The 142,272-nt window shown below is 46.8% G+C and overlaps 4 protein-coding genes and 1 pseudogene across 9 annotated transcripts; 4 read left to right on the top strand and 1 right to left on the bottom strand.

The window, feature by feature from the left end:
• The first annotated feature begins 20,552 nt into the window (after window positions 1–20,552).
• Mal (mal, T cell differentiation protein) lies at window positions 20,553–46,628 on the top strand. Its single transcript, XM_052724835.1, has 4 exons — window positions 20,553–20,741; window positions 38,904–39,071; window positions 40,540–40,665; window positions 44,856–46,628. Exons 1-4 carry the CDS (start codon window positions 20,649–20,651, stop codon window positions 44,928–44,930), a joined length of 462 nt encoding a protein of 153 aa, XP_052580795.1. The 5' UTR covers window positions 20,553–20,648; the 3' UTR covers window positions 44,931–46,628.
• A 28,872-nt stretch (window positions 46,629–75,500) lies between these two features.
• On the bottom strand, window positions 75,501–92,368 carry Mrps5 (mitochondrial ribosomal protein S5). 2 transcript variants are annotated; one of them, XM_052724832.1, is made up of 12 exons: window positions 92,240–92,368; window positions 88,918–89,001; window positions 87,799–87,936; window positions 85,011–85,136; window positions 83,648–83,881; window positions 82,602–82,636; window positions 81,268–81,358; window positions 79,411–79,457; window positions 78,531–78,588; window positions 78,210–78,272; window positions 77,016–77,152; window positions 75,501–75,883 (listed from the first exon to the last, which is right to left on the bottom strand). In XM_052724832.1, exons 1-12 carry the CDS (start codon window positions 92,295–92,297, stop codon window positions 75,659–75,661), a joined length of 1,296 nt encoding a protein of 431 aa, XP_052580792.1. In that variant the 5' UTR covers window positions 92,298–92,368; the 3' UTR covers window positions 75,501–75,658. The 2 variants fall into 2 exon arrangements, with proteins under 2 accessions (XP_052580792.1, XP_052580793.1); XM_052724833.1 differs by lacking the exon at window positions 92,240–92,368 and adding an exon at window positions 91,653–92,157.
• On the top strand, window positions 78,990–79,114 carry LOC128102796 (uncharacterized; annotated as a pseudogene).
• A 214-nt stretch (window positions 92,369–92,582) lies between the features above and the next one.
• Window positions 92,583–106,046, top strand: Znf2 (zinc finger protein 2). 5 transcript variants are annotated; one of them, XM_052723893.1, is made up of 7 exons: window positions 92,583–92,938; window positions 93,028–93,090; window positions 94,325–94,943; window positions 98,784–98,832; window positions 99,233–99,359; window positions 101,769–101,882; window positions 102,345–106,046. In XM_052723893.1, the coding sequence occupies exons 4-7, from the start codon at window positions 98,800–98,802 to the stop codon at window positions 103,334–103,336; spliced, it is 1,266 nt and encodes a 421-aa protein (XP_052579853.1). In that variant the 5' UTR covers window positions 92,583–92,938; window positions 93,028–93,090; window positions 94,325–94,943; window positions 98,784–98,799; the 3' UTR covers window positions 103,337–106,046. The 5 variants fall into 5 exon arrangements, with proteins under 5 accessions (XP_052579853.1, XP_052579851.1, XP_052579854.1 ...); XM_052723891.1 differs by having other exon boundaries at window positions 94,325–94,965; XM_052723894.1 differs by having other exon boundaries at window positions 94,325–95,895.
• Window positions 106,047–106,585: 539 nt separating this feature from the next.
• Window positions 106,586–118,746, top strand: Znf892 (zinc finger protein 892). The gene is made up of 5 exons (XM_052723889.1): window positions 106,586–109,183; window positions 109,866–109,954; window positions 114,330–114,432; window positions 115,512–115,598; window positions 117,382–118,746. Exons 3-5 carry the CDS (start codon window positions 114,348–114,350, stop codon window positions 118,626–118,628), a joined length of 1,419 nt encoding a protein of 472 aa, XP_052579849.1. The 5' UTR covers window positions 106,586–109,183; window positions 109,866–109,954; window positions 114,330–114,347; the 3' UTR covers window positions 118,629–118,746.
• Window positions 118,747–142,272: the final 23,526 nt, after the last annotated feature.

The raw sequence follows: 142,272 nt of genomic DNA, 5'->3' as shown, positions 1-142,272 counted from the left end.
CCCACAGGGTGCTGGGCCCTCCTGTATCAATCATTAATCAAGAAAATGTCCGCAGCCTCGCCTACAGCAGAATCTGCTGGAAGCATTTTTCTCAATTGAAGTTCCTCTTCCCATTTGACTCTAGCTTGTGTCAAGCTGACAAAACATTACCCAGCACAGCTTCCATACTTATTATGAAATATGAACTGTTCAGTGATTGTATATGGAAGATGTGACAGTGTAGAGATATGGCATAAAATATGTGAAAATTTTCAAGGGCTTGCTTTCCTTTTAGCTCAGCATCATACTTCAGATAACTTACTTCCATACTAGCCATTCATAACATGAGGCTTAAGACATACTCAAAAGAATCTGCAAGCCAGACCAATCTCTACCTTCTCGTAGAAATCACAATAACTCAGAGTCTCCACAGACTAAGACTGACCAGAGTGAGGTGGGCTGGTTACCTTTCCGTTACTATGATAAAGCACCCGAGATAATCCTCTTCCTGGCCCTTCCAACTTACACAAACCATGACACAGTTAAAAGGCCTGATTTTTTTGTCCCTAAACTGGATGCACAGTGATCATCATTGTCAAGATGCTAAATTGAGATGTATGGTGAAAAGATGTAAGCATGTCAAAGTGAATCTGCACGAAGAATAGGTATAGAAGGGGATGGCCATACAAAAATGCTTGTAGGGTAAAGTATAGTTTTCCCAAGATGTAGTTATGTTTAGGTGGGTGCTGAAGACTGAACTGTGTACCCTCCTCCTAAATTCATAGATGGAAGCCTCAACTCCCAATGTGACTATATTTGGAAACAGAGGTTAAGGAGGTAATTAATGCTTAATGAGGCCATAAGGGCGGGGCCTAATTCAATAGAGTGGTGCCCTTATAAGAGAAGGGAGGGGCACTCAGAACCACATGAAGATCCTTCAGGAAGACAAGTAGGAAGCCATATTTTGTCCTTGTGATGGTCAGCCTTTACTGTCAGCTCAAGTGGCTACAGAATCACCTAGGAAGCACACATCTGGCTACTTAAGAAAGGGTGCTTTCAAAGAGGGCTAAGTGAATGTGGGTGGTACTGTCTCATGGGCTGGAGACCCCTTGGAATAAAAATGAGGAAGTGAGCAGAGCAGAAGCATTCTCTCTCTCTCTCTCTCTCTCTCTCTCTCTCTCTCTCTCTCTCTGTCTCTCTGTGTCTCTCTCTCTCTCCTTCCCGAATGTGATGTGACCAGCAGCCTCATGCTCCCGGTACTGTACCTTCCCTGCCATGATGAATGGCATCCCTGAAACCTGTGAGACCCCTTCTTCTTTAACTGGCTCTTGTCGAGGATTTTGTCACAGCAGTGAGAAAGACAGCCACTGGTATGTTCGATGCTCAGCCTGCACGTGTCTCACCCCTGTGGTGTTTGGCTATTTGCAAACTAAGAAGTGGGGTGTCACCACACTGTCAGGTATGGGCAGAATCATGTCTGTGGGAGGTGTGAAAGCCTACGGAAGAATGTGGTGGTGCCTGCCTGTAACCTCAGCACGTGGGAGGTGGAGGAAGGAAGATCCAGAATTCAAGGTCATCCTTAACTATACAGTGAGTTCAAGGTCAACCTAGGCTACAGGAGGCCCTCCCCTCCAAAAAAAAAAAAAAAAAAAAAAAAAGGAAAGAAAAAAAAGAGAGCCTATAAATTATTAGCGTTACTGACTTGCATCATTGAAGCAGGCAGAAACCCACAAGGAGATGACCCTTCAGCCATGCTCAGGCTTTAGAATTAAGACTCTCCTGAAGGTTGACATAATTCAATAACCCCAGTGAAGCAAGAGAAACTGGTCTTTAGAGCTCAGGTCAGTTACTAGACATTTCCACTAGGTGGCGCACAGGCTCCACCATGGCATTTGAAAGCACTGTGCATCCTAGGCGCTACCTGGTGTGTCAAGGCTCAAAGGCTGGGTACTCCACCAGAGCCCTGGGGATCTTGCCAGCCCAACGCCACCTCTGACACAGGATGCTCATCCAGACGTGATCCTCTCCCTTGAAGCTTTGCCTACTGCCTTGCACATGGGGAAACTGAGGTCAGGGAAAGTTCACGGAAAGGTGAACTTGCTTTGGCAAAGGTTGCAGGTTGGATCAGGGCTGAAGGAAGGGAGCCAGGTGTCACATGGAGTGCCCCACCCCTTGTCACTGTGGGCTGGTGGTGGCTAAGGCCCTGCCATAGGGAAATAACCAGCTCCACATGGAAGCCTGTGACTTCAGACAGAGGTCCCTTCCAGGCCACTTATACCACCTGCTCCTTTGCACTCGGTCTCTTCCACAAGGGGCTTGAAATCTGGACTCCTGTCCTTAAACAGGACAGAAATGCATGCTGGGGGTTCCAGGGAAAGCTGAGCAATGAGGATGGGTGAAGACCTGGGGTCATGGAGTGAGAACCACCGGCAGGCACATATTGTTAAAAACCAACCTGTTCCCTCAAGTTTCCCAGAAACTTCCAGAGGCCTCCAGCCCTGACTCAGCTCCCCACCCTAGCTCTGTGGTGCCCCACACAGATGTGTTGTGCTTACAGCTGTGTTACACAGTCCTACCCATGGCTGAAATGATGCCTCTGAACCTGAAGAGGGGCCACCATAGGCCATGAACAGAGTGATGAGGCTTTTGCCTGCATTACCCATCATAGGAAGTCCAGTGGACAGTGAGGGGAGGTGGCTAGAGTCTCTTGGGGGCTTGAGTACTTCTCAAGATCCAACACACTTTGACTTCTTTAAGAGTTAAAAGTTGCCCTTGTAAATACCTTGTTGCTATTAAGATTGAACCCAGTACATACAGCAGGCTTTTGCTATGTAGGTGAGCTGTACTCCAACCCCACCTCTCCCAGTTAGGTATAGACTGTCAGGGCTGTAGCACCCTGGAAGGAGCTAATAAGCCCTCATCTGGACCTTTTCTCCCTTGTCACTGGGATCTCTACTTGGGAAATCTGGGTGGTACAAGGTGGTTCATCCAGTGTCTCCCAGGGAGAGAGTAAAAAGGGATGAAGGGCTTCCACCACCCCAAAGTCCTCTTGGTCCAACCATCTCAAGAGCCCCTAGGATCCTGCCCAATGACCTGGGACTCTGGCCAGGCCCAGCTCAGCAGCCTTGGGGAAAGGCTCACGATACCATCTTTCCCTCACCATACAGATCCACATCTTTGCATGGGGCTGGGAGGCCTTGGTGTGGGATGCCACTTGAAGTGTGACATAGTTCAACAGCTGGACCTGAGACCCATCTCAGACACTCTTGACAGACAGCTTCTGGGCACCAGCTCTGTGCCAGGCTGGGCCTCGGGCCCTGAATATCAGAACGAATAAGAAATGACCTCTGCCCTTGAGGAGATTGCACACACCAGAAAAGACCAACCAGGAGCGGGTACTGGGAGAGGGCCAGCAAGGTTGTGTGAGGGTGAAGCCCAGATGCCACCATGGGCTAGCCTGAACCTGAGCCCCATCTTCAGTTTTAGCTCACCCTCCATATACATTTGTTCTCTGGGCTGGTTGGCTTTGGGCTTGCAGTTTAACTGTTGACAATATGGAGTTTCTCAGAAGAGCCGAGTGACACGGAGTGGACAATTATGTCAGGGATGATCTGCTGGAGTCATAACGTGGAATTTTACTTTGAAGCTTCTGTACATTTCTTTCATGTCACAAATTTACAAAACCGGGAAGAGTGACATTTATTTTTGGGCAATGACAACCTGTAAAGCATGTGTATAAGCAAGCACAGACGGACAGGTGTGCACACAGCCGGGTGGGTACACACACGGAGTCTGCGATGCTGCTAGCTCTAGCCTAGAACAGTCCCCAGTGGCCTGTCCTTCTGAAGGAAAGTTCAGAGAAACAGGACTGCTGGGTCCACTGATGGTGGCCAGTAAGAAATGCGGCTAGTAACACCTGTGGTGATTTGAAAGGGAATGACTCCCATAGGCTCATACATTTGAATGCTTAGTCACCGAGGAGTGGAACTGTTTGAGAAGGATTAGGAGGTGTGGCCTTGATGGAATGAGGTGTGTCCCTGGAGGGTGGGCTTGGAGGTTTCAAGCCAGGCCCAGTTTCTCTCTCTCTGCCTGCTGCCTGTGGATCAGAGGACAAAGCTCTTGGCTATTGCTCTAGCGCCATGCCTGCCATGCCTGCCACCATGCTTCCTGCCGTGATGGTGATAAACTCTAACCCTCTGAAACTATAAGCAAGCTCCCAGTGAAATGTTTTCCTTTACGAGAGTTGCTGTGGTCATGGTGTCTCTTCACAGCAAGAGGACAGTAACTAAGACACACCCCACAAGGATGTCAGAAAAAAGCAGGTATGGTCGTTACTTTCTGATGCTGTGACAATGTCTAGTGAGACCAATTTGAGGATGGTTTTACATTGGCTCACAGGGTATGGTCCCCTGGCTGGGAAGGCACAGCAGTGGGAGCCAGCCTGAGGCAGCTCATTGTATTCACACAGTTAGGAAGTAGGGATAGGTGCCAGGCCTCAGCTCATTTTCACCTTTTTATTCAGTCCAGGACCCTGATCTACGGAATGGTTTGCAAAGCTCTGGGCTTCCCAGGGAGCCCCTCACCCCCCTGCTCATCCAATTCACGAAGCAGGTAGAGCCTTGGCTCAATGTCTCTGCAATTTCTAAGCCCGAATCTGGCCAAAGTATCCTGCAACCTCATGAACCATTTATTAGACTAAAACCTGCTGACATCACCTACAATTGTGACTTAACCTAAACACTTGCCTTTATCACAAAATAGAATTGAAATACTGTTCTTGAAGTAAGTTCACACTAGAGTGTGAATGATATACTTGGATATCTTTTCCTTTGTCCAGTGGCTCTGGAGAGCCAACTCCATGGAAGTCAAAGCCCCTATCTGTGGCCATTATTGCCCTTCTAATATGAAGACCAGATGAGTAAATGTGGCTCAAGAGGCCAGCACAAGCTGGGCATGGTGGCGCACACCTGCAATCCCAGCACTCAGGAGCCTGAAGCAGAAGAATATTGTATTGTAAGCCAACCTGGGCTGCATAGCAAGACTCTGCCTCAAGCAGAAACAAAACAAAAAAGAGGCACACAGGGAAGGTCCTTGTATTTTACTTTCCTACCTTTGACACATTGTGGGATGTGCGTTGTGGACCCACAACATACATTCTGCACATTGGGTTGAGTAGGGGGTAACTATATGGAGAACAGTGGGAAAATTCTATTTGTATTATCTATCCATTTAATAACAATAAAATAAAAAAAATCACAAGAGAGGCACCAAATGGAAAAATAGTATCAAACAGTCTTTTTCCAAAACTTGATGAAAAACTTGAATTTGTTTATTCAAGTAAGTTTATTTGCTTGAACTGACTATAATCACAGACTAAGGCTGCCAGAACATTTCTTTCGGGCATCACTCACAGGACTGGCAGGTAGCTGGGTGTAATGGTACACACACATAATCCCAGCATGTGGGAGGCTGAGGGAGGGAGATTACAGTTTGGGACCGATCTGAGGCTTTTGGTCCTGGTGTTTATCAAAACAACAGAAAAGCAAACCGGGGCCACCAACTAAGCTAACTCCCTAGTCTCTGTATTTGAAATTGTAGGCCGATGTGATGGCTGATAGTGACTGTCAACTGAACAAGGTTTAGAATCACCTGGGAGACAACCCGCTGAGAGTATCTATTCACTGTGAGGGCTTTGTCGGGGGACTTTTGAAGGAGAGCGAAAGATCCACCTCGCTATGACATTCCATGGATTGGGGTCCAGCACCGAATAAAAGAAAAGAGCGACCTGAGCCCCAGCATCTACCTCTCTACTTCCCGACCGAGGGCGTGATGTGAGCAGCCACCTCACACTCCTGCCGCCATGCCTTCACCGCCATGATGGAAGAAACTCTCACACTTCAAAGTAAACTCTTTCCCTAGCTCGTGTGAGTCTGGTGTTTCGCCACAGCAACAGGAAAAGCGACTGATGAGGTGATGGGTTGGAGACCTGGAGGTTTTGAGCTCGGGTATGTACCCACACGATTTAGATTTATGAATTTATATTGAAATCTAAGTTACTGTCAGTGTTGAAATGTTTGGAAAAAAGTAAAGGTCACCAACTGTCAAGTCAGCTTGTAGGCATAGGGACTCTGTCTTTAACGTCAGACCTTTGGTGTTTAAGACAGAAGCACGCTTGCTACAGGCAAGTTTCTAAGGCAGTTCAGGATGTTGGAAGATTTAACTAAGTTTGCAATGGAAACCGGTTATTAATCAAAAGCTTATTAAAAGTTACTGTTGGCTGCACATTAACAACAAACATCCCCACAAAGAAAACAAAGAAGATAATTCTTAGTACAAGCTCCAAAAACAATAAAGTTCTTAGCAATAAATTCCATAACAAGGCACAGAAAACAAACACCACTGAGAGAAATTTTAGAGAGTCTTGCTGGGCATGCCAGCAGATGCCTATATTCCTAGGACTTGGAAAATGGATACAGGAGGAGGAGGAGTTCAAGGCTATCCTTGGTGATGGCAAGTCTGAGTTTAGCCTGGCATACATGAGATGCTGTCTCAAAGGGGTGGGGGCAGGGAGCTGGAGAGGTGGCTCCGTGGTTAAGAACAGCAAACATTGAGGTTCAGTTCCTAGCAGCAATATCTGCTTTAACTCCAACTTCAGGGAATCTGACAGTTCTTCCAGTCTCCAAGAACCTTTGCACATATGTGAACATGTGTCCTCTACTTTCCCTAAGTATACACCCCACAAAGTCCATGTTTAAATTAATATTAAAGTTCTTCTTAATAACTCCAACTCTGATTTAAAAAAAAAATATAAGGATTATCTTAACTGTGTTGGGTCCTTTGCATTTCCATGTGAATTTTGGGTCAGCCTAAAATATATGATTATATTATGTAGAACCATTGAGAATTTGGTAGAGATTTTGTTATTCTATAGATGAATTATGAGAAAATTTTGCCTTTTTAATAGTAGAGCAATTCTCCTGTAAACAAGGATCTCTTTCTGTCTACATGAGTTTCTTTTGTTTTGTTAAGATTTTGTTTTATTTGTGTGTGTGTGTGTGTGTGTGTGTGTGTGTGTGTGTGTGTGTGTACATTATGTACGGGTGCATACACACCACAAAAGGCCCCTGGAGCCTAGGGCTGCCCACTGTGGCCAGTACATTTACCAAAATTAATTATTATTAATTAATCACTGCAAGCTGCCCTCCAAGAACTGGCCAAAACTGTAGCCAGAGTCCTGACTGGTCACACAGCTGCTTATAAAATAATCATTCAGAGGCTTATATTAATTATAAATGCTTGGCTGATGGCCCAGGCTTATTACTAACTAGCCCTTACAACTTAAATTAACCCATTTCTATTAATCTGTATTTTGCCACATGGCCATGGCATTACCAGTCTGTTGGCATCTTGCTCCTTGGGCAGCTGGATGGCCTCTGCCCTTGACTCCACCCTTCTTCCTGTCTCTCTGCTTGGATTTCTCACCTGGCTCTTATCCTGCCTTGCCATAGGACAAAGCAGCTTTATTTATTAACCAATGGGAGCAACACATATTCACAGCATACAGAAAGAACACTGCCTGCTGCCCTCCAAGAACTGGCCAGAACCTCCCACTAGCCAAACCTAACAAAATAGAGGCAGCCAACCATCCTGGCCCAAGAAAGGCCACCCTAAAGCGAAATAGGCGTGTCCCTTCTTTAGGCTATCAGACTATTGAGAAAATTGTCTCAATTAGGAATTTATTACCCAGGAATTTATTCAGAAGGAAAAGACTGAAGACCAAGCCAACCAGAGGTAGAGTTTGTGCCTCAGAAGAGATTGCACACAGTTCTGAGGTCTTGACACCTGGCAGAGAGCTTAGGACCCAGACAAGGATGGGTCAGTGATGCTCAGGACCACACCTTGACCAGACTTCTCAGGTTATTTAAAAAGATTTGCTCTCTCTCTCTCTCTCTCTCTCTCTCTCTCTCTCTCTCTCTCTGTGTGTGTGTGTGTGTGTGTGTGTGTGTGTGTGTGTTTGCACGTGCATGTGAGAGGACATTTGATCCCCTGGAGCTGGAGTCACAGACGATTGACATAGGCACTCGGAACCAAATCCCCACCACTACCCCTCTAAGAGCAGCAAGAGAAGAGATGTCAACTACTGAGCCACTCCTCCAGCTGCCCACTGCTTGCTTCTGCACACCTCTTGCCCTCTATTTAAAACTTTACTTCATGTCAGGACCCTGAAGAGAGAGAGACTTGGGGGACACCAGACCTCTTTGTTCCCTTTCCCAGTGAAGTACATTGAATAAATACCTTTTCTCTGCTTTTTACTACTTCTTGTCTCTGTGGTTGGCATACTGCGGACAGATGGGCAAGTCTAGTTTGTTAGAACTTCCAGAAGCCCAGGCTTTAACCCTAAACTTCATTAACAGTGGTGTCTTTCAGTGGACAATGGCCCATCCTATATTTTCCTTCTGACATAAAGTAACTAACTCCCAACAGTAAACCAAAGGTGATTAGCGTTCTCTAGGGGTGCTCAGGTGGGTCTGACCTGAGTTAGATGTTGACAGCACCTCCAGACAGTCGGGAAGGGGTAGGGCTTGTCTTATATCCGCAGGGAGAGGTCAGAAGTAGCCAAATTTAAGACTACATCTCTCTTAGCTGATGTGGTGCACACTCTTTTAATCTCAGCACTTGGGAGGCAGAAGCAGGTGGAACTCTGTGAGTTCAAGGCCAACCTGGTCTATATAGTGAGTTCCAGGCAAGCCAGGGCTATGTAGTGAGACACTGTCTCAAAAAAACAAAACAGAAAAGGGGCCCATCTCCAGGCAATAATCTCTTCATATTCTATTAGAAGACTTTGTTTTGGAGAAGCCTGCTTGTCAATGGCCAGGGGATCCTATAGTTTCTAGTAAGGAGAAGAGCTGGTACAGGACATTAGTAGTAACTGGGACCCGAGAGGGAACTTAAAGGTTTCCTTAGCTCATAGAGTTGCAGTTGACAGCTCTAGAAGCCGGGGCTAGGCTTGAGACTTTCAAGGAAGGCAGTAGAGTTTGATTGGTTTCCTGCTCACAAGTAGACAACATGATATAGTTAGGGAATCACCCCTGCTTTCTCCTATTCCTTCTCCTAAGCAGACAGACCATCATACAAGCCTGGGGCCATCTATCTACAGGGCCATCTGTCTACAGACCATCTATCTACAGGGCCATCTTGCTACAGGGCCATTTATCTACAGACCATCTATCTACAGTAGAACATCTATCTACAGACCATCTATCTACAGTAGAACATCTATCTACAGACCATCTATCTACAGGGCCATTTATCTACAGGCCATCTATCTGCAGGGCCATCTATCTGCATGGCCATCTATCTGCAGGGCCATCTATCTGCAGGGTCATCTATCTACAGGTCATCTATCCACAGGGCCATCTAGCTACAGGCCATCTGTCTACAGGGCCATCTAGCTACAGGGCCATCTAGCTACAGATCATCTATCTGGGATCATCTATCTCCAGGGCCATCTGTCTGGTGCCATCTATCTACAGGGTATCCTAGTCCCAAGCCAGGTCCACAGCAGAAACAGCTGCTGGCCCAACAGTTGGCTGAGTTAGAGCACATAACCAAACCCACAGAGATGGGAGGTTTCCATAAATCTTTGTCTCTCAGTCCAGGGAAGAGTTTGTCCCCAGAAAATGTGTATGTCAACCCACAAGAGGTCAGAGATCTTCATAATATGTTGAAACTCAGAGTCATCTGAGAATTTTTTCTCAAATCTGAATTCTTTCAGCCCCAGGTTCATCCCTTAGCTGCCCCTAAGAACATACAAGCCTGCTGGGCTCTAGAAAGTTTCATGCAGGATTTTGTGTAGAGAGGAGTTCAGGACTAGGCTCCCAAGTCCGACGACGTGAGTAAAAAGATGGAAGTCCAGGCACTCCATAGAGGGAGTCTCAGAATTCCCCTGCCGAGGTTGCAGGCTGTAGGGAGAAGACTTTAAGAGAAGTCCCCCAAGTTCCTGAGAGACTGCATCAGAGCCAAGAGGCTAAGATGAAGCTCACACCAGGTCTTTATCATCTCTAAGAAAGAAAAAAGTTGAGCATAAGGAATTCCAGGTAATTTTCCTTTCAAATTGAAGGGCAGTGCTATAATTCAGTTGCCATCTGGAGGCCACAACTCACCTTTGTTCAGGCGGTACTGGGGCCTCAGAGGGTTCTAAAAGAAAACCATAAGGGCCCAGTGGCTCCTGGGCATCTACATAAAGGGCTCTGTGCCACAGAGATTATCTGCACATCCGTGTTTACTACTGTACTATCCACAGTTGCAAGAAAATGGAACAAGCCTCGTATGTACAGAACTTTACTCAGCTGCCAAGAAATATGAAATTGGCAGGGAAGTGGCTGGAACTAGAAAGAATTATGTTGTCGAGTGACCCTCAAATGGACAAAATCCTGTGTTCTCCCCTATGTGAATCCCAACTTTTAACGTGTGTATGTGTGCCATAAAGAGACGCAAGAGCAGGTGTAGACTGTGCACGTGGTTAGGAGACTGGGCGAGGCCCAATAGGTGCTGAGAGGGGAAGGCAAAGGTCACGTGTGACAAGAGAGGGGAAGGGGGCTACTGAGGTACGGAAGGCATGGGGAAGAGGGGAGGGTGTGGAAGAAGTGGGGGAGAAACAGCAGAACAAAAAGCGACACATCTGCCCACAGGGAAGCCCCTCTAGAAAAGTCTTCTGAGGGTGGGTCTAACGTCTGCCTAACAGATATGGCTATGGAAGTAGAGCTAGGATTATAGTGACATAGTTTTGAGACCCTGAGAGTGGGCACTGAGCCCTCCTCCCCCTTTTTCTTGCAGTGGGGGAGATTGAACCCGTGGCCTCAGGAATGCTAGGTAAGCACTCTACCACTAACCTACATTCCTTTATGAGACGTGGTCTTGGTAAGTTTCCCAGGAAGACCTTGAACCCATGATCCTTCTGATTAGTCTGCTTAGCATCTAGGATTACAGGCAGGAGCCACCAGCTGCCTTGACAGCTCCAGCTTGCTGGCACCTTGACCCTGGCTGTACCCTCCCTATGTGGCCCTGCCTGGCAGCTGGCTCTCATTTGGAACTTAAAGTAACAAAAGGTTCTGCCTCGTGTCTGCTCAACGTCTTTGTTGTGTCTACCATCAAAAGATGCTTTAAGCCTTATAAGACAATTGGCACTGTGAGTAAGATGGTGTGACTGTGGCCACTGACTTGCACGGTGCCACCCGGGACTGCTCTTGGCTCCTAACTGGGTCCAGATCACTGTGAAGGGGCTGGGAAAAGACTCCAGCTTCCACTGCAGCCTGTCTGCCAGCTGCTGGTTTGGTCAATGATTTCTGAGTCTTTCCTTACCCACATTTCACCAGCATGGGAATATCTAGAGTGGGGGTTGGGCACCTTAGGGCCAATCGCGGGGCACTTTCTGAGCCAAGCATTTCGGTGTGCTTCTAAGTTAGTGCTTCTGTGACTATCTGGAGCAGAAGCCTGGTTGCTCGTTCCGGGGGATCCCACTAGAAGAAGACATGGTTGCCCTGGACGGGCAGTGAAGGGGTACCTGGCCTCCTGGTCATTGTTAGGCATGGGCGCCAGCAGCCTACTGTGACCTTCCTTTCTGTCCCCATCATGGTGTGACTGCCCTGCAGAGAACGGAACAAGAGCTCCCAATAGTCAGGAGAAAGAACAGAAAAGGCTTCAGGCCTGGAGGTGCCTCCTAAAATGAGCTGGGGAGCTGGTGTGTGGGAGAGGCCAGGGCGGCCTGTAACAGACACTTTGTCCCGTGCAGGGGGAATTTTTTTTTTTCTTTTTCTGAGACAGGGTTCACAAACACGTGATGACAACATGAGTCCCAGGGTGCTGTGAGCCCTGTTAACGCCAATGTCATCTTCCACATCTTCTTTGTTTTTTATATGTGCGTATATGTATATACATGGTATGTAGGTGTGGTATATATGTGTGTATACATGTGTACAAGTGTGTACCCAAGCACACACATACAGAGACCCAAAAATTCAACCTCCGGTGTCTTTTTTCTATTGTTCTCCACCTCATTTTTTTTGAGACAGGATCTCTCACTGAACATGGAACTCGCCATTTCAGGTAGACCGGGTGGCAAGGAAAACCCCAGGATTAACCTGTCTGTGTCCCCCCAACACTAGGGTCACAGTGCATGCTGCCACTTTTACACGGTTGCTCGGGACACATACTTCCTCAGCAAGCACTTTACCCCCTGAGCCATGTCCCCACACCTTGAAGTTCACTTGTGCCGGGCACGAAGGGTGCTCCACATGTTTAGTCTTGTTAACCTGCAAACGGCCTATGGCAGAGGGATTACTATCAGCATTGTGTAGTCAAAGAAACCGAAACACAGAGACATCAAACAATTTGTGTAAGTAGTAAAGTGAATTAATACCCACCTGAGTCTTGCGTTCGCTCTGTAACCTGAGGGTGCTTGAGGATCTCTAAATAAATGAGTATCTGTTTTGGACTCAACATGGTGCAGAGCAAGTGTGTCAGAGAACATGGGCACAGCCTGCTTGGTGCCTAAATGGTCAATTCCTTCTTGTGGAGAGAAAGCCTGAGGCAAGAGGGATCTAACCATGCATGGCCTAAAGGAGTCCAAGAAACCAAAGACCAAGGTGTGCTTGCCAGCTGGGGCCTCTGGGACCTAGGAGTGCCTGGCCCCACCCCCACCCCATCCCAGGTTTACAGTCATCCCTGTCATCCATGCCTCCTGTATCATAGAGGTCGGGGAGATGGGGAGATGGGAGAAAGAAATATCTCTGGCAGCACCTCTCACATCCATCCAGTCCTGCAGCAGGCAAGAACTCTCAGGCAGGATGAAGGGACCACCAAGGTCAGCAGACTGCAACTGGGAAGTGCCTTCCTCTGATTGTTATGAAAGAGAGAGAGAGAGAGAGAGAGAGAGAGAGAGAGAGAGAGAGAGAGAGAATGAATATGGGGGCTGGAGGGATGACAAGGGTAAAGAGCTTGTACTGTTCTTACAGAGGATCTGAGTTCCAAACCCAGCATCCATGGGCAAGCTGCTCACAATCACTTGTACTGGTAGCTCCAGGGGATGGAACACACTCTTCTGGTCTCCTTGGCCACCTGCACTCATGTGTTTTCATTTATTTTTATTTTATTTTTTGAAACAGAGTCTTACTCTGTAGACTAGGTTGGCCTTGAATTCTTGATTCTCCTGCCTCAGTCTCCCAAATGCTGGAATTACACCAGGTTCAGCTCAGATAAATGGATTAAGCTTTATGCTGAGGTATATAGCTAAATTCCTCTTTTCACTTCCCAAAGATGTTCTCCTGGGGCCAGTGAGGTAAAGCTGCTTACAGGCAAGTCTAACAACCTGAGTTCGATCCCCAGGACCCACCTGGTAGAAGGAGCAAACCAACTACAAACACACACACAACACACACACACACACACACACACACACACACACACACACACACACACACATACACAGAGAGACAGAGACAGAGAGGCACAGGCACACACATGCATGAACATGTAACAAAGCATTTCCTTTGGTGTGGAGTAGGAGGGACTCGTGAACTCCCAACCCTAACTGAAGAGCTGTGGATAGCTGATGACTTCTGGAGAAGGGAGAGACAGTTTTCTTTAAGGGTGTAGCTGGTAGGTCAGACACTCCCCAGTGGATGATCCCATGCTCAGAACATCTGAGCGGCACAAATTGGAGTTGATGGGTTATTTTAAAGAACACAATGTTGAACAGAATAGGGAGGTAGAGATTAATCTGAGGGGAATTAGGTAGAGGAGTTGTGGGTAAAAAATGATCAAAATATGTTGTATAAAATTCTCAAAAAACATTTTCAAAAATTTTAAAGATTTACTTCATTTGAAAAAAGGTTTTCCTGTATCCCACTGTACTGTCTCAGTGATGCCCACTGGCCTTCTTCCGATTTCAGCATGGTGTCCCCAGTCTGGGCACAGACATCCTGTGTCTGGTGACTGTCCTATTCCTCAGTAGATTGGACCAAGGTTCTATATAAGGAGCAAAGGATTGGGTAGAAATGGGGGCAGGAGGACAGGGCGCTGCTGATATGTCCCAGGGAAGCTGGTAAGGTCTGGATCCTGGACTCTGTTTTGCTTTGGTTTTTAAAGAGTTTGGGAGCGGTAGCTATTTGGGAAGGTGGTGGGTTCTGGGATGTTGATAAACAGGTAGGCAACGGGTCTCAGTCACTCCTGTGACTCAGTAACCAGGTCTTCACTCAGGCAAGCTCCCCAGACAGGTTGGGCTAGTCAGTTGAAGGGCTACGGTCACCCTCCTGGGCTGGTTTGTTTCTTATACGCCCCTGAGGAGCAGCACCTCTCTCTGGGAGCCTTCTCCATCATCCAGGTAGGGCGGTGGTGAGGTCTTGCCCTTCTTTTCAAGGATCAGCTACTCTGAATCATAGGCCAACACCCCAGGGCAGACAAAAACTGTTCCTTCCTCTGAGTCAGCCCTACAAACGACCAAGGCATACAGCACTTTGTGTCAAAGGTGGCAGGTTTAGGGATCCAACTGAGCCCAGCTGTGGAGCCTGAGCATCCCTGGGCTTCCCCAAAGCCCACCTGTATGCTGGGTTTTTCTCCCTACCTTCCTCCCCTCGCTTCTGTCAGGTTCCCTGGTTTTGAGTAAGTGCCCATTGCTGAAACCCTGGACCAGGCCCCCAGCTGGGCGTACACATTCCATGGTCTCTGCAGCCCTCAGCTTGACTTGCCCGGGGCTTCACTGTGCTGTCTGATCTCAGGATGCTCCTGATCTCTAGGGTTCTGCATCAATTCAGGGAGCTCTGTGCTGGTACCATCTCGGTTTCTCCATCTCTTCCTTGTTTTTTCCTTTTCCCTTTCCTTCCTTCCTTCTTTCCTCCATCATTCCTTCTTTCTGTTTCTTAAGATAGAGCCTCAGATATTCCAGGCTAACCTCGAGCTCAATATGCTTGAGAATGCTATAGGATGACCTTGAACTTCTGATCCTCCAGCCTCTGCCTCCTGAGTGCTGGGATTCAAGGCATATGTTATTATACCTACTTTATACAGTGCTAGAGATTGAACCCAAGCCTTCGTGCAAGCTACCTAAGTGCCCTATCAACTGAGCTACTAAACTACATCCAGTGCTGGGGTGCTGGGGTGCTGGGGTGTTGGGGTGCTGGGGATTGAACCCAGGGCTTCAGGCATGCTAGCCATATGCCCAATCAACTGAGCTACATCTCCAGCACCCCCACCACTGTCCCAGTGTCTTTAGTTCTAGTCCAGGTACCTCAGCGTTGGCCAGCCATTCCAGGGACTGAAGAAGCATTGACACTTGACACCTCTCTGCTCCCTCAGAGGAGCCCACATTGGCCTTGGTAAGGGCCTCAAGAGCGACCCACACACATACTCCAATGGAAGGCATGATGGATGGCTTCACCCCAGTTCCCACTGGCACCTCCATGCCCAGCCTGGCTCCCTGGTCCCCGACAGCTTGAATGTAGCACTTGAGAAATTTGTTTGAGGCTGTTTGAATGGTCATGTCATTCTGTGTGTGTAAAAGTTCAAAGAACTACTAAGTTCACCTCTACATGAGTTCTAGAAAACAATCTGTAGAAATGAAAAACAGTTGCTCTGATTTGGAAGAATCAGGGAATGCTCGTCAAATGCTCTTTTTCTATTTCTGTAAATACAGATAATTTTTTTTCCATTCAAAATAAAACAGGAATGCTAAGAAGAAGCCACAGCTGGAGCGTGTCCATTGCCAGTCAGTGGCAGGATATAAAGAGGTTTCTCCTTTCTTTCCACTCCTTAATGAAGGAGTCAGTCCCTGTGGGTGCCCCCCTTCCCAAACCCCGGGATGGAGTAGCAGTTGGAGGTAGCCTCAGGTAGAAGTGTGAATTTGAGAAAACTCTAAAGCCAAGGTCATTCCAGGTGCACCTGCTAAATTTTAGCATTTACCCAGCAAGTGTCTCCCCTGCCAAGAATGCTCTGTGCAACCAAGGTGATCCGAGAGCTGTTGCAAATGTTCCGTCAACGAAAGGGGCCCCAGCGCCAAGAAGGTCAAGCCCATCGGGCCCCAGACCTGCCTGGCCTGCATTCCTAGGACCCACAGGCCCAGTCTTAGTGTGAGACTCATGTTTCCTGAGGTTTTGACCAACTTTGGCTGCCCAGCAGAGGTGTGCCTAGGGTCCCTGCCCAAACAAGAAGGGATGGGCTCTGTCTAGGCAAGGAGGAAGCGAAGCCTTTTCTCTTGTGGTTGAATAGATGGTGGAGACAATTCATGCACATGCCCTACCTCTACTCCCAACCCTGGTTCTTTCCTGCTCTGCCCTAAAGCCTCCTGCTGCCAACAAGGATTAAAGACTTGCTGCCTGGAGTTCTCTGGTCACCATTCCCTGGTCCTGCATTTCTTTCTTCTTCAGGGCTCGTCTGATTCAACAAGTCCTCACAGGCTCTCACCCTCCCCTGCCAGCATCAGTTTTCCAGAACTCGTGGCTCTTCCCTGTCCCACGAGACTCCCTTGGGTGGGTATATTCTGCCTGCTCCCCGCCAATCTCACTCCAGCTCCTTTTATGAGCTCTGAGCCCTGTAATGTAAGGGGCAGCACTGTTCCATCCTCAAGAGATGGCCAGGGGCCTGTGGCGTTTGGCTCCCATGTGGAGAAGAAAGTCTTCCCCATACTTGATAAGCTGTTGCCCAGCAGCTGAAGGGCACTTCCTCCCATGAGTTGCCCAAATCTACGCCGCGGATGGGCCCTGCTAATGGATACTCTTGGGGCTCCCTGCTCTCTGAAGCCCACACTAAATACTACTACATTGTGTGTATCGGACTGATAGCTGTCTCTTGCACCCCATTACAAGCTTTAGAAGGCAAAGGTCTACCTTGCTCCATGGGCTCCCCATTAGGCAGCACCAAGAGATTTTGGACCGAAGAGGTATTGAGGGTGGGGCTGGTTATTCAGCTTGTCGTGACACCTTCAGGGCAGGGCCGGAGATTCCATCCCAGAGTACTCAGAAACGGGGCTCCCGCTGTGCAGGCTACCCCCAACTCAACCTTATTGTAGAATGACTGGTGGGTGTGCCACCTGTGCCATCTGCTACGATCTGAATGCTTGTCCCTTCTTCCATTTGCATGTTGAGGCTTGACCCCCAACGTGACGGTAACAGGAGGTGAGGCCTGAACAAACTCTGACACCACCCTTCATGCTTTGCTCTACAGTGACCAGGAAGGGCTCTGTGCTGACCCAGCCCAAAGAAGGACATAGTCAGGTATCTGTCAACTTGTGTGTCATGTACCTTTGGAATGCTATTCTCCAAGGGAGCAGGGACTCTTCTCTCCTCACACACCCTCTACCCTCCATGCTGATTCTGAGTCACCCAGACAACACCAGCCCCTGCCTTGGGAGCCTGGTCACGGCCTCCTCAGTGGTGGAGGACCATATCTCTCTGGTCCTAGAAGAACATGGGCAGAGAAGAGGATAGGCAAAAACAACAATAAAAACAGTGCTGGAGCCCTTTATCACTGGAGGCAGTGGAGCATGCGGCACCCCCTTCTAAGAACCAGCCGCCACTTCCAGTCTTCAAATTGTGGATTTAGTGCAGCAGCCGTAGTAACAGAGCCTTCCAGAAGCCTAGTTACCCACCATGTAGCCTGGGCATGTACGCACACACTCCAAGCCTTGGTGGTAGGGTGTCGCCAAACAAAATGGCTCTGGATATTATGAAACATCATCTCCGCTAAGTGTCTCCTGCTCCGAGGGCCTTGTCATTCCAGCTCCCCTAACCTCCAAAGCCCAGGCAGCTGTGACAGCCATTAAGCCATCAACCCAGCAGGGGCCCTCAGCCTTCATGCCATGCAGGGAAAGCTTAGCTGTGGGCAACTGTCGATTAATAAAATCCTTTGGGGGTGAAGGCCCCCCCAAGGTAGCTCTCTCCTCTTAGGCCTGCAAACATCTTCTCTATCCATAATGGGGGTGATGACCTCCCAACTTCTGTGAGTTCCTAGATGGAAAATGAAAGGTCCAGAGCCCCATTAGTGGGCTGGGATGTCTCGGGGAACAAGTGCCCAGGGCCATGTCTGAGATGACCATTAAGACTGAATTTGGGAGGCTGGGGGCAGTCTTTCGGGTGTATTGACCAGGTCTTAGTCAAGAGTCTAAAGCTTTCCAGGATGGTGTCAGGCTCAGAGCTGAATTCCACCAGTCGGTGTGGACTCAGACAGCTGCCTAGCCCTTCTGAGCCTATGACACCATCAGTAAACTGGAAGTTACCTTTCTCAAAACCCCGAAACCAAATTGTACCCGCTATTGTTTGTGGCCGGTTTCTGCTCCACAAACATTTCCCTGAACGTGCCCCTCTCCCCAAACCTGTTCCCTCCTCACCTCTGCACAAGCAGGAGGTGACCTCCTCCTGACTCCTGCTACATACCAATTCTAACTTCTCAGTTTCTGCTTTGGAGAACGCTGACCTAGGCCACCATACAGTTAGACAAAAGCCCCAAACAGCCCTGGATCCTAGACACTGTTGTGCCGCTAGGAAGGCTTGAGGGCACTACAGTCAGTTATTGACTAGAGCTGATTTCCCATGTCTTTCTAGAACCCTGACTACAGCCCTGGATTTTTATAACTATGAACCACCTGGATCATCAACAAGAGGCCCAGGGCAGCCTAGAAAATCTCTGCTGAAAGTGAAGACATTCCTAGCCACACGGCCAGGGAGCTTTCTATTCAAATGGGCCATTCCAGTGCTTCCTTTGTGGCTGGGCTCAGACAAAGCCTTCTGCTTCCTTATTTTCCATCATCGGACTAATGGTTTGGGCAGGCTGCACCGCCAGAGAAGAAGGTGACAGGTGGATACGGGCAGAGTCTGGTAAGGAAGTCGAGCATCAGCAAAAGGCTCTGGGTAAGGTGAGAGGGTCACCAAGCTGGAGGCAAATTTCCTTGACCTCGGCCAAGATGACCTTCTAATCCTCCCTCAGAACTCTACCGGAGACTTCCCCTTTATCCTATGGGGGTGGGTGGGGCTGGAACTGTTGAAGATTCCTGAGTGTACCAAGACCTTTCCCTAAGCCATGAGTCCAAGTGGGAAGGACTTAGCAACGAAGGTTTGAAATAAACTAAACCAAAGGCTCTCAGAGCCAGGGAGCAGTCCACAGCACCTTTGTGGGCTTTTATAGTTAGGATGCGTCCCTCAGAAACTGCTAACCAGCTTCAACTGGATTTGCTAGAGGGGCATCTTATAGGCAGCTGGTGGTGACCTTCTGTGCCCAGCTTGCTTGGCTTGCCTCCACTATAATCTCCTTAGGAGGAAGAGACACTCTCAGGATCCAGTGGGACTAACAAGTTGTAAGTTGTCCAGGTTGAAGGCGTGGGGGAAGGGGCCCTGACAACCTCACAGCCCATCATGTCTAGAGGTCTTGACCTGGAGACCTTGGGACTTGGTGGAGGCACTCACTCCCAAGTCACCAAAGCTGACAGTCTGGAGAGGCTCACAATAGAACAGAGGATCTTCCCACTTCAAACCTCTGGTCCCTTCCCATAAGCTGTTGCCCTGATCAGCTGATGGGCATGGAGTCTTGCTTTTGAAAACTAAGTCCAGAAGTGTACTTCTTGTAGGAAGTGGAAAGGAAAAAGAATTGTGTGGAGGGAAAGTGGGAGGGACTACACACACACACACACACACACACACACACACACACACACACACACACACACGAGACCATGCACAGTAGTGGCGGTTGGGGGTAAAGGTAGGGTGGGAGGGGATCGAGTTCAGAACCTGAGCTGGAGGTTGAGAAGCCATTGTATGTAAAGAGAAGGCAAGTATTGGTGTGCTATAAACGGCAGTTAACGAGGTATGATACTGGTTTAAAAATAAAGGCAAAAATAAAGCGCAAAATTGTGGTACAGAAGGAAGAAAGCCCCACAAACAACACAGCGGTCGAAACAGTCAAAGGACACAGAATGGGGGAGGTCTGCCCCATCCCTAGAATTGTGGGCATCTTCCCCGGCAATGTCTGTCCCATGGATGCAACTGCAACTTGTCCCATCATCACTGCCACTGTCAGCCAGCCCTCCAGGAGCTACCCCCTTCCCTCCTTCTGGCATATAGCTCCCCTGCCAAGTCTCACACTCGCCCCTGTAACCCCCAGCCTGCCACGGAGAATGTGTCCTCCGAACGCCTGGATGTGAAGGTTGCACACATTAACGCACCTAGGGAAGACTGGAGACCCAGTTAGAGTTAAAGAGATGAGGTGCCTAAGTGGGGAGGTTTTGGATAAGTTATTGATGGATAGTGGTCACTTGCCTGGAGTGCAGCACAGGGAAGTGCCGCCCCAGAGCCTCTCCACCCGCTCCCCGCTCCCCACGGGCAGGTGGCACCCAGGGGTGCGACAGGAGAGTTCAGACAACCGCCCCCAGTCCTGCAGACCGTCAGAGAGCACCCGTTGGGTTTCAGGGCGGCGCCCGCGGGGCAATTCAGCCTTGTCCCTGGGGCAGTGGACCCGGGCGGGGCGGGTGGCCGGAGCTCCGCCCTCCTCTGGCCCAGACTCTTCAGTTCTTAACCCACGCGCGAGGGCGCCGCGGCCACTGGGCTCTGCAGAGCGAAGCGAGTGGTCAGCGCGGAGCCGGAGGTGCGCGTGTCCCATCCCAAGGCCGACGACGCCAGCTCGCAGGCATGGCCCCCGCAGCGGCTTCGGGTGGCAGCACACTGCCCAGTGGCTTCTCGGTCTTCGTCACCTTCCCTGACTTGCTCTTCATCTTTGAGTTTGTGAGTGGTAGCGCACCCTGCGCTGGGAAAGGGACTGGGTGGGATATGCTGCTCGCTCCCTCGAGGGTTCTGCACCGCTGTCCCCGGCCCCACGAGCAGTATGGAGGGAACCGAATCCAGAAAGTCTCCCCATCTCTCGGTGGTTTGTTCCTTTCTAAAATAGCGGATTGATCTCCCAGGCAGGTGCAAAGAAACTTCTTCCCCTACCTCTGCTCCTATCGGAGCGCAGCTTCCTTACAAGGTGCCTGTTTTCCCCACCCAGAGTCCCTTTAAGTAAACAAAGCCAACCAAAGACCCCTCCATGCGACCGACAGAGATTTGGAACAGAAAGAAGCCAGGCTCTTCTGGCATTTTGAAGTTTTGGGGTAAGAGTTTGTCTCTGTGGCAAATTTAATCAGGGAGTAAGAAAAATAGAGGCTGGCGCTTGCTTGGCTGTGGTCCTTGAGCCCTGTGTGAAAGGAGGGAGGAGAGAGGTGAATTCTGTCGCCTCCCTTGGCTGACCTTGAGCTGACTCTGCACCTGGGCTGGGTTCTCCTAGCCTTATACTCTAGAACCGCCCCGGTAGCTTGGAGAAAGTTTTCTCTTGTAGGCTCCTGGTAAGGTGCTGAGGCTTCAGAACTCCTTTGGTTTCAAGTCCCCAGGGGCCTCTCAGGCTTGCCTGGGCAGGAGGGTGTTTGTTTATTCTGTGGTGTGGAGACAACATCTCCTGTGCACCCACTGCCCAGAATCCTTTGTGTGGAACATTGGCTTGGAAAAGAAAATGTAGGTGATTTTAACAACAGGATCCTGGCTTCTAACAGCGCATGGTTAGGAAGGGAGAATGTGGACCAAAGACAGTAGGCTCCCTCATCCGGGGATGTCACTGAAATTGAGATGAGTGTTGAGTTGAAACCAACCTGGGTGTTTCTGAAGTGACTTCACACCCCAGGCCTAACCAAGACCAAGGCTATGGAAGCAATATTTGTAGGAGACCCTGCACATCACCGAGCCAAGCTTCACACCTCACAAATGAGAGCACCTAGACCCAGAACTGGGTCAAACTTGCCCAGGGTCATCTAGGTCGTTAGCAAGCCTTCCAACCTTGAGTTCCTTCCATGATCAGGGTTGCCGAGCAAGCCCTGGAGCAGTGCCAACTGAATGGATTTGACACAGGCACCTGGCCATATGGGAAAGCACCCCTGAGTGCTCTGGGAGTACTTGTCCTTATCATCTCTTAGCCTGTGTTTGCCCAATATTGGGACCTGGGAATAAGTAATGGGTGACTCTTCAGAATTTTACAAAGAGGAACCTACAGGGGCCGGACCAAAAGAGAGCATGTCTCAGCCTGAGGGGTGATGGGGCAGGGAGGTTACACACACACACACACACACACACACACACACACACACACACACACACACACACACGGGGGGGGGGGGTGAGGGGGGGCTGGTGGTGGCAGGTCCACAACCTCCAAGAGCACATACCCACTTTTTAATTACTCAGTATGACAGAAAGACTGGTTCTGAGGAGAGGGACAGCCCAGCCAGGCAGGACAACCAAATCTACAGAGAGGACAGGAGGACCCCATCATCCCTGTAAAGAGAGTTGTGGGTGTGGAAAACCTCAGCACTAGGTGTTTAGGGAAAATGCACCCCCACTGAGTGCTCCCCATCCTCTACGTGGTGGCAGGGGGTTCTCGAGTTCCCTCTTGACCCGAATCCTCCCTTTCACTTGTTTTAAAAGTGTGTCTCTTCGACCTCAGCAGTTGCTCTCTGTCCCCACCCTCCCACACCCGCCACCTTCTCGAGAAGCCTTTGGTGTCTCACTTGCCATCTTTGAGTCTTTCTCCCTCTATGGATCAGGGCTGGGTTTACAGGATGCCTTGGGAGAGAAGGGAGAAAGCAGACACAGTCCTTCAAGTGCTCCTCAGCATAGACTGTACATACGAAGAAATAGTGTCTTGACAGAGAGCTGGAAAATTAAAAGGCTGGAAGAGGCACTGACCGTGCCAGGGGTGTTTTCTTAAACTGTGGAGTATTATAAGTCAACACCCAAAACACGATGATAAAGTGGGCAATGGCTTGGACAGACATTTCTCCAAGGCAGAAACACACATGGGTAATGAACCCATGAAACGATGCTCAGCTGAGTTAGTCACCAAGGAAAGGAAATCAAAGCCACATTGAGGTGTCCCCTCCTACCCACTAGATTGGCTGTTAGTTTTAAAAACAGGTCCAGCAGCAAAGACCACAACAAAACTCTACAATACCACTCCCTGGATGGACCCTAACAATCCAGGGTATGGCGGAACGGTGACTCTTGCTGTTAGGAATGTAAAGATGTTCGGCTAATGTGGAGAGCAGTTTGGTGGTTCCTTCAACAGTTACCTTATGGCCCAGCAATTTCACACCCAGGAATACGACCACAGAATTAAAGCAGAAACTCAAGTGAGAGTGTGTCCACACATTCCCACAGCGGTGCTCACCAAGGTAACCAACGGGTAAAAACAGCCGAAAGAGCCACCGGACAGGTGGACCTGGCAAGCACAATGTCACCTTTCCCTACAATGGAATACTGTCTGGACGTAGGAAGTACCCATCGACGCTGTCAAGGTGATGAGCCTTGAAGGCAGGCAGATGGAAAGGATCACACACTGTATGATTCCATATACACAAAGTACCCCAAACTGAAAAGCATGGAGACAGAACACAGACTGGTGATTTGCCAGAGACTAAAGGGAACAGGCATTGGAGAGCAATTGCTCAATGGGTGTAGGGTTTCCCTTTTGGGTGCTGAAATGTGTTTTAATTAGATAGAGGCAGTGGTTGTAGGATGCCATAAATGTGCAAAGTGCCATCGACCTTGTCAGCTTGAGATGTCTGGTTGCGATCGATACGTGAATTTCACCTCCATTTCTTTGGTGGTGGTGGTGGTGGTGGTGATGGTGGTGGTGGTGGTGGTGGGTTTTTTGTTTGGTTGGTTTTTGGTTTTTTGAAACAGGTTTCTGTGTAATCTTGGCTATTCTGGATCTCGCTCTGTAGACCAAGCTGGCCTCAAACTCACAGAGATCCACCGGCCTCTGCCTCCCAAGTTCTGGGATTAAAGATGTGCGCCAGCACCGCCCAGCTCATCTCAATTTTTAAAAAAGCAAAAATATTAGGAAAATTTCAAATAGAACAGAAAAGTATACATAACACTTTATCAAGCATCCATATAATTATTGCCCAACTTTCTCATTTTTTTGTCTCTTACTTGCTTCTTGGTTTTGAGGAGCCTCAGTGATCTGACATGTTGTCTCTCCAGCCCTTATCTTGCCCTCTCTCAATTCTCCGTCCTCAGGAAGATCCAAGGCTGAAAATGTTTATTACTGCAGCACTCTTCAGACTCCATTGTGTGCACAATTATGAGCACGGTGCTGCTTTCTGGTGTTACACTTGTGACAATCGTATCACACTGGGTGTGCCCTTCTGTAGCTCCCAGTAAGTTTTCAGACTTATACCTGTTGCCATTTTTTAATCTATTCTTCCGTTGTTGGATATTTTGGCTGTTTCCAGTTTGTTAGTTTTAGCTGCTGCAGACAACATTGCCAGGAACATCCTGGTAATCCTTGCTGGAAATTTCTCCCTAAATGCATGGAAATTTGGCAGCAGGGTCCCAGGGCATGAACATCTCTGTTTCTCATTTGTCACCACCCTGCTGTCCCAAACGGTCATTCTAATTGACACGTCCCAACAGTAGATTTCCCAGGAAGCTCATCCAGTCTCTCTAAGCTTGATACTAACACCCGTTCAGTTGTCTTCCAAGATCCTGCCTCCCTAAAAGGACCTCTGTATTGCATACACAAGATTCAGGCTAAACCTGGACCTTCTCTGCTCTCACCAGTAGCATATGAAAGTCCCCATTGTTCCCCCGTCCTTGTCACACTTGGTAGCATCAGCCTTTGTGAGTTTTCTGCTCATCCTGTGGGTGTTAAATGCCTGATTATTTTTCAGTTCTGTAGCTCGAGTGGATGGTGCCTCGGGGTTCAGTTTCCCATGTCTGAACTCTCAATAGCCTGGGAGATGCTGATGTCCAGGGCCAACAGGCTGGAGCTACCCTATTCCCCAGACAAGGGAGGACAGAAAAGGATCGTGACTCCCGGTGGGGCTGGCATCTTTACCCTCCATGCCCCCATCCCAGAGCCCCTGATCTCTGTAAGATCCTCCAGGGTAGTGAAAAGCAGGCCCAGCTCAGCAGGGGACCACATCTTTCTGAAAAGCCCGAGAGCCACAGGCAGTGGGGAGACAGATGCAGGCCCATATGGGCCCAGGGGTGACATGTTCAATGCTCTCCCCTTCAACACCTCAACCCAGGACATTGCTTCTGGTCTCATCTCCAGAAAAGTCCCTGCCCAGTAAGAGACTTTTCCTTTTGTACCCCATAATATCTGTTTCCTTCTCCCTCTCTTTCCTCTTCCTGGACCTCTCCCTCCTCCTCCTTCCCTCCCTTCTAAGCCAGATGCTTCATGACACTCAGGCCACCATTCCTTGGGAAGGAAATTAACACAAATGCTTTCAATTCTTAGATGCCCCAAGCCTCACAGAGGCAGTTTCTTCCACAAAGTGCCGGGAGAGAACCCCACCTTTACTGTCCTTTCAAAACTGTGACAGACATGCTGGAAATACCACCATCACCCCCTCCATCCCCTCCCCAAGAGGTGGGCTGACATCAAACTTCCTGGAGAAGAGTGCGCTGAGAGCCGGGTGTGATGGTTCATGCCTGTGATCTTATCGGTCAGGAGCCAGGAATTTGAGGCCAGCCTGGGCTACAGAGTAATAGTCTGTCTTTTTAAAAGAAGGATAGTAGGAATTCCAAAGGTGACTGTTTATACCCCCTGTGCTCCTCAGCAGTGTGGGGAAGGAAGCGGGGCCGGTCCCTGGTGACAACTGGTACCTGCAGGGTCATATTTAGGGGTGGAGGCAGGATGAGAGAACCACCTGGAACTGGTTTGCAGTACTGACTCCTTCACTGAACTGGACCTGTTAATTATTAAAATGATGGCTTTCTGAGTCACGGAATAAAAAGCAACTTTTTATTGTCTGAAAACGACTAGGCAGGTCGTAGGTTTTCAAAACCTGGTTGAGGAAGAGCCAGCCCAACACAGAGCCATGACTGGGTCATGAGACGATGAGCAGCAGTTTTCTGACTGTACCAAGAAGCCTGCCTGTCAGAGCACAGTGGATGGAGCATCACAGAGTGAGTCTGAAATTACAGGTTCAGGTGGAAACTGAGGCTCAGAGAGGGAGCCACTTGCCTAGGTCGCTGGGTCCACAGGGCTCTGGGGACGTTTCCTATAGTGAAGACAGATCCACATTCTCTACACAGTCATGGAGAACTGTTTCTTACACCAAAGGTGTTCAGGAGCGGGTAACTCTACCCGCGTGGCAGCCCTGGGAAGGCTCGGATCCCCCCTCTCCCATCAGGGAATGAAGGGACAGCTCGAAGCCACCGGGTAGCTGGTGGCCACACCACCACCACTACATAGAAATATACTTAGTTACTATGTCCAAGAAGGATAAACCCTACACAGACCACTGACTCAGTGGGTGTGGCCGTGTGCAATCCGGGCCAGCCACCCTTCAAGACTTTTCTAAGAGTGGATAGAATAATGGATATTTGTCAGTGAGAGGCAGGGGTGGGGTTCTTGGGTGTCCTGAGGTTCTCAGAGGTCCATGGCATGGACACCCTCTGTTCCAGAAAAAAAATTTCCTTGGCATCCCTAGGGAGTGGGGCTAGCCTTACTTGACCAGCACAGGACAAAGGTACTAGGCCTCCTCCAGGCTGTGTGGTGGTGTGTGTCCTGTGTTGTGGGGTCCTTTCTGAGCTGTTAGAGGGGAGCACTGCCAAATTCTGCCCCAGCATTCTACTCCCCTCCTCTCCTCTGAAGACGGAATTATAGAGGTCTGGGGAGAGGTGTTCTTGGCTTTGAGAAGTGGCTTTTCCAGTTTTTCAAGGGCCAGTGGCCTGCTTTGATCAGGAGTCAGTAACCCTGAGCCAGGCAGGGTCATCATGCTGCACCATCACAACGGAGTTACGTTTTATAAAACTTGCCTTGGAGCAAAGGCACCTTCCCTGCCTGAGAGCCCCCAGGAGGAAGGAGAAGGAGGACCCACGGAATGAAATGCTGGTTGGGGAGAGAAAAGTCCGCTCTCAGCTGGTTGTTTGTGCCTGTACCTGCTGGGCAAGTAGAGAGACCCCGGTGCTGCTCACCTGAGAATGCCTGCACTTTGCTTTGGCACCGGGACCCATCACTGAGAGAAAGGGCTGGAATGGGCGCTGGGCCAGAGGCGGTCAGACCTGAGCTAGACAGAGCCAGAGGTTGACTCTTGATGAATTAAACACTTTCTGGTCTGTGGTTAAGATCTCCCCAGCCCAGGCAGTCTCCATCTTCCTCCTGAGTACTCACATGATCGGTCCCTGGGTCTGTCACGATTCAAGACCTGCAATCCTAGAGGAAGGCGCTAGTAGAACACTCCAGTAGCCGTCTCTTATGGGGTCAGTGAAAATGAGGCCAGTGGTAAAGGCGCCCTCATCTCTAAAGCAAAGCACCATGGGGGAGTGTGGCTGACCCCTTCCCACAGATTTAGATTAATACCAAGAGTGAGGAACAGACAGCAGGTCGTGATGCGCTCTAAATCATGAAGCTTGGGTCCTTCTGCATGCTGGTAGGAAGGTTTAGTTCCCGTTGGCTTCTGGCTGGGCACCAGCACTGGCATTTCCCAGAGTCATTAATTCACTCCCTGCCTCACAGCCTCAGGCTCTGTGTGATTACTGCCTCACAAGTGGGTAGTTTTCTCCTCTTATCTGGGCAAAACAATCCCAGTGTGGATCACAGGGACACACCAAGGTCCTTGGGCCTGTGGAATGACAGGAAAGCCTTGTTATGAGTTGTGACAGATCAATATACTTGGGCAGAGGAGAAAAGCCATGGGACACAGCTAAGAGGAGGGCAGGAAGCAGGGCAGGTCCCTGGGAAACTCTTGGCTCAACTTCCAAGGAGGCCCCTGAAGGCCAAGGTACAAGTTTCAAAGAGTGGGCACTCGGGGAAGAGCCAAAGATGACATGCCCTCCACCCGATAGAGAGAATAGGGTGGACCAGGTTTGTGCCCACAAAAGAGGGCATGCTGCCCCTGGATGATGTTCCTTCCTTTGTTTTGGGGTCGTAAACACAGACCTTGCTATTCTTTCCTGGGAAGGAACAGAGGTTGCTGCCACCATTGTCTCAGTGACAGGAAGTGCAGACAGGAGTTGCCTCCCAAGCCATCTCCTCTGCCATTCCCTTCCTGTCAAGAGCCTGATCCAGTTGGGAGCCAATGAGGACCAATGGACTAGTCTCCTCTCCCTTGGTAGTAATAGTCCGTGGCCATGGCCAAAGCCCATCCCAGCTACAGGGTTGATTTCATGGTAAACGTAGTGAGAATCCGTGAGTAAATGTCGGATTCATTTTTGCTGCTGTGATTAAAAATATTGTAACAAAAAGAAACCTAGAAAGGAAAGCGATTTCTTTCAGCTCACCATCCCAGTTACATTTCGTCACTGTGGGAAACTCAAACAGGAACTTCAAATTTGCTTGTCCCATTATATCCACAGTCAAAAGCAGAGAGAAATGAATGCACACATTCACTTGCTTGCCTGCTGGTGCTCAGGCTCAAATACACCCTGCCTAGGGTATGGTGCTGCCCATAGTGGCCGAGGTCTTCTCACATAGGTTAACTTAATTAAGACAACCCCACAGATAAGCTTACAGGCCAACCCACTCACTCCCTTCTTGACACTTTCTTCCCAGGTGAGTCTGGGTTGTGTCAGGGTTGACAAAGCTAACCATCACAGCATCATTAGGCAATTTGAGTGTAGTGTGAAGGCCACAATGTATTCTTACACAAGCTAAGATAGTCATGACATGACCATGTGGTAAAATCTTACAGAACTCCTCATATGCGTGTCTGTCATTGGCTGCAATGTCCTTACGCGTACAGAATGCATACACATAATTCTTAAAATAACATGATATAGTTGTAACTCGATAGCTATTAGGTACAATTATTGTCAAATGGCTAATAATTTAACCTCTGCTCTGGGATCAACTGGTTTTCCTGTGCCCGTAAAGGACAGCATGGAGGGGTCTAGCCAACCTTCACCATCTTCTCTGTTTCAAGACCTGGCAGGGTAGGATGAAGCCTGAGGACAGGTAGGGCCGTGAAGGACACTGGTGTGTATCCCAATCACCATGTCCTGCACAGGTGCTTCCTGTGGGGCCTTCCCAGTGGCTCTTTTCCCATCAGGATTTAACAACTGAGCTAACAACTCCCTCCAGCCAGCTTGATGGGGCGGCTAAGGAAAAGTGGGTGTGGTGGCAGGCAACCCCATCCTGCCTTTTGTCCTGGAGACTGGGTGCTGCCCCAACTGCTCTTGGCGACGCTCAACCAGCCTTTGCCAGGATGGGTGGGGAAAGCTTCTTTGGGGATTCTAAGCATGACATGAATTGCTGTGTCACCCCCCAGGCATAGGGACAATTACCAGTGGGAATGGAATCAACCTTTCCCAAATGTGTGACAGTATACAGACTGTCTGGAAAGGGCGTAGGTACAGGGAAGGGCACACGGAAATATGCCCTCACATCCCTAAACTTCTGTCCTGTCCTGCAGGAGTGGGGTGACAAGGTGTGCATAATAAGATGAGGAAGCCAGTTCTCGGGTATCAGGCCTTTTGAAAGCAGCCACAGGGCTCAGTGGGTGGGGGTGTATGGCGATGCTCCCCTTTCAGGAGTGGCCCTTCAGTCTCCCCTGTCTCCCTCACCTGGAAGTCCGCTCTAATAGCACTCTTTATTGATGCTGAAGCCATGTTCTTCAGGCTTCTGTGCGTGGCTTGTCTGGAGACCATGCTCAAAGACTGGGCACTCGACAAGACTTGTTGGAAGTAGGATTTGTTCTCAGCAATGTTGGTAGGAAGGAGGTGGTGGCTTTTCCTACCTGGCTAGCATTTATAGATCACAAGATGATCTTGACTTCAAGAGCAGGTGAAAGGAGAAACTGACGGTGGCCACCGAGTCCCAAGGGTGCCCCCAGGCCCCCAGGAAGTGTGCTGGGACTCCAGTGGGTGTTTTTGGATACCCCCTTGTTTGTGTGCTCACTGAGTTACCAACCCACTGACGATGCCTGTCAATACCTTTTGTTTTCTAGAGTTAAAGCCACTCTGTTCTGGTCTAGTGCCTCCAAGGACTTTTGTCTTTTACAGGTGGCTTGCCTGGTATTTTTTTTTTTTTTAACAGAAACTCTTTGCTTCTGTTTATCTTGTTGGACACAGCCAGTGGGTGTAGGTCTGGTACAAAATTTTCCATCTAAATGAGACCATGCATGTGGAATTCACCTACACTGGCCAGTCAGAGGGGAGCTTTCATTCATTTAGGGACTGGCAGCTCACCCCTGACTGGGGAGGAAGCTGGGAGTTAAGTAAGCCACATTTCCCTATGCAGGTGGAAAGGGACAGAGGACTTCCCTGACACTGGAGGGTGGAGGGACTGCAGACCACAAAGGGGCTGTTCCCACTCTCCACCCACCCCCTGTTAATATCAGCTGAGGTCCTAAAGTCAGCCAAACAGACCTAAGGTCCCCTAAATCCTGCTCTTCCCTTCAGATGAGGTGGAAGGACTCTGTCACTCACTGTCTAACCTCCTCAGGAGGTTAAGGGCACAATGAATTTCCCTGGAGTAAAGGAACCTGCTGGTAAAGGGGTCAAAAGAAAAGAGCCACTAGTATAGGTAAACTGAGGCAGGTCTTCCTCCTAACACACCCAGTGCTCACCCTAACAGACCCAGAAGTCAGACTCCCAATAAGCCCGATCCCCTGCATAAGACTCTTCTGATTCCTTCCTCTGTCCCCTGTCCCCAGGGGAGGGGACAGTATAGGGCTGCTGTGCAAAGTACTGGCTTCTACCTGTCCTGGCCTTTGAAGTGTCTCTCTGATCACCTCAGACTTTCACCAGCTGCCTGAGTCTACACTGGAAGACTCGGAACTGTTCTCACAGGAGACAGGACTACAAGAGGGACAGTGAGATGGCTTCGGCACTCCTGAGCATGTGTGTGTGTGTGTGTGTGTGTGTGGTTTGGGATTCAGAACAGGGCCTTTTTCACGCTAGGCAAGCACCCTGCTGCATCCACATTCCCTGGTGTGTGCCTGTGAATAGGCCTGGCTCCCTGGGTGTGCCTGCCACAGTACTGACAAGGTCACCCTCGGTGCCTGTTCCGAGAATGAGAGAGCAATTGGAAGAGTGAAGAAAGGCCGCCCTTGGACTCCGGAGCTGAGTTAACTAGAGAACTTCCCGGATTGTTTGCTTCTACTCTCTGAGCCTCATCCCTCAGAACAAGCAAGGGGGGCTCAGGCTCCCTCCAAACTTACTTTTCAAAGGCAAAGCCAAGGAACCTTGGGAAGGCTGCAGTGTTTAGTAGCCAAAGGTGTTGCCCTGACCCCCCTCCCTGCCCTCCAAATCCTTCTCCCAAGACCTGATCCTCTGTGTCCTCCTGACCACCCAGGCACTTTGGTGCCATCTCTCTCCTTACCAGTAGCTCATCTTTAATCTGCTTCTCTACATAAGAGCACATGCTATGCAAGTGTGTGCCCAGGTTTGTGCATGCATGCACACAAACACACATTCACACATGCACACATACACATGAACTTATGTGGATATACATAAGGCACAGATACACTTCTATACATGTGCATATATATATACATACATACATATATACATACAAACATACATGCACACACAGAACAAGAATGTCCCCTGACTTGACTCACAAAATGATTCTTTTAGCCAGTTCATCCTTAGAAAGGTACCACCTGCTGGAGAACACAGTGATTATACTGTTCAAGTCACCATCATACATAAAAATCTGGTTTGTTAGTTAGGTTTACTATGGCTGTGATGAAACACCATGAAAGGACTTGTTTGGCTTATATATGCCACACCACAGTCCACTGAGGGAAGCCAAGGCAGGAACTCAAACCGGGAAGAAACCTGGAGGCAGGGGCTGACGCAGAGACCATGGAGGAGTGCTGCTTACTGGCTTGTTCCTCTTGGCTTATAGCGTCCAGGACAGCCAGCCCAGGGGTGTCCCCATGCACAATCAATCACTAATTTTAAAAATGCCCCGTAGGCTTGCCTGCCTGCAGCCAGACCTTATGGAGGCATTTTTTCAGTTGGGGTTCCCTGCTGTCCAATGACTCAGCTTGTGTCCAGTTGACACCAAACTTGCCAGTCCACCCACTGCTGACATAATTCTTGGCTACTGAGAGAGTGCGTGCACATGGCCAGTAGAGAGTTGGGGCTGCCGTTCCTGGTGGCCTCAGGACAGCATTCATGGGTATGGAGCCTGGCAGCCCTCCCAGAAGCCTGGGGCGTGCCAACTGGCACCTCTCGGCTGATGAGGCTATCTGCTTGGTCCCTCCCAGGGGATAAAGGGCAGCCTAGTATTTGGTGCACAGCCTAGGTTCTGTGGCCCATTTCCTTGACTTCCCAAGAAGTCAAAACACAAACTCCTGGCCCCATTTACCCATAAGGGAGCTAGCTGTTGGGAGCCCTGATGCCTGACTTGAGGGTGGGGGGATTGCATGTGGGTGGCATACTCTTTGGTTCCTATCTTGGCATGTTTCCCTGGTAGACATTCTGCTGTGGGGACCCTGACAGCATATAGTAGTGCTCCAGGAAAACAATTAGAGAATTTGAACAAATCCTTGACATTAGCTTTAGTCACCCAATCCCTACAGTGGACCAACTGGGATGAAACGCTCTTTCAGCTCCACAATGATAGAAACTCCAGCTGAATCTCAGGAATGTCCTGGAGAATTCCTTTCTTCCTTTACAAGTGAGCTCATTGTTAGAAAGACGGCCTTCACATCTTCATACCCACTACATTTCCTTAGGCAGACACATTTTATATAACTTTCAGTTTCGAGGACACCATGCTGTTTTTTAATGTTTATACAGTCACTTAGGTTTTTTGTTGTTTTATTTTATTTTATTTTTTTTTACAAGATCTCATGTATCACAGGCCAGCCTAAAACAATTATGTAACTGAGGATGACCTTGGGCTCCTGGTCCTCCTTACAGTGCTGGGATTACAGGTGTGTACCACCAGGCACAGTCCATGCGGGGCTAGGGTGGAACCCAAGGCTTCATGCCCTTTAGGCGAGCACTATCAACTGAACTACACTCCCAGTTCTTGAGGTGACTACCAGCTCCAGTAATCCCAGACTTCAATCGCAGCAGAAGCCAGCCTGGCCTACATATCCAGACCGTGTCTCAAAACAAGACAAAACAAATCGTAATGGATTAATTATTTAACTCCAGCTCCCATCAAGTTTTCAAGGGAGCAGTTACACACAGTGAAATCACAGCCTTTGGGATTCTGATGTGGGCGTAGGTGAGGCTGCTCTACTCCACAACAGGAGATTTCCACTGACGCTGACTCTTCATAGATGTGGTGATCACCAGTTCCCAGACAAAGGAACAGAAAGGCTAAGTAACTCACCCAGGGGCACCAGGTGGCCTAGCTGGTATGTGACAGAGCTACAATTCAAACTCGGGAGCTCTAGCCTAAAGTCTGGACCCTTGCCCACTCTGGTCTGCTTCCTACAGGTGACTCGTAAGACAGAGCAGAAGGCCAGCGGGATGGCTCAGTCTAAAGTTCTTACCACCTAAGCCTCACCACTGGGGTTCAATCTCCAGACCCCATGATGGAAGAGAAGAACCAATTCTCAAAAGTTGCCCTTTGACCACTGAATTCGCAGTCACACACACACACACACACACACACACACACACACACACTAGTAGTAAAGAAAAACCAAACAGTGGGGATCTTCTTGGGGTTCAGATGAAAGCTCCCCCAGAGGCTATCTCCTGAGGAGACCATTTTTCACGAAGACCATTTGGTTGAGTAAACCATGGATAGGAACCCTTTTTAAACCTTTGGAAACACGTTGTTGCCTTCTGAACATTATCCCTTCAGCTCTTCTCTTGGCACCCAACACCAGGCAGTTCCCAGGCCAGCATTCCCTTCACAGGCACAGCCCTTCACTCACACTCAGTGACGCTGTGTCCTGGTGCTTAGAGGACACCCAGCGATGAGCTGGTCTCGTGCATAAAGCAAGACAGGGATGGAAGCATGAAGACAGAAAAAGGATGTTCCCAGTGATATTTTGCATCAAGAGGCCAGACAGGACCAAGAACAGAGTTCTTGTTGGAAAGCCCACAGGACCCTGAGTCATGACTGGTTCCTCTTCTGCTATGTGAGGAACATGCAGAATACCACCTGAAGCCTCATGTTATGAAAACATGTTTCCAGCCTTTGGCAAAGGGCCCGGGTTCTCTGTTTCCTGTCCCACAGTTCTGCCTCTCTCCAGTTGATTCTGACCCTGGACCTAGGCCGGGATGTTGTTTGATTTTTAAAGGTATCCTAGCTCATTTGATGGCTAGAGCATCAACCCAGGTTCTATCCCCACTTTCCAGCTTGGAGCGCTGGGACCCAGAGGGATGGTCAATCCATGTAACTCCCAGGTCAGCAACCTGGAGAGCTTTACTTGAGACCACTGTTGGCAGCTCCTCTGCCTCTGCTATGATGGAATAGAGGTGGTAATGGGGGAGCCTGGCTTTCACGTGAGCAGACACCAGGACTACACCTCCGCCTGGTTATATAATGTTTTCTTTTTTTTTTTAATAATCACCTCTGTGTCTGAAGACAGAAAGCTGAAAGACATCTAGAGTTTTCATGACAAAGGGAAATGCTCTTGAACCCTCACCTACCCCGCTGCTCTTGACAAATATTTGGCTGGTGGGGTCCTGAAGCCAGGCCTGAGAGGATTGCTCACTGCCCAGGGTGCCTTATCTCCCGGGCGTGGGTGCTGTGCTTTCTCTCTGTTTGCCCTCTGTACAGCCTGAAGGTGGAGTGGGGTGCAAACAGGCTTGGGCCCCCATGATTCATGCTGAATATCAGGTCTCCACGGCTCACCCTTCCTCCAGCCAGGCTTCTGCCACCCCCTTCTCCCACATGGTGTCTGGCTTCCCCACCCTCCGGAGCCCTGAAAAGTGCTACAGCATCCCTTCTTGTGACATACTCTCTGTCTCCCTCCAGAGAACCAGTTGTAACCAGCTGAGTCCACCTTCCCCTCCAAGGCACCACTGAAGCCATACCCTAGGCCAGCTACCTCACCTCCTCAGAGCCTTCTTTTAGCCTTCATTTAGGCCAGAAAAAGTAGCCTGAGCTGCGTCCAGTTCAGATTCAGGTTGTTTTGTTTTGTTCTGTTTTTCCCCAGATATTTTCATTGTAATTTGTAAGACAGGGTCTCACTCAGTAGTTCAGTCTGGCCTCAAACTCATAAGCCTTCCTCAGCCTCCTGAGTGCTGGCGTTACAGGTATCCACCACCATGGCTGAATTTTCCAAACATTTTTTAATCTGTAATTGGTTAAATCCATGGATGTGGAAGCCTTTATGCCCCACAGAGGTTGCAGCTGTCAATGAGGAGCTTGGAACTGACGTGAACAAAGGGCCGCTCTCCAAAGTGGAGAAGCCCTTTCATAGGCACCTTCTGGAAATACACTCTCTCCTTGGCCCTGTTCCCCTCACGTTCTCTCCTCATCCTGCTTGCCTTCTCAGTGGGGCTGTGAGCCTTTAAGCCACCTCCTCATATTCCCTCTGACCCTACTCAGCCACCCTCACAGATTCCTCCCCACTCCCATCCGGGCTCCATCCCGGAACAATACAGCCTTGAGGGGTATAGGGAAGACCTACTGCCAGACAGGAGGGCAAATGCCAGGGCTTGTGATGACGTCTTCGAAGTTCTCTGCCCCCAGTCTGAGGTGTAGCACAGACAGGAGGCTGACGAGGAATGCCCCAGGTGTTTAATAAAGCCCGATGGTCTTTGATAAGTTCACAGAGGCACACCATCATCACCACAGCCAACTCATCCTAGGAGTCAGTGGTACCTCACAAGGAACTGATGGGGACTGTGGTAGTACAGCTGTTTTCCAGAGGTACCCATGGAAGAGAAGTACTCACCTTGAAATCTAATTATGCTAAATATGATCATAACTGGCTAATGATTATAGAGTTTTGAGTTTATGAAAGTGATCTAAAGCTGGCTTTGGTGATGGTAGTTTGTATGTGTAAGTCTATTAAACACCTTTGAAGCATGGTCTTCAGCGCCTGAATTATACTATGTGTGGGTTGCATCTCATTAACAATGATTTTGTTGTTTGGTTGGTTGGTTGGTTGATTTTTTCTTGCTGTGGATTTTATTTGTTTGTTTGTTTGTTGTTTTGTTCTTTTGTTTTTCGAGACAGGGTTTCTCTGTGTAGCCCTGGCTGTACTGGAACTTACTCTGTAGACCAGGCTGGCCTCTAACTGACAGAGAACCACCTGCCCTGCCTCCTGAGTGCTGGGATTAAAGGTGTATGTCACCACCACCTGGCTCATTAACAATGTTTTAAGGAGAGCTGGCCATGATGATTTGAATCTGTAATCCCAACACTCAGGAAGTGATGACAGGAGGATTGACATGAGTTGGGGGCCAATTGACGCTACTTAGTCCCAGGCTAGCCTGGGCTACAGTGAGAGACCCTGTCTCAAAAACTGAACAGAGAGAAAGAAAGGGAGGGAGGGAGGCAAACAGAGAACTTTCTCCCAGTTACTCACTGTGGAACCTACTGCTGTCTCTACCATTCAAAGGGTAGGGGGGACAACTAATTTTCAAAAGTGTCAGTTTGCTAGGTGACATACCCAGAGGCAGGTCCTGAGGTCTGTCAGGGGCTGGAGGCTGGACTTGGGTGCAGGATGGGTTTTGTTCACTAGACAGTTGTGGACAAGCGTTCTGTCTGGACCACCAGGAATTAATGTCTCTGTCTCTCTCTCTCTGTCTCTGTGTGTGTGTGTGTGCGTGTGCGTGTGCGTGTGCGTGTGTGTGTGTGTGTCCAGGGACAGGGAGGGGAATCCAGAGCACAGCCCGATTCAGTCAGGTAGGCGCCCGAAGCTCAGAGCCAGCTCAGTGCTAGCGTCTAGGAAGACCTTGGCAAACCCTGCGTCATTTCACTCTGATACGCCCATTGCCCCGCCCTTGACTCCTTACCACAATTCCTGTGTCCGGCTCCATGGGAGACAACAGATTTTAAAGAGGTAATAGAAGATGCATAAAACACAGCCCATACTTCTGCAGACCAGGAACTGAAAACCATTTCGAAGTCTGCCATTTGCAGGTGGCCATTGTTTGCCCTAAAAGTAATGATATAGCCACAGTAAACATAAAACATAATCGTTACCTGGTCTACCTTTGCTGGCTGTGCTCTGAGGGAATTCTGAAATGTCTCGATCTGCTCAGCTCTTTGGCAGGAATCAGGAGAATGGATTGGACTGGAAGAGGCATACTTTCTTCTATGGCGTCCAGTGTCCTTCAAGCCAAGCCAATGAGATACCCATACACACTTCTGGCCCACAGGAGCCCACACAGATTTTACAGAAGAGTGCTTCCACACATATGAGCAACCCAAGCTGCTCCCAGAGTGGTTTTGTTCATAAGTCACTCGAGTTTAGCACAGCCATTTAACTATCCTGGATGGAAGATGGCTGGGTAGAGGATGGCTGGGTGGAAGATGGGGTGGATGGGTTCTCATGGCAACCCCTCAGGAAGCCAGCTTCTGCGATCAAGGCAGACTTCACTCCTACAACCACCTGATCAGACAAAATGCCTTTTACCTCTAGCCAGATGCCCTTATGTTGGGGGCCGAGGACTGTAGAGATGTACAGGACTCCCTTGCAGCATGCAGACAAGTAGCCTGACTTAGATTGACCCCAGGTGGTTATAAGGTGACAAGACCCCAGACCAAGGGCACTTGGAGAGAACTATCCCACACTGATGCTTATCTCTACTGACTAGATGGACAGACCTGACTGACCTTCGCATTTCTCTGTGCTGTAATCTCATGCCCCCTAGAAGCAGGTGCTATTCAACCTGCAGCACAAGGGAGTGCTGCCTGCCCTCAGCCCCAGCCGCTCAGAAGGAAGTGTCCTGCTCAATTACACAGCTTTCCAGACTTATGATTGCAGAGCCATCTCCCCCAGGTCCCAGCCCCGTCCTCATCTGCCTAGGACAGGGTCATGAAGCTTGAGCCAAAGAGTCAGAGAGAAGTAGAGAAAATCCCAGTGAGGCTGGTGTGGCTGGACCATCCCGGAGACTTCTGGAACCTCTTTTGTTCCCCTCTGAGAAGGGGAACTCTCCAACCCTGGAGACATCTCTTGGCTATCCCTGGAGTGTGCTCCTCTCACATCGGTTTTCAGCCATCTGAGAAACAAGGCTAACCTGTGGCCTCTCCACTCCAATTTCAATACAGACAGTCAGAAAAGTTCCTACAGTTGGGATCTAAGACTTCGGGTCTGGAAAAAAAAATGTCAATAACATAATGTAGCTAGGATGTTCATTCATTAATAACCTATAAAAAATCTCTTGCTACAGTCTTTTTTTTCTGTTGCTGGGGATTGAACCCAGGGCCTTGCAGTGGCTAGACAAGTGACCTCTACCACTCAGCTACATCTCCAGCCCTTGATATTTTGATACAGGATCTCATAGTGAAGTTTAGGCTGGCCTAAAACTTACTGTGTAGCCTAGGCTGGCCTTGAACTTGCTATCTTCCTACCTCTGCCTCCCCAGCACTGACTTTGGAGACCAATTGAGAACAGACACTCAAAAGAAGGGGTAACCCTTCTAATGCTAATACTAACTAATAGAAGTTCTTCCAATGATGAGTTCCTTTACCTTTACATGCCTCAGTTACCCCATTTGGCAAATGAATCCATTCCTCACCTCTACTACTGGAGTTAACTGAGTTAACAATATTTGTGAGGTGCTTAAGACAATACCCAGGGGTAATACAATGTTTATTAAATAAAAATGAAAATTGTACTTAAGAAATGAATCAAAGTAAGCCAGCAGGCAACGGCAAAAGTGAGATGGGAGCTCTAGCCTGCGGCCTTGGAAGATAAAAGGAATATTTTTGCTGAGGCGCATGCCCACCCTCTTTGTACCCTTTCTGTGCATCTGCTGGAGCCCTACTGTCCCTGTTCCAACGCTCTCTCTGCCTCCTCCCTGCAGATCTTCGGAGGCCTGGTCTGGATCCTGATCGCCTCCTCCCTGGTGCCCATTCCCTTGATCCAGGGTTGGGTCATGTTCGTGTCTGTGTTCTGCTTCGTGGCCACCACTTCCCTGATGGTCATGTACATAATTGGTACTCATGGCGGTGAGACGTCCTGGATCACACTGGTGAGTGCTGGCCCAGGGAATCTGTGTGTGGGGAGAGGAGTGGTGTTGGACCCCCATCACTGGAAGACTACTTTTCCAACCCTGAATGGGAGCTTCCTGGCAACATTTTCCAGCACAACCCAAAGCTGAATTGGCCTGGCCTTGGTTCAGATGCTTCCTAGCAATAATGGCTTCCCGCACTGAGGAAGTCAGAAAGAAGAGGCAGGATCCATGTTTTTGCTGCAGATTCTCATGGGGCGCTCTGATTTCTTATCTGCGATTGACTTTTTCAAACACAACCAGCAGCCCATCCCCATCCTCCCACCTGACAGCCATCAGGTACTCCTACCATCCAGGAGGGCTGTTGGCATCCTGGGAAGCAGAGTCCTAGAGGCTGGGCCTAAGCTGATGGCTCCTTAGGGGCCAGACCACGCTTTCTGCCTGACTCCTTGGTGACTCCCATCTAAGCTTGCTTCCCAGAAGACTCGGATGCCAAAAATGGCCTGTGTTCTTTCTTTTGTCCTAAGTTCTGCTTTGAGGCCCAGGAGACAGGCCTCAAATAAATACAAGGGGAACTTGCTTATTATTAATTAAAAGTGGGTTCAGGCCACTTGGCTAGATCTCTAATTCTACTTGAACTTTTGAAATCACTTCAACCACACATAACTTTGTTTTCAGTTCCTTTTTGCTTTGAAATATACCAAGAGCCAAAAGAAATAAATAAGACCAACACAACGAAATGGAAACAATGGAAATGGCCCAGGCTTCTCTCCCCCTAGACTGGACAAAGAGCCTACATGCTATCCAGGGCTGTAACCATGTGTAATTGATCTTGGGGTCCAGAACCAGTTTCTACCCGTTATCCTGTATTTGTTATGTTTCTTGTTGCTATTGAAAAATACCTCACAGTTTGTGGGTACAGTTGTTTTGGTGGGGAAGGGTTAGCTGCGGAAGAGGTGAGGCGCTAATCACATGGGCCAGTAATCAGAAAGCAGAAGGGCAGACGCCTGTGCTCGGCCAGCTTCCTCTTCCTTATTCAGTCTGGGACCCCAGCCCATGGGATAGTGCCACTCATATTCAGGGTGAGTCAGCCAGCCTCAGTTAAGCCTCTATAGAAACACCCTCCTCCAGGACACACCTGGAGGTGTCTCTCTGAGAAGATTCTAATCTTGTGTCAAGTTAATAATGAAGAGGAGCCAGCACACACCCCAAACTTTCCCTTCATAGTACCTCAGGGAAAACAGTCCCTCAGGGAAAACTGCATCTTCTTCCACTAAAAGACTCAACGTGGAACCTGCCCAGGGAAAGGAAAGTTAACTGGCAGCCATCAAATCCTCTGAGAGAAGCTGGTGGACTTGGGGGCTATGGTGTGGTTCAAAGGGAGTGGTCAGGGGCGAAGGCGGAAGCAGGGAATTCAAGGACTGTGTCTCCATGTCTGGGTTGGGGTGTCTCTTTCTTCTCCTCTCTGACACGTCCTTCTCACCCACAGGATGCAGCCTACCACTGTGTGGCTGCCCTGTTTTACCTCAGTGCCTCAGTTCTAGAAGCCCTGGCCACCATCACAATGTACGATGGCTTCACCTACAAGCAATACCATGAAAACATCTCTGCAGTGGTAAGTTCCCTGCAGCCCTGCACCCGCAGTACACAGAGCAAGCGTGGAGGGTCACCCAGCCCACACCTCTCTTTTCACAGTGCAACGTGTTTGAAATGAAGTCACACCTCCCCCAAGTTTGCGAAGCAGTGAAGCCCCCACGTGATGGGCCACGACTCCCTTAGTTATTTTCTCAGGGCTGCATGGTCCAGGGTCCAGTGGGCACAGGGGCTCATGCTAGACGAGCTGTGCATGGGCAGATATGATTGTATTTGACCCTCAGAATGATCCTGTGGGACCAGTGACATTGTGACACCCATCTCACAGATGGAGAGGCAGCCCGGACCCTTTCCCAAGACTGGCAAGCATCAAAGTCAGGGTCTTGGCCACCTGGGCGTGCTTTTAGTACCAGTTCCAAGCAATGAATTTGGCCATTTGGGTCTCGTGACCCTCCTTGAGTGTTGTCCACAGAGGCATACAGTCAACACAATGGATGAGTTTTCTTTTTAACGGACTAGATCTGAACAATAAGGAGTAAGAGATCATGTTTCAGAAAGAGGTGTTTTGTTTTGTTTTGGGTTTTTGTTTTGTTTTGTTCTTTTCAAGAAAGAAGAGTGGTACCCTTGCAGTAACGCATTGATGCACTTACTCAGAGTCCTCAATATAAAACTTATTTCTAACTATGGGTGGCATAAAAAAATGAGTTAGAAATAGTACTTCTCAGGTTTCTAGAAACTGACCTGTGAATCATGCAAACCCCAAAGTGGAATGAACTAACACAAAGCCTGCACCTATGGAAAAGAGGTTGAATGCAGTCTACCGGGATGTGTCGGACAGCATGCTTCTAGAGGGAGAGTGTGTGGGGGTGGGGTGGGGGCGAAGGTTCCTCAAAGCATTAACGTTATAGGGTGCTATCCAACCCAAGAGAAGCAAGAGAAGCTGTGTGCTCCCCTTAAGCAGCTTTCATGAACCTGAGCACCTTGAGGTCCCTGTCACTACCCTCTCTAATTGTCCTATGTCATGGAACACTTTCCAATATGGAGTTTCCAAACAGCAGCATAGCCAGGCAGCATGGTGACTTCTTCCCTGAGGTTGGTGACCATCCTCTCTGCCTCCATCTATAATCATTGTTTCACCTGCCTGTTGGAGGAGCACCTCAGACCTCTCCCCTTCCTAACCCACAAGCCTTCTGAGTTCACAGCCGTCCAAGCATTTGACAACTCCCCTCAAATTCTTCAGGACAACACTAGTTTGCTATAGACTAGATGTGGTTGGAGTCAGTCCATGACGGAGAAACCTAGGTGGATTGAATTAAAATTCTTGCCCACTGAACAGGTTGAAAGTTACCTGGCTCTATTACATCCCAACTTCCCAACTTTTCATCAAAAGGCAGTGTTCATCCAGACAAGTGCACAGTTCAGGTAGATGTATTGATGAATTTTCAGAAGATGAATCTTCCTATAATTAAGAAATAGGATACACGGGGCTGGAGGGAAGGCTCAGCAGTCGAGAAAGAGTGCTGCTTTCACAGCCGTTCCCAGCACGTACATCTAGTGTGTCACAAGTGCCTGTAACCCAAAGTCTGGAAGATCCAGACCCTCTTCTGGCTTCCACGGGCACTGCACTCACATGCGCATACCCACCTACAGGAACACAGATGCTGTATTTTCAGTACAGTATGTTTGAAAGAACCAGGATACAGGCCTTGAGGTGCATGCCAGTGGTAGAGCATTTGTCTGGAATGTGCAAGGCCTCAGATTCCATCCCCAGCACTACTAATGTATGTGTATGGGGGAGACAGAGAGAGAGAAAGAGAGAGACAGACAGAGAGAGAGAGAGAGAGAGAGAGAGAGAGAGAGAGAGAGAGAGAGAGAGAAATCTCACTGGCCTTATCACCATCACCTCTGTTACTAGCCAGTTTCTAACACCCAGTTCAGTTTTGCCTGCCTCTTGAAATGTAATTATGCAAGGCTCATTCTTTTATGCCTGGCTTCTCTCTCCCAACCTTATGTGTAGGAATCATCCATGGGGTTGGGTATAGATGCAGACTGCTTATTACATTGCTGTGTAGTATTCCATTGTAGGCCTTTCACCACATCTACTCTTCCACTCCAAAGCTGATCCTGTCCCCATGTTTTCTTGTTAGACTTGTATAGACATGCACATGCCTAGCCATTTTTGCGCTAGAATCAAAATTCAGAATGTCCTCCTTTGGCAAGTGCACTGGGCTGGAACTGATAAGGTGACATGTGAACCAGGTTCAAAGTAGAGCTATTTCCATTCACAGTATCCTCTGCATTGGTACCCTGGGAGGTGGCACCATCCTTACTCAGGAATTAACACCTGATCTTGGAGTCTCCCCCACGGCACCCAGGCTGCCTTGTGTTCCCCTCTCTGGTCCTCATCAGGGCCAGTTTCAGCTCAGCTTCTTCACTGTGACCTTCAGTGACAGTAAATGGAGCTTTTTCATCAGAAAACTATCCAGGGTCAACAAAAGTCGACAGAGGGGAACTCAAGATTTCTGGAGACATCTAGATCTCACTGTGGTGGACAATCATGGCAGAAGTTCACAGAGAAGGGTTTCTGAAGGTCAAAATGTGTCTCAGCATGTCCTGGGCTTTAATATCCACTGAGTACCATTTCTTAATCACATTTTCAAACTAAATCTTTACTCTCTGTCCCTTTCAGAACTTCTGAGGGGCTTCTGCCAAGGGTTCTCCTTGGGCCTGAAGTCCCACCTGAGGGGGACAGGTGACTTAGGTAGTTAGGAGTCCCCAGATAAGTTCTCAGAAATTTGTCACTAGCTAACTTGGGTTACACATCGCCTCTGGCCAGCGAGGGTGGAGCGTCCACCCATGCTTGAGTGCCATGGCTGCTGTTTACGAGCATTTCCAAGACTCACAGAAGCGTGGCCACCCTAAATGGTGTGCCTGAGCTGGAAACTTTTGACCCCTTGCTCAAGGTCACAAAACCAGGTGCAAATATTGGATTGGGTAGGCAAGCCTTTAGGGAGGTCAGCCTCTGTGGGGACACACAGAGCCCAAGTGAGCACAAGTCACAGGTAACAGTCCAGGGTCTATGTTCTCATTGCCAAAGCGACAGGCTGTATCGCCTCATCAACTCCTCGGTGCACCACTTCCTGCTGAGAGAAGCAAGTGCCTCTCCTCTGTCTTGCTCTCTACTTCCCAGGAAGCCTGGTTGCCTCACTTGTGCCTGGAAAATGAAGAATCCAGGATTAAGAGGAAGGGTCCAAGAGATGGAAAGATGTCCCAGTGGTTAAGAGAGCTTGTTGTACAAGTGTGAGGTCCAGAGTTCAGATACCAGAACCCACATACCAAGCTGGATATCCTTCAAATGCTGTAAAACCCTGGCACTCAGTGGACCACTAGTGCTCAGTAGCCATCAGCCAGGCTGAAAACTGCAAGCTTTAGGTTTACAGAGAGACCCTGCCTCAAAGGTAAAAGGCAGAGAATCTTAAAGAGGAGAATGTCTGATGTCCTTCTATGGCCTACATATGTACCATGCACACACGTGCACACACACAAGATTCATGCACAAACATACACAGTAACACACACACACACACACACACACACACACACACACACACACACACACACAAAATTTTGTTTTTCAAATAAAAAGGTCTGCAATCCCAGCACTTGGGAGGCAGAGGCAGGCAGATGTCTGAGTTCAAGGCCAGCCTGAATTCCAGGACAGCCAGGGCTACCCAGAAAAACCCTGTCCCAAAAAACACAAACAAAAACAAAACAAATCAATAAAGGGTCTGATCAAGCACAGGCGGCATGGGGAACTTAACCGGAGCAGCAAACTCGGGCATCCCGTCCATGAGGTCATAGCCCAGTTTCTAATGTCACAGCTTGGAAATACCGGTCTTGGTCTTACTGGTGTAGGGAGAGAAGTTTTTCAGAGTCACTGATACCCAGCTGTGATGTCTATGGGAGGTAACTTTGATGTCTCCAGTCAGGTCAGATGACCCTAGTGTGACATGGAAGACATGTGTAGTTTGCACACCAAGACCAAGGCAGCAAGGTTAGAGTACCTGGGGATCTGGGAACACTCACGTGTGCCAGGAAGCAGTGGCAGTCCACACACCGTGAATCTGTCCTCCAGAGCCACATGACAGCCCTCATAGCCCCATGTGCCCCACCCCACTGACCTCACACTAACAATCTTCCCTCTGGTTCCAGGTGTTTGCCTACGTGGCCACTCTGCTCTACGTGGTCCATGCCGTGTTTTCCTTGATCAGATGGAAGTCTTCATAGGACGGAAGATCCAGAGTTGGAAACCCAGATGGCATTAACTGACCAGCCCTTCTCCCCCATTAACTTCCTAGAGCACAGATACGACAGTGGAGGAAAGAAAACCAGCCAAAAAGCAAACAAAACAAAAACAAAAGGAAGCCATGTTCTGTTTCTCTTGGGTGTCATGTTTACCTTCTGTCAAGGGTTAAGGGCTTGCTGTGTTTAACCTCCGGCTGAGGGAAGAAGGAGCTGTCTTGCCAGGGGTCTCTGCCCTTGACAGGGACAGTGGATGGGAACTGGGAACTTTGATCTGAAGAAATGACGATTTTCCCCTTGACCCTAAGAACATGTCTTAAGAATTGCCTCTTGGAATTCCCCACAGGCTCTTTAGAGCATTCATCCATCTCCTGGCATGTCTTAGTCTTTGTGGATAGTCTGAATGTCACAGGGACTGAAATTCACCCAACAGAGGTCTCCAGATGTTCATGGTGGATGATGAGCCCCTCTGAAATACTTTATTAAATGCCTTTATATCTTGCTTCAAAGGTATGGGGGTAGAGAGGTTGTTTTTCATTCTCTGGGATCAGGGACACCTTCCAGTCAACTTCTTCCTGCAGAATCCTTTGACTTAACCTGACTCTCAAGGGACATTTCAGATGTGCATGCTGGGCCACTCTTCCCCAGCTTGACTCACTGAGGACCCCACCATCACAACAATGTCCACCAGGATAGCAGCTCCCTTGTAGGGAGATCCTAGGGTGCTCCACCTTTTTCTTTCAAGACACAGTAGTCTGCTCAATTAGAATTTTCTCAAGTCTTGAGAAAACTAGCTATGGGCATTTCTTCCCTCTCTTCATAAGGCTGATCTAAAATGCTCTGTCTGGGTGTCTGTGGTCTCTCAAGGTGTGTGGACACATCTTCTGACCACTCCTTGGGGGAGAAAAGGGACCAGACTGCAGCGTGAAGAGACAGGCAATGACTACTTGTGGCTGCCATATTCCAGGTTAGGGACATCTGACCTGAAAGGAGAAAATATGATAAGGAAGGATGTGGAGAATCTGGAAAGTCAGATTCCCCCTAGGAGATCTCACCTTGACCCCACGGCTTATAGAAATGAGTGATAGTGTAGAGTCGAGCCCCAGACACAGTAGGAGATGAGCGCCACAATTAAATTGGATTTGGGAATTTTTCTACCTTGGTTCTGAGTATGGAACCCAGGGCCTGTGCATGCTGGGCAAACACTCTACTGCTGAATCTCACCCTCAGCTTCACATTGGGTCTTAATGGCACGTCCAGGAGAACATTTGCTATCCCAGCATCACTGGTACCCAAATTTGCCAGTTTTTCCACTTTACACAGCCAAAATTTCATAGTAAAACATAAGGAAAAGATTAGGTTGGGATTTATTTTTAAAATTTAAAATATAAACTAGGAGATGATATGAAGTTCATTATAATGTTTAACAAAATTTGAAACAGTGTTGACTGGAAAGTTTTACATTTTCAACAAAACTGCACTATAACATTATACTAACCAGCAGCCCAACATGAATGAGGATCACTTTTTGACAGGAGGGAGGGAAGGAGAAAGGAAGGAAGGAAGGAAGGAAGGAAGGAAGGAAGGAAGGAAGGAAGGAAGGAAGTCAGGCAACTAAGATGAATTTCCCAAGGATTTCTCAATGTTTCAGATTTTTAATCATTAAAAGAAACTTTCATACAATCTTCCTCTCTCTTTTTATTGCAAATTGCTGTAACCATAGAAACCTGGATTAAAGACCATGAGGATGGTTCTGACGTAACTCTCACGCTTTCTATCCTGGGTCTGTGAAACTTTGCAGTTTCTTTTCTTAATCTTTTAATTATTCTTTGACAATTTCACACATGTATACGATGTATCATGATCACCTCCATCCCCAACTCCTCCCTTCCACTCCTAACACATGCCCTGCCCACCCTCACGCCCCGGTCCTCCTTAGCACACTGAGTTCAGTTCATGCTGCCTGACGGAATGTTGACTGATCTTGTTGGCTGGCTCTTGTTTAGGTCTTAACCACAGCTGCAGTGAGTTCTTGAGCACAAAAGCCATGTCACACCCAGAAGACAGCATGTCACAGCACTCCTCCCCTTCCTCTGCCTCTTAGAACTTTTCTGTCCTCTCTGCTGTTCCCTGAGCCTTGAGGTGGGGGCGCTGATGGAGATGTCCGATTTAGGGCTAAGCGTTCAGCAGTCACTGATCCTCAGCACTTTGACCAGTAGAGAGTTCCTGCATTAGCATGATGTCCTCTTCTGAAGTTTACAATTCTGTTTCCCTGAATCATAACACCAGGTTGGAACTAGAAGTAATGGCGTGAGCATGTTTTCATCTCCCTCAGATCCACTCCCCACCCACACTTGCTCTAACCTACTCTCTCTCTGCCCATTCCTCACTCCTCCCAGAACTCAAGGTTTGCAGGGACAAGGGTCTGCTAAGAGCAACTGTACCTACTGGGGTCTGCCCTTCTGGAAATCCACCATACCCAAAAGGAACAGCATGGAGAAGCTACTGGGAAGAGCCAGACAGAAATTAGCTGCACCGAACAGGCAGCAGCCAAGCACCTGTGTGGGGCTCCATTGGCTTCTCAGTGATGGAGGCTGTTTAGCCCACAAAAATTCTCTATTACTTGACACACATCACATTTGTATTGGGGTCTTGGATAAGAGAAAAATCTCTTCTGGGGGAATACCTTGGTGTTATCCTAATCAAGGGCAAGAAAGCATTCTTGGGGTTGGCCTTAAGTCTGGTACTACTGACACCCCAGTTCTCGCCTGTGCAGACATCTTGCTGGTCATCTTTGGAACCCTTGCCTGGGGCCAGGCACCCCTGAAAGCACCTTTCATATGTAAATATGGTCTCTGGCCACTCTCCTGGTAGCCACAGGTGATGGCCTCTGTATTATTCCATAGGTGAGACCCAAAGACTCACACAGTGGTGGCATAAGGATCTGCACCAGGCCCTCTGGTCCTGGGTCCTGAGCTTGACTCCTCTCCTAGGCTACAAAGACCTGTCCTTATGCAGGGAAGTGACAGCGAAACCTTGTCGTGGTCATGAGGGTGGGGAGCAGAGTCCTGTAGTGGGGGATGAATCTGGGCATTAAGGACAGTGCCAGACCACTAAGGGGCCCGAAGCAAGGGACATGGATGGACCCAGGTCAAGGACTCAACCATCTCAAGAACCGCTGGTTATTGTGAGCTGCTACACCACCCCAGTGACCCCTAGGTCTGCTTTGCCGCCCTCAGAGTCAAAAGCTGGCCCAGTCCAGTGGACTCTGTGTGAAGGAGATGAAGAACTGGGAATTCTTAAAGAGCCAAAAGCTGGAACCACTGAGCTGTGGATGTAACTCAGCTGGTAGAGTGTTTGCTTAGCATGCTTGAAGCCCTGAGTTCGTCCCCCTCCTCAGCACCACACAAACAATGTGGCACACTCCCGTAAGCCTAGCACTCAGAGACAGAGGCAGGGGCATCAGAAGTTCATAGTCGTTCTTGGCTCTATAGTGAGTTTAAGGCCAGCCTAGGATACATGAGATCCTATCTAAAAACAAAACCAAAATAAACCCTAGCAGGGTGAGGGAGATGGATTTGGGGGTAAAAGCTCTGGCTAAAACAGTCTGGCAACCTGAGTTCCTTTCCTGAAACACATGTAAAAGAGGCAGAAGCAGTGGCCCACATCTGCAGTCTCAGCACACCTGTGGAAAGATGGGAGGAAGAGGGGAGGGAGAGACGGGAGCAGAGGGCCAGCAAGACCGGAGTTCACAGAGCAGCAGCAGAAACAGCAAGAAACCCTGCCTCAGCAAGGTGGAAGGTGAGAAGCATCTCCCCCATGTGTGTGCCTGTACACACGCACACGCACACACACACACACACACACACACACACACACACACGCATGCAAGTAAAATTTAAAATCCTTTCATCATCACAAAGAACAAACAAAATCTCCTCCATGGTCCTAAGGAAAGATTAAGAAGCAGTCAGCTGTCAGACCAGACCAAGCCAAGAGTCCCCACTGGGATAGCCACCAAGTGTGGGCCCAGCGGAAAGAAGGGTCACTCCTCTCCACCTCACACGAGGGGCCATGGAACAGCTGGGCCTAGAGCTCACTGCTCAGGCCTCCTCCTCCCCTGATCAGCTTCCATGAGCTCACAAGAACATTCAGTGTTTGGCAGATGCCAAAATGGCCCATAAATATGACAGCATGAGTGAGCAGGGTCCAGCTCTGGGCAGCTCCAGCCAACTTATCTTCATGCAGCCTGTTGCCAGCATCTCAGGAAGTGACAGAGGGGAGTCCCTGTGGTGGCCACATGCAAAGTGGCAGGGGCTTCTGGGATACAGTTGGGCATTTGGGGCAGCTGTATGGAACCCTCTGGCATGACTTGGACCTGACAGTGAGGTTTTGAGGAAATACAATCTCTCCTTTCTTGCCTTCTGCAGCCCCAGAGACAACTCCATGGGGCTGGTGACTAGAAATGGCCAATATGGGAGAGGGTGGACACAGGGGCCGGGCCCACAGCAAAAGACGACACATGCCAGGTCCAACCAGGACATTGATGCTCTCGCCTGTGACTTCTCTGTCTTGGTTTCTCTTTCTGATGATCTTGCCCCATGAAGGGCAGGGTGTATGGGTGGGGCTTCATCACATGCAGCCCTTTCCCCCTTGAGGCCAACCTCTGACATCTCATTCTGCACACAGTAGGTCCAATCAGACCAGCCTGTCAGAGACCACTTCATAGGAGCTGAGCCTGGCGAAGGCACCTGTGAGGGCACCCCTCAGGAATCAGCCTGTCTTTCACAGCAGCCCCAATGGAGGACTGAAGTTTTCTCTGCACGGGCCCTTAAGGAGACAGCAAAGGGTTCGCACTGCCAGCCGTGGGCTGGAGCAAGCATGCCTTTGGGGCTACACAAGGGCTTTTTGTTCCCAGAATCAATTGGGGCCACTATGGGGTCACAATGGAGGCTTTTCAAAGAGACAAAGCGCCTCTGGCCTGACTAAGTGTCCCTGCACACATGGGCATCTGCCCAGAACATTTAAAATAACACAATTTGAGAAAACAGATTTAAAGTGTTCAATCTAGTGGCCTTTGTTCTGTGTCTACCATGTGCAATGGCCTTTGTTCCATGTCTACCACATGCAGTGATGGTGGATAAGAACTGGGGTGCTGGAGGTGACACCAGGGCTCCCAGCTGGGACCTCTCTCCTTTGTCTTAGTTAACTGGGCATATGCACAGTGCCAGGTTCATTGGAGGACCCCAGAAAGGTCTGATTTGTGCATAGATGCCAAATGGGAAGAACTGCCCATGCTTGGGAGACACCAAGGATGCTGGGAGCCTTTCACTTCTCACTCAATCTCAGTCACACAGGCTGGCCTGTGCCCTTTCCATTACTGTAACAAAATACCCAAGACGGTCAACTGCATAAGGGAAAAGGGTTGTCTTGGCTCACCATGTCCAAGGCTTCAGTGCAGGATGGTCTTTTGGCCCGCTTCTTTGGGTCTATGGTGGCACAGTACATGATGGGCAGAGAGCATGGCTGAACAGCTTTTCCATGGGCACAGCCTCAACGCCTCTTTCCACTTGGCTCCACCTCCAGAAGCTTCCACTACCTCCCCAAACACAAGAGGCTGGTAACCAAACCTTCAACATGTGGTTTTTGGGATACAGTCAAGATCCACATCATTAAGATAAGAAACCTGAGGTATGGAAAGAGAGAATGATTTGTCTGTGGTCACACGGCAAGAAGGCCTTTCTGAGCGAGTGCTGTGCCATGTCTACTGTCTTATTACAAGAGGGTCCTCATCTTTCTGGAAGCTGGGGCCCTAGATATGTCACATTTATGACAAATTTTGCCATACCAAAGGCTCTAAGTGACACATGAGGAATGTTAATTAAACAGGAAGTCAGTCCGCCTAGTGGGCAAGTCTCAGATGAGGGAGACTGGATTTTTCTCTTCAGGGTAGGGATGCCACACAAGAAGTTGAGTAGATTTTATAACTGGGAGCCAGTGGGAGGGTGTGGCCAAGGGCATGCATCCTGAGCTGGCCTAAGAGTGTGGTCTCCTTCTCAGCTTAGCTCCCTGTCTATAGAGTTAGAATGTTAGTTCTGCCCCATAGGGTGTCAGGAGGAGTTGAGAGCTTGGCTCAGTTAAGACCCGAGACCAAGGAAGGCTCCGTACATACTTGATGGAAAATATGAAGGAAAAGGTCTGGAACATTCCTGAAGTTTCTAGCTAGACCTATGACAGTTATTTGCCTCATTAGCCATGTTCTTGATATACTGTCATAAATTTGGATTGTAACTATTGCCTCCTGCCTCAGAAAATAACATCATTCACTATAGCTGCATCTCAAAAAACCAACCCAGTCCTCTGGAAAAGAGGCTGCTCCTACCAAAACCCTCTGGCCACCTAGAGAACTGTGCCAGAAGAGCCTCAGGGGGTCGGGGTCACTGGGACAGACCTAGGCCTCCCTCAAGTCCCCAACAAGAGAGACCAGGCTTGAAGAGCCAGACTCACCAGGGAACAGTATTGCTGAGACCATGAGGCTCTGTGAGAGAACCAGAGACTTGCTCAGCTCTCCTCAGGCCACCCTGCTCTCCTCTCTGAAGGTGCCTCACAGCTTCCACACTGAAGTGGAGAGCAACACACACTGCAAGACCCACAGAGCAAGGTGGGGAAAGCCCTGGAGGCTCACTGCAGGTGACTTTAGTGTCCACAAGCCACAGAGAATCCAGCCTCTGTGGCCTTAGATTCCTGGGAGTCATCACTGGTGAAAGTCTTTTTCTTTTCCTTCTTTTAGTGTTGGTTTTTGACAATCTCACTTTGCAGCCTAGGCTGGCCTCCAGCTCTTAGCCATCCTCCCACTTCAGCCCAGCAGTATGAGTCACCATACCCTGCTCTGTTGACAGTCTTGGGGATCACACACAGGACATCCATCCACAGTGGCTGGGGTGAGAGACACTCTCCATGTACACTGAGACATGAGTGATGATGGTGTTGATGATGGGCCCAGCTTATGCCCTGCCAAGCTCATGTGCCTCTTCCTCCAAGGCACTGTCCTAACACCTGTCCTGCTCCTGGGTTTCTGGGATCCCCACATTCTCATGCTCCATTTAATACTGCAAGTCACCATGCTCTAGATTATGTCCCCTGACCCTACCACCTCTAGGCAAGTGACTTGTGGGGTGCTTGTTACTCTCAATAGGGCAGAATAGGGCTGGAAAGACTGAGGGACTCCCCATCTGAGGACTGGTTGTGGTGGATATAGGAGGAAATGAATTGATTCGAGGGCCATTCCTGTGACTCACTGCTAGGCAGAACTAGCCTGTGGGGAGGGGACAGGTGGACAGGCAGCATATTTTCACAGACTTTTCACATCTAAAATTAGGGTTGGGGCCTCCAGTCTCGCCGGTGCCCCACCTGGGACAAATAATGACAGGAATGCACCCTGAGACAGCATGCTCAACCATGCTAGCCGTGGCCTGATGCTGTGATATGCCCTGCCCTGCCCTGCCCTTTCCCAACTTCTCTGAGCTGAGCAGAATGTTCTGGGCCCTGGTGCCTACAGGCTAAGTATACCAGCTCTCAGTGAGGGGGTTGTCTCCCATGGGGTACTCTCCCACACTCTGACCCAACATTTTCTGTAACAAAAAAGGGAAGGGTCCTGGCCTTGTAGTCACAAGACTACAAGGTGTGGGGAGAGGGAATCTGGATAGACAGAGAAAGCTGGCCATTGGTCAGTTCAGACTCTTCCTGCCCTTAGCTGTATGTGGCCTCCTCGTGTGTTAATGGGGAGGTTCCCACAGCGTTAGCCATAAGGTAGGGGTTAAGAGTGTTGTCACCTGGTGATGTCCTACTGTGTATACTGCTGTCTTCAGTGTTCAGATGAAGAGGCAGGTTCATTGGGCCTGAATCTCACCTAGCAAACACTGCTGCCAAGGGCCAGAGATCTGTCCCAGAACAATCCACACAGGCAGAAGAGTCACACAGACTAAAGAATACTCAGTGTCTCTATTCCTCACTCCGGGCCCCAGGCCAGGCTGGATTAGCTGCTCTGGTTCCCTTGATGGTTTAAAGGCTCTACCACCCCCAAGGACTCTTGCATTTTAGCTGGAGACCCTGGAAATTTTGCAAGGAAGTCTCTCATCATGCTGCATGGGATGATAGAGTGTGCACTTGGAGATTTCCATAGTTCATATTTTTCTTTTTTCTGTTATGTGTATAGGTGTTTTGCCTGCATGCATGTCTGTGTACCAAATGTGTGCCTGGTGGCTGCAGAAGTCAGAAGAGGGCATTGGCTTCCCTTGAGACTAGAGTTACAGAGCATTGCAAGCCATCTGGGTGCTTGAATCAAATCCAGGTCTTCCAGTAGAAGAACCGTGCTCTTAACCACCGAGCCATCTCTCCAACCCCAGTTCATTCCTCTCCGTTGTGTTCATTCCCCCAGTATCCCATTGTATACATATGTCTTAGATGATCTGTTTATCTCTCAATGAATGGGGGTTAGCTCACTTTGAACACTCCAAAGAAAGCTGCTAACACAATCATGTAAAAACTCTTGTCTGAAGGAGGTTATTTTCTTTATTCTTAGATAAATGCCTAACTGTTGAATGGCTGGATCACATACTAGTGAATATTCAGATTCATAGGAAACCATCAAAATGATTCCCACCAGAAATGTATGAGCATTCTAATTCCTCCATACCCTCATCAACACATAATGTTGTCAATATTTTCTAGTGTTATCTTTTCTCATATGTGTATAGTGGTATCCTACTGAGATTTTAACATGTATTTCTCAGTGACTGATAATGTTAGATGATTTTTCATTGCTATCATTGACCTTTTGTGTATGTATATGTGTATCCTTATATGTAAAGATGTACATATATATTTGGTGTGCATATGTGCTCATATGTGCTCATGTGTATGGAAGTCAGGGGGCAATACTAGATGTTGTTATTCAAGTTACATTTACCTTTCCTTTGAGACAGGGTCTATCACTGGCTTGAAAGTTGACAAACAGACAAAGCTGGTTGACCAGCAAGCCCCAGAGATCTGCCTGTCTCTGCCTTCCTAGCACCATGAGTATATGCACACACCACTATGCTTGTTTCTGGGTTGTTAAATGTGGCTCTGGGGACCGAGCTCAGGTCTTCCTGCTTCCAAGGCAGGCACTTTACTGAGCTGACTCCAAGCTCCAGTGACCATTTTTATATCTTTTAAAAATGAGGTATGTCTTCAAATCTGTTGCATATTTTCTATTCAGAAATGATGATTGAGATAGATAGATAGATAGATAGATAGATGATTGATAGATAATAGATGATTGATTGATTTATAGATGATAGAAGACAGAGAATATATATTTAGTTCCCGTTACTCACAGAGCTATGTCCTATGAAGTGTCTGACTCCTAAACTGCTGCTCTTAGGGTAAATATTGGATTTGGTTCCTATGAACCTATGGTCACAATTTTGTCAGCTAATAAATATATAAATTACGTGCATTTCTGTTTAGAGGCTATTTAATAAATCTTATTGTTTTGGTCAGGGTTCTCTAGAGGAACAAAACCAAGGGTGTGTGTGTGTGTGTATGTTTGTCTGTGTCTGTGTCTTTTCAGAATTTATTAAGCTAGCTTTAAAATAGTCATGATATCCAAATCACACTAGAGAAGCTGAGAACCTAATAGTTAATGCAGTCCTTGAATTGGTGCCTTAACAGTCAGAGTAGTCCTAGAATAGCTGTCTCCCACAGAGAGGGTGACAGCCAGCAGCCACTTAGCCCACAAGGTGAGGTGCCCCAGTAGTCCCAATCAGGTGCTGAAAGCCCAGAAGGTTCCTGGAGAACCCTTGCTCCCTAGTCCATGGCTCTGCTCTCAGGGAAGGAATCAGTGGCAGCAGCCACAACAGGGCAAATGAACTCTGTGGCAAGAGGAAGGCCAGGCCCGCTGAAGATGGGATAAACTTGCTTCTGAAATACCCTTTTTACCTGGACTGCTACCAAGAGGAGCCACCCACAATAAGGTGGGCTTTCCCACACTAATCAAGGCAATCAGGATAATTCTTTAGGTGAGGCTCTCTACTCAGGTGATTCTAATTTGTGGTGCTTATTGAGTCGTTAAGACTGAACTCATGGCTAACAGTGCTATATCTTGCTCATGAATGAAGTTATAAACACAGATATCTTTTCCCATAATGCACAGCACAGCTTTCTTGCACTCAGGAATGCTAGGCTGCATTTCCACACTGTGCTGGGGTGCATTTTAAACACCAAAGCACCCGATGTGAGAAGGGGGGTCACTGAATAGACCACAGAAAAAAAGATTCTTCTTTCAGTTTGAGAGCGGCACCAAGAAAGCAGAGTGCTGCCTTGTGGTAACCGACTCAGGCCACTCAGAATTCCCTCCTTCCACACACGTCCACAATGACTGTATTGGCTTCAGTATCATGAACACATTTCTGCTGATAGGTGACTTCACAGTACAGAGCCGTTAACTCACGAGGTTTACTCAGTACATTTAGGGCGCATGACCCAAGCTCAACGTAGGATCCTTGCCAGATACACAGTTCCCACTGAATTCACTGTGTGCGCAGGCTGGTCTCAGGCTCACTCTGCCCTTACCCATCCCTGGCCACCATGCCACTCACTTGCTGCTGCTCTTCCCCCAACAATGGTCCCCCTTGGATTTTATGTCACATGTATACCATTACCATCTCTATTTTTTCTCCTCCCCCTGAAGATAGCTTCTTCCCCTCTCATGGTCCCTTTTCTAGTTTCATGACCTACACCACACACACACACACACACACACACACACACACACACACACACACACACACACGAAAATTAGAATCTAAATTCTGCATATGAGAGGAACCATGTGGCATTTGTCTCTCCTAGTCTGGCTTATTTCACTTAGCACAATGATTTCTAGTCTCTTCCACTTCCCTTCACAGCAAAGGAAATGGTCAGCAAAGTCAAAACAGCCTACAGAATGGGAGAAGATCCTTGCCAGCTATACATAAGACAGGAGGTTAATGTTTATAATGTATTTTAAAAACTGCAAAAGTCGAAAAACTCTTCCAATTAATAAATTGGCTAATGGACTAGACAGTTTCAAAAGAAGAAACACAAATGACCGATAAACGTTTTTAAAGTCTTCAATGTCTTTTGCCATCAGGAAATGTAAATGAAAGCTGTCTTGAGAGTCCATCTCACTTCAGTCAGAATGACAATTAACAAGAAAACAAACAATAGCAAATTCTGGTGAGGATGTGGGGGAAAGAACAACACTTATCCACTGCAAATGGGAATGGGAACAGGTGTAACCACTATAGAAATCACTACAGAGGTTCTTCCATGAGCCGAAAATAGAATCACTGTGTGTGTGTGTGTGTGTGTGTGTGTGTGTGTGTGTGTGTGTGTGTACACATGTGCACACACTATAGCATTCCTGGAGTATACTGGAAGAATCCTAAACAACACACTACAGGGATACTTTCACATTCATGGTTGTAGCTGTACTATTCACACAGCTAAAACATGGAACCAGACTGGATGCCCATAAACAGATGAACGACTAAAAAAAATGTGGTTTGTATGCACAATGGAATTGTATTCAGCCACACAAAAAAAAAACATGAAACCATATGCTTTGTTCTCTAGTGTTAAACCAGCTTTGCATTCCTAAGACCTCCACTTAGCCATAGTGTATTTACTTCGCAGGATTTGACTTTCAAGTAGCTTGCTTAAAGGTTCCCATGTCGGTATCTGTAACGGTGGTGATCAGAATTCTTGCCTTGTTGTGTCATTTGCCTAGCTTACTAGAACCACAGGATGAACTGCGCAGTTTCCCCAATAGCACGCACCATAGACTGGATATATTATAAAGCAAAGAGGTTTATTTGGGCTCATGGTTCTGATTCAAGGTCTTCTGGCTAGCATTCCTGAGTTGGCACAGGATATTACATGGCAAGGGACCTAACAAAACTGGCTTTTATAGTGGGTCCACTCTCAAATAACTCATTAACTCATTAATCGAATTGCATGAATGTTGTGGGATAATTTTTTTGTTTTTGTTTTTGTTTTTTCGAGACAGGGTTTCTCTGTGTAGTTTTGGTGCCTTTCCTAGATCTCACTCTGTAGATCAGGCTGGCCTCAAACTCACAGAGATCTGCCTGGCTCTGCCTTCCGAGTGCTGGGATTAAAGGCGTGCGCCACCACCGCCCGGCCGGGATAATCTTTTTGTACACTGTGAAGCTGTGTCTTTGCCAAGGTGCCTTCTGATTGGTTTAATAAAGAGCTGAATGTCCAAAAGGCAGGCAGGAGAGAATAAGCGGGACTTCCAGGGAGGGAGAGGAACTGGGGATGAATCTAGGTGCAGAGAAGACACCAGCAAGACACTGAGGAAGGTGGAGGTAGAGAAAGAGAGAGAGAGAGAAGGGAGGGAGGGAGGGAGGGAGGGAAGGAGGGAAAGAAGGAAGGAAGGAAGGAAGGAAGGAAGGAAGGAAGGAAGGAAAGAAGGAAGGAAGGAAGGAAGGAAGGAAGGTAAAAAAGCCACATGGTAGAATATATAAAATTTAAGTTATAGGAGCTAGTTGGGAACAAGCCTAAGCTAAAGGCCATGCTTTCATAGTTAATAATAAGTCTCCGTGTCATTATTTGGGGGCTGGTGACCGAAAAGAAAGTCCAACTACACATGAATGTATTAGTCCATTCATGAAGGCAGAACCTTGGTAATCTCTTAAAGGTTCCAACCCTTAATGTTGCCTATAGGAGTGAAATTCAATAAGAGTGTTGGAGGAGACAGCGATCTCCGACCCATAGCATTTTCCCTCCCTTCACTCTGTTTTCCTGAGACAGGATCTCATACAGCCCAGGCTGGCCTCAAACTCACTATGAAGCTGAGGATGGAATTCACCTCCTGATCCTCTTGCCTGCACCTCCCCAGTGCCAGGATTACAGGCATGCACTGCTGCACCTGATTCTATGAGGTGTTTGGATTGCTTCCATGGTTTTGTCTCTGCTAAGCAAGCCCTTCACCAACTGAGCTACGTCCTTGCTTCCTTTTAACCAGGTCACTTGTTGTGGTTGTTGTTGTTGTTGTGAGTTTCAAGTATTCTCTATGTACTGGGGATGCAATTTTGTAGTAGATTTTTGAGTGTTTTCCCATTACATAGGTTGCCTTCTTAGACTGTTGATACTGTCTTCACAAATCATTTCCAATATTCATCACATCGCCTGTGCTTTTGGGGTCATATCTGATGTCATGAATGTTTTGTTCTATGCTTTCTTCTAAGAGTTTGCCGTTTGAGATGTCACATTTAAATCTTTGCTTCAGTTTGGGTGAAAATGTTCACTTCTTTTGCAGTAATGGGGATTTAACTTAGAGCCTCTCACATGCTAGGCTGGTGCTCTACCTCTGAGCTACATCCCATCTGCATTGACAGGAAATGCTTGTGTTTAGGGTTGGTTAAGGATGTGGCTTCCCTCTTCTGCACGTATATGTCCAGTTTTCCCAACACTGTTTGCTGAAGGGGTAGTTCTTTCCCTCATTAAGTGGCCTTGGACACTTGGTCAGAAAGACTTGGACCAACTTTGCAAGTGTTGGTAGACTCTCTGCTCTGATGACTTGCGTGGACTTCTATAAACATCAGATATTTTGATTGCTGTAGCTTTACGGTAAATTGTGAAATCAGTTATGTTGAGTCCTTCAGATAAATTCCTCTGTTCTGTATCTGTGGCTATTTTGGATCCCTTGATATTTCATACAAACTTTAGGAAGAGTGTTTCTACACATGAGACGTTTGTTATTGGTATTTTGCTAGGAGCTGCACTGACTGTGTAGCACATTTGGAGTAGTACTGGCATCAGGACAATGTCAAGACTCAGGCCGTGGTCATAGACTTGTTCATCTGCTTGCAGTTTGAATTCCTTCAGCTGAGTTTTGTAGTTTCCACTGGGTATGTCTTTCATTTCCTTAAATTAATTCCTAAGTGTTTTCTGTATTGATGTTATTGTCAACAGTTTTTCCAAAATTTCCTTTCCAGATTATTTCTCATTAGTATATGGAAACTCAGTGGACTTGAGGTGAATACTTGGTATCTATTTGTCAAATTCCTGTAATCTAATAAAGCATATTTGTGTGTGTATGTACGTGTATTTTCATGTGTGTGTTTGTGTACGTATGTGTTTATGTGTGTGTTTGTATGTTTATGTATGTGTGGTCATTAGAATTTCTATATTTTTGTGATCATGTCACCCCCAAAGATAGTTTTACTTCTTCCTTTTTGATGTAAATGTGTGCTATTACTTTTTCTTGTCTAGTAACTTTGGCAAAGATTCCAGTACATTGTTTAGTAGAAATGGGCATCCTTACCTATTCCTGATCCCAGAGGAAAAGCTTTCAGTTTCTCAGGGATTGGCTTCAGTGCAAAGCTTCTGCCCTTGGCGTTCAGCGGCCCTCCCAAGGCTTCTTTCCTTGGCCTTCAGGGGCCCTCTTCCTGCGTTTTCACATGGGTCCTGCCTGTACACACCCCCCCAGTGTCTTGTGTCCAGATGTCTTCTGAGGACTCCAGTCCTTGGACCAGAGCTCTTTCTAAGGGCCTCATTTAAGCTTAATCACATCTTTAAACATTTATCTCTAACTACAGCCACACTCAGAAATATTGGGGCTGTGACTTCAACACATGAATTTGGGGAAATAGCCTTTAACAGTTATTACACATGTGTGTGAAAGGGATGGCAGGAAAGTGGGCCCATTAGAGCACTGGAAGGAAACATGGAGGCTGCAACTAATTTTTCTTCTAGAAACAAATTAAATGATCACAGTTAAATTCCTCTTCTTCCACCATTCCCCAGCTTAGACCTCTCCCCAGAGGTGGCTATGGCCATCAGGTTAACGTAAGGCCATCAATCCCTTGCCTCCTAGTGGAGGATTACAGCAGCTACAAATCAAAGTCCTTGGTATAACCGACATATCATAAAGCTCGGAGGAGACACGCATCGGCAATTACGCATTTTCGTGCATGGCTGCATTTGCATCACACCAGCTGAAGCACGACACTCAGACTGTCCTCTGACTCTTCACTCCACACAGTCACATGTCCCAGTATTCAGTATTCAGTGTGTCAAGAGACATGCTTAGTTGCTAGTGGTTAAGACTTTCTTCAATGATCATTTAATTATTACTTTTCCCACTATTTTTAGAAGTGTTATAACAAGTCTCCTTCTAGGAGCATCCCTCCAGGGTAGAAACCAAAGACTAATTCCTGAATAGTGCATTGAAAATTTAGCGAGTGTTGAATGTGCCTCCAGGGACCTCCTAGATGGCTCAGTGGGTAAAGGTCCTCACCACACAACTCTAACCACCTAAGTTCGATCCCTGGAGCCTACATTAAGGTAGAGAGAACTGACTCCACAAAGCTGTCATCTGACCTCTGCTGGTGCATTGTGGCATGCTTGTGTGTGCACACACATCATAATAACTAAATTTTTAAAAGATGATATTTAAAGGATTGGTGAGATAGCTCAGTGGTTAGAAGCACTGGCTGCTGTTCCAGAGGACCCAGGATCAATTCTCAGCACCCACATGCAGGCTCACACTGTCTGTAACTCCAGTTCTGACATGCTCTTCCATGAACTGCACGCACATGGTGTACAGACATACATTCAGGCAAAACACCCATACAAATTAAAATAAAATAAATTTAAAATGGTTCAATGTGCCTCCGAAGTATGTGAAAGAACCTCTGTTTCTAACCTTTCCCAACACATATCATGACTATTCTTAATTGTATTGTCTGTTAGCTGCGTTTTTAGTCTTTCAAGTGCATATAGTGGTATTCTTTCTTCTGAGACACTTATTTACAGAAAGGGCCTCTTTCTCACTGGCTTGTCTTTTCCCAAGTACTCCGTCATGTCTTAACACCAGAGTTTATTTTATTTCTGAAGGAATTTTGTTGGACTTTATCTTGTGTGCAGTTGTGTACATGTGTGCATTAGGAGTGTGTGGAGGACAGAGGAGAGCTTATGGGACTCAGTTCTCCTTTTCCACCATGTGGGTTCTAGGGGCTTAAACTCAGCCCAGGCCTAGCAGTGAAGGACACCTTATGGTAGAAAAGCTGACATGTGGGCGGGTAGAATGCTTGATCTCCTTCACAGTGCTGCCACACCTCTGCATTTCCAGGTACCAAGCAGTCTTCTAGCCTTTACACTGAGACCACAGTAAGCCTTTTATGGGTCTTGCCAGTCTGATGGTCTGGGCTTAACCATTCAGGTGGCCAGTTCTTCAGTTGTCTGGTCTGATGATCACTTCCTGGGGCTGCTGTGAGGACTAGATAGTTGAGATAGGTAAGGTGGTCTGCACCAAGCCTGGCCCACACAGACACTCAGTCGACACCACTTATAAAACAATTATCAGTTAGTGCAGCACTCATGTACGGATGTTCACAGTCATAATTATCATTTAGGAATCTGCTAGCCACCATTCTACTCTATACTTCTATGAGTATGGCTTTTTAATATTTTTAATTTTAATTTTTTTTTAAGGTGGAGCTGACCTTGAATTCCTGATCCTCCTGCCTCTGCCTCCTGAGTTCTGGCATTACAGGTATGAACCACTGTGCCCAGGTCTGAGTTTCACATCTTGGATACTCTTAAAATATATATATTTGAGTCAAGCTGGCCACAAACTTTATATGTAGCTGAAAAATTAATCTGAAACTTCTGGGCCTCCTGTCTCCATCCACCTCTCAGATGTGCATCATCGTGCCTGATTTACATGGAATCCACCCAACTCATGTCTCATATATATATCAGTCCTATAGGGTTTTTTTGGTTTTTGTTTGTTTGGGTTTTTTTGTTTGTTTGTTTGTTTGTTTGTTTGTTTGTTTGTTGGCTCTGTGGTGGCTACTCTAACGTCACTGTGCAATGGTTTCTTTCTCAGGGAGAAGGACACAAACTAAACCAGGATCCAGGGTGTGCCGGCCCTTTTCAATCTCACTTCCAGTGTGCCCCTCCAGCAAGGCTGCAGCAGCACCCAGATCTCCGCAGCTTCCTCATCTCCTTAGAAGCTGTGTCTGGTTATGGTTTAGTGAGCAGGTGCATGATTCAGGTCCTGAAGGATGAGTCACATTAGGCTGTGCCCCAGGCCAGTGCCATTTGCTCTAGGGGTTGTAATGAAACACCAAGAACACCTCCATGCCAACCAGGTCCTCAGAGCCTGGTTCTGAATTGTAGCCAAAGCCCTCTGCATCAACCTCTGGGACCACCAACCCACCCCTGTGGAGTCAAGGATGTTCAGGCTTGGCGGAGGTGCACACTGGCAGAGGTAACAGCCCCCTGGCCGCTCTTCATCTCTCACTGTCCTGCACTTTCTTCTTCCAGGCAGCAAAGACATCTAAGTGCATTTTCACCCAGAAGAGAAATAACAGTGAATTGCAGCAGGTTCCAACCTACTAGCACTCTGGGTTTTGTTTGCTTTGTTGTTTTAAATTTTTATTTACTTATCTAAAGTATCAGGATTTGTATCCCATGCATGGTAAACCAGTACCCCACCTCTGAGTTACATTCGAAGCCCATGTGATGGGTTTTGAGTGTGCTACAATTTATTTGGAGTTTCGGCTTTTGGATGTGTATATGGAATTAAAATACAGTGTGTGTGTGTGTGTGTGTGTGTGTGTGTGTGTGTGTGTGTGTGTGTATGTGTGTGTGTTGCCTAGACAAAACAACAACACAATAACAACAACAACAATAATAATAATAGCTCTGAGCTCAAAGCCTAGAGATTCTGGTCCAGTTTCCCAGAGGCAGACTGAGTAATCTGTCCTTTTCGTACGTGTATATGTGTGAATGCGTTCAAGTGTGTGCATGTGTTCAGGTGTATACTGATGTACATTTGTGCACATGTGTGTGTATGTGTGAATGTATTCAAGTGTGTGCATGTGTTCAGGTGTGTACTGATGTACATTTGTTCCTGTGTGTGTGTGTGTGTGTGTGTGTGTGAATGTGTTCAAGTGTGTGCATGTGTTCAGGTGTGTACTGATGAACATTTGTGCATGTGTGTGTATGTGTGTGTATGTGTTCAAGTGTGTGCATGTGTTCAGGTGTGTACTGATGAACATTTGTGCACGTGTGTGTGTATGTGTGAATGTGTTCAAGTGTGTGCATGTGTTCAGGTGTGTACTGATGTACATTTGTGCACGTGTGTGTGTGTGTGTGTGTGAATGTGTTCAAGTGTGTGCATGTGTTCAGGTGTGTACTGATGTACATTTGTGCACGTGTGTGTGTGTGTGTGTGTGTGTGTGTGTGTGTGTGTGAATGTGTTCAAGTGTGTGCATGTGTTCAGGTGTGTACTGATGTATATTTGTGCACGTGTGTGTGTATGTGTGAATGTGTTCAAGTGTGTGCATGTGTTCAGGTGTGTACTGATGTACATTTGTGCACGTGTATATAGAAGCCGGAGGACAACCTCTGGCGTGGTTCCTCAGGCACGACCCACCTTTTGTTGTTGTTATTTGTTTTTGACAGGGTCTCTCACTGGTCTGGAACTCACCAAAAAGGCCAGGCTGGCTGACAGAGAGCTCCAGGGTTTGCCCTTCCCTGGTACCGAGAACTGCAAATGCACGCCATCACATCTGCCCTTTTGATTTCAGTTCCGGGGACCCACCTCTGTTCTGTGAGCTCTTCTGTCACCAAGCCCTCTCCAGTCTGGAATCCGTCCTTTGCTTTGTTTGGTTTGGTTTTTCAAGACAGGGTTTCTCTGTGTAGCTCTGGCTTTCCTAGAACTCACTCTGTAGACCAGGCTGGCCTCAAACTCAGAGACCTGCCTGCCTCTGCCTCCCGAGTGCTGGGATTAAGAACATGTGCCACCACCGCCTGGCTGGAATCTCTACTTTTAAGAAGGCTGTAGAAGTTTCTTATGGAAGTCAGGTTTGGAGACACAAATGCAAGCGTCCAGAAAGAGCCTGGCCTCAAACTTACTGTCCTAAAATAGAGGGTTCCTGGAAGGTCTGAGATGTCCTGAGTACCATGGGCCTCTAAGGACTGATCTAGTGTGAGCTCCAGTCAGGATGAAGCAAGAGTACATGTGCCCCAATGCACATATCTGGACCATTCCTCACTAGGGAACTGGGAGGCTCTCTGATTTCAAAACCTGTGGCTTCTACACTGGGGGTCCTTGAAACTGGCTCTGAGCCCCACACCACCACCTTGTTCTGTTGTTGTTTGTTTTTTACTCTTTGGGGGGGGCACCACCCAACTCCCAAATAAATCACACATGGAGGTTTATTCTTAATTATAAATGCTCAGCCTTAGCTTGGCTTGTTGCTAGCCAGCTTTTCTTAACTTAGCCTGTCTTCTGCCTCTGGGCTTTTCCCATTCTCTTACTTCTGTAAATCTTACTCTTACTCCGTGGCTGGCTGTGTAGCTGGGTGGCTGGCCCCTGGAGCCCTCCTCCTTCTCTGGCTGCTAGCTCGCTCTCTCCCAGATTTCTCCCTCTATATATGCTCTCTGCCTGCCAGCCCCACCCATCCTTTCTCCTGCCTTGCTATTGGCCATTCAGTTCTTTGTTAGACCATCAGGTGTTTCACACAAGTACAGTAACACAGCTTCACAGAGTTAAACAAATGCAACATGAACAAAAGTAACACCCCTTAAAATAACATTCCCCAACAAGGGCCCACAAACATTGTAATGCTAGTTTTCAAACATACGCAAATATATCTGTGATGCCCACATTCAAAGCATTACTGAAGTCAGAGCAACATTTAGATCTTAATTTCCTCTATCGCCACTCACTAGAAGCACACCTATCACCGGTGTGTGCCACAGGTAGAGGGCCAATTGTTTTACCAAAAAATAAAAATTAAAAAAAAATTGGGAATAAAGTTTTATACAGTCCAGGCTGACCTTAAACACACTATGTAGCCATGGATGACCTTGAAAGTCTGACCCTCCTCCTCTACCTCTCAAGTACTGGGATTACAGGAATATACCACCATATCCAGTTTTGTGTGGTGCTGAGGATTGAACCCAGAGTTTCATGCATGCTAGGAAAGTACTCAGCTGACTGAGCCATATCACCAGCCATGTTTTACAGATATCTTCCCATGTGGACAGACTGGGAATTCTTGGGGTAAGAGCCTTCCTGGAGCAGGCAGTGGCTAGTGGCTACTGGCCTGACCCCTGAGCCGATAGTCACCCCATTCCTCCACCCTACTCTGGTGACCAGCTGTCTTGGGTGCTCTCCAGGACTTGTGTCATCTCAGAGGAGAGGACAGAGTGAGCCTTTGGACCACAACAGCTTGGGATGGGGGTGAGAGTACCGCAGACGCCACCTTTAGTGAGTTCCTCACCACTTCCTGACCCTGCAGGCTGGCTTCTACTCTAGAAGTGTTCTCAGCACGCCCAACCTTGAGTAGAAGCGTGTAGATGCCAATGGCCCTAAAGGTTCTAGTCAAAATGGTCACTCCAAGTCCCTCATGGCTGCCTGCAGAGAGGACAGACTGTGCTATAGAGACGGGGTGAGTCTTTATAGCACAGGAAGCCCTAATCACATGGAGATCTTGAGAACACACCGGACCTGGGACCCGAGGAAGGGTTGGGGGTAAGAGACTGCATTTTCCTGAGCTATCTTCAACCTCCTTTTCTCAAAGCATCTTTTCTAAGCCTCACTCCCTTCAGCTGAGAAGTTCTGCTTGGTCCTGAGCAAATGTGGTCATTAAGAGAGAAATGCTACCTTCTCAAGAATCCCCATTTCTTTTTTTCCTGCCCTCTGAGAACCAACAGAATACTCTGAACTTGCTGTTCGCATCCTCTGAAGATCTGCTGTTCTCTGAAGTTTTGCATGGTAGCAAGAACAAGTTAAATTCCTTAGTGTTCACTTCAGGAGGAAGGGAGGGACCTGGTGGAATTTGTCAGGGCCAAAGGAAACTCTGTTTCCCCAAGGTCTGGCAGTTAGACAAAAGCCAGCATTCCTTAGAACTTGTGAAGCTGGTTCCCCTCAACCGAAAGGAGTCATTTCTCTTATCACTGGCAGAAGGGACAAATGGCCATCTGTGGTGCCTATTAGCATACCAAAGCGCATGCTGATTCCTCAGCCTCACCAAAGTACCTGTGATACATTTCAGAGTTCATGCTAGCATCCTGGCTCTTCTTGCCTCCTCCCCTACCCTAAACTTCTCCAGATCATGGGCTTCCTTCTCCCTGGCTCCTCATTATCCTTATAACCCTGCTATTCCAGCTGTGCATTCTCTTGGTTATCTCTTTGTCTTCATCTCTTGCTCTCCCCCTGACCCCTGTCTGCCTCTCTCTGTCTCCATGCTCTGCTCCTGCTTCTCTCCTGGCCAGGATCGGTCCCCTGGCCACGTCCAGTCTACTACTTTCTCTCTGTGCTCTGCATTCTTTCAGAAGTCTCTAGCTCATATCCCCCTCATCTCCACAATGAAAACCTTCCCCTTAACCACACCTTTGAGTGATCATGATCTCCATTCATACGGAACCCAGGGTGGGAGAAGTTTCTGGCCCTGCAGCAGGCAACCAGCTTAAGGGCTGGAGCTGCCAGGAGGGCTTTGGCTGGGGGAGCATTCTACTAACCCTGGCAACACAGAGTAAGGGCTACTCACAGGGCTATGTCACAGCAGTTCCAGCGGACAGCTGCAGTCTGGAGGGGAAGTCTTGATTTCCAGGAGTTCGGGCTGGGATTTGGGCAGTGCCACAGAGTCCCTGCTGGGTCTGGCCAGCATTTGGGAGGAGGAGACTGAAACTGGAAGACAAAAACCTTATTCCGACTTTTCTGGTATATCTACTATTACTTTTAAAGATTTATTTTTGTTATTTTTAAAGTGTGTGTGTGTGTGTGTGTGTGTGTGTGTGTGTGTGTAAGTGCAGGTACTCATGGTGGCCAGAAGCTGGAGATCCTCCTGGAAGCTAGAGTTACATCATGCAGTTGTGAGCCATCCAATCTGGATGTTGGGAACCCAACTGAATGGTCTGTGCTTTTAACCACCAGCCAGCCATCTTTCCAGCCCACCCACACTATTCTTAACTAGAGAACTTTCTAGATCATATTTACTAGGTGCTACAGGAATAAGATAAAAATAGTGCCGCCCTGCTGTGTGGACACTGGTGGATATGCAAGGGGTAGCTTACTTTCAAGGAGCCCCCAGTGCTGAAGTCTGCCCTCAGCTAAGAGCTTGTTTGCTCAGTCCCCTCCCTCCAGCCTGGTCTATGCAGGGAGTCATTCTCTTCAGGCAGAGGGCTGTAACAGCAACACCATGATCTGAGTCTGTTAACCATTCCATCTGTCTTTTAACTTTATAGGTAGGTAAACTGAGGACCCAGGGCCACATGGTCTTCTTTTGTTATTCATTCATTGACTCCACGTACACAGAATTTTGATTCCCCATCACTGGGGAAGGGGAGATGTATTTTCTTCCTGCCCTTTAATCAATCACAGGTCTCTCTGTGTTTGAAAACTGTCCAGAGCTTTGACGCCACCCAACTCCGTTGCCCACTTTGTACCTGGACATGAATGTGAAGTTCGTGGGTTTACTGCTTCCCACTGTGTTTGAAAATCAGTCACCACAGAGTTCTGGCCTTGGCCACCCACAGTGTGTTTGCCTCTCCAGGAACAGCCCCCTCTCCATCCTCTGTAGACACCAGGTTGCCAGATCTGAGGCCCTGACAGAAGGAACTTCCTGGTGCCTGACAGGCTGGAAGCCCAGTGGTAGTGTCAGCTGAGGACACAGCCAGGGACTTGTTTGCTAGGACCCACTTTGGAAATGGCCTCAGTCCACTTGAGCCGAGGATTATAGGTCCGGCACAGAGCACCCACCCCTCTGTAACACAAATTTTAAAAGGTCTTATCAATAAAGATAAACCCAGAGCCAGGTATTGGGGTGAATGCTGGAAGATCAGAGAAACAGAACTAGCCACAGCTAACCTCACCTTGCCAATTCCTCAGCTGATCTCATTTCCTCAAACTGGAAGCCTCTGAGTCCTCATCTAAATGGATCTCAGCTGAACTCCTGCTCAAAAGCCTAAAAGCTTAAGACTCTAGTTCCTGGTTTTCACGCCTTATATACCTTTCTGCTTCCAGCCATCACTTCCTGGGATTAAGGGCATGTGTCACCATGCCTGGCTATTTCCAGTGTGGCTTTGAACTCACAGAGATCCAGACAGATCTCTGCCTCCAGAATGCTAGGATTAAAGGTGTGTGTGCCACCATTTTCTGGCCTCTATGTCTATCTAGTGGCTGTTCTGTCCTCTGACCCCAGATAAGTTTATTAAGGTGCACAATATATTGGGGGACACAGTATCACCACACCTCTCCTGCAGTCCTGGGTCAATGCTCACCATGCAGTTGCTTCCACAGACCTTCAGGCTCAGTCAAGGCTCACAGAACCATACCAACCTGAGACCAGGCCCCAGAGCTGCCCGCTCTGCCCTGCAAGGCCAGCCTGGGAGAAGGTGCTGGGGCAGATGCAGGAGGGGTCCTGTGGGGAGGAGGAGACCTCCTGGACAGCAATGCTCCAGCTTCCCCCGGGGTGAGCCCAGTCGCCCACCACAGCCCTGGAGCCATTAGCAGCCCAAATTGGAGTGCGCCTGCCTGACTGCCCCAGAGCTGTCCCTGCTGGGTGGGGTGTCATCTTCCAGCAGTGACCTGGAGGCTATGGTTGGGTGGGGATCCATCAGGCGGGGAATAGGAGAGGGGCACCTCAGGCCTGGCTATCCCTCTTCCACAGCAGTGTCCCAGGACAGTTCTGGCCTTTTCCCACCCCCCAAGGGTTGCAGAGCCCCTCAGAACTAGCCAGGCAAGTTCTCACTGTTGAGGAACAAAGTGTGATCACAGACACACACATACACCCCCACCTGCACTCAAGACCCCCAAGAGAAAAACTATTCCATCCTCCCAACTCTCCTACCTTCTTTTCTCTGGAAACCCAGTAAGCTTCCCATATAAGCACCTCTCTCCCCCACCCCACCCAATGCTCCTCAAGAAAAAAAAAAGCCCCAGATAAAGGAACTCAGCCTGCGTTCTTGGGCATACTGGCCTCGGGAGTTGGCTCTGGAGGTCAGGTGCTCAGGCAGCCTTTGACTAGCTGTTATCCTGAGCAAATTCATTTAATCTAGGAATCTCAGTGCTCAAGGGATCTTAGTTTATCCAAGTGGACTACAACACTAACACGTTAGCTACTCAATAAATGCCAGTCTTTTGGTGCCCACTGTAAAAACATTGTAAATTACAGTGACACCCCCCCCCAACAAAATTTGTGGCCCAAATGAGAATCCTATTCAACATCAAAGTAATAGCCGATCTCTGAGGGGCAGGAATCAGATTTCATGCTAAGAAAAAGGCTGAATGCCTCTGCACTGGCTGCCACATTAAGAGCCAGTGACATTGCTGGGTGCCTGACACCCAGTTGCTCCCCAAAAATCCCAGACTGAGGCACCTCTCTCATTCCCGTCAGTTCTGGAATTTTTCTAAAACAACGGGCTGCTGTCGAGATGCTGGTGCCTCACAAGCCAGGGCCACGAGGAGCCCCCGCCTCAGAAGGCTCCAGTCCCCACTCTGTCACAGACCTGGTTCACACACAGCATTCTCTCACCTGTGCTGCCCCGGCAGGAAATGTGGGCTGCAGGTGCCACATTGTGTCACGACCCGCTCTTCGAAAGCTAAACTGGACCCAGGGGTAGACAGCAATTCAGCAACTTGACTCATGACACATGCATTGAGGGACCTGGAAGCCATCCCACAATCCTGACTTCAGTTTGGGCCTGCAATAAACCTGTCTGAGGCCCAGCATGGTGGTGCACATCTTTAATGCCAGCACTCAGAAGGCAGAGGCAAGAAAGGATCTCTGTGAGTTTTAGGCCAGCTTTGTCCACATAGCAAGTCCCAGGCCAGATAGATAGTGTCTCAAATAAATAATACAATTAAATAAATAAACCTGTTTGAACCTTGGATCTGTGGCTGGAAGCCAGAAACAACAGCCACACCTCATGAAGAAAGACAGGAGATTCTCTCACAACAGCATTTGCGAAAGCAAAGTGGAAGTTCAAATGGAGTTGGCATCCAGCATTTGAAAGAACAATCCCCCTGTAGTAGACAGGCTCTTCTAACTGCATGTCAGTGACAGACAGGTTTCTGTGGGAATTTCCACACGGTAGCAGTCCAAAAGGGAACAGAACTATTGGAGGAACTCTCTGCCCTCTGGTGGTTGTAACTAACTTTAAAAAAACAAATGAAGTGTAAATAATAGAGGGAAGAGAGCCCCACCCCCACCTCCATCACATGCTGCCACGGTGGTGACCCTAGCTGTCTAGAGCATCAGGAGGGTCCCCAACATCTGTCTGAGCTCCACAGCAGCCCAGGTATGGGCACCCAGGTGCCAAGGCAATCAGACGTTACTGCAATCCACAGCAACCGCAAATCCCCAGCTTCCAGAGCTGCCTTTGACAGCTTGCAGCCACATTGGATTGGACCCACCCTACCAAAGACAGAAGCTGCCTCGGGTTAACAGCCAGGTAGGTATCTGCTCCCAGGGAATGAAGCTCAACCACACAGAACCCACACCAAACCTCCCCAACACAGTAGGCTGCACTTAGCCCCCACAAACCCTGCAGGACTCAAGTATTTCCCATGCAGCATATAGAGAGTGGGAGAGGAGAGGGCTCACTCATTGAGGACACGCTCAGGTTTGGACTGGGCTTTTCTTCTCAATGGTCCCATTTTACATCCCATTTGCACACACTCAACAAATCAGGGACCCCCCCGGCTCTGTGTAATGGGGCACACTGCCTCTGTCCTGACCCCCAGCTGGGGTGGGAAGCAGTTCTTTTCAGAGGAAACCTGAAGATTTCAGTCTGGCTCCCAGAGAAGATACTCCCATGCACCCACTCCCAAGCAGACCCGCAGGAGACCTGCCACAGCAGGGGGAACTGCTCCTACTCCTGCTGGATGCTGCTCCTGCTTCCTCAAGGCTGCTCCTGCCTTGAAGGCTGTTATTCTGCCACTTCACCTACAAGACTTCCGATGTCCCAGGAATGGGGACCTGCTCTCTGCAGACTGGTTCCACAAAGGACTGCTCTCACCCGGCAGGCCAAGACCCCCCCAAGAGCTTAGAACAGTCTCTCCCTGACACCTAGAAGCTAGCTAAGGGTGGAGCTACCACACTGGAAACATCTCCCAGCCGGCATTCTGTGGCCCTAGAGGATCTCCGAATATCTATCTACCTTTGCATTTGGATTGTTACTCCTGACTGGCAAAAAAACAAACAAAGTGCCCTCTGTCTGCTCACCCTTTGCTGTCTGCCTCTCCATTCTTGGAGGGAGGGTAAGTCAAGAGCCCAAGAACAGAACCCTTCAGCCCGTGTTCAAAGCATCCTCTTGGCAGTCTTGATGTCTATACGCACTGTGGAACCATCGCCACACACCCCGACATCTACCATCCAGAAAGTTGCTTCACACCCCTCAGTAACACCCTCTTCCATCCTAACAACCACTACCCTGACTTCTACTATAGTCTTCATGTCAGGAACTTTCCACAGCTGGAACCACATCTCACTTTGAGGAACCCCGGCTTCTTTTACTCAACACAATTACTCTGCTAAGTGTCACTCCCCAACTCCTCCATTGATAAGTCATTAACTGTATGGACACATCACAGTGTCCCAAGGCTAGGGGCTGGGAAGGGGGCATGAGTCCGTTCACTTGGCACGTCTGTCTCCGGGCTTTGATTTCACTTACACGTAGGGTTCCTAAGCCCATTTCCCCGCACATTTTAGGAAGGCAGAAAGGAGCTGATGGGTTGCTGGAGGCTGTACTGACAAGCTGGGCATCAAACTCCAGGTAACTAGTCACAGGGGCCCTGTGGGAGGCCAGCTCCCACCTTTTCAAGGGTTCTTATGAGGAGGAGAGAGGGGTGAGAAAATATTAGAAAGATAGCGAAGAGGAGACAGACAGAAACACAGGATAGCTTCGGGAGGACCTGGGTCAATACCCAATGGCCTTTTCCATTTATTCCTTTTTATAACATGCCAAAGGGCGGGGCAAAAGACCTCCCCCTTGCTAGATCAAAGCACATCACACAGCCAAGTGCAGACCCTTCCAAACACCTGGTAACCACGCCCGTGATCAAATCATCCCCTTCTGCAGCCGGGCTGGGTAAAGCAAGCTCAGATTCTCAGACCCTGAGTAAGTTCTCACTAAGAAACCTCTGTGGATCTCCACAGGGCCCCCACACTTGAGCAGGTTCACCATGCTTCTAGTGGGAGGAGGGAATACAGCATTCTTAATGACAAGTCCTAGTTCTCAAGAAAAACTCCTATTTCTCTTTTCATTTGATTACCAAGTTACTGGGGAAAAATTAAATGTCAAAACAATTTTTAGCAAAATAGTTTTTACCCAGTGTCAATACAGCTGTCAGTGGTTTGGAAAAATGACATTTTTAAAAGGTGAGCTTATCAGGTATAAGGAAACAACACATTAGACTAATAAAATAGAGGTCAGGGAAATAATAAAATAATGATAAATTGCAAAAATAATTCAAGAGGTCTGGGGGCACAGCTAACAGTAGAGTACAGGGTTCTGCTTTCAAGAACCACCAGTCCCAACCATTTTCTTGTGGATTCCATTTAAAAAGAAAAAAGTTTCGATGTTCCCAATGTATCTTATTTAAAGGTATTTCTTTCATAATAATTAGCTTCTATCTGTAGCCTTGAATAATATAACTCTAGAAAAAAATTTCCTTTGAGGGTACGTATGTATAAGCAGGGGACTGAACCCAGGGCCTTGAACATGCTAGGCAAGCGAAGAGAAAGTACTTGGCACACCAAACTACTGCTGGTTTATCAGGCTGTGGCCTGGGGAAGGGGAATACTCCAGTACCTACAGGGGAGAACTGAGAAGCACCCAGTCACAGGCTCACCAGGAGACTGAGGTCTAACCACAGGACCACAGAGAACTTCCCACCCTCCACATCTCACCCCTTACTTCCTGAGGCCGACTTCCTCAGCTCCTCACCCAGCACATCACATCTAGCTCCCAGCAACAAGGGACAACTTCCACTGAAAGCAAAGGCACCATCTGAACAGTGCGGGATCGAGACACAGCAGGGATGGATGTCAGTGACCAGCCCAGGCATGTTCAACACAACTAAGGTTAGTGTGCTATGGGAAATAGACAACATCAAAGAACACACGGGAAATGTAAGCAGAGAGGGAGAGTCTAAGAAAGAATCAGAACCATGCTGGGGAAAAGAAGGTGGAAACACGCCAGGGGTGTCCTTCGGTGGCAGAGCGCTCATTCAGCTTGTTCAACATCCTGGGCTCCATCTCTGGTACTGTAAGGGGGGTGGGGGAAGATGTATGATACTAAGGGGGGCATACTTGCACACCATGTAATCACAACACTTAGCAGACAATCAGGCCAGCTCTGGCCACATGGAGAATTAGAAGCCAACCTGGACTACATGAGACCCCATGTCTTAGTTACTGTCCTATTACTGTGAAGAGACACCATGATCAAGGCTACTTTTATTTTTAAAAAAATAAACAAACAAAAATATTTAATTGTGGGCTTGCTTACAGTTTCAAAGGGTTAGTTCATCATCATCATGGCAGGAAGCACGACATTAAGCAGGCAGGCATAGGGCTGAAAGCTTTACATCCTAATCCATAGGCAGCAGAGATAAAGACTGGGCCTGGTGTGGGTTTTTGAAACCTCAAAGTCCACCCCAGCGACACACCTCTTCCAAAAAGGCCACACTCCCTAATCCTTCCTAAACTGTTCCACTAATAGGACCAAGCACTCAAACACATGAGCCTATAGGGGCTATTCTCATTTAAACCACCATACCTTGTCTCAAAATATGAATAAACAAATAAAAACAAAACACCCAGAATGCTACAAGAGAAACAGAGAGCATCTTTAATGGGCTTATTGCTGGACTGAACATGACAAGGACCTCTAGTTGGAGACACATCATTAGACTTACAGAGCAGGACAAAGGAGGGGAAGATGAATCAAAGAACTGTAAGGCAACAAAGGGGGCAGCAAAACTAATGGGAACACAAGGAAGAGATGCTCGAAGGAGTAACAACTTCCGCCAATTACTGTCAGACATCAAAGGTCCAGGAAGCTCAGAGAACACGGAGCAGAAAAAGCATCCAAAGACCCACACCCAAGCACATCACATCAAACTGCTGAAGAAAAAAGATGCAGGGGAAGTCCTCAAAGAAGACAGAGGAAAAGACATTACCTATAGAGGAGGAGCAGAAATAAGCCATACACCCAACTTCTCAGAAACCATGGGAGTAAAATACTTAAAGTGTTCAAAGAGAAACCTCACCAACCTACAATTTTGTACCCTGTAAAACTATCCTTCAAACTATGAGACCGAGACTCAGACAAACAACTGAAGGGCTTTATTGTGATGAACCCGCCTTGTAAGCTAAGCTACACAAAAAGGAAGTGATGTAGGTCAGAAACAGACTTACGGAGAGGAAAAAAAACTTAAACTTTTCTTAGTTGGCCTAACAGATGTTTGCTCAAAACCATGATCGTAGCAATGACTCAGTGAGCACCGCTCAGGTATCTGGTAGAGGGGGCAGGAACTAAATCCTTCATTACTGCAGACTAGCTACCAGGGGAGAGCTGAATTAGCTGTAAACATAAACAGCAAACTCCAGGGTAACTACTAAAAAAGGGAAGGAGAAAAACGGATAGTGGAAGACACTGATTCTACCACATCACAACCACTTTATAGGTCAATAGCCTAAAAACACCAATTAAAGGCAAGTATCAGAAAGGGGGGGTTGGGGGTAACCAGTAACTAGGACCCAACTGCAAGTGTATGCTGAATCTCATAGATTTGTTCTAGAATACACAAAGAACAATTACAGCTCATAATAAAAACACAAATAAGGGCTGGAGAGATGGCTCAGAGGTTAAGAGCACTGGCTGCTCCTCCAGAGGTCCTGAGTTCAATTCCCAGCAACCACATGGTGGCTCACAACCATCTGTAATGAGATGCCCTCTTCTGGCCTGCAGACAGACATGCTGTATACATAATAAATAATCTTTAAAAAAAAAACACAAATAAGCCAATTTTTTAAATGTGTAAAGGATCTGAACGGACATTTCACCCAAAGCACACATGAATGCCTACTAAGCCCACGAGGACACTCAACATCATCAGCCTTCATGGTCACACGGTGACAGGCAGCACTTCAGATACACACCAGAACAACTATCGTGTAAAGACCCAGAGTAACGGAACATAAACGGCACATGCAGCTGCCAGGGAAACCGTCTGGTGGTGCCTAGTGTAGTCAGGTTACTCCACTGCTCTGTAAAGTGAAGTTGAAAACATCCATATTTGGATGACTCAGTAATACATTATCTATAATTATCACAGCAATGACCGTTGTGCATATGACTATCGACTGGTCTATTAGCTCTCTCCCATTTCACTTACTAGCTTAAATGAATGACTTGCTCCTGATATTTGCACATAGAATTCCCATCACACTGACTGCTATATACCATGTGCTCAATAAATCAAATCTATAATTATTTATTTGAAAACAAAGAAGGTTGGACTCTCTTTAAAAAAAAAAAAAAGAAAGAAAAAGAAAGGCAATACATCAAATTGTAGGGTAGAGTCTCTTCCAGGTGCTGGCCAGCACCAAGCACTGGCTGGACCAGGCTGGGGACATTCAGGTGGCAGATCTCTTTAAACCAGACCACACAGAGCGCTTCATCCCCTGCATGGCCTTTATTTCTTGCCAGTCCAGTTTGACGTCAGGAACCTCAGGCTCTGGCTCCGGCTCCTTACTCAAGGCCCCCTGTGGGGAGGCTACCAGAATAGGTAGAGGACCACATTCCTCCCGGAACTCCACCACATGGAGACCCTTCTTATCGGCCAGATGTTGGTGAGTTTCCTGGAAAAGGGCAAATGGAGAGCAGATCAGGTCTGTGAAGGACACTTTCGACTTAAAGGATCAGAAGCTTCTGTCAGCCAGAGAGGAGCCAGCATTGAGAACCCTCAACAGCCTGGGGAAGTGAAGTAGCTGTTTCACTTGATTTGGGTAATGTGTGTGGCTGACTGAGATGATGTGTCCACAGGGATTTACCTCAGCCCACAGCCCACCACACCAAACTAAGATGGAAGAAAACCTGTTGGCCATGGTCACAGGGCTACCAGGAGGGCCTCGAAGTCACAAACCATATGGGGTGGAAGGACCATGAGTCACAAACCTTCCCTTCCATATGGGGTGGCGGGACAGTGAGCCAGACCCCACTGGACAGCAATTTAGGGTTCCCACCTCAGAGGACATGCCACTCTTGCTTCCATGGCTACATCTGATAGTAAATCTACTGAAGTAACTTTTTTTTTTTTTGAGCTGAGGATCGAACCCAGTGCTAGGTAAGTGTTCTACCACTGAGCTAAATCCCCTACCTGAAGTAACTTTTAAACCAATGCCTCATGGACTTCTTCAAGTTTAAACTCCAGCATTTTACAAAGTCAGTAATTATACTGTTCTATCATTAAAAACATGTTTGGTCTAGCTCCCTCAGTGTATCAAATGCCAAAATGACAAAAGCAAGTCTAGCTGGGCAGTAGTGGCACAAGCCTTTAAACCCAGCACTCAGAAGGCAGAGGCAGTGAGTTCTGAGTTTGAAGTCAGCCTGGTCTACAAAGTGAGTTCCAGGACAGCCAGGGCTACACAAAGAAACCTTGTCTCAAAAACTACTCCCCCCAAAAAAAGAAAGTCCAGTTGCTAGTTTAATCCTATTTGCTGGACTTGGTGAAGCACCTAGAGCCCCTCCATTCGGGGGAGCACAATCAGTCTTCATGTTAGCCACAGAGTGCACACTGACCTGAGTTACTGAACTATAACCATTAATAAACAAGGTTCTATATCCTGGGAGGTGGAAGCCCTGGGCTGTCTGACTAGGCCTGGACCTAGCTTAGAATTCCTCTACTCCACGTGGAGATGTACCAAGGAGGAAGCACTACAGCACGGTCTGGAACACAAGCCAGTGCTTCCGCCTTTCCACTGGGGGGGTTACCTGGCGAGCAAGCCCATGGAAGAGGCCCCGGGTGAGGTTGGTCATGTTCATAGACCCAGTGACCCTTGCATACATGTCCTTGATGCCAATGAGGCGGCAGATGGTGATAATGGCCCTGTGGCAGCGGAGGCCGTAACCTGGAAGAAGATCAAAATTAAACACCCAATAACTCTGTCACCCTCTCTGCTGACTTTCATATGGTGCTGGCCTCTGCATTTAGGGAATAAATGTGTCTAAACCAACACACACACACACACCAAAAAAGAAAAGGCAGTGTAAGCCACAAACAGAAGTCATGTGATTGATTTAAATTTTTCTCATAGATGAATTAAAGTTTTTTAATGCATTTAATGCACAATGCATTTTTAGCAATATATTTTATTAAGCCAACAGGTCCATATATTACCATTTCAAAATGTACTTCCTACAATATGAAGTGAAAGACTTTACATTCTTTTTTCATAGCAAATGTGGTGTGTATTTGATTTGAGCGATCTCAACAGCCACAGATAACCACACAATCACCTACAGGCTGGCAGCCATTCTGTGGAACGAAGTGGGTCTGACCCTTGTCGCAGGTCTAATAAGCAGGCATCTGAGTGATTTATTAAGCTGAGGAGCAGAAGACAAGTTCTGATGCATTAACACATTGGTGTGAGCGTTTTGTTTTGTTTGTGGGGGGTGATGTTGTTTCACCCCACAGCTTTAGCAGAATTGTAGAAGCTCTGATATAAAATTGTAAATGTTTTAACTTCTCAGCACCAAACTTTCAGAGATTTATGTAACTAGGGTATTACGAGACCATTTTTCACTGTAGAATTGCAGGCGAGATGTAAATGAGACTGTGTCAGAGTCTACATCCACAGACCATGGGGAGTGACTATCACAGCCCCAAGGCAAACTCTGCCTGCTTCTCTGAGAGGCAGGAAGAGCCCTTTCTGCATGCCCCATGCTTCAACAGGGAGACCTCACAGGTGCTGGGCACTCAGTGTGGGGTGGGGCTGGAGACATAGCTTAGTGGTTGTACTGGCTAGTTCTGTGACAACTTGACACACGCTACAGTCATCAGAAAGAAGGGAACCTGAGTTGAAAAATGCCTCCATAAGATCAAGAAAGGTGGACAAAAAAAGAGCAAAGGACTGGGCTGCTGCAGTTTCTCTGCCTTATCTTCTACAAATGGTGAGAGCTAGTTACCTCTGGGTTGTCTCTTCATCCTGATCTGCGTCCTTTTAAATCTTAGTGAAATATCATGGAATACTGGAGGCAAAAACACAAAGACAAGAAGGGTCGGGTGAGAGGCTTCAACAGCTCCACAACAGCACAGAGCCACACATCCTGCCCTGAACAGCAGCACACAGAGGCCAAGGATGGACACATACTGGTCCCTGGGGTAGATCTGTTTCCACATTTCATGCATTTGTAAGAACAGAATACAGAGAAATACAACAATATCTTGCCACACATTCTGTAACAGATACACTCCTGCAGATTTCAGGAGAAATGACTCATACTCACTTGTATGGCCTTCGTATAGTTCTATATAATGCAAATAATGAATTGCTCTGTTCTTTGCCTAAAAAAAAAAGAATGAAAATATTTCTTAAATATTTTATTGTCTAGATGAGTGTGGTGGCACACGTCTTTAATTCCAGCACTCAGGAGGCAGAACCAGACAGACCTCTGCAAGTTCAAGGCCAGCCTCCTCTACATAGTGAGTTCCAGAACTGCCAGGACTATTTAGAGAGACCCTGTTTTTGTTGGTGTTGGCTCAATCTTTGAGTCATGGTTTTGCTATGTACCCCAGGCTGACCTCAAATTCAAAATCCACCTGCCTTAGCCTCCCATGTGCTGGAATTACAGAGGTATACCACCACGTCTGGCTTCTTATTGGAGTTCAAAAACATCTTTTATAAAGTATTTTATTACAAGTAATTTCACCTATACAAAAACTTTAGTATTAAAAAAAATAAGCACATCACTTCTCGGCCTTTTGGCTAAGATCAAGTGTAAAAAAAATTAAGCACAATTTCACTGTTCCACTTATGAACCTTCCTGAGTGATTCTGAACAGCCTGTTGCAAGCTGTATGCAAGCCCCCATAGCAGGCTCATCACAGACAGCAACCACAGGTCCGTAACAGGTACGTGAGAGACGGCTTCTTACAAGATAAGCAACCTTTGACAGTGAGAAAGTTCTAGAACAAATTATTATTTTCTTATGGTTCCCAGGCTGTCTAACACACAGCTCATTATCTTTTTTACTAAATAGGAAAAAAGAAAAGCGCTGGATGTGGTAGCACGCATATGCACTCCTGACACTCGGGAGGCAGAGGCAGGAGGACCCAGAGCTCCAGCCATAGAGGAACCCTGTCTCAAACAGAGAGATAAAGCACATACCTTTCTGAAAGCATCTGCCCGGTCAGCAGCTTTCCCAACAGCAAAACCTTTCAAAGAAAAAGCAAAGATGGGAAACGAAAACAGCCTTGCCTACAACTTGCCTTCCACCACATCCCCAAAACAGCTTTGCCTACAACTTGCCTTCCACCACATCCCCAATTTTGGCTCCGACAGTGTTTCCAAGCCCTTCGTCTTCCCACCACCCACAGAAAAGCTACTCCTATAACCAATAAGCACAGCCACAGGGCTTTGCCTGTCTGCTTTGGACATTTTAGTTTTGAATGTATTCATGAAACTCAACATCAGACGCACTGCATTGCCTTTAATAAACCTTTACTGAAGTGAAGTGAACTTGATTACTCATTTATTTACTTATTTTGGGTTTTTTTTTTTTTTTTTTTTTTTTTTTGAGACAAGGTTTCTCTGTGTAGCCCTGGCTATCCCAGAACAAACTCTATAGACCAGGATGGCCTTGAACTTGGAGATCCACCTGCCACTGCCTCTCAAGTGCTGGGCTGGCTCTGGGTTATTTATTTATTTTTATGTGTATGAGTGTATGTGTGTGTATGTGTATGTGTGTGAGTGTATGTCTGTGTACTACATGCACGCAGGAGTCCAAGGAGGTGAGAAGAGGTGTCAGATGCCCTGGAACTGGAGCTACAAATGGTTGGGAGCTGCCATGTGGGCACTGGAAACTGAACCCTAGTCTTCTGAAAGAGCAACAAGTGCTCTTAACCCTGAGCTATCTCTCCAGCCTCTGCACTCAGGTTTTAAAATTAAACATGTTCTAAGTTAATAGGCAAATGATTTTGAACACCTTTTGAAACAGATTAAAGTAAGCAGCAGGTGGAAAACACATTGCTCCAGGGAGACAAATGCTTTCACTGGGACTGTCAAGCAGAACCTAGGTTTTAAAAGATAAGATCAGTGGTCCTTCAACCTGTGATTATTTCAAATAAGGTTTTTCACAGGTTCTGGGAAAGCAACTGGCATCTGCTGTCACTGCCAATTATTGAATTTGAAGATTTACTTTGTAAGTTATACAAAGGGAAGCATCATCTATAAGACAAGAGACACGCAAGACACCGAAGACCTGGGACAAAGAAATGTGAATTCTAATTTCAGATAAATGAAACAAACAAAACCATGAAAACATGGCTATACCAGAGGAAAATATGAGTGGACTTATTTATAATCTTCAAATAGAGATTCTTTAAGCAAAACATAAAATTGGAAGTGATCTAAGAGCAACAGATTTGCTATACAAAAGCTTACAAAGTCTCTGGATTTAACACTGTCAGAAAAAAATTAAAACTAAGTCAAAACATTGGAAAGGCAATGGGCTGATATGTCTGCAACTTATAAAAAGCTTACACTACTCAATTAGGAGAACCACCACCACCCAATAAAACTCAGGCCAAACCCATGAACTGACAAAGCTCAGGAAGAAAATGGCATGGTGGATAAACGTGTAAAACCATGCCCACACTTCCTAACCAAAGATACACAAATAAAAACTAAGAGGTATGACGCACACATCATGCTGTCAGTCACGGAAGCTTGACAGTATCGGGGCACGGGTATGATGGGAGGCAATCTGGTGGTTCTTTTCACCACATAAAAGGGTAGCAACCTCACTGCAAGAAGTCCCCCATGCCTATAGCAGCAAAGGTATAACAAAGTACACTCACTGGGCTTTGGTTACATAGTGAAAATTTGTGTCTGTGAACCCAAACCACTAAAAGGTTTAACCAGTAGGGAGATCAGACCAGCAACATGGACTCAGGTTCTCAGCAAGGCCAGGCCTAGCCCAACTTCCACCACCACCACCACCAGGTGTAATACCACCCCATTCACCTGCAGCACCATTTCCATTCCCCACAGCAACCAGGACACGGACCGACTTCTTTCTTCCCTCTTTTGCGGTCATATTGAAAACATTTCTTACCTAGAAGACAAACTGTCTCATCAGTATTCCCTTGGGACAGTTCTGAAGGAGGCCAGCAGTGCTGCTTGGCTGGCCCCGCTACACTCACTCATGGTGTGTGGGCACTGCACCTTCTTAGCTTGTGCTTAAGACAAACAACAACGGACTTTGTCCGAACACAGGCTCACAAAACTGCCCCCCGACCATCTCCTCAGGAAGAGAATGGAAGGAAGAATTTCTCTTCTTGTTTCACAGGCTAACTGGAAGATTCAACTAAGAAATCTGAAACTTACACAACTCAAAATGGCCTACCTTAATCAATGTGCCACAGGAAAGAAAAACACTCTGAATTAAAATGGAATGGCTCATCAGTGAGTAATAAGAGATAGCCAGAACAGAACTGCTCACTTATCTACATACGGTGAAACACAGCATATAGAAGCATAGTACTGGACAGCTGGATAAGGGTTAGGCTTTAATGGGAAACAGAAAAATTGGAAATGCCTGCCTATAGTGAACTACAAAAACACTCTCAGGTGGTCTGTCTGGTTTACTCTGGCCCATTCTAAAGGACAGGAACTATTAACTGTTAACTTCCTCACTTACAGGGAGCCACACCCGTGGCACATGTGCTCCTTCACTGTAAAACAGAATAAAGGAAAAGGGGTTTGCATCTGCTCTGTGGACAATCATACAGAAAACCAAAACACAGCAGAGGCTAGCTCTCAACATCTCTAATCTCGGCTAACAACAGAAATCCTGCCGGACATCCTTCGAGCTGAGCTCTGACTAACAGAAGACGTTATGTGCATACTCAGGGCAGCTCCAGGGCAGGTGACTGCTCCCCAGCGACTCAGCAGTAAGGGGCAGTGCCAGACCAACGACAGGGACCGCCCTAGAGAATGCTCTGGAAAAGTGGCTCAAGTTCACTGATCAGGGAGTCACTGCCCAGCTTCTACCAGTGACTGCCCCCCTCATCTGTGTCCCCTCAGCTGAGCACTGACACAGCTGTTTTTAACTCAGAGGTAAACTGCTAACCCTTCTTGAGCTTGAGGGTGGAGGGAAGCACACAGAAGCTCCAAGTCTGCTATTCAACAACCACTGAAGTCACCTGTCACGAGGCTGCCTCGGCCAGATCAGCCGTGCGTGCGTCTGAGACACTCCCCCCCCCCCAAAGCTTTCCCCCAGCCCCTTTTGCCCTAGCCCATTCCTCTCATCTCAACTCTCCAGAGGCGTGGTAGGGTACTTAATTCCGTGTGCCTACCTCAAGAATCCTGGTATCAAAGTCTTCATACGTTTCTACAAGAAGAAAGAAAAAGCCTGTAGATTAATGACTGTGGTACTACTGTAGGCAGTGTTCTGGCACCATTACAGACATTTTTCTTTGGTGAGGTATTAATGAGGACCGAACCCAGGGCCTCCTGACTGTTAGGTAAGCATCCTACCACAGAGCTACACCCTGGCCCCACCACAGACTCTAATGTTAAAGTCTCAGGTCCTCAGGTACCTCTCTCAAGGCCACATCCTGGCCCCATACTCAATAGACTGCTCCGCCTCTGATTCATGAACTTGGATCACCCTCTGCCAACTCCGCAGGGCTCTGCCTTACCAGCTCGAAGGGCCCTCATCAGCTCCAGACTGTTGATCACTGTTTGCCTTAAGACACCAAAGGCATCTCTTTCTAACCCCCAACCTTTTCCCCACACTCCCTCCCCTGAATCAGTGCAGCCACACCTGACTACTGGACATGGCTGGACTGAAGTCAAGGCACAGCACCTCACCACTCAACACTCATGACCTCTAGTCCCACCAAAGCCTCCTGGCCATGAGGTGCTCGGTCACCTCATTCGCCATAGTCTGTCTTATCTTTTGAAGATGATCTTTTATTCACCTACAGTTTTACATGTGTGTAATGTACTCTGATCAGAATCACCCATTCTCCTCTCTTCTCCCTGCCTCCTTGCCTTGAAACCCTTCTACCTACACATCTCTCTCCCATTTTCATGTCTTTTATTTTCCTTTAAAACAACAACAACAACAACAAACCACTGAGTTTAGTTATGGTTACTGCATGAGCCTAACTTAGTATGAAAATTTCTAGCCACGCTTCTCGGCTGTGTTCCCTATGACACAGTGTGGATAACAACGTGGTAAATTACTCGAGGATGCTGAAATCCTTTTCAGGAAAAAGTAAAACCTAAACAGGCAAGGTTAATAATAATAATAATAATAATAATAATAATAAGTCGTTTCAAAACCACCCTAGCACTGTCACCTGTGACAAGGCGAGTAAGATGGGAACTTGGCTACCTCCGTTGGGTCCTGGGTCTGGGGGGCCGATACTGACACCTCCCCATGAGCTTCCGCTCCACCCGCGCGCCCGTTTGACTTTTATCTTCCTCCTCCGTTCCCACTCTTCTCTCTGCTGCGTCATGTGGGCCTCCACCTTCTGCTGCTCTTCTCTGCTTCTTTGGCCAATGGTCTGGACTACTCCACTTTTCATAACAGGGACATTCAGACCGGGCCACAGGAAACCAGAACGCCCTGAAGATTTAAAAATATTCATAAATAAGAATTTGAAGAATCATTTTTCCAGGATCAAAATGCCAGGCAGGTCTGAACAGAGAGCCCAGAGCTGGAGAGCCTGAGCACCATGACTGCTCAGCATGTCACTTTGTGCTATGGACACTGTAAATGTAGGACGCTAAATCACTGTGATGCACACTACCTAAAGACTCTCATAGGGGACAAGCACACGTGGGCCTGGACGAGCACATCCACTCAGATGTTATTGGAAAAGCAAAATCTTCACAATCAAAGTGTTCGGCAAACGGCACAGCTGGTGTGTGGGACATTCTTCATGAAATCCAAAGAACAAAGTCACTTTCGAAGGTCTGATGTGGACTCTTCCAAGACCAACTAGTGACCAAAACTAGCAAATTTTAAGACAGCATAACCTGGTTTTCTTTTTTCTGATAAAAGACTCAGACAAAAGCAACTTGGAAGAGGGTTTGTTCTAACTCACAGTTCCAGGTTTCCATCCATCACTCAAGTCAAGGAGGCAGCTAGTCAGTCACACCCACAGGCAAGAGCAGAGTGAGAAGGAATGCACATACACTTGCTAGCACTCGGCTCACTTTCTCCTTTTTGATAAGTCCAGGACCCAGAACTCCTGCCTTTAGACTGGGTTTTCCCACACTAATCCACATAATCAAGACAGAGCCCCACAAACATGCCCACAGGTCAACTTGACCTAGACAACCCTTCACTGAGACTCTTCCTGAGTGACTCCAGAGTACGTCAAGGTGACAATTAACTCACCATCGCACAGCACACAACATGTAGCATGATTAAATTATCTTCAGAAAGGCATTTATATAAAAACATGGAAATATTAAAGGAAACAACAGAATGAGATGGGGAGGCAACCAGACTACAGGCACTGAAAGGGGGCGCTCCATGTTCTCTACATACTTGGTTTTGTTTCTTTTCTAACTGACAAGATATACATGTGATTTTGTAATACAAAAAAACAAAGATCAGCACATTAGCTGGGAGTTCCAGCACATGCCTGTAATCATAGTTTCAGGGAGGCTAAGGTAAGAGGATCACGAGTTCAAGGCCAGCCTGGGATACACAAGACAGGAAATCAGAAGCTTTAACGTAAGCTTACCTTCTCCGATGATCTGGCCCCTGTTCAAATCCTTCTTCTTCTTCCTCTTGGTCCTTTTGCCCCTGCCTTTCCTCGCCCCGGCGCCAGTCTCCGCTAAAGCACCTTTCCAGAGTTCTTCTGCTGTCACTGCAAAGACACAGGGTCGGCTGCTTTAAATCCTGCATTGTTCAAGCGATCACCTATGGCTCCTTGAACAAAAAAGGCCAGGAGAAGCCACTTCACGTACACCCTTGCAGTGGCATTAGAAGCAGAACAAAGTCACTCTCTGAGTACCACAGTCACATTTGGAAAACCCAAGAGGAGTCTATGCTACTACTCCTCACAAAAGACGGCTGCCACCTGAGCCCCTCGCTGGCAGGCTTGTCTGCCTGACACTCGATCAGCTATGACTTGGGTTGCTTCCCTGTCCTCTTGCCTCCACAATAGTCACTGGAGTAAGCAGTACCCTTCTGTCCTATCTCATCTCCATTATGGCGGCGATAAACCACTCTGACCAAAGCAGCTCAGGAGAGGGGCACCGGGGGGTGGCTCCCAGTCCAGTTCAGTCCACTGAGGGAAGTCAGGCAGGGATCGAAGCAAGACCTTGAAGCAGAAACCGTCGAGGAACACTGCTGGCTGGCTCAATGGCAGGTTTGTGCTCGTTTGCTTTCTGGCACAGTCCAGGACCACCTACCTAGGGCTGGTGCCTCCCAGAGGGCTGGTCCCTCCTACATCAATTATCAATCAAGACAGTCCCCACGACATGTCCACAGGCCAATCTGACTTTGAGGCTTTCTGCCCAGGTGACTCTAGGCTGTGTCAAATTGACAAGTAAAGCTAACTAGGACACTTCCTTACACATGAGAACCTACACCCCATTTAGAGAGTTCGCTCTATTCTTCCGTCAATACCCAACATCCCTTTCTTTCAAACTACACATAAAACAGATATTCCAGTGTTTCATAGCTAATCCCCGTGTGTGTATTTGTACTTGACTATTTTAAGTCACATTGAGTCCTTTAACACATGCACACTCTAACACTGCTAATTCATTTCTATTTGTCAATTTCTATGGTCCCAACATCTGTTTCTACCCTGTATCCCAATCAATACTTTGTACTGGTAAATGCCTAAATTCTTTAGGTTGATCCTTACTGCATTTTATTGGTATTTAAATTTCACCTTTCCAAGTTCACCAACTATTTCGTAACTAGATTTTATTCTATTACGAACTTATATAATAAAAATTGAAGCCAGGCTAGGAAGATGGCCTAGTAGGTAGTGCTTGCCTTGCAAGCCTGAGGGCATGGATCTGACCCTCAGAAGCCACGTCCAAACAGCCAGGCACAATGGCACATGCTTGGAATCCCAGCACTGGAGAACAGATAAGGTGGATTCCTGGAGCCTGCTGGCCAGCCTCTTAGGTGAGCTCCAGTGACATTATCGCAAATAGGAGCAGTATCCATAAAATAATGTTACTAAAAATTACCTTCCCCAGATTGATCTATCTCCTCAGCTAAAGGCACAACTAAAAGGAGCCAATGGGTTGGTTTGGTTTTTTTGTTTTGAGACTAAAAGTTTGATCATTTACTTGTTACTCTTAAGGACTTTTTTTTAACTGGACTCAGAAGTAGAAGCTCTCAGTGAAGACAGCCTACATCTCTTGATACTCTGGGGCATTTTTGACTCCCTTCATTCTCTTGGTCAAAAGTTCAGCATGTTCTGCAGCGTCCTCCTCATTTTTCTTAGTATGTTGTTTCTTCAGAGCAACATGTGGGCTTTTGTGTTGCAGGGCACGTGGAGTAACAAGACACTCAATCTTTGGTGCTTTGGTCCTGGGCTTCTTACCTTCTTTGTTTAAGATTTTCTGACAACATATGGGGACTTCTTTAGAGAGACTGAAAACTTTCATTTCCTGTGAGCTCTTTTGAGTCCCAACTGCCAAGGGACAGGAGTCTCTGTCAGTCCAGAAATATCCTTCTCTCCTTTTTTAAAATAGCCAGGTTGAGAGCACTCAGACTGGCACCTACAGTGCATCCCGGAACAGACTTGCGCTTCCTCTCTCCTGTTCTCCTTGGTCTGTAACAAGAATGCCCCTTACTCAACAGCAGGCAACTGTGCAGTGGGTCAAGACACCCCACTTCATGGGAAAACCTTGCTTGTCATTCCCACCACTGATTCGGACCACACAGCCCTTCCACTCCTCATCCAGAGCACCAGCAGCCACTTCTGCGGCCACGAGCTTCTCGGAGAAAGCAGAAAGCTTGGTGTTCATCACCCGCTTCAGTGAGCCTCTGACAGCTGATGGCTGGAGAGGAGACAGCCTCATCTCGACGCAGTCGACCACCTAGGAGGTGCCACCAAAAAGAGCACCAATGTATTTTTTCCCTTGGCCTGGCTCTAAATCAGCAGGGTATTAGGCCATGATCCAACACCTTTAAGACCTCAGGTGCCCCAAATGAAGGACCTTACATCTTGCTAGCTACATCCCCAGCATTCAAAGTAAATCTGTTAACAATCGTACAAATGATGACATGTAGCTAATTCTAATGGGTATATCAAGGAATGTTTTTTGGGTTTTTTTGTTTTTTGTTTTTCCAGAGCTGAGGACCAAACCCAGGGCCTTGCGCTTGCAAGCGCTCTACCACTGACCTAAGTCCCCAACCCCTCAAGGGATGCTTTTATTTTTAACAGGACATTATAAGGTAGTCACTAAAATGTTTATTTGTTTAAGAAAGAAGGATAATGAAGGCACAAACACCTTCTCTTTTCTGGTTCCATGAAAGGAGAAGTTTATCATTCTACATACGTTTGGTGAAGAAGCTGTAGGGTCTACTCTGCTGGCCCATCCAGCTGACAGGAGAGGAAACGCAGCACTGTGTCTGCAGCGCATGGCTCAAGCTGATCAGACAGTGGTTGGTTTTTGTTCCCCTTGGTGACCAAGAGCCTACAGGCAGATAGAACAAAACTTGGTGTCAGACCCCACGGCTGTAAGAGAAACACTGCCTGCACCAAACAATCCCACTAGTAAAAATAAGTCACTAAGGTTGTCGGGATGGTTGGGCAGGCAAAGGTACTTGTTGCCAAACCTGACAACCTTTGACCCCACACAAGTGGTAGGAGAGAGTCAGCTCCTACAAATAGTCCCCATGACTTACACACGCACAGTAGAATGAATGTACACACACACAAACACACATATACACACACAATTTCTAAAAACTGTTCAAGTCACTAAAATTTGGAGAATCATGTTTTGGGGTTGGAGAGACGGCTTAGCAGTTAAGAGCATATGCTGCTCTCAAAAAGAAGCCAGGTTTGGCTCCTAGCACCCATTTTACATGTCTCACAACCACCTACGACTCTTCCTCCAGGGAACCTATGCTTCTGGCTCCTTAGGCATTTACACACATGTATACATACCCTGCGCCAAGACACAAAGACATAACTAAAAGAAATGTATTTTTTAAAAAATCAATGTTGAGACACCTTCAAAACAAAATAACCTAAATGCCCATGATAGTTAGAGAAGCTGCAGCTCCTCCACACAATGGATGTGGCATTTCTCTGCAGTATCCAAGAGTGCAGAGCCTACTGTGGGAAAACAGTGACCTCTGCTGTGTGCAGCCAGGGAACATGCAATGACCTGCAAATGTCCCACAGAGCAAAATGCCAGAGTATGCAGAATACCCTGTTTCATGTTCAAAAACAACACAGGTATGTCTGTGACTGCACCTTCCACACTCCAGAAGGACAGACAAGAAACGGTAACTACAGTCGTCTCTGGGGAAGAAAGCTGAAGCATGTATAACTAGATGGGAATGCTTCGGCAGTACCCCTAGACGGCCACGCTCATCCCAAACCCCCGTCACAAAACTACTCCATCGTAAGCAAACCTTACAAGAACAGAGATGTGGTAGAATCTTACCGTGGCTGAGAGTGGTTTTCACTGCCAAAAAGGAAGCTGCTGCTGGAAAGGCGTTTAAAGAGAGCTGCCTAGACAGGAAATTACCTGTAAATGGGGGGAGGGGGTACACTTGTTTAAATATACTTTCTACACAAAAAGGAACACTTTAAACAGTAATGTCTACAAAATATTAACACCTACAGAATAAAAGGATTGAGACAAAGTGTAAGCCATCTCTGGGTCCATCACCATTTGCCAAGTAGTTGACATGATATCTGCACCCTTCACCCTCAAACCCACCCAGTTTCCAAGCCTTTCGAAATCCCCTTGGGTATGAAGCCGTCTGTCACCTGCCCTGGGCTGTCCTTGCTGGTCCTTCTTTGCTAAGGCCTCTTCGTCACTGAGCCACAGGATAACCCATCCCCTAACAGGTTTCCCTAATTCCCTTCCCAGCATTTCAGATCTAGGCAGGCGGATCTCTGTGAGTTTGAGGCCAGCCTGGTCTACAGAGTGAGTTCCAGAACAGCCAGAGCTACACAGAGAAACCCTGTCTGGGGGGTGGGGTGGGGGGTGATGTTTCTTCATGGGCCAGGTCTCATATCCTAGTCTGGAGGCAGACAGGCCGATCTCTGTGACTTCAAGGCCAACCTCGTCTACATAATGAGTTCCAGGCTAGCCAGGGATACACAATAAGAGCCTATCTCAAAAAATACTTGTTTGGTTTTTTTTTTGGCATATCTGACAAGAGACTTGTATCTAGAAAAATAAGTCTTCCAATTCCATAATAAAGTCAACCAAATTGAAAAATGGACAAGAAGCCAGGTCTGTTGGTGGATGTTCATATATACCTAGCTATTTGAGGCTGAGATGGGAGGATAGACAGTTCAAGCCCAGCTAGAGAGTGAGTTCAACAATAGCCTGGGCAAGTTGTTGGGCACACAATTCTGGAGAGATGCAGTCCACCACGGAGGAGAAGACATGGTAGCAAGCAAGGATGACATGATGGCAGATCCCCACATCCACAGCCCAGAAGCGGGGTTCAGGAAGTGGAGGCAGGCTATAACGCTTTGAGACCCAACTCCATTGACCCACTTCCTCCAGCAAGGCTCCACTTCCTAAACACATATAACCTTCCCAGACAGCTTCACCAGATGAGATCCATCAGTTCAAACACCCGGGCTGAAAGCTTGGTGGTAGAGCACTTGCCTAGCATGCACAAGGTCCTTCCTAGCAGGTGTGCCCAACCTTTGACTCTTAACATGGCACAGACCTCAAATCTACAAAGTTTGTGGTCAAGAACCACACAATCAAGTTACACACACACAATCTTATGTTTTAAAGATGTTTACAGTTTTGAACGGGACCACACAGCCGCCCTCAGGCCACAGTCTGGACATGCCTGTACCTAGGGTTCAATCTTCAGTGTACACACACAGACAAAAGATTTGAACAAACATTTCTTCAAGAACATATGCAAATAGTTAAGAAGCACATGAAAACAAGCTCACTAGAAATCAAAGTCACAAAATTAGTACATTGTCACACCATTGGCTTGGCTATCTGCACAGAACAGACAATAACAAGTTTTGGCAAAGAGAAACCGGAACCCCTACATTGTGCTGGAGCTGTAATATGGTATAGCTACTTGGCAGTTCCGTAAACATGGAGTCATCGCTGCAACCAGCAATTCCACTTCCAGGAAATGTACACAAGAGAGGATGGATACAGGCATAGACAAAAACACAGCTCTCAAATACTTTAACTTCAGTCCTGATAGCCAAAGATGGAAACGGCTCAAATGTTCATCAACCAATGGATAAACAAAATGTGGTATATCCACACAAGCATATTTTATTGGGTCACAAGCAACATGGGACTGGTATGTCACAGCCTGGATAAGTCCGACAACACTGCAGATATCGTTTGATTCTGTTTATAAAAAATGTCCAGAACAGGCAAGCTATAGACAGATGGGAAATAGATCAGTAGTTACCTAGTGTTGAGGATTATTGAGAGATTGGAGGGGATGAACACAATAGTTAAAAAGTAGTTTTTCAGGCTGGGCGGTGGTGGCGCAAGCCTTTAATCCCAGCACTCAGGAGGGAGGCAGAGTCAGGCGAATCTTTGTGAGTTCGAGAGCAGCCTGGTCTACAAAGTGAGGTCCAGGACAGGGTCCAAAGCTACACAGAGAAACCCTGTGTCAAAAAAAAACAAAAACAAAAAAAGTTAAAAAAAAAAAAAACCAAAACACTGAAGTGTACACTTCAGATGGGTGTTTTATGCTAATTTATGTCAATAATAAAGCTGGTACCCCAAAAAAGAGGGGAGTTACACAAAGAGGGGAGGGGCTTGGAGCAAGGCATCATGGGTGCAAAGTTTTAAGTCTTAATCTGTGAGCAAGTTTCCCATCTCTGTAATTCCCTCATCTATAAAACAAGAATAATGAGGCAGAGTCTGATAGTAAAAACAACTGTAACTCTAGCGTTTAGGAGCTGAGGCGGGAGGCTTATAAATTGGGAGACTTTGTCTCAAAAACAAAAAAGGTGGGCGGGGGTGGGGTAGGGGTGGTTTGAGAATACAACGGAATCATAAAGGCACTCTGAGGAGGAAATGGAGGTATAAAATCACGAACAGCAAGATCGTTTCTGGCACACGGGTAAGCCTCTGTGACCGAAGGCTACAACCCACTATTCGACAGAGGCATTAAGGAGATTGTTCCAACGCCGGCAAGACAAATGCAGGCTCACGTCACATACCCCACCAGGTGATTTCGGGCCACATACTGCAACCAAATTAACTTGCAGGGCCTGGACGGGGGGCTTGATAAAACAGGATGCTGTCGATCGATCGCGAAGCCATTCCCACAGGCCAACGCTATGCTAGAGAACTGCACACAACTGAGAAGGGCGGGAGGAAAACGGTGACATTCCGACAAACGGATCGTCCCAGGCGCTAAAATGACAGCTAGTTAATCTAACGGACTCGGCAAGAGGACGATCCTTTAGTTTTGAGCTTCGCTGGCGGCCCTCGGCCTCGAAGCCGGGATTGACATCACCCCATGAGCCACAGATGATGCTTGCTACTCCTGCTCCTCCTCACCGGGTGGGCTCGAGAGGTTTTCCTGGCTGAGAGCAGAGTCCAGTCGCTTTCTATAATCTCAAACCACAATCTCAAGACCCAGAGAAGGGGAGAAGGCGCGCAAGGTCACACAGCCTGCCCGACCCGAATGGGAGACCAGGATCAGGGGCCCAGCGACTTCTTGCGTCCCTCGACCCGGAACTTCGCAGACCCGAGGGAAAGCACCCTGCTGGCGCGCGCATACAGTCCGGGTCCCAGCGCTCACCTGCCGGCACGCTACACAGTGCAGGGAGACAGCCCGCAGCGCGTACGGCCGCCGCCATGCTGGAGCCGGAGCAGCGACGCTGCCTGTCTCCGGGACAGCCTTCCCCACCGCCTGCCGCGACCGGCTGCGACCGCGCCTCGTCAGACGTCCGTCATCAGCGCAAGGCGATGTGCTGAGACTCGAGGGCCAGCGTTCAGCGCACACGGGGGGGCGGGGGGGGGGGGGTCGAGAAAGTGTCCACATGGACCACAAAGCAAACCGAGTCAGGCTCAGCCACGGACAGCTTCGCGGGGGTCCTCGCGCTAGGACCCCAGGCAGGGGCGGGGAGAGGGCGGGGCTGGCTCTGGTTCTCATCTCCGGTAATGGCCAAATCCGTCAGATCCAACCAATGGTTGGCGTGTCCTGAGAAAGTCCATTCGTCCCAGCCAGGAGACAGTCTGGGAACAGCAGGAAGGATGCAGAGAGTGAATGAGACCAAGTTTAGGAAGTTCGTACCTGACTCCAGAGAAGACCTAAAGCTTATTAAACATTACGTTGCCCGTGATTTCAGACTCATTGGTGTACTCTTGGTAGAGGTTGTTCCCACACGCATGTCCAGCCCTAGGCCATGTTTTTTACCTCACCTGGTCATGGCTTTACACTATCCCTGCTTACCCAAACGAGTCACATATGATGGTCCTGGACTCCTCCTCTGAAAAGGTAAGCCTCCAATAAACTATTTTTAAGGTGCCCTGGTCACAGTGTTTTGTCACGGCAATAGAAACTAACACTGTGGTTTTCTTCATTAGCTTCTTCAGCATATCTTCGAAGGCTTTCTGCCTTTCCTGAGGGCGATGGTTGTCAGGCAAGGTGTAAGTATTTGCTACCTAATATTTTGGTCATGATTTGAAAACATCTGGAGATTCTGGGCGAGTCCAAAAATGGGGGAGAATTGCTTGTGAGAGTGCCTTGGCTACTTCTCAAGCCTTTCCAGCATGGACCGGAAAGGCTTCAATTCACTCAGCGAGGGTATCCGTGAAGTCCAGTAGGCAAATGAAGACTTGGCAGGTGGGGAGCTCAGTGAACGACATCTCTAAATCTGTCGTGGGGTAGTGACCATGTCTGTGCATGGTCACAAAAAGAGATTTTTCTGAAGCACATGCAGCCCCTGGTAACTCGGGAATGGAATAAAAGAGTCCCTTTCCTAAGAATAGGAGATTGTGTGTTTCTCCTGACCTTGCCCAACCAAAGAATCATGGAGCTACTTTACAAGCTTGCCTGACCAAAGACTCATGGAGCTACTTTACAAGCTTCCACTGAAGACTTGGAGAACATAGTTGAGGATTTCCGTATGTAGCCATCCTTCAGGGTTACAGAGGAACCCTGTCACAGCTGCCCTCCCCACTGCCTTAGGGGCAGACTGAGGCTTACAAGGTATCCTTGATATAGGGGAAAGGGGCCAACAAAAGCTAGGCACCAGGGCTTCGACCTTGGCAGTCTAGTGATCTAATCCATTCCCTCCATTGACAAGTGAGTCGTCCCTTTGGTGTGCCCTGTAGCAGACATGGCAACACTGGGGAGTTTCTGAATGGCATACATGAGAGACAAAACCTGTGGTCAGTATTTGATGGAAGCTCTCTTGGAGTTCGGTAAAGCTCTTTCCTTCAGGATAGCAGCATGGACATGTAACACCAGGGAGGTATGTGGTTACTTAGTAGAAGAATTTCCTTCTTTGCTAATTCTATGTGCATCCTTAAGAAAGATTGATATTGGAGGTGTCTAAGTAATAGCCGAAGAAATCAAGTTCTTAGGAGAGTACAGATAGTGATCCAATGGCCAATTGAGGACAGTTATTGACCCTAGTTTTGGGGGGGGGGTTGTTTTGTTTTGTTTGTTTGTTTGTTTGTTTGTAATGTGCTGTTGAAGAGCCTATCCCTCTTGGGAAGCCCGGTGCCAGGACTTTCTTAGGGATTGTTCCTTGGTATGGATTTGGGGCTCTCATTTAGTTTCTCAGAGACTGGCCTGGCTATTTTTTTAAGTGCTGCAATCCATATTCTGCAGTACCCTGTTAGTTCCAGAAAAGCCCTAACATGTCTCTTATTTCAGATATCCTGGGGCTAAATGAAGATTCAGTAACTGACTTTTTTGTCTCACAAGTTGAGTCTTTCCCTGGAAACTCTGCATCCTTTTTGTGCTACAAAGTTTAAAGTCTGTACAGCTGGTATCGTCTGAAGCAGTAGAAAGGAGGTCATCCTCAAACAGGATTGTGGTTACAGAGTTGAGTGTAAATTCCCCGAGGTGCGGACCAAAATAGTGAAAACTGCCTAAGAATTCTTGCAGGACGACAGCAACAGGTGTGTCAAGCATCTGGGACAGTCCACTGAAAGATGACTAAGAACTGGGAACCCTGGCTTTCGGAAAAGATAGGCACGCTGGCAAACCAGAGACAGGACCTGTGCTGTCTTAGGACCCTCCTCCTCGCTGGTCTCTGGGTTTAGGAGCCCACGCACCCACACAGCCTGGTCCCATCCGCTTCAGCACCACGGATCTGGAGTGCAAGCTTGTGCAGTTTTTTTTTATATGCGTCATCTTAAGGCGCGCCGGCTGTCGAGACTTCTGGGAAATGGAGTCCATGCGAAGGCAGCCCATTGATTGGAGCCCAGAAGCGGAAGACCATCGCGCAGGCGCACTGCCTTCCCGACCCGAGGCGGTACGGCGTTCGCAGGTACCCAGTACTCTTGCGGAAGGTGAGGGCTGCGGGTCTAGGTCTTCGAGATGCCGAGTGGACGCAGCGGCGGAGAGAAGGGAACCCTGGGGACTTGGGAGGACTAGTGGGCGTGACCTGATGGAGCTAGCTTGCGCGAGAGCCTGGGAGGGAGAGTCGTCCCTCCCAGTGTGCGTAGGTTCCTTAGGGCATAGACAGGGCTACCAGTGTCTTTGTGGTACGCCCACTGTGTGCCAGAATCCTGTACTTCAAAGTTGGAGGTCCCAGTCTTCCCCCGTCTTCCTCTAGTTCTTTCCTCCCTTCATGGGTGCTTCATGAATGTAGGTGGTACCGACCCTAAATCTAGGGGTGCCCACTCTATTCTCACCCAGTCCCCCCAGAAAACGTCTCACGTTGTGTCTTTTGCTCCTCATCCCCAGCCTGCGCGGGAATGTCCTGACGTGAGCTTAGGGTGTTCGTAGAGGAGGCCGGATTTGAGGTGAAGAAAACCCCAAAGGAGATGGCAAATGACTTCAGGCAGATTTGAGATGATTTTGACTAGAGTGCACTGTCACGGAGTAGTGGAAATAAAAGTGAAGGAACTGTATTGAGGCCAGACAAGACCCAGAGTGTCAGGGTAAGACCCACCAAGCAAGGTATTGTGTGGTCTTAAATGAGATCAACACAAACGAAGTTTTGAGGAACAGTTCTAGAAGTAACATTCTGATCATCATAAAGTCGAACATCCCAACTTAGGACCAACCACCGACACCGACAACCATCATATGTCTAGAAGTCCGTGTGATGACCAGTTGTCTATTACTCCATTGAAGTTGTTTGCAATTTACCGGTGATCTTTTCCCTAGTTTTTGTTTTTACATTTATTGCATTTGAGATACGGCCTTATTTTGTAGCCTACCCTGGTAATAAGCCAGCAGATCCTGCTTCAGCCTTCCAAGTGCAGGCATTACGGGTGTATGTCATCATACTTGTTTTCCATGAAGCTTCAGTCATGCATATAAAGCTTCCCAAAATGTTGGGATGCGTTTCGGGATTTTCTATTTTAGTCTAAAGATCTGCTTAACTTTGTGGCTATCTTTTGATGAAATAAATTATAACATAGAAGTAAAAGCTTCCAGGCAGACTTTTTCAAATTCTGCCTCAGCCTTTTACAAAGTCTGAATACCCTATAGTCCCTCTCCTGATGTATGAGGATGGGATTAAATTATCCTTATTAAAAGCACTTAGCAAGAGCCTCAGGAGAGCAAGTGCTCAGCAATACTAGTTAGGGTGATGTTTCATAGCGCTCCATTGTGTGTCTAGCCTGTAGGCAGTAAATTATTTAATCAAGTTTCCTGTTGTAGATGCTTAATAGAGTTCACATTTTAGTTGCATTGTTTAAAGACTAAATGGGATGATGTATGTAATTGCTTAAGAAGCTGGCTGGCAGAGAACCTTCAATAAAGATGTGTTGGTGATGGTTAATTAAAAGCTCTGTAACTATTCTCTTTTATTTCTAGAATAAATTCCTAGAAGAGAATTGGCCAATCTGAGAATGTCTGTGTTTGAAAACCCTTGCTATTCATCACAATGCTCTTTCTAAAGTACATATCTAATGAGGACACAACCATGCTCAACACCCCCCACCCCCAGCTCCTTTTGATGTAGTTTGACCTCTGCTGGTTTCTCCAGGCTCATCTTTTCTCCAATATTGCTCCTGACTGACTTCCTCTTATCTAATTTCAGTAGTAATCCTTTATGTGATAAGGATCTGCCTCCTATTTTTACTCAAGGTTTTCCTTGTCTATAATGTTCCTCCCTCACAGCAAAACTGTAGATCCCTATTTGTGCCAAGAAAGCTGCAGCATTTCTCCCTCAATCCTTCCTCCATGGGCTTGGGGAGCCTCTTCAAAGCCCTGACAGCTTGCCCTGCATCTCTTTACATACCATCCTATAATAAATGTTTCTTTGTTCTTTGTATAAAGCTGTTGCTCGTGGAGGTCAGGGAAAGTGTCTTGCAGGGTTTGTGCTTGATGTAGTTGGTACTAAATAAATGCTGATTAAGTAGGTAGATGAATGAATCACAGGGAGTGGTGATGTATTCCTATGGCTGCAATAAAGTGGTCAATGAGCCACAGATACACATATTCTCTTCCTTCTCAGAAGTGTGCATGCTATCTCCCCACCCTACCAGGAGTTCCCCTAATTTTTGCTTTCACTGTTATTTTAATTAAACTCCTTTTATAGGGGAAAGAGTTGATGTGGTGTTTCCTATGTAGCTCAGGCTGGCCTTGAACTCAGTATGCAGCAGTCTTACCTCAGCTTCTTGAGTGCTGAGATTCCAAGTATTTGCACTACCACACCCAATAGGCTCTAATTAGACTCTGAATTGTGAGAAGGTGAGATGCATTTAGCATCTAACTTACAAGAAGGGAGATCAAAGAAGATAAATCTTCTGGAAATCCAAGGATAAGTAAAGCTGCAGTGTGTGGGAACTGGAGCTCTCTTCCTTTCAGCTTGAACCTGTGTGAGCACCAGTGTCTCACCACTAATGTGAGAGCCACGTCCATTGGTTCTGTCTCCTGGTAACTGCTCCCCTGGTCCCTGAGGCAACTTCAGTACCTCTTGATGTCTTTTTGACTCATCACCTGCATGCTGTCCCAACACTTTAAAATTCATGGTCACTAAGAAGGATGTCATCTTTTCATACCAGATCATTTCTGTCACAGTTTTTATTAACTGGACACAAACTTAGGCATACTTGGGAAGAGAGAATCTCAATTGGGTTGCCTCCCTCAGATGGGCCTGTGAGCATGTTTGCGTGGGGTATTTTCTTTCTTTTTTCTCAAGACAGGGATTCTCTCTGTAGCCCTGGCTGTCCTGGAACTCACTCTGTAGACCAGGCTGGCCTCAAACTTTGGGAACTCAGAGAGATCTGCTTGCCTCTGCCTCCCAAGTGCTGGGTTCAAAAGCGTGCGCTGCCGCCGCCGCCACCACCAGGAGGATGGGGCATTTTTTTTAATTGCCAATTAATACAGGCAGGCCCAGTCCATGTGGATAATGCCAGCCCTGGGAAAGTAGGCCTGGGCTGTATGAGAAAGTAGCTGAGCAAGCCAGTAAGCAGTGTTCCTCCGTGGTCTCTGCTTCAGTGTCTGCCTCCAGATTCCTGCCTAGGCTTCCCTTGGGAATGGACTGTAACCTGTGGGCCATATATAAATCCTCTCTTCCCTGAGTTGCTTTTGGTCAATGTCTCCTCAGAGCAAGAGAAAGCAAACAAGGATGTTTCTAGTAGGTCAGTTAATTTCTCACTAATTGCTAGTTACTAATTGGTTACTCACTGATTTTCCAGTTGTGATATGATCAGTGTGGTTCTAGAAACGAGATGAAGAGTCTTATAGTATCAAAGATGGATGCTTCATTAGCAAGAGCTGTAAATGGAATGCTACTCCTCTAAAGAGGCCATAGTTTTTATTTATCTTATCCACATAGTCATTTGTAAAGTTGCTTATGGTTTTAGCTCATTAAACATTCAGGGCAACATTAAATGTGAATATATAAATATCGTGTGAATCTTGCTATGTTCTGACTCTTGGGAACAGAACTCTGCCCTGAATGGTACAACAGACACTGCTGTGGTTCCCATATCCATGGCTTTTGTTCTAACTCTGCAGTGAGCAGAGAGTGCCCTTGGTCTTGCTTTCTTTGCTCTTTGTAAGGTGCTGGGAATGAAGGTGGCTGCATTGCTCACTGGTATATGGGGGGGCCTTGCCACGTGGGCCAGAAGACCCCAGGACTGCTCGTTCTCATACCTTCTCTCCCCCCATACTTTTTCCTCACTAGTCCTCTGTTCTTCCCTACCAGGACAGCATAGGAGGGAATGGCCACTGTGTCTCCACCTACCAGATGCCAGGTGAGGTGGACATTTTTATTTCTGAACTACTATTATTTGATGCCAAAATGTAGTCACTTTTCTTTCTTTATCCTGAGTGTCTTCCTTTACAACCCTCCACCCTTTGGCCAATGAAGGGCTCCAAAGTAAGATGACCTTCAGCACCGTGAGCTTGTGGCTTTCCCCAAAGCTGACAGAGCAGGCCTGCCTGGAGGACTCTGGAATCAGTGGTTCCGTCCTGACTGTCCCTTTGGTGCAACCAGTTATGGACTGAGAGTCAGCCCCCACACACCAAGGAGTGTTGGGTTAGGCTGGAGTTTGCGGTCCATGCTGTAGAGCACCCAGAGTTAGACCCTGTCTCAAGAAAAACAAAACTGACAAGAAAGAAAAGGGTCGTAAGGGGGTGTGGTTGTGTTTTCAGACGTCGGTGACATTTGAAGATGTGGCCGTGACTTTCACAGATGAAGAGTGGAGGCATCTGGTCCCTGTGCAGCGGGCACTCTACAAGACAGTGATGCTGGAAAACTATGAGAGCATCATCTCACTGGGTAAGGAGGCTTGCTGTGAGCAGTCAGAACTTGTCCCAGACCAGTGTGGGTCACATGGGCTGGGGATTGCTACCTCTTTGACCCCCCACCTGAGTTCAAAGCCACCTGACAGACTAAAGCACCAAAGAAGGCGGCTTTAGGTGCGTAGCTGGCGACCCCAGCCCTGGACAGGTGGACTGCCCTGGTGTTAACAGCACTGGACAACCACAGGCCTGCTTGTTCAGCAGCTTGCCTCCACAATACAGAAGGCAGTCTAGAGGATAGGGCAGAGTATGGACCTGGCTGTCCAGAGGCAGCAAGCAGGAGTTAATGTGTCCAGGTTTTCTCCTGGCATGCCAGCAGGTAATGTCCTCAGTTCCATCCGTTAGACAAGGAGCCATCTTGGTGAGAGGAGATGCCTATCATTTCGTGGAAGCCAGAGGAGGACAAAGAAGTGCCCCTGTGAAAAGGAGACAGGTCATCAGAGAGGTGCTTGATTTTGAAAATTTGTCTTAATGATAATCTTAGATACCTATAAAAGGCACTTTGTAACTATATTTATGTGACAAGGGGGAAATTAAGAGCTGTTGTTAATGTCAACTGTTAGTGAAGTAAAGTGAAGTCCCTACAGGTAATAAGGAACTCCCAGAAGCTTCCAGAATAAGAGGCTGAAGCCAAGCACAGCGGTGTGTACCTGTAGTCTTGGCCACTCTGGAAGCAGGAGTACACAGACGCAAAAGCAGGTAACAGTCACAATCATGCTGCAGATGTGTATCAAAAAGCCAGGCCGGGCGGTGGTGGCGCACGCCTTTAATCCCAGCACTCGGGAGGCAGAGGCAGGCGGATCTCTGTGAGTTCGAGGCCAGCGCGAGATCCAGGAAAGGCGCAAAGCTACGCAGAGAAACCCTGTCTCGAAAAACCAAAAAAAAAAAAAAAAAAAAAAAAAAGCCAGTATTGGGCTGAGGACGTAGCTAAGCGGTAGAGAGTTTCCTAGCATGTGCAAGGTCTTCAGTTTACTATATGGACACACACGCACACACACTCATGCATAGGTCAGCACCTTCTGAATTATCTTAAACAGGTCAAGTCATATCCCAAACAGAACAGATTGTTTATTTGGCATCAAGGAAGATCCTGACCTTTTGTCAGGGGCTTATATAGAAGTATGGAATTCCTTAGGTCAGAGACCAGAAGCCACAGGAAGGGATGGGTGTGGTCAGTCTGCCAAAAAGGGAACCAGTACACACCAGACTGATGCTTCTCAGGCCCAGGACTAGCATACCTGTCTCCCTTATCTCCCAAGGCGGAACCCTGTGCATGGGGAACTTAGAGCTCAGGTGTTTCCAGGAGTGGGATCTAATTTTGTTCATATGGCTATGGATATGATTGCTTCTAGAAATTGATCCAAAGAATGTCATAGGATTGCCAATTCATACAGCACGCCAAGGGACAGTTCCCGTACTATTGTGTATTAATAGCAAAACATTAAAAATAGTAAAATGTCTGTCGATAGGGATTTCCTAAATTATTTATCCATACAATGTACTGTCATATAGCCATGAAAACATTGTAGAAAATCTGTGCTAAATAAAATTAATGTTTTAAATTTACTACATGAAAAGAACTTCAGTTTACAAGTCAGCAGTATTTCCTTATTCGATTTTTTTAAAGTTCTTATAACATTTCATTACATTTCTTCTTTATTTACTTGGGGCATAACATGTGCAAGAGCATGTGTGTGGAGATGGAAGGACAACTTGAGGGAGTGGGTTCTCTCCTTTAACATGTGGGTTCTAGGGAGTGACCCAGTTCAGCAGGCCTGGTGCACCCACTAAGACATCTCACCAGCCCCCCAATATCCAGTCTTTAACACGTCACATATAAGGCCTTTCAGCATCAAAATGAGGAAAAATAAAGAAATATCAGTAGAAGGCATGAAAGGTGATTTTCCTTTTTACTTGAAGATAACTCTAATTTTCCTACAGTGAATACAACCGACTTGTTTCCATAAAAGCAATATACTAAATATGAGCAAACAAACAAAATTGAGTTCCCTCTTTATGCTTTTTCAGTCAAGATGATCCTTTTTTTTTTCTTATACTCACCTATGGAGCCAAGAGACTCTGTGCTGCCAGTGTCCAGATGGAGAGCTTCCGTAGGCTGCTGTGAATTGAGGAGGCTTTTGTGGGCACTGTCCTGGTGCCTGGCGTTGGTGGGCACTGTCCTGGTGCCTGGTGTTGGTGGGCACTGTCCTGGTGCCTGGCGTCTCTTCCTTTCAAGAGCCTCAGTCCAGACCTTCCCTCAGCGGTGTCTTGGGTCTGCGTTCTGCATTTCTGGAAGGGTCTAGACTTAGATGCCAGGATTAAGTTTTGGAATGGTTAGGCATTTTCATCACAGCAACCACCTGCCTTACGTTTTCTCCATGAGCAGGGCTTCCTGTGCCTCGACCTGATGTGATTCTTCAGTTGAAGAGAAGGGACGAGCCATGGACACAGGGTCGTCATGGGTCTGAGGAGAAAGAATGGCCAGAGAATGTCTCTCTAGGTAACCAAATTTGTTTGTTATTTGGGTATGGAGGAATATTAGGGGTCACCCTTTTCTCAAATTCAAGTTGTCTGTTTGCATGTTTTCTTCCTGTTACTCACCAATTCTCTGGTTCCCCCTTCTATACATCAACATATTAGTTATCTGTATTCATCAGCTTGTTTCTCAGAATTGTCACCTTGCCTGTGTACACCTCTTTTATTTTTATTGGTCTCCCAGGTCTCTGTTCAGCCCACCCTAATTAAGCTATTGCCTCCACTCCCAGAGCTGTTCTCCTGTGTTCTGAGAAGTCTGTTGTAACAGCCCTTCCCTGCCTCCTCCTTTATTCCCAAGCCTTAGGCTTTCCCAGCATGTAAGGCCATCTGGGAAGTGAGCTGTGCTGTGACCAAGTATTACCTTTACATCTGCCATTGTCCCCCAGTCCAGAGAAGAAACTGCATCTGCATTTTCTCTTTGTTGCAGACTGGGAGACTAAGCCTGAGACCCTAGCTGCTTCAGAAGGAACACTGAGAGAAAGCCTTAGAAGGCCAAGTCCTCTCTGCCCTAAACTTGAAGTTCAAGCACTAGCAGGTGGGTTGGAACCAGAAAAGGAAAGTCCTAAAGCAGACACTGGCAAGAAACCCCTTTCCTCGGACAAAAGCTTGCAGCGAAGGTCAGCCCCATCCAAGAAAATCCTCCCTAAACACCAGGACCAGGAGTGTAGTGACTGTGGGAAGACCTTCTTTGACCATTCCTCACTCATCCGCCACCAGAGAACTCACACTGGCGAGAAGCCCTATGACTGTCCTGAGTGTGGGAAGGCCTTCAGTCACAGGAGCAGTCTCAGCAGACATCTGATGGCCCACACAGGAGAGAGCCCGTATGAGTGCAGTGCATGTGGCAAAGCCTTCTTTGACCGTTCATCCCTAACTGTGCATCAGCGGATTCACACAGGAGAGAAGCCTTTTAAATGCAGTGAGTGTGGCAAAGCCTTCTTTGACCGATCATCCCTTACTCGCCACCAGAGAATTCACACTGGGGAGAGTCCCTATGAATGTCAGCAGTGTGGGAAAGCCTTTAGCCAGAAAAGCATTCTCAGTCGTCACCAGCTGATCCACACTGGCAGGAAGCCATATGAATGCAGTGAGTGTGGGAAAGCGTTCTATGGTGTCTCCTCCCTAAACCGACACCAGAAAGCGCATGCTGGGGAACCACACCATCAGTGCAACGAGTGTGGCAAAGCTTTCTTTGACCGCTCTTCTCTCACACAGCACCAGAAGATACACACTGGAGACAAGCCATATGAGTGCAGCGAGTGTGGGAAAGCCTTCAGCCAGAGGTGCCGGCTCACACAGCATCAGAGAGTTCATACAGGGGAGAAACCCTTTGAGTGTAGTGTGTGTGGAAAAGAGTTCAGCTTCAAGTCCTCAGTTATTCAGCATCAGAGGCGTTATGCCAAACAAGGGACAGACTGACCAGGGGAGAAGCGTGAGCTACGCAAAGGGCCTTCCTATAAACTTGGTAGGTCTCCCTGTCATCTACAAACCCAGCATTTGCTCATTCTATCTACTCTGGCTGCCCTCATCGGTCCCACCTCTGCTCCACAGTGTCTGAGTAAACAGCATATCTACTGTGCTACAGAACTGATGTGGAGTGCAGAAACTAAAACATGAATCTCCAGATTCAGAATTTTGGACAGAGGCTGGGTGTAGCTCAGTGATAGAATCCCACCTAGTAAGTATGCGGCCTGCTGTTCCATCCCCAGCACTGAGAAAGAAAGTTGGAGAGATTGTCAGACAGCAGGATGGATGTTAGGAGGGAGTCTGCAGACATAACCTTAGGAGAACATAGGTCCCTTGTCACTGCACTTGAAATAGCTGCAGGCTGTTACAGGGGGGAATGTCACAATTATGCGAGAAGACCATTTTCTCCAGAAGTTTCTATAGCTTTTAGTCCTTCAGAAGCTTTTTGGAACACAGACCTTGTTCTCTTGTGCCCTAGCATTTAGCCCTCTTAATACTGGTAGTAGTGGTAGCACTTAACTAAGCACTTATCTTGGGGTAAACACTCAGCAGAGAATTTTGGAAGGGCTAGACTGACTGATCCTCTAACTAAACCTGTGAAACAGGTCCTTTTGCTGTCTGACTTCCACAGATGAGCACAATGAAGTTTAGAGAGATTAAGTAATATACTCTGGGTGACACAAGGTGAAGCCAGGTGTCTTAGCTACTTTTTTATTACTGTGTAGAGACATGATAACCAGGGCAACTTATAAAAGAAAGCTTTTAACTGGGAGCTTGCTTACAGGTCCAGAGGGTGACTCTGTGACCATCGTGGCAGGGAGCATGGCAACAGATAGGCAGGCATGGTGCTGGAGCAGTAGCTGAGAGCTCACATCTGATCCACAAGCAGTAGGCCAAGATATAGGGACAGACAGACAGACAGACAGACACACTGATCTTGGCATGGGCTTTTGAGACTTCAAAGCCCACCCCCAGTGACACACCTCCTCTAACAAAGCCACACTCCCTAATCCTTTCTAAACACTCCACCAGCTGGGACCCAAACATTCAAATAGCCTGTGGGGGCGATTCTCATTCAAACCACCACATTCCACTCAAGGACAAGATCAGCTGGTCCTCATGCTGTGAAACAAGTCCTTTTGCTATCTGAATTTCACAGATGAGCACGCTGAAGTTTAGACAGATTAGGAACATACCCTAGACAACACAAGGTGAAACCAGGTCTTTAGTATGGGTCTGCCTTCAGTGTTTCTATTAAGCATGCTCTTAACTTTTGTCTTATAATTTATATACCTGAATTGTCTTCTCAACTGGATTGTAAGCACTTGTAGGTGTGATTTAATAGATCTCTGAATCTTACACAGTGCCTTGCAAACATTAGGTTGCTCAATAAATGTTTATCTAATGAATACCAAACGTATTCAAACCCTGCTTGGGTCCACCTTCTGAGTTTTCACAATCCAGCCTATAGCATCCTAGTAGTCACTTCCAAGTTCTGTTTCTTCCTTCTTCACTGCTCAAGAGATCTATACTAAGCTGTGGTACAGTAACAAAGAAGCCTAGGTAAACAAAGACCTGTGTCTCTCATCTGGTGTGTATCATTCTGTTCATTCAATGATACCAATCTATACCACATGGGACCCACACATTACGAATAAGGAAGAAAGCTAAAGAATATTCTTATCATCTTGGTGCCAATCCAGTTGCAATCCACACCTGAAGGGTAGGGACACAAGCAGGCACCTTGATATTTGGATGACACTAGAAGCCACTACGTTTTGCACATCACTTAGCTTAGTCTGTGTGAAAGCCACGTGGCCCCTTTCTGCCCATTATTCCAGATCCAACATAGCTCTCTATATAATAAAATATCTCTGGATATTTAAAATCTTCTTTAATACACTCCCCCATCACCAAACTTCAGATCCTGGGTGTTGCAGGATATTTGATCACACTGTGAAACTTGGAGACTGCGTTAATAAAGTTAACTTAGAGCAGGGGGCAGAGCCAGTGATTAGTTGACAAGAATTAGCCATAGAGCATTTGGAGGACCTGGGAAGATGGATACAGACACACACAGGAAGTAGGGTGGACTTAGAGATCCACAGTTCTTTTTGTTTTTGGATGGTATGGAGAGAAGTTATCCTGCTGGGTCTCCGGCCAAAAAGAAAGTTCAGCTGGTTGCTTCTCTGATCTGGCAGGTTTTCACCCCAATATCTGACTCCCAGGTCTTTATTGACTCAGTAAATAAAACAACTTAGATAAAAGCAACACCTGAGTACCCAAATGCATCTATTTCCTAGGTGAAACTCTGTATTTTTATTGTATTAAAGGTCAGATATGAAGCAACCTTGACTTTGGGAATCAGTATTCCCTTTTTGCAAGGTAAGGTCTGGAAAAAGTCGTTGTATTCCAGTTGATCAAAGTGGAACTGAGAGGAAGCAGAATTGCCAAATAGTCCTCTCCCATGCTACTAAACATAAATTTATTTTGGTCTCTCTTAAAGCAGAAAAGTGTCAGGGAATACATTGTATGTGTGTATTTATGTAATTTATAAGCAGCTTAAAAATACCACAGGGATTGTGTGTAGATAATACGTAATGTTTCATAATGTCAAGTAAAAACTAAAGGGACTATTGGCACACTTGTCTTTTGACTCTGAGAGTTCTGCGTTTTTCCTTGTTTGAATAAATTGAGTATGAGTATTGTATTTGTTTAAGATACTGCCGTTATCAGTGAGATCAGATTGGGGCAAATCCAGAATCCTGATGGACTTTTGGGGAAAGTGACTGAAAACGGTGGGGAGGTCAGTTCATAGCTTCCTTTTGTAAAGTTGCTCTGCACTCCCAGAGCAACAGCAATCTCTGGGGCTTGTAAGACCCTGCCGTCAGCCCAGGCTACTGGTCAATGAGTTTGCAACCTGTGGTCACAAGCTGTGCAGACCCTCAGTTTCTCCTTCGTTGTTTCCCCTTTATAGCCCACAGCTACTACCTCCCATACCCAAAGACAGCGTTTACATCTGACTTCTTTTTATTTATTTGTTTGTTGGTTGGTTGGTTGGTTTGTTTACATCTGACTGACTTTTCTTTTTACTTTTCTTACTTTTTCTTTTTTTTTTTTTTTTTTTTGGCGGGGGGGAGTAAGTGATCGGGCCTGGTTTATTGATATCGTGGAACTCCTAAGAAGCACTTTTTTTTTTTTTTGGTTTTTCGAGACAGGGTTTCTCTGTGTAGCTTTGCGCCTTTCCTGGAACTCACTTGGTAGTCCAGGCTGGCCTCGAACTCACAGAGATCTGCCTGGCTCTGCCTCCCGAGTGCTGGGATTAAAGGCGTGCGCCACCACCGCCCGGCCACAAGAAGCACTTTTGTTCTCAGCCCACTGACAGGAAGAGAAATAATGAGAAAAGGGAGTTTTAGTCTAAGAAGCATTAGATCTAAGATTTGGCCATTATATTGAAGAAATGACATTGGACATTATGGTTTGTTCCCAGATACATGGGTAGATCAAATTTTTTTCTTCTGTAAATATAAACTGGCTATCAAATTGGCTAGTTTCCTGTAGGAAGATAGGTGAGAATACACTAGCTGAAGATTCACCATCTACAGAGTCCCAGAGCTCTTGTAGGTATATTGTGACAGTTATATATTGTTATATATTATATATATATATACTTATATAGTTATATATGTGGTTTTATATATATAGTTATATATCATTATATAGTTTTATATATACATAGTTATATATAGTTATATATTATACATCGTTATAAATTGTTATATATATAGTTTTATATATATATAGTTATATATTGTTATAGTTCAGGGGAGAAAGTAGCAAACTACCATGCATGTAAACCCTAATTTCAGTCATTTATCAGCAGTGACCAAGAGGAGGCTCTTGTCCCCAAAGAACTCTCAGCACTGAAGTTCTGGTATACAATGTGGGCAAAAACCATAATGATACCATTGTCAGGTATAGGTCAGGGGAACCTGGTAACATCTGTTTTAGTAGACACAGTTGTTTTGGTTATACAACTGGGCCATGGTCTGGATCAAGGAAAAGTCTTGCATGTGGTGATGTTAAGGGTCTGGGGTTGCTCAGAGATTTACCATGACAATAAATAAACTTTAATAAGGAGAGGCTTTTGATTTAAGATACTGGAGTCCATGTGGGGCCAGGACTGCACCTGAGAGCATTCTCAAGATGCAGTACCTAGCTATAACAGCCCAGGGCTTATAAAAGCAAAACTCACAAGATGACATATATTTTGTCTACATGTAGGCAGGGTCTAGTTTTCAACATAAATGTCTTGCAGTTGTCCTAGTAATCTTTTTTAATAGAGTAAGCAAGTTTGATTACAAAAGCAGAAATAGCAGTTACTCTTGTGACCTACCATCTTGCTAAAACAGCAAATTTTACAAGATCAGTCAATTTAAGGGCAAGGGCAACTGAAATGATCCATGTGAGCTAGTTATTGACAATCACACTAATTAAGCCAATTAAAAGTTTTGAGTTCTGGGCTGAAGATGGCTCAGCGGTTAAGAGCACTGACTGCTCTTTAAAGGTCCTGAGTTCAATTTCCAGCAACAACATGGTAGCTCACAACCATCTATAGTGAGATCTGATGCCTTCTTCTGGCCAGCAGGCATATATGCAGTCAGAACACTGTATACGTAATAAATAAATACATCTTTTAAAAAAAAAAGTTTTGAGTCCTTTTGTTAATGGCCAGACAAAGAGTGAGCTTGTGCCTCTGAAGTCTCTTGGTGTCCAAGCTCAGGGGTATAGCGTTTTTTAAAGACAAAACCACAACAACATCAGTGCTGGCGGAGGGGGATGTTAATGTTACATTACTGAGGGAATCCGGGCCTAGTAATATCTGCTTTCTTTGTAGAGTTCAGCAGTATCTTCCAGACACTACAATACATCTGGGCCATGGTCCAGGTCACGGACAGTCCTAAAAGCATCACCAACGTGGATGTGGCTGTTGCGGGTGAGAGGCTGAGAAGTGTCTAGGCAGACACAAAGTTTGGACTTTAGTCATTTCACAAGTATCAGTTCCCAGTTACAAGCTTTGGCACAGTGGATAAAAGTGCCTGCAATCAAGCTGGACTCATATATAGACAACTACTCTGGCAAGTTGTCTTTTGACCGCCACACGCACTTTGTGTCATATCTCCAAATAAATACATAAATAAATAAATGTGCTTTTAAAATTTAAAAAAAAAGTGAATGCTTGGTCCAAACAACCCAGTAGGGGATGCATCCAGGCATTTCCCCTTAAAGCGGAAAAATGGGCAGCCTGCACGGGTAAGAGGCGCGATCCTCCAGGATACAGTCACCCAGAACGAGGGTCCCGCGGCACGCGGTTTGGTGCGCTGAGAGCACAACGCCTGCGTGGAGGGACGAACTGGAAACAATGCGGGAACATGTGCATGGACCGTAGAAAAGTGAGAAGGTTTAACGCTCGTGCAGGAGTAGAGGGCGCCCCCGCGAGGTCCTCTGGGAAGCGGCGTGCGGAGTCGAGGTGCTATGTGCAGAGGAATTCTGGGAGTTGTAGTTCAGTTGGGCAGCCAGCTGGCGCGGCTCTGCCCAGGGCTCTCAGGTACCTCTGCAGGCGGTGAGAGGACAGCTTGGCATGGAAGGCCAAGCCCGGTTCCCCCCGAGTTTGCGGAGCACGCTGAAGGATCCGGGTGCGCCCTGCTTCTAGCTGCACCCTAGCGGCGTACTCACGCCCTTCCCTGGCGGTCAGCAGGGTGCGGGCGGTTAGACAGCCTCGGTGGAGCCCGGTCCAAGGTGAGGCGCTGTGAGTAAAGCGGAGGGAGCCCGTGGCTTCCCGTTTCTGGGTCCCACATTGGGGTTCTGAGGGAGAGCCAGCTACTTCATCCATTGGTCATCTCGATGACGGGCAGCCAGCCCTCCCTAAAACCCACCACTTTGACAATTCGGCTTCTGACACCGACTTGCTTTTGTCTTCGCGGGAACTCTGTAAGGAAAGAGACTAACCCATTTTGGATTTGAAAACTCCCAGGTGTTATTTAGAATTCTTTTTGCTTGGGTTTGGGGTTTTAATTGTTTTGGGATTTTAAATGCTTTAGATGTTTCCACACAAATTGCATCTGAAAAGTCAGTGAGTGGTCAAAAAGAATAAAACTAATTCCGTCTTCATTCATCCCTTGAGCCTGGAGAACAACAGAGATGAATCATTAAGTGAGGCACAGGTCACGCACAGAGATCTTTATTATTTTGACTAAGCAGATGAAAGAGAACTATATATTTGTATAATGTATTCAGATTCTCATAGGAGAGTTCTACTGTAGTAAGTGCAAAGGTGTACAGGAGGAACCTGAGATAGAAACCCACATTAACTGTCTTGTATCGGGGGTGTTATGGGATTGTTCCCTGTATTAACTTTAGGCAAGGTAGCTAGTGCCTAGGGGCTGGACTAATTGCCGTGGCTCCTGGTCTCCACTTCTAGGCTCCCTTTCTGAGGACTCACCTTCTCCCAGTGCTGGAAAACCAAAAGAAAATGGCATAACCAATGTGTTCCCAACTCTCGGGACTCAGGTAAGTCTATAGGTTCTTTTCTTCGCATGCATATGTTTTCTTCTCTTCTTAATACTTGCTCTGCCCTATTTGCCAGACCACTGGGGTCATCCTGAGAGACTGCGTAATGAACCTTACAGGAAATGTTCCTCACTTAGAACTTTCCTTCCCAGTATTGCTTCTTGGCCATCCACTTTACTGTGCATGTTCTAGCCACTCACTACTGTAAATGGCCATGTGAAATGCAAAGTCACATGCCCTGTCTCATGGTGCTTGCTGAAGCAGGAGACTATAGATACATAAACAGCATGAAGGAGTGTGGGAGGCCAGCTCCCACCTTTTAAAGGATGCGAGGAGAGAGGGATATGTTGCTAGAGTTTTCCTGCCTGGCCCACAGTCAAGACAAATCTCTCTCACCTGCCAGTCCCACAGCCACTCAGACCCGACCAAGTAAACACAGAGACTTATACTGGTTACAAACTGTATGGCCATGGCAGGCTTCTTGCTAACTGTTCTTACAGCTTAAATTAATCCATTTCCACTAATCTATACCTTTCCACATGGCTCGTGGCTTACCGGCATCTTCACATGCTGTTTCTCATCGTGGCAGCTGGCAGTGTTTCTCTGACTCAGCCTTCCACTTCCCAGCTTTATTCTCCTCCTTGTCCCGCCTACACTTCCTGCCTAGCCAATGGCCAATCAGTGTTTTATTTATTGACTAATTAGCAACACATTTGCCATACAGAACATCCCACAGCACTTCCCCCCTTTTTTTTTCAAAAAGGAAGGTTTTAACCTTAACAAAGTAAAATTACATATAATTTGGGAATTTGGGCGTAGCTTCTCTTACTACTTCCTGCTGGAGGGGGGCGCTGTATCTTATGGGGATACAAAGAAAATTTTAGAATTATAGAATAGTCCATGAGGGTGTATCGTCTGAGCCAGTTGCCTTCAAATCATTCTGGATGTTGGATCATCTGGGCCATGGTGTCATCGGAGACCTTTCAGGGGGTCTTGGCTGGTCAAACCTGATGTATCTTAATCTGGAACAAATCCATAGCCTTTGGCTTTCTGTGGAAACAAAAGCAGAGTTTCCTTTCCAAAGCAACATATCCTTATATCCAAATTTTGAAGTCAAGGTACCTTTAAAATATACATTTTGGCATAACTCAACAGCTTTTACAATCAAATGTTTTTCTGCAGTTAAAAGTCCCAAAGACAACACAATGCAGATTCTCTGTGTAATATCCATTTTTACGTGGCTTATTTTTTATACTACCTTTACTGTCTCTTTAAAGACTTTATTTTTTAAAACTATGTATTTGTTTCTATAACTCTATATATCATCTTTTTTGTCTCTTTCAAGCCTACGTATCTTTCATACACATTGTAAACTATTACATCTGAATCTGTCTTATTGTGAATCTATTGCCTTAAACTGCAGCAGCTGTGGCTGCTGTCTCCACCCACCTCAGCTTCCCAACATGGCTACGTTTACCACCAGCTCTGGGAGCTATCGTGGGTCTATGCTTTTATCCAAGCAGCGTGTAGCCCAGAAACCTCTTTTTTTTGTTTTGTACCTGCAAAGGCTAAATCCACCACATAGCTTAATGTGCCACTTGCAGAGGCCTCATTCCCGCCATACTGCAGGTCGAGCGCGCATGCCAGGAACCCACAAGTAGCTCAAACCGGCAGCTGCCGCTCATTTGAGAAAGACAATTAGGAACTGTTTTTAGCTCCATTTTAGAATCTTTTTTCTCAGTTTTTAGGTGGAAACTCTTGCCACCACGTTGGACGCCATTTGTTGCTAGAGTTTTCCTGCCTGGCCCACAGTCAAGACAAATCTCTCTCACCTGCCAGTCCCACAGCCACTCAGACCCGACCAAGTAAACACAGAGACTTATACTGGTTACAAACTGTATGGCCATGGCAGGCTTCTTGCTAACTGTTCTTACAGCTTAAATTAATCCATTTCCACTAATCTATACCTTTCCACATGGCTCGTGGCTTACCGGCATCTTCACATGCTGTTTCTCATCGTGGCAGCTGGCAGTGTTTCTCTGACTCAGCCTTCCACTTCCCAGCTTTATTCTCCTCCTTGTCCCGCCTACACTTCCTGCCTAGCCAATGGCCAATCAGTGTTTTATTTATTGACTAATTAGCAACACATTTGCCATACAGAACATCCCACAGCAGGGATAAGAAACTTTTAGGTAGAAAGATAGCAGAGAGGAGAAAGACAGAAACACAGGATAGCTTCGGGAGGACCTGGATAATCCAACAGCCCTGTCGGTCTCTTCAAAAAGGCTTTTTTATAACAATGCCAAGGGGCGGAGGGGGGGGGGAAGACCTCCCCCTTGCTAGATCAAAGCACACCACACAGCCAAGTGTAGACCCTTCCAAACGCCTGGTAACCACACCCATGGTCAAATCACCCCTTACGCAGCCCTGCTGGGTAAAGAAGGCTCAGCCTCTCAGACCCTGAGTAAGTTCTCACTAGGAAACCCCTGTGGGTCTCTACAAAGGAACACATTTATAAATCTGTATTTTAAATGCAGGAATTATTGTCTCTGACAAGTTATTAATGACCCTGGAGGATGTCCATCAACTAGACTATTTGAAAGGGGTTTAAGATAAAAGTTCACTTTGAAAAACCAAGGAAGGTAGTTGGCAGTTGGAAAATAGAATACAGGGGTATTTCAAGAGAGAAGAGCTTTGTTTGGAGGGAAGGTGTCTATAAGTGATTGGAGAGATCAAGGAGTGTGTGTCATTGTGGGATGAGGTAATGTCTAAAGAGGATGTGTTATATAGCCAGACCACAGGGGAAAAATCTATACTGTGTCTTCCTCCAAAGCTGCATAGGCCATGTGAACATTTTCAGAGTCCCAGCAATAGAAAACGTGCCATAACTGATTAGAAAGAAATAATAAGGATATCTCTGTAGACTCTGGAAGACTGGCAGTCCTTTTCATACCCAGCTTCTGGGAAACATCAAACCAGGTATATAGTTGCCGATGGTGGTAGATGCCATAAAACTTCAGTTCAGAGGGCTGGAGAGAGGCTTAGTGGTTAACAGTACTTGCTATTCTTGCAGGGTACCTGGGTTTGGTTCCCAGCATCCACATGGCAGCCCACATCTTTGTCTATAACTCCAGTTCTAGATCTGACATCCTTTACTAGCCTCCTCAGGCACTGGGCACACACATACATATATATATACATATATATATATATGTATATATATATATGTCATCAAAATACTCATGCATAAAATTTAAAAAGAAAGCAACGAGACAATCAGACATGAATCCTAAAGTTTTTTCTATGCATGTGACTTAAGGGAAGAGAGTGAGCGTGACGCTGCAACCCAGCAGGCAAGGCTGTCTGTGGAGGAAAACCTAAGTGAGATCTGGTGTGAGTAGCGATCAGGTGAGAGCTGGTGTGAGTAGTGGTCAGGTGAGAGCTGGTGTGAGTAGCGGTTAGGTGTGATCTGGTGTGAGTAGGAGTCAAATGTCTGAAAGGATGGAGCAGGGAAAGCCCTTGGAACAGGGAGCGGCATACACCAAGCTGCACAAGGCAGTGTGACACACATTTCCAACAGCTGAATGGCAGCCACCGACCGGGGACTTAGAAGGATGAGTGCAGGAAGAAGAGTCAATGTGGGGCCAGGCCCTGCTTATCAGTGCTTTGTGGAAAAGGACTGGAACATTTGGGGAACTTCATGATTATTTGAGTTTGAGTAAATCCATATTCTGTGGCACATGCAGCAAACATGTTTGTTCATCTATTTATTTATGTAGGTTTTTTTGAGACAGGGTTTCTCTGTGTAGCCCTGGAACTGTCCTAGAACTCCTCTGTAGACCAGGCTGGCCTCGAACTCACAGAGATTAACCTACTTCTCCCTCCCTAGTGCTAGGATTAAAGGCGTGCGCCACCACTGCCTGGCAAGCATGTTGATTTTTAACATATAATGGACTGGGAAAGAAAAACTAAAGAGAGAAGCACTTTCTCCTTTGTGAACTCCCTGTGTTTTAAAAACCATACTGCAAAGAAAGTGTGATACTTTTGGGTCCTCTCCCTGAATACATAGTAAGCAGCTCCACAGTTCTTTAAGTCAACAACACAGAAACTAGAAACTCCTTGCCTTCGAGTTTTGAATTGGAAGGTGCTGCCAATAGGTAACAGGAATTCTGATGCAAAATGACAAAAAAAAAAAAAAAAAAACCCAAACCTGTGGAGCACAAATATGCCAAAGAGTCTTAATGTTAAAAAGGATGTGAGAGTCATTTTGTCTACCCTTCCTGTCACCCTCCTCCACTATCAGTGGTTCTTTCTGGGGGTGGGGGAGTCTCTGGCTAGAGGCCATTAGTAAGCATTGGTGTATTTGGCTTTTCAGGACTTGCTGATCAAGAATATGGCTGAGGCTCTCACCCAGTGGGGAAAGCTGAACCCTTCTCAGGAAGATGTGCCTAAGAAGCGCAGGAATCTGGTTTTGCTGGGTAAGGATGGTGCCTCTCTCCCTGTGAGTTACCTAGCTCGGTACCTTACTGCCCGGGTTTCTAGGAGCTCTGAGGCTCTTAGTTCCAAAGATTCTTAGTCTTTGTAAGTCCTGACAGAGCCCCTGCTTTTTGTTTCTGGTTCTACTTTCACTACTTCTAGAATTATTATAGCCTATATATTATATACTATAGTAAGTACCCTTTTCTACTCCCTAGGCAAGGGTGTCAAGACAAAGCTCTGGTAAAGAAACTCTTAAGAGAATAGATATTTATTTTTATAGTGAGGTTAAAAAACGAGTGATTTAATGGTTCTGAACTCAAATAAACCCTCTGCTGGCTAGTTTTATGTAAACACAAGCTAGAGTCATCTGAAAGGAGGGAACCTCAATTGAAAAAATGCCCCCCATAAGATCTGACTGTAGGGCATTTTCTTAATTAGTGACTGATGAAGGAGGACCCAGCCCACTGTGGGTGGGGCCGTCTTTGGGCTGGTGGTCCTGGGTCCTATAAGAAAGCAGGCTGAGCAAGCCATGAGGAACAAGCCAGGAAGGGATGTCCTCTGTGTCAGTTCCTGCCTCCAGGTTCCTGTCCTGTTTGAGTTCCCATCCTGACTTCCTTAGGAGATTAATAGTGATGTGGAAATGTAAGCCAAATAAACCCTTTCTTCCCCAAGTTGCTTTGGTTATGGTGTTTCATCACAGCAATAGTAACCCTAACTAGGCCAAACCCATATCAACTTTTCTACCTTCTTCTTTTTCTTTTTTCTTTTTTAAGATTTTTTTATTTATTATGTATACAGAAGAGGGGGCCAGACCTCATTACAGATGGTTGTGAGCCACCATGTGGTTGCTGGGAATTGAACTCAGGACCTCTGGAAGAGCAGTTGGTGCTCTTAACCTCTGAGCCATCTCGCCAGCCCCGTTTTCTACCTTCTTCTAAGCACTGTTGAAGAAATCCAAAACTGGCCCCTCCCTGCTCCCTTTCTTCTCTCCTTCTTCCCCATTCCCCACATCTTTCCTAAAGACCAGGGAGCCATCAGGGCACTCTTTACCAGACCCCTTTCCTTTCCTTGTGAACAGGGCTTCCAATTTCCAAACCTGATGTGATCTCTCAGTTGGAGCATAGGGAAGAACTGGAGAGGGATGTCTCAAAAGCAGCCAGTCCAGGTGAGTGACTCTTGGAGACAGTGGGAATATAACTCAGATGGTCATGTAAATGCTTGTGGAGGAGCCTGTTGGGATTGCCTCTACCCATGGAAATGCCACACGGGTAGTGCAAAGGCCATCAGGCTGTTAACTATCTCTGCCCCCCAGCCTTCTGGGCAAAAAAACAGGCTATACATCTTTCCCTTTGAAGAGACAACCCTCTATGTTTAATACTCCTGGTTTCCCTAATGCATATCTGTGAGCGCAGAGACCTTTGTGCCTCCTACATTACTTGACTGTCGTTTTTCACATGCTGTTTTATATTTACAGTATAGTGATTTTTTTTTCTGTCTTAGTCCACTGATTATTGGTTGGTTTCTGTGTTTTCCCTATACAAGCAGAGGTAGCATGGCATCGTGGTTCGGGGTACAGACTTTGAAACCAGTTTTCTGGGTTCAAAGCTGATCTTAGGTAATCAGTATTTCTGTGATCTTTAAAGAGTGGGTTACCCTCTTTGTGAGTCAAGTGTTCCAGCTGTAAAACGACAGCTCTTCACTCACTGTGATGAGGTTCAAGTAGGATAGAAAGTGTTTAAACTGCACCCCCTATATGCTAAGCAAATGAATGCTATTGATTAACTATGGTATTTTTTTTAATGATGTTGTGTTACTTCTGTCAAGATGGATTATTACAATAGATTACTAGCAAATTTATATTTCTTTGGCCATATCCTTGTATAATTGAAGAAGCATTGTTTTCCTGGGTTCTTCAATGAGTTGCTAACTTTTCCAATGCTATATTTTTTCTACATGTGAATTGGTAGAGCCATACAACATTGAATACTAGCTTCTAGAATTTGTGTCTTATTTTGAAACAGTGACAACCAATTTGTGTGTGTGTGTGTGTGTGTGTGTGTGTGTGTGTGTGTGTGTGTACTTGTAAGAGGACTGATTTTGAAAGATTAGTTTTTAGTCACAATTAGGACATAAGAGCATGGGAAAAGATTAGAGCAAGAAGGGAAGCTAAAGATGGTCTTTCTTCAGGGACGTAGTGAAGGGCTCTGTGAGTACAATGAGTCTGTGGGTACAATGAATCTGTGGATACAATGAGTCCGTGGGTACAATGAGTCTGTGGGTACAATGAGTCTGTGGATACAATGAGTCTGTGGGTACAATGAGTCTGTGGGTACAATGAGTCCGTGAGTACAATGAGTCCATGGGTACAATGAGTCTGTGGGTACAATGAGTCTGTGGGTACAATGAGTCTGTGGGTACAATGAGTCTGAGTCTGTGGGTACAATAAGTCTGTGGGTGCAATGAGTCTGTGGTACAATGAATCTGTGGGTACAATGAGTCTGTGGGTACAATGAGTCTGAGTCTGTGGGTACAATGAGTCTGTGGGTACAATGAGTCTGTGAGTACAATGAGTCTGAGTCTGTGGGTACAATGAGTCTGAGTCTGTGGGTACAATGAGTCTGAGTCTGTGAGTACAATGAGTGAGTCCCTAGAGGCTTTTTATTAGCTCATCCATGTGTCCTCCAGACCCTGTTTTATTTCTGTGTCATTCCTCGAGTCCCCACTGCTTGGCCTTGTTCTGTCACTATTCTTCATTCCCTACCTTGCTGACTAAAGCAGTGTTGGCTGGCTTCTCACCCCTTCCCTTTTTGCAGCATCTTTTCTCAGTCAGCCATTTTTTCATGTCCTTTCAACAGTGCAAGACTCTGAGGACTTTGCAGTTTCTATGTTTTCTGCAAGCATTTTTTGTTTGTTTTGTTATTTCTCTTTGTATGTAATTTGTCTTTCAGAGTGGGAAACAGTACCAGAAAGCAAGAAGCTAACTCAAGAGAAGCATTTTTCTGAAGAGGAATCATCCCCTGGAGTGTTACTGGAGAGTTTTCCAGAGGAAAGGTCCAGGGACTGTGAAGACTCTTTAGAAAACCAGCAGGAAAACCATGAAAAACACCCAATACGAGAGCTGGTCCCTCAGAAGAGACTTTCTGTGAAGAGAAGCTACCAATGTGATGAAATTATGAGAAATTTTAGTCAGTGGTCATTACTTGTTCAACACCAAGGAGAGAGACTTCATAATTGTGGTTTGCCTAAGAACTTTAAAAATTCAGCTGTGATTAAACAGGGGAAAACTTGTGCAGGAAAGAAACCTTGGAAATGTAACGAGTGTGAGAAAGCCTTCAGTTACTACTCAGCCTTCGTCTTGCATCAGAGAATTCACACAGGAGAAAAGCCCTATGAATGTAATGAATGTGGTAAAGCATTTAGCCAGAGCATACACCTTACTCTACACCAGAGAATTCATACTGGAGAGAAGCCCTATGAGTGTCATGAATGTGGGAAGGCCTTCAGTCACCGCTCAGCCCTTATTCGGCATCACATAATTCACACTGGAGAGAAACCCTATGAATGCAGTGAATGTGGGAAGGCCTTTAATCAGAGCTCATACCTCACTCAACACCAGCGAATTCATACTGGAGAGAAACCTTATGAATGTAATGAATGTGGGAAGGCCTTCAGCCAAAGCACATTCCTAACCCAGCATCAGGTTATTCACACTGGAGAGAAACCTTACAAGTGTAATGAATGTGGCAGAGCTTTCAGTGACCGTTCAGGCCTTATTCAGCACCAGAGAACTCATACTGGAGAGAGGCCTTATGAGTGTAATGAATGTGGGAAGGCCTTTGGCTACTGTTCAGCCTTGACTCAGCATCAAAGAACTCACACTGGGGAGAAGCCCTATAAGTGCAGTGCCTGCACCAAAGCCTTCAGTGACCGCTCAGCCCTTATTCGTCATCAGAAAACTCACACTGGAGAAAAACCCTGTATGTGTAAAGAATGTGGAAAAGCTTTCAGCCAGAGCTCATCTCTTATGAAACACCAGAAAACTCACACTGGAGAAAAACCCTGTATGTGTAAAGAATGTGGAAAAGCTTTCAGCCAGAGCTCATCTCTTATGAAACCCAGAAAACTCACACTGGAGAAAAACCCTGTATGTGTAAAGAATGTGGAAAAGCTTTCAGCCAGAGCTCATCTCTTATGAAACACCAGAAAACTCACACTGGAGAAAAACCCTATATGTGTAAAGAATGTGGAAAAGCTTTTAGCCAGAGCTCATCTCTTTCTCAACATCAGAAAACTCATGCTGGAGGGAAAAACAAGGCATATGGACAAGCCTTCAGTGAGCATTCAGTCTTTGGCCAACAAAAGAAAATCCATACTGGATAAGTGTATTACATTCAAAGTGAATTTTTTTTGAGCATTTACCATATGTTATGAGGGCTACAAAGAAATTTAAGATGATTATCTTATAAGTTATTGAGGCATCTGCTAATGTGGGACATAACTCACTTAGGCTATGAAAGGAGGTTTTAAATTTTTTAAAAGTCATTCTTTTTTAATAATTTATTTGTATTTTATGTTCATTGGTGTTTTGCCCACATGTAGGTCTGTGTGAGGGCATCGGATCCCCTGGAACAGGAGTTACAGACAGTGGTAAGCTGCCATGTAGGTGCTGGGGGTTGGACCTGGGTCCTCTGGAAAAGCAGCTGGTGCTCTTAACTGCTGAGTCATCTCTCCAGCCCCGAGGTTTACATTTTTAAAATAATTCCTGGATGGAAGACACCAAAAGGAAATTCTCTTCTAACGTCCTAATGCGTGTGTGCATTGCCACATGCTTGAGAGTTGGATACAGCATTGTGGGAAGAAGACATCTTACTCGTGCTAGATAGTCTCTGAACACTGAGGAAATAAGTTCTAAGGAAACACGTGGTCATTTTAGGAATAGAAATAAAAGACTGAGAATTCACAATGAGCGTGCCTAGGATCCGGAATGGTAGAACTACTGTCCTTCAGCCTTAAGCACAAGAACACAGAAGAAGTAGATGGAAAGGTCAGGGGAAAGAGTTGAGGGGTGATGGGTGCAGTAACTTAGTGTTAACAACCAGAAAAAAATAGTAGACTTGACGGCTGCTCTGTTCAAAGCTCATGTGAGGGCAACTTTCCCCTAAAGCTGAGGACTATTGGCAGGGAGGCCTGCTTCTGTGCTTCTTGTCTATCTAGCTTTTAAGATGTATGTATACTTGGAATCATTTTAATTCCAAGGCTGAAAACTTACAGCTTAGTTAGTTTATAAAAGAGACCTTTGGTATGTTCAGTGTGTTTTAAACTATTTGAATTACCTAAGAATATTCATTTATAAAGATTTACCTCAATCATAAGTAGCTTGTACCTTGCATTTTTTTAATGCCATAGAAAATGTAATTGTAGATTTGCACTAACATTGCATTAATTGTGAGAGCCTTGAGAAGACTGATAGGCTTGCCTTTCTCCATTAAACTCTTGGACTAGTGGCAGGTGACTTTGAACATACACGTTTTTAATTGAAAAGGCGAAGGTTAGTATTGGAAGCACCATTTGAATGTGGCTATTTTACCTTCAGGTTTCGCTGTGCTGTGTCTCGGTGTGGATTACTGTTTTGTAGTTGTTGGGCTGCTTCAATCCATAGGTTTAGAAACTTTGCCAAACGTGAGGATTTTTCAGCCTGGTGCCATTTCTTCAAAATAACATTTTTTTAGCCCACTGTCCTACCTGCTCTCCATTTCTGGATTTGGATGGCTGAACAGTTAGCTCTGGTTGTAGTCACACAAGTTTCGGAGACTGTTCATTTTTTTTTTAATTCATTTTTTTCTATTAGTCTTCTTGATCTGCTGAAACAAAATCTCATAGATGAGGTGGTCCGAGGAAGGTGTCTCCCAGAGTTCTGGAGCGTGAAGAGTCTAAGATTAGGGTGCCATCTGACTCCATTTCCTGCCAGACTTCTGACCCACAGGCAGCTGTCTCTCCTTTTTGGTTTTCTAAGGCTCTTATGTTGCATGTAGTCCAGGCTGGCTTCAGCTTCTCTATGTAGCTGAAGATGGTCCCCATCCTCCTGCATCCCCTCCCCACATGCTGGTATTATAGGCCTGCACCATCATGTCTTCTTGATGAATTCTGTCTCTCTCTCTCGGTTTGTTTTTGTTTTTGTTTTTTGAGACAGGGTTTCTCTGTGTAACTCTGACTGCCCTGGAACTTGCTTTGCAGACTAGGCTGGCCTTGAACTCACAGAGATCTGCCTGCCTCTGCTTCCTGAGTGCTAGGATTAAAGGCATCACCACCACGGCCCGGCTATGATTATCTTCTTGATATGTCTTCATGCAGACTTTTGTTAGTGAATGTACAGGGTGAGAGAGATACTTCTCTCATTACGTTATCAGTCCCATTAGATTAGGGCCCTACTCTTATAACCTCACTTAGCCTTAATTACCTCTTTGAAGTCCTATTTCTAAATACAGTTTACACTAGGAGCTCGGCCTTCAGTACACATTTTTTAAGGAGACACAAATGTATTCCTTGTCATGCCATTCCTGCCCCTTCCCACCTAATTCATGTCCATGCATGAAATACATACATTTTGCTCCAGCCATTTCCAGAGTCTAAAATTCCAGCCCCAGCTATAAAGTCTGAAGTCCAAAGTTTGGTCTATCACCTGAATCAGATATGACTGAGATATTTGATTATCCATCCTAATCTATACACCCGTGAAACTGACTAAGTTATGTGCTTCTAAAATACTATGGTAGGATAGGCATAAGGCAGACATTCCTACACCAAAGGATAGAAATGCAAATGAAGGAATGGGTGATGGATGCCAAGCAAGCTCAAAACCCAGCAAATTGCACTAGATTGTAATATATGAGAATATTCCATTTTGTCTTGATTCACAGCTGATGAATCTGTTAGTGTGACAATCCTTCCTCTATGGCTCTGCCAGATAGCCCCATCCCCAGGGCTCTGCAGGGCAGTCTCAACTGTCGGGTTTATGTTGAAGGCCATCTTGCCTGTTGAAACCAAGATGAACTAGTTGAATTCACCTATGAGCTATGCCCATCATTTTATTAGCCCAGGAGCTGTACCCACCATCTCATCAAATGGCTGTCCAGACACAGCGTTAGCACTTTCTTCCTAGCAAACTTTCTCGGGTTTTCCCATGAGCAGAATTTCCCCATATCTTTAGATTCTCATTCCTTCTCGATTAACATTCCAGCACATTAGTTCATCTGTCCCATCGCACATCTTAACTACAAAGGTGAGACTCCACTCTTCCCTTCCGGTACCTTATCTACAAGTTGCTGCTCTATAGCCAGTTCCATCACTCTCAAGGGCTTCCTTCCACAAAACACTAGTGTGTTCATCAGACAAGTCTAACATCATAAAAAGGTCATCTCTAGTTCCAAGAGCATGTTCCTCTGTAGATGAATTTCTAAATGGTCTTATTAAATAAAAAACATGGAGTCGGATATAGGGGTTAAAGCCTGAGAGAGATCAGGGAAATGGGGAAAGTCACAGCTAAACTTACCTCACCAACTCAGCAGCTTCCAAATGCGAGTTACTTCCTGTCTACTTAGGCCTATATGCCTTGTTGTTCTGCCATCTGATTTGCTCTCTCTGTTCAGCTACATCACTTCTTCTTTCTGCCCAGCTCTGTCACTTCCTATCTGTCTCTACAGACCTCCAGACCTCCATGGTTAACTAGTGTTGGATTAAGACATGTGCCACCACACCTGGCTCTGTTTCCAGTGTGGCCTTGAACACACAGAGATCCTGCCTGCCAAGTGATAGGATTAAAGGCATGTGCTAACATTGCCTGACTTCTGTGTTGTGGCTGGCTTTTTCCTCTGATCTCCAGGCAAGCTTTATTTATTAAAGCATAAATAAAATACCACATTCCTCACTGCCATCTAAGTCCTCACCAGAACAGCCTTCCCATTCTGCATGTACCTCAGAACTCTTCTGGCCTATCCCCACTATCCCGTTGCAGAGGTGCTTAGGCATGTTTAATGTTTGCTATAGCAAAACTCCGTTTGTTGGTACCACATTCTTAGTTGGCTCAGGATGCCATAGCAAAATACACTAAGTGGCTCAAACAAAAGACATTTATTTCTCACAGTTCTGGAGGCTAGAAGTCCAAAATCAAGGTCCAGCAAGGTTCAGTTCCTGATGAGAGTGCTCCTCCTTATTTGACCTTATTTGAAGATGGTCTTCATATGGCCTTACCTCTATATAGGGGAGAGAGAGAGAGAGAGAGAGAGAGAGAGAGAGAGAGAGAGAGAGAGAGAGCTCTCCTTTGCTTTTATAAGGCCAGCAGTCCTGTTGGATTAAGACCTTACTCCTATAACCTCTTTTAGCCTTAATTACCTCCTGAAAGCCAATCTTCAGCTATAGTCACATTGGGGAGTTGTGATGGCTGTTCTTGGTTGTCAACTAAAATACATCTGGAATTACCTACAACCTAAATGACTGGGTGTACCTGTGAGGGATTTTTTTCTTAACTAAATCATTTGAAGTGGGATGACCCACTTCTAATCTGGATCTTTGAGGTGGGAGGATCCACCTTAATCTGAACTATACCTGGTGACAGCCTATATAAAGGACATGGAAGAAGGACTCTCTCTTTGCCTGCTGGTATCCTCTTGCTAGCATGTCCACTCCTTCCCTATCATTAGAGCCGATTTCTTTGGGATTTCAGCACACACTGAAGACCAGCTGAGGTATCCCACCTCGTGGCCAGAGCAACTACTGGATTTGTGGACCTTCTGTTGGTCGAGCTATTGTTGGACTGGCTGTATGCCACTCTAATAAATCCTCTCTGTGTGTGTGGGGGTGGGGGTGTGTGTGTGTGGGTGTGTGTTCATTCATTCTGTAAGTAAGTTCTGTTCCTCTGAAGAAGCCTAATACAAGGGTGGAGCTTCAACATAATGAATTGGAGGTGAGTGGGAAGAGATAGGTGGATACAATTCAATCCCTATCTGTTGATCATATTGGATATTTTCTTTTGTTCGGTTTGTTGTGTTCTCAAGTTCACAGTCAGTTTCCCCTCCCTCCCTTCATTGTACTCTGGAGCCCATCCTTGAGCTTATTTCAGTTACTGTATTGTTCTCTTCCCTTTGATTATTTCTCCTGAAATTGTGGGGTGTGTGTGTGTGTGTGTGTGTGTGTGTGTGTGTGTGTGTGTGTGTATGCACACGCATACATGTGTGAACATGCCTTGTCAGGTAATTATAACATCTATGCCATATTAGTGTGTTGGACATCTGTGTTAAGACTTTCTTGGTCTTGGAGTGATGAGTGATTTTATACTGAAATCTGGATATTTTGAATATTACAAGACTTGGTATTCTCTTTAAATCTTCTGTATTGGCAGGCCTCCTCAGACATCACTCTGATGGAGAAAGGGCTGGGGAATTCATGTGTGAATTGGTGTTAGAAGTCTGGTTTTACTGGGGCTGGGGTAGGGTTTCAAACTCTGACCTGGGGTGGGGGGAGTAGAAATGCAGGCTCCCCAAATATCCCTTGCTGATAGGGAAGAACCGCATGTTTTCCTGTGCTTGAACTGGGAAATATTGTCTAAATGTTTCTTTATATATGTATTTTTCAAAATGTCATACCTCTTTGAGAGTGACTAGAACTAGGTAGAGAGTGGGTGCAAAGGTGATTTGTAAACTGTCAAGTGCTATATAATTATTGATTATTATTGATATAGTCACTTATATGATCTGTCCATCCTGATTCTTTGTGATGGTATAGCTCAATAAAAATGACTATCAATAAAATGGAGAGAGTCTTTGTATTTTCTTTTTAAACTAAGTTTTCTTGAGCAGTAGTAAATATATATGTATATATATATGTCTTTTGTAATAAGTATATTTTATTTTTAAAGCATTTAATTTTTTACTTATGTGATTGCATGTGTGTACAGAGGGTATGCCCACATACCTATAGACGCCCGCAGAGGTCAGACACATCAGATCTCCTGGACCTGGAGTTAGAGGCAGTTATGAGTTGTACAGCGCAGCTACCAAGAGCTGAACGCAGCTTCCTCTGCAAGAGCAGTATACACTCTTAACTGCTGATGCATCTCTCCAGCCCCAAGCTCTTTACTAGTAATTAACAAACGGTATTGATTTATTTTCATGTTAAAGAATCCAAGCATTCCTGGGATTTACCCAATGTCGTGATTTCCCCATCTCTGGAAAATATGGGAAAAGACATGCCTTGAATGTCTATGTTCTCCTGCTGAGTTGGGACTGATGTGTTTATAGATTTGTCGATTAGCTTTAGGACTAGTCATGTTTCTGTTTCTTATGTTTGGTTTGTAATTGTGTCCTTTTCCTTTTGAGATTGCTTCTTCATAGTCTTTCTCTTGATTCTGTTTACAAAGTTTTGTCAACTTTATTAGGCCTTGAAAATTAATCTTTTGGGGTTTTAGAAAGTCAACTTTATCAATATTTACTTTACACATAATAAAATTCATCCACTTGTTCAGTGAGCTTGGAAAAAGTTAATGCCTCTTTCATCCACCACTGTGATTGTGTGCTGTATGGTAGGGTAGCTGTTCCTGCTTCTCCCTCCTCCTCCTCCTCCTCCTCCTCCTCCTCCTCCTCCTCCTCCTCCTCCTCCTCCTCCTCCTCTACTTGTCCTGTTCCTATTTTCTCCCCGACTCCTTTCTGCCCTCCCTCTTTCCATCCTCCCTCCATCTCCTTCTCTCCTTCATTTCTTCCTTTATTACCCGCCGTGCTGTCTCATCTGTTCCCAAATGTCCTTTTTAAAGCTGAGTAATATTCCTCGGAGTGTATGTCCCGCTCTTGAGCCATTTCTCCAGCACTGCATTTACACTTTAAAAACTGTAGTTAAAATCTAACTACATCGCTCCCCCTCTCCCCTTTCCTCCCTCCAATTCTTCCCATGTCCCTTTCCTTCATCCCCTCCCAGACCCCAACCCTCAAGGAGGCTAGAGAGATGGTCAGTGGTTAAGAGAACATGCTGCTTTTGCAAGGGACACTAGTTCAGTACCCAGAAGCCATGTGGGTGGTTCACAGCCACCCATAACTCCAGATCCAGGGGATGTGACACCCTCTTCTGGCCTCTGCATTGAACTCATGTGCAAATCCATACTCAGATATATACATTAAAAATAAGAGCCGGGCGGTGGTGGCGCACGCCTTTAATCCCAGCACTCGGGAGGCAGAGGCAGGCGGACCTCTGTGAGTTTGAGGCCAGCCTGGGCTACCAAGTGAGTCCCAGGAAAGGCGCAAAGCTACACAGAGAAACCCTGTCTCGAAAAACCAAAAAAAAAAAAAAAAATAAGAATAAAAACTTTTTAAGTGGGATATCTAAAATGTTGGTGGGGGCTAGTGGGGATAGAGCCTAGGGCCTCTTGAAGGCTAAGCATGCACTCTGCCATAGAGCTACATCCACAGTGCCTCTATGTTTTTATCTGTTTTAAAATTTCATTTTAGGCCGGGCGGTGGTGGCGCACGCCTTTAATCCCAGCACTCGGGAGGCAGAGCCAGACGGATCTCTGTGAGTTCGAGGCCAGCCTGGTCTCCAAAGCGAGTTCCAGGAAAGGCGCAAAGCTACACAGAGAAACCCTGTCTCGAAAAACCAAAAAAAAAAAAAAAAAAAATTTCATTTTTATTCATCTGTGGGAGTTTGGTAGACATACTCTTGATGTGTTCTCAAATACAACGGTAGCGTGAATCCTAATTGGTCTTAATAATAAAAACTTGGAGTCAGATAGCTGGGTAAATGCTGAAAGATCAGAGAAGTAAAGGAGCAGCCAGCAGAGAGAGTTCCTACCTCTACCGAATCCTCAGACTGAAAAGAGGGGCTCCTTCTCCTCCTGCCTTATATTGCTGTCTCCACCTCCCTAGTGCTGGGATCAAAGGCATGATTCTCCCTAGTTCTGAGATGAAAGGTGTGAGCCTCCACCATCTGGTTCTGTTTCTTTTTTAGACTGGCTTAATCTCATGTAATCCAGAGTGACCTTGAACTCCTGATCTTCCTGCTTCCTCCTTCCAAGTGCTGGAATTAAAGGTGTGTGCCACCACTGCCTGGCCCCTGTGGTTAACTAGTGGCTAGCTCCGCACTCTGATCTCCAGGCAAGCTTTATTTGTTAGACCACAAACAAAATATCACCACAGACAGCTGCCCTCATTTATGAGGATGTGTTCCATGATGTTCTCAGTGGCACATGAAACCTCATGTAATACCATATCTTATGTACTTTATTCTTATAGCTTTTCTTTAGTATATGTGAATCATTGATCTTGTGCCTTAGAGCCATTATTGAGTAAAAGTAAGGGCTACTTAAATGCAAGCACTCTGATATCCTGGCAGTCAATCCAATAACACAGTGGCCAAGTGACTAAGGAGAAGTATATACAGTGTGGATACATTGGACAAAGAGATGATCCATGTTCCTTTTGGGGAAGATGGAGCAGAGGGGCATGACATTCAGATCAATGCACAACTGAAAACACAGGAATTGATTATTTCTGGGATTTTTCATTTAATATTTTCAGATGGTATTTGATGTAAGCTTTATTATTATTTGATGCAAGCTTTATTAGGGTACACAATATATCACCACAATTTGAAATTTCAGAAAATGGGGCCACAGATAGAAGAAGAACCACTATGTCTGTATTGGGATATTATCTCCCATCATTCAATTAAAAAAAAAACCAATATAGAGGGCCAGTGAAATGGCTTCATGAATAAAGGTATCTACCACCAAGTATGATACATGAATTCAATCCCACGCTGACAGGTGGGTGCATGCCCAAGAGAAATAAAAACACATTTACAAAAAGATTTCTACAAGTGGGTCATTAGCTCACCATTACAGCAGCCCAAACAGGAAACAGCCCAAATGTCCATCAGCAGTATAACAGAAGAAAACAAATTACAGTGTTTTCATGCAATGGGCCATTAGTCAACAATAAAAGGATGAGCTGTTAATACACAAGTGAATGTCACAAACATCTTGCCTAGTGGAAAGAGCCAGACCCCACAGCACAATGCTACATGACTCCTTTCATGGGACCCTCTAAGGGAGGCCCAAGTGGTGGATGATAACAGAAAGTAGAAAGGCAGTTGCTTCTCAGGGAAGGACTGTCTGCGAAAGGGAGAGCGAGATTTCTAAAGTGCTTCAAAAAGTAATTAAGAAGCCAGGGTCTGGTGGCGTGTACCTGTTATCTGCTCAGGATGCTGAGGCAGCCTTGTGAGTTTGAGGCCAGAGTGTGCTAAACTGGGGCTCTGATTCGAATAATAATACGGGGATGGTAATAACCTAGTGAAGGCTCAAGATTAGTTTAACTTTGGGGTAACTGAAGCTGCTTGCACACTAATGGGCTCCCACCATGCTGTCCAGGGGCTCTGCTTTGGTTTCCTGCTTAGGATCCTATGCTCAAGAATTTCCATGTAGTTCTCAGAATTGTCACCAGGTAGCAGTGTCGCTCAGTCAATCAGACTCCTGAGGCAGCTCCATGGAGAGTCTTGCCTCTATGCAGCTGTTTACATTGTCATCAGTCACCTTTGAGTAGACCACATTATTCACCCCGATTACCTATTTAATCCACCAGGCTCAGGGGAAAATGACTTATCTGTTTGTCTAGGATGTATCTGTGGCTCTGTTGCAGGAACCCAAGGATCCTGTTGAGGACTGAACAATAGCAAAATTCAGATACTGCAGTGGCATGACCTTTGTCTTGACAGGTGGCACATGTGCGGCACAATCCCCTGTGGAAGAGTTTGGAAAAGCAGAGGGGCCACCTCTGTGTGTGTGTGTGTGTGTGTGTGTGTGTGTGTGTGTGTGTGTGTGTGTGTGTGTAGAAAGAGAGAGAGAGAAAGAGGGGGAGAGAAGCCAGTTGTGGTGACTCACACCAATAGGATAGCCTGAAGAGGTGGAGGCAGGAGGATCACAAGTTCGAGGCCAACATGGACTGTGCCTTGGCACTGGTGAGTTGGCTCAGGAGGCAAAGACACTTGCCTCCAAGTCTTATGATGAGTTTGATCCCCAGAACTCATATGGTAAAAGGAGAGAATCAACTTCTGCAAGTTTTCCTCACTTCCGTGTGTGCGATGTGGCATTCCCCCATCAAATGAATTAATCATATAGTAATATTTTTAAAAGAACTTATGAAAGAGTAAATACGTTTTAAACAAATCTGCATGTCTCTGTGTTCAAGGCACACTTCCATAGCTTGCCTACTAGCTGTATTGCAGAGCTCTGGACCCTATGGGTAATTGCTGGCTTTGTTGAACACATGCCATGTCCCATGAACAGCTGTGATTGCTGAACACATCTGATAGCTTTAAGATGTAGGGAGTCAATTAATCATCATCAGTCATCACAGAGGCTTCCTCAGGGGTAGATGCAGAGACCCACAGCCAACAATTAGGTAGAGCTTTGGGAACCCTGCCAAAGAGGCAGAGGAAGGATTATAGGAACCAGAGGTGTCAAAGACACCAGGAGAACACAGCCCACAGAATCAACTAAGAAGAGCTCATAAGGGCTCACAGAGACTGAAGTGGCAATCACAGAGCCTGCATGGGTCTGTGCTAGACCCTCTGCATACACGCTGTGGTTGTTTAGCTTGGATTGTTTGTGGAACTCCTAACAATGGGAGGGGGGTATCTCTGACTCTTTTACCTGTTCTTGGGACCCTTTTCCTCCTACTGGGTTGCCTGGCCCAGCCTTGATATGACGGTTTGTGCCTAGTTTTACTGCATCTTTTTATGCCATGTTCTGTTGATATCACTGGGAGGCTGGTCTTTTCTGACAGGAAATAGAGGAGCAGTGGATCTGGAGGAAAGGACAGGTGGGAACAGACTGGGAGGAGTGGAGGGGTGTGAAACTGTGGTCAGGACATATTGCATGGGAGAAGAATAAATAAACAAATAAATAAATATGTAGGGACTATTGATATCTCAATTTTGAGGCAAAGAAACAGATAACCAGGGTTCTCTGTGCCCGGTGTCAGGGCAGCTGGTCATGACTGACAGGGCCACAATCAGGGGAGAAAGATCTGAGATGCTTCTGCTTACTGGCTGGGAAGGCAAAATGATACATAATTGCCATCATTTCCTTATAACTCTTGAGAAGATCCCCAGTTCAGCAGTCCTCTGCGTCCAGGTGCATGCTGACCAGTGAGCCAGACCTTCAAGGCCAGCCAGAGCAACATAAGACCATTTTTCCATGTCTCACCAACATAACTGCCTAAACATGTGCTGAACAAGGTCAACAACAGATATGCCAAAGTGGATGGGGAAAACCCAAGAGGTCTCAGTCCTGCACAAAGAATTGTACACAACTAAGGAATGAAGAGAGGGGGAGAAATAGTCTCCCCCAAGGAAGAGCACACCGATTGGTTATCCAATACCAATGGTCAGCCCTGAAAACATACATACAAGGAATATTACATAGACTGAGCAGGTTGTGTTTATGAATATATATGTATATACATATTGCATGCAATAACAATTAATGGGGAGAAAGGCCATGAATTTTAAAGAGGTCCAGAAGGGGTATATGAGAGGATGTGGAAGGTAGACAGGGAAGAGAGAGATGATGGTATTATATTATAATCTCAACATAAAGGGAACAAAAGAAATCAACCCTAAAAACAGACCATGGTTCTCTTCTTGTGCATACTTAGCATAGCTCTGTACCCTAGTCCTATGGCCCACTGCTGCTGCAGGCTGCTCCTGGTTTGTATTTAAAGGATGGCAGCAGCATCGCCTGTTCTGTACTTTCAGCCTGAGGTGGCTGCATCGTGGGTAAAAGGTGTGTGTTTGGAATTGCTTGCTGATTCTTGGCAAAATAGCCTGGAATTATTTTTAGCTCTCAAATCCTCACTTGCCTCATTGTGTAGGATGTCCTGTTCTCTGATAGACTACTCATTTTTTAAAAAAGTGCCCTTTCACAAGGGATGACTTCCAGTCACATTCTTGGCTTTGGGTCCCCCTCCCCACTTTGTCCAGGGGTTCTTATAAGACTCCAAATTATAGCTCTTTGGTTTAGCTTTGTGTACACACACACACACACACACACACACACACACACACACACACACACCCCTTAACTGTATTGCTTTCCTCCTCCATACACAGCTCAAAGCAGGCTGTTCCTACCTGACACCTGCATGCTGTTGTTTCTTGCTCCCACAGCCCACAGTCTGAGCCTCGCAGGACCAGTAACCAGCCCGTCACCACCAGTTTCCACAGTATCAGATCTGTAAATTTGTTTCTATAGGTTTCCACACCTAAAGTTGGGAGGCAGATCCAGCCTAGAGTGGAAAGATGGCCCCACTCTCTCCCCTACTTGTCAGAGCGGTAGAGGGCGCTCTTGGGAGCAGCCCTGGGAAAGGAGCTGAGGAAATCACTCTCAGACCGCACATAAGACAATTAGCAGTTTGTGAAGGTGAAGCCTGAGACCTTGTGCTTGGAAATGTACTGTTACATTTTGGATCCTGAATGTCCACCAAAGGCCACATGTTTAAGGCTTGGTCCCCAGCCTACAGTATTGTTTGAGGGGGAACCTTCAGGTTATGAGGTCTAGGAAAAGGGAGTGAAGCCCCTGGGGTCATGTCCTCAAGGGAGATAATGTGATCCTGCCCCCTTCCCCTCTTTCTTTGCTTCCTGGCTACCATGAGGTGAGCAGCCTCCTCCATCTTTCACTCCCACAGTGATGTACTCCCTTACCACAGGCTAAAAAGCAACACAACCAGCAGACCACAGTCTGAAGCCTCCAAAACTGTGAGCCAAAACAACCCTTTTGTCTTTAGAAGTTGATTTCTCTCAGACGTCTGTTGCAGGAACAAAGGCTAACCATTACACATACCCTCCAGATGGTCCTGCCCAGCCTGCTCTGAGTGTTTTCAGAGATTAACATACTGCTCAGAGACACACCCCCTTCAGTGGTGTAGCTATTGATAGGATGCCCACGTTCCTGTGAAGAGTCTCTTACCCATGCTCCTGTGAAGAACCTCTTACTCATGCTCCTGTGAAGTCTCTCACCCAACTCCTGTGAAGAATCTCTCACCCATGCTCCTGTGAAGTCTCTCACCCATGCTCCTGTGAAGAGTCTCTCACCCATGCTCCTGTGAAGAATCTCTCACCCGTGCTCCTGTGAAGTCTCTCACCCATGCTCCTGTGAAACCTCTCACCCATACTCCTGTGGAGTCTCACACCCATGCTCCTGTGAAGAGTCTCTCACCCATGCTCCTGTGAAGAATCTCTCACCCATGCTTCTGTGAAGAATCTCTCACCCATGCTCCTGTGAAGAATCTCTCACCCGTGCTCCTGTGAAGAATCTCTCACCCGTGCTCCTGTGAAGAACCTCTCACCCATGCTCCTGTGAAGTCTCTCACCCGTGCTCCTGTGAAGAATCTCTCACCCATGCTCCTGTGAAGAATCTCTCACTCATACTCCTGTGAAGTCTCTCACCCATACTCCTGTGAAGAGTCTCTCACCCATGCTCCTGTGGAGTCTCTCGCCCATGCTCCTGTAAGGAACTCTATTGAAATTCATTGGTTAACAAAATATAAGACATGAATGTAGAGGGGGAACTAGTTGGGAAGAGGAAAGGATCTATGGAGGGAGGATATAGTGAGGGGTGAATATGATAAATAAAACATATGCATGTATGGAAATTATCATAATGAGACCCATTATAACTTACAATTAATAAATGCTAACAAAACATTTTAAAAAGAAAATTTCTTAAAGAGAATCACCTTCAAGTGGAACTATGGACTGTAACACAATTACATCACAAGAAGGGAGATGCATCCAAGCAGATAGGTATTCCAGCACCCTGGGGCCCCCATCCAGATGGTACAGTTAGAGGTTTAGCTGGTAGAAAACTATGGGAGAGCATTCAGGTCAGGAGACAGCATGTACTTGCAGAGGGAAAGAGACTTGAGGGACTAAGGTGTATTGGGGACAGGGACAACCTCAGCATAGCTACTATTGATGGCAAACTGAGAGGTCGGCCAGCTTATGAAGAAGCCTAGAATGCCTCCCACCAATGAGTACAGGAGTCTGGGGGAATGTTTCAAGAGATAATTAACTCTAGGCCTTAATCAGCCAGATTTACATTTCTCTTGGGTCAGGGTCAGTGGCTGGTACCTGTGAATGGAGGGGAGACACAGCTTTCTCCTCTGCTGTCCTATCTTGAGAATTAGATTGATAGAAGGCAAGTTAATAGTAATAAAGCATGCAAATGTAAAATAAGTCTTTTTCATGACATGAGCCTTTAAAAGGAAATAAAGGACAAACAAAACTGATGTGTGGTGACAGAGAGGTGACTCAGTTAGGAGTACTTACGCTCCTGCAGAGAACCTGGGTTCAGTTCCCAGCACCCACACGGCGGTGATGGGGGCAGTCTCACAACTGCCTGTAACTCCAGTTCCAGAGGATCTGACACCCTCTTCTGGCTTTTGAGGGCACCTGCATGTATTTGGTTCACACACATACACTCAGGCACATACACATAGATAAATATATTTTTAAAGAACATGTTGTAATGGGTAGCTGTTCCAGCTTTGACCTGGAAGTACCACTTTTAGTGAGGCTTCTGGAACTGCCATGCCTACCTATGACCTGCCTCTGAGGCGGGGCTGAGACAGGAGCCCTTAAGACCTGAGATCTGGATGTGCCGGCTGCCTTGGTTCCTTGTGATCATGGATCCTGGATGATAGACCTAGCAGAGTTTTCCAGAGAACACTGCTGGACTGCACGCACTTCACCTCTCCCAGATCCTGTAACCAACTCCTTTACTGGCTGTAAGTTACCCCAAAATAAACCTCCTTTTTAACTACATGGAGTTGCCTTAATAAATCCCCCAATAACATGTTTTGTATAATATTGAACGAAGTGAGGCAGTTGTGGAAAAGATACAAGGTTAGTGAAGGGGAGGACAGCTAAAGGAAGATGACCATAATTAAACTTCTCTCAGCTGTGACTCCTCCTTAAAATGTGTTCTGTTCTTCCTGGTATGAAGAAAGCATCTCCTCTCCAGAGTTTCTACTCTGCCATCTTGAGGAACAGGGAGCTAATCGTACCCTACTCATACCTGCTGTTCTTTAAGTTGTCCTTGAGGTGACTCCTCTGTCAAAGTGGCATACTGTGTGGATCGCATGCTCCACCATCCTTCCCAGGGATTAGGGGTGTTTGGTGTACATGGGTAATCCTGCTGAGACCCAGGGATCCAGCTGACAGAGGCATTGCTATCCTATAATAGCATGCAGCTTTAGGAACCCCACTGCAGGACGAGGGAGCTGTGGCCCCTTACTCTTGTCTGGATGTGGTTCATATTCCCAAACTCCATGTACTGAAAGTTTGATTTCTAGTGAGGCAGCGAAATTTTCAAGGGGTGGGGCCCAGTGGGAGGTTCTGGGTTCCTATCTTACCCACTATGTGGTCATGCTCACAAGCATCTCTCCCATGATTCTATCAGCCAAAGTGTCCTCACCAGAGTCAGAGCTGTGCTATTTAGATTTTAGCCTCTAAAACTGTGAACTAAACAACCTTTTTATTTTATTAAGAACCCAGCTTCAGGTATTTCATTACAACAACAGAATAATATGGACTTCATGCCTGCTTTGCTATGTGTTAGCCAAATAGTGCACTCTTTGTTTCCATCAATAGACTGTTCTCCAGCACTAGCCCCACAGTCTTAACCCAGAGGTTGAAAGGCCATAAGAAAGACCACAATGCTCACCTTCCCAGCACATGGGAGAGGAGAATGAAATGGGGCTTGGGGCTTGACTACAGTGGTCATCAAATGTTTGGAAGATTATTTTTTTATTATTTAAAATTTTTTGTTATTGTTGTTCATGATGATGGTGGTACTTGTGTATATGATGTGTGTGAGTGTGGGTGTGCACGTGGGTCACAGGACAACTTTTGGGAGTTTGTTCTCTCCTTCTATCTTGTTGAGGGAAAGTCCCTCTTACTTCTACCATGTTGCTTCCCCCAGGCTAGGGGCCTAGCTTCATCTCCAATCTTGCCATAGGAGTGCTGGGATTGCAGGTGTGTATCATCACATCTGGATTTATATGTACTCCATATTTCTAATTCAGGTCATCCAGGCAAGTGCTTTTACCCACTGAGCCACCTTGCCAGCCCAGACCTTTTTTAAAAAAATTAATTAACAAATTAATTTTTTGTGGTGTTGGGCATAGAGCCCAAAGTCTTCTGTGTACTGGGCAAGCACTCTACCAGTGGTCTCTTGGTGTGTTTTGAGATAATATCTTAGAGTTTCTATTGCTATAATGAAACACCATGACCAAAAAGCAACTTGGAGAGGAAGAGATTTATTTGGCTTTCATATCCAGAGTCATAATCCATTGAGGGAAGCCAAGGCAAGAATTTAAACTAGGCGGGAGCTGATGCATAGGCCATGGAGGAGTGCTACTTACCGGCTTGCTCCCCATGGCTTGCTCAGCCTGCTTTCTTATAGCATCCAAGCCCAGCAGCCCAAGGAAGGCCCCACCCACAATGGGCTGGGTCCTTCCACATCAATCACTAATTAAGAAAATGGTCCACATGTTTGCCATGCACTTGCCACCCCAATCCTTCACACTGACTTGTAGGTGATGTGTGTGCCTGACCACCATATTCCCAGCCCACTCCCTGACTGAGCCCAGCTCAGGGCTCTTCCTTTCTAGGTTCTGTCCACTGACACCCCCACATCAAGGGTCCATCTTCATTTGGGCCCATACCTTCTTCACCAAAGTGCAGTCCAATCTTATGGAGCATTTTGTCAATTGAGGTTCCCTCCTCTCAGATGACTTTAGCTTGTATCAAGTTGACATAAAACTATCCAGCACAGACAGGGTCTCACTATGTAGCTCAGGATGAACTCATAATCCACCTGCCTCAGCCTCCCTTGGTGCAGGGACAACAGATCTGTACCACTATGCCTGGCTGGGGCAGAGGAAATGGAGTAGTCCTGGAGTGTGTTGAGTAGAAATGTCATCACATGGCAGCAGACCATTCTTCATAATGATGCAGACAGCACCTGAGTACCTTGACCGCAGAACAGGCAGATGACTGCCCTGGGCCCACTGCAGTGCAGAGCTTGGGGATGTCCCACAATGTATCAGATGCTGCTTGGCCTGGAGAATTCCTCTTGCTAGGAAAGGTCCTAAAGGGGACCCCAGGGACCTCACTCACTCACTCAAAGCAAAGGCCACTATGAACAGGGTTCCTTGGGAAGTATGACACCCACCCACCTGACTGGGTGGAACCTGGATCCTTGAGCTGACTCTGGAAGCTTCTGCCTCCAGAACTCCTGCCCAGTTCCTGCTGCCCCGGCTTCCCAGCAGTCCCCAGGGCCAAGACCTTCTTCCTGCTGCTCGGCCTCTGCATGGCTGCCTTGCCAGGCTGCGTGTTACCTGCTGAGGCTTGCCCATGCTGGAGCTCTGGTATCTGTACTCACCTGCTTATCTAGTTCCTGCTGTGTCAGGCAGCTGTCATCCCATTTTGCCAAATTTCTGTCCATCCCTGCACTTGCCACCCCAATCCTTCACACTGACTTGTAGGTGATGTGTGTGCCTGACCACCATATTCCCAGCCCACTCCCTGACTGAGCCCAGCTCAGGGCTCTTCCTTTCTAGGTTCTGTCCACTGACACCCCCACATCAAGGGTCCATCTTCATTTGGGCCCATACCTTCTTCACCAAAGTGCATTCCTGGACATCCAGATGCCATCTCTTCTGCCAGCTTGCAGTCAGTCACACCACAGCTCCTCCCCCCTTCCACTCAAAGATTTGACCTTGAAGCCAGCCTCTTGGTTTCCTGTCCTGTGCCTGTAGGGCCAGAAATATCTGGCTGTGAGAACAAAGAGCCTGTCCCAGTCTTCCTCAGCCATGCCTCATCTGGGAGAGCCATGCTTTCTGGGCGGAACTCACCCTCCCTACAAAAGCAACTGGCCTTTCTTCTCAGTCAGTGAAATCAGCAATAGATCTGTAAAGTCAGGGGCCAAACCTCAGTGATCATCAAGGTCAGGCTTCCGTTTTGCTCTTGGGAAACTGAGGGTCTTGTGGTTGATGGTGGCAGAGGTATGAAGTAAATAAGCCTGCCGTGGGAGGCTGAAGCCAGCTTGGACACAGTGTTTTTGAGTGCACCACACCCAGCTCCCAGAGTGACAAGCCAAAGGCCAGGCATGTGGAAGTGTCGATTCTAGTCCAAAACAAAACTCCTTTGTTTTTGCACCAGCTTGGGCTTTCAATGCCAGGATCTAAGGCAGGAAGAAGACTTAGCACACCGCTACTGTTTGACTGCCTTCCCTCCAGAGTCCAGGCTTTGGAACCTAGTGGGGATGGTATTGAGGGGCAGGGCTGCAGGCTCAGTTCCTTAAGTTCCTTAAGTTCCCAGCGTTCACGAAGCTCTAGATTTGACCCCCAGCACATCAAAAACTGGACAAGGTGGCACATGCCTGGAATGCCAGTACTCAAGAGGTGGAGGCAGGCTCCCCATGGGAGCCCTTACCCTTTTGGAGGAGGGGATGGAGGGGAAGGCTAGAGGGGAGCAAGAGGAGGGGTGAGAGGGGAATCTGTAGGTGGTATGTAAAATGAATTAAAAAATTTCTTAAATAAAAAAAAGAGGTGGAGGCAGGAGCTGCAGAAATCCAGTTTCATCCTTTGCTACATAGTAAGTTCGAGGTCAGTCTGGACTATGTGAGCTCCTGTCTCAAAGGGGAAAAAGTGGGGAACTGGAGGGATGGCTCAGTGGTTAAAAGCACTGGCTGATCTTCCAGAAGACTCACCCAGCACTCACATGACAGCTTACAACTGTCCATAACTCCAGTTCCAGGAGACCCACAGCATCTTCTGGCCTCCACAGACATCAGGCACGCATGTGGTACACAGACATACATGCAGGCAAAAACACCCATACACATAAAGTCAAAGTAAGTATCTTTAATATTAAGATAAATTAAAAAGTGGAACCTTTAAGGGGAGATGAAGGACCCCCATCAGGAATGGACGAAGCCCTTATAATCAGAGACTTTAAGTTTAACAGGGTTTAACAAAATAATAATCAAAAGGGTTTTCAAGGGAGCCATTGGGGACTCTGGGATTCTCCTGTGTACAGTCACATGGATGATGTTGACATGCTGCACGACACATAAGCATCCATGGAGTGACATATGAACGAGAAACTGGAAATGACACGGATTGGGTAATGTCTTAGGGTTTCCATTGCTGTGAAGCGACACCGTGAGGACAGCTCTTCTACAGGAAAACATTTCACTGGAGCCTGCTTACAGTTTCAGAGGTTTAATCCGTTGTCATCTTGAGGGGACACATCACAGCATGAAAGCAGGCATGGTGCTCAAGAAGGGAGCTCCTCCAATTCCGAAGTTATAAATGTCAGTTTGTCCATCCAAGCCACTGGCTCAAGTACTGCAGGAGGGCCTGTGTGGGAGATGGGAGCGGAGGGCCTGTGCTCTTAGGGTGGAAACTCTTTGAGCCTGTTTTTGTTTGTTGTTTGTTTGTTTGTTTTGTTTTGTTTTTGTTTTTTTTCAGCTTTGAACCCTGAAACTGCTTGTGGCAGGTTCAGTTACTGACAGCACAAATCCCACTGAGTCAATTCAAGGGTTGAGTGACTTCACAAGCCCTGGTCTCAGGAGATTCACTTTCATATTGGGGTAGTGGTTCATTTGAGAATACAAATCTTCAGATTAACTATGCCCAAAATACTGTCTTGAATTATGAGATCCATCAATTTTTAGTACTGTCTAGACCTGCATCTAGAACTACGTCGTAAAATCTTTAAAGCATTTGTTAGATGTATGTGTGAAAATTTTGTTTAAATGTAAACTTCATACCATGCTGTCAGTTTTTGTCTTAATAAAACTATAGATTTATATATATATATATATATATATATATATATATATATATATATATATATATATATATATATATATATATATATATATAAAAGAAGGGAGCTCCTAGGAAGTGAACTGACTTGAGCTTCTGAGACCTCAAAGTCCAGCCCCACAATAATGATGCACTTGCTCCAGCAAGGCCACTCTTAACTCCATCAAGGCCACACCTCCTAATAGTGCCACTCCCTATGGGCCAAGCATGCAATCACATGAGCCTACAGTGCCATTCCTATTCAAACCACCACAGATAGTATCATGGCCCCCCACCTGTGTTGATGACCCCTCCCCCTCCCTGAGTTACAGCTGGATACAGCTGTTATACTGTGTTCCCAGGGCACCTGGAACTCTAGGCAGCCTTAAGAGCAAGTTCTGACCAAAGAGATAAAAGTTCAAGATTTGGAGATAACTTCTCAGAAGGCTGTTTCGAGAAAGTTCCCACAATCAGGAGGGAGATCAGCCCCTCCTAGCCTCCGATGTGAACATGGCTGCAGAATGCATGGCCAGTTTTTCTCCATGAAGCAATCGCAAGTTAGACACAGAAATGTCACAGTTCTCTGGGCTGAGAAGTTCAAAGTCAAGAAGCTGCCGTAGAAGACTACCCAGGCCAGACTGGAATGGAGAGGGCAGTCCTGGTGCTTCTGGGGCCACCCACAGCCAGGATGCCCTGCTCTCCCACTGTGCCACACCCTTTCTGAGAACAGTAGTGCCCTCCCTCAGCCCACACCCTACTTGCCCTCTCTTCTACAGACCCCTCCACTTGTAGGTACCTGTCCTGAAACCTGGTGCTCCGGTGCCTTATTCTTAGGGTCACTGGCTGCCTGTGGGAGACAGGGAGGGTGGGGTACAGACAGCCACAGCAGGAGTGGAGTCTTGACATCCCTTCCACACCCTGTACAGAAACCTTAGAAGGATGGGAAGTACGATTGCCTTGTCCCCTCAGGTAAGGGTTACTCTGGGACAAGGGCCTGTGGTGCCCTAGATCTCAGTCTTCCTCTCACACTAGAACACCCCAAACCCTGGATCCTGACCCTGGAGAGTCTTGTTTGAGGACTTTGGGTGATCCAGGTGGTTCTGATGGGGACCCTGGTAGACACGCCAGCCCTTCCTTAGCAGTCAGGCTTTCTTTGTGCTCTTGCCCCATCCTTTCTTTCTGGCTGAGCAAGCAGGGGCCTGCTCCTTCATGACCCCCACCCTGAAACATGCTTATGTTTCAGTGCACAGTCATTCTGTATTAGATAAGCACACCTGTCCCAAAGGAGATCCTCATGGGCGAGGGGTGTTCATGTATGTTCATGGTATAGAGGCCAGAAGACAGCCCTGGGTGTCATTCCTCAGGTGCTATCCACCTTCTTTGCCCTTATTTTACTTTATTTTATTTTATTTTATTTTATTTTATTTATTTTATTTATGAAACAGCCCATTTCTGCCTGTTCGGTGCTAGGATTGTGAGCAAGCACCGCCCTGCCCACCCTGCCCAGCTTTTTACTGGGTTCAGGGGATTAAACTCCTGTCTTTGTGCGTATAAAGCAAACCCCGTACTGATGAGCAGTCTCTGCAGCCTGGAAGCCTCACTTTTGAGGTTATGTCATGAACCAAGGTGGGAAACAAACTCTCTTGGCAGAGAGGAAAGGCCTTCTCCTGAAGAGGCGCAGAAGAGCAACAGGCCGGTTCCTTTCCCCAGAAAACGCCTTGCTTCCTGGCTGACACCTCTGTGCGCATGCTTCTGGGGTATCTGCTGCAGTAGATGTCAGGTGCCCCTGTGCTCTCTGTGACAGTCTGGTGGCAGGGGTGGCAGTGGACCGAACACTTTCAGACTCATCTCAGCCTGCCGAGGACACAAGCTGCCTGGGAAGAGAAGGGTTGCTGGGAGTCACGCCTGTCTTCATCGGCTGTGGTTGTGATCCAGGCTCAGGGTATGTAAAGGGGCAGAGAGTGGACATGAGTACTGGGTGAGAGAACAGGGTTACGGTCAGGCCTTTTGACTGCATCCAGTGTGGAAGACCAGAAGAAGCCAGAGTGGTCTTTCCCCGACCTTCCTGTCCGTGCCCTGGCCCTCAGGTAGCCCAGGCAGCCTCTCCCGGCTTAGTGCCTTTTGGTCCTGCCTGGAGACCAGCCTGTACCCTGCCACATCTGGTCATGGCTAGCTGTGGAGAGTGCTCAATCTGCAGGGCTGAGCTGCACCAGAAAGCGGCCCTGCCTCTGTGGCAGACCCGTGACTTCCCAGCTGACTTGTGTTACAGAGCTGTCTTAGATGTCTCACCTCGTTATTGACCTTGTGATCAGCCAGTCCACTACGGACTCTGCCCCCGCACACATAATCTAGGATCTAGGAATCTGTGGTTTGGTCTTTCTGTTTGCCAGGCCTCTGTGCCCTGCTGTGTTTGAACCCATCCTTCCAGCTGGTCAAGATTCTTTGAGACTCGTTCTGTCGTCCAGCTCTGCACTGTCCCCCACTTGGTTTTGTGTAGTTAGCCAGTTTAAAAAAAAAAAAATGATTTCTAGGCTCTGAGGCAAAGCAGATGGCACCACCAGGAATTTCTTGAGGGACTTGGGGGTCTCAGCTGATGGTTTTTTTTTTCTCTCTTACTTTCTTTTCATCCCAGATGGCTGCACCCAGCCTGCTCCCCTCACTCTATTTGGGTGATATCTGTAGATAAACCCTTCTGCCAGCCCCGCCCCAAAAGAGGAATCTCGTCTGGTGTCTTCCCCAAGCCCGTCAAGGGAAGAGCGTGTGACCCTTGCTAGCTATAATATCACACCTCTTGGTTTTGAACATGGTCAAAGGACACTTGGTGCTAACCGTGCTCCTGAGAGTATGAGAGAGGCTGCTGCCATGATGTTGCATGACAAAACTTTTCCTGGGGAGATGCAACACACGTGTCTACTCACCCCAGATAGAGAGCCCACAGCAGGCCAAGTATTCATACCACCGAAGTCCAACTTGGGGAACCAGTGAGTTTTATTAAGGTGACTTACAGGAATATGGGTGAGGGGGCACTTACAGGAGCAGAAATGACTCAAAGACAGCTGTGTCACCAAGGCCCGCCCCAGCATGGGTGACAGCTCACAGAGATGGGAACCTGGAGCTCAGAGCATAGCCTGAAGGCAGCTCAACAGGTTGGAGGGTGTCCTGTCCAAGTGACTCAGTTGATCGACACCTCTTCAGGCAGTTCGCCTGATTTCTGTTCCTTCCAGGCAGCTGGTCTGGTATCAGACTCTGCTTTGCAGCTTGGCTTATCTGAGAGTCTTTTGTGCACCTCAGCTTTGCTCTTCGGAGAGGGACTCTCGGCTCTTACTGCTTTCTCTGGCTAGGAGGGGCCTAGTGAATCCAGTCAGCCTCAAGGACTTCCTGAAGCTGTTTTGAATTGTTTACCTTCCTGTATAAGGACCTTCCCTGCAAGATGGAATATCTCAGTCTTGGAGGAAACTGTCACACAACACATGAGCCCAGACAGACATGTGGCCTTGCACTTATGGTGACAGAAAATGGTAGATTAGAGGAGGTGTTGCTATGGTTCCAGGAATTTTGACTGTTCTCGAGGGTTCATACACTGCAAGCTTGGTCCTCAGTATGGTGACGATGGGTTAGCAGAATCCTTAAGAGGTGGAGCCCACAGGGAAGTGACTCAGTCACTGTCACCACCACCCCTCCTTTAGCGTCATTGTGACCACTACACAGAAATAACTTTTTTTAAAAGAGAAAATGGATATTAAAATTTTATATACTGGCACATTTCCAGGCTGTTTTTCAAAGAAAAAAATTATGTTACTTTAGTTCAAAACTCCACATCAAAGTTTATTTATTCAAATTCTAATTTTATAAACACATAATGAAAGAAATATAGATTTTATAAATATATATTCAGAACAGTAGTTATGAAGTATTCAAAATATCAGC

Source organism: Peromyscus californicus, unplaced genomic scaffold (genome assembly GCF_007827085.1).
Source record: "Peromyscus californicus insignis strain IS unplaced genomic scaffold, ASM782708v3 Scaffold_7__1_contigs__length_154581171, whole genome shotgun sequence".
NCBI classification, from domain to species: Eukaryota; Metazoa; Chordata; class Mammalia; order Rodentia; family Cricetidae; genus Peromyscus; species Peromyscus californicus.
This window is presented reverse-complemented; position numbering and strand designations above follow the sequence as displayed.

What these genes read in the sequence shown, in the direction of transcription:
- Mal (XM_052724835.1), top strand. Translation starts at nt 20,649, where the DNA reads ATGGCCCCCGCAGCGGCTTCGGGTGGCAGCACACTGCCCAGTGGCTTC. An exon ending in AGACGTCCTGGATCACACTG is followed by an intron (nt 39,072 to 40,539) that starts GTGAGTGCTGGC and finishes TCTCACCCACAG; the next exon opens with GATGCAGCCTACCACTGTGT. An exon ending in ATGAAAACATCTCTGCAGTG is followed by an intron (nt 40,666 to 44,855) that starts GTAAGTTCCCTG and finishes CTCTGGTTCCAG; the next exon opens with GTGTTTGCCTACGTGGCCAC.
- Mrps5 (XM_052724832.1), bottom strand. Translation starts at nt 92,297, where the DNA reads ATGGCGGCGGCCGTACGCGCTGCGGGCTGTCTCCCTGCACTGTGTAGC. An exon ending in AGACCCAGGACCCAACGGAG is followed by an intron (nt 82,637 to 83,647) that starts GTAGCCAAGTTC and finishes TTCTTCTTGTAG; the next exon opens with AAACGTATGAAGACTTTGAT. An exon ending in TCCATGGGCTTGCTCGCCAG is followed by an intron (nt 75,884 to 77,015) that starts GTAACCCCCCCA and finishes GCCCTTTTCCAG; the next exon opens with GAAACTCACCAACATCTGGC.
- Znf2 (XM_052723895.1), top strand. Translation starts at nt 98,800, where the DNA reads ATGGCCACTGTGTCTCCACCTACCAGATGCCAG. An exon ending in TGAGAGCATCATCTCACTGG is followed by an intron (nt 99,360 to 101,768) that starts GTAAGGAGGCTT and finishes CTCCATGAGCAG; the next exon opens with GGCTTCCTGTGCCTCGACCT. An exon ending in GCCAGAGAATGTCTCTCTAG is followed by an intron (nt 101,883 to 102,344) that starts GTAACCAAATTT and finishes TCTTTGTTGCAG; the next exon opens with ACTGGGAGACTAAGCCTGAG.
- Znf892 (XM_052723889.1), top strand. Translation starts at nt 114,348, where the DNA reads ATGGCTGAGGCTCTCACCCAGTGGGGAAAGCTGAACCCTTCTCAGGAA. An exon ending in CAGGAATCTGGTTTTGCTGG is followed by an intron (nt 114,433 to 115,511) that starts GTAAGGATGGTG and finishes CCTTGTGAACAG; the next exon opens with GGCTTCCAATTTCCAAACCT. An exon ending in CTCAAAAGCAGCCAGTCCAG is followed by an intron (nt 115,599 to 117,381) that starts GTGAGTGACTCT and finishes TTTGTCTTTCAG; the next exon opens with AGTGGGAAACAGTACCAGAA.